Genomic DNA, 144,179 nt, shown 5'->3' with positions numbered 1-144,179 from the left:
AGTAACTATTTTGAGCACATTGGGGTGGGGCGCTCTGCACAGTTCTAGTCTGCGTATTGTAAAAATGAGAATCGAGGCAGTGGAGAAAATGCAAAGAGGATTAGCAGGGGGATGATACCGGAACTGAAAGGTTACAACTATTGAGGAAAGAATGGACGTGCTGGCGCTACTGAGCAGTCAGCAGATGGAGTTGTTCAGAACGACGAGAGGATTTGATGAGGTGCATAACCCAGGGTCCATTAATATAAGAAAATCATCAACCTAAAAGTGAATTCACAAGAGATGTCTATGTAGTGTTTAAAGGTTCTGAAAGGGTTAAAGGACATCAATCAACTGTCCTAATTGATGTGTTGTTTTATTTGGTGCAGTTTAGTTAAATTGTAACAGGCATTGCTTTTCAAAATGTGAATTCTATCTCCTTCGACTGTCAGATTTTGACACTTAAACAACATGGATACAGTTATTCCTTATGACACAAGATCGTTATGAACGGCGGATAACATTCAGCCAACAATTGCCCTAAAGTCACTCCAACACCATATTCAGTGGCTTCACAAACAGGTTTTCACCTCGTCAGCCTTGCTGGGGCCTTTAGAACATAGAACAGTACAGCACAGAACAGGCCCTTCAGCCCTCAATGTTGTGCCGAGCAATGATCATCCTACTTAAACCCACGTATACCCGTAACCCAACAATCCCCCCATTAACCTTACACTACGGGCAATTTAGCATGGTCAATCCACCTAACCCGCACATCTTTGGACTGTGGGAGGAAACCGGAGCACCCGGAGGAAACCCACGCACACACGGGGAGGACGTGCAGACTCCACACAGACAGTGACCCAGCCGGTAATCGAACCTGGGACCCTGGAGCTGTGAAGCATTGATGCTAACCACCATGCTTACCGTGAGGTCCCCTTGGAAATGATGAGAAAATGCCACCTGCTGATTTTTGAGAACTGATATCCTCAAACTAATTTCACAACAACCTTTGCTGTATTGGTGTTGGGCAGTAATAAAATATGTCTGGTGATAAGATTAGTGAAAACCCATTCTCCTCAGTGCAGTGGCTAATACATGAAGATTTATCAAGCTGATTGGCAAAAGATGTGGAGATGCCGGCGTTGGACAACACCGGGTTACAGTCCAACAGTTTTATTTGGAATCATGAGCTTTTGGAGCACAGCTCCTTCCTCAATGAACTCCCCTGAGGAAGGAGCTGCGCTCCGAAAGCTAGTGATTCCAAATAAACCTGTTGTTGTAAGACTTCATATTGGCAAAAGAACCAGAGGTGACATGAGAAACAATTCCCAGCGAGTTGTTGTGATCTGAACAGGTAATCATGGCAGCACGGTGGCGCAGTGGTTTAGCCCTGCTGCCTCACGGTGTTGAGGTCCCAGGATCGATCCTGGCTCTGGGTTACTGTGTAGAGTTTGCACATTCTCCCCATGTTTGCATGAGTTTCGCCCCCACAACCCAAAGATGTGCAGGGTAGTTGGATTGGCCAAACTAAATTGCCCCTTAATTGGGAAAATGAATTGGGTACTCTGAAATTTAATCATAGAATTCCTACAGTGCAGTAGGAGGCCATTCAGCCCATCAAGTCTGCACCAGCCCTTGGTAGAGCACCCTACTTACCTCCACCCTATCCCTATAACCCAGTAACCCCACCTAACCTTTTGGACACTAAGGGGCAATTTAGCATGGCCAATCAACCTGACCTACACATCTTTGGACTGTGGGTGGAAACCCACATAGACACCGGGAGAAAGTGGAAACTTCACACAGACAGTAATCCGAGGCCGGGAATGAACTGAGGTCCCTGGAGCAATGCTAACCACTGTGCCACCAAAGCAGATCCTTGGAAAGGGCATTGGATAAATATGTAGGGGCGGGGGGGAGGAGAAGAGAGAGCATTACAGGGCCATGGGAAAAGAGTAGGGAAAGTGTTGAATAGTCTTTCAGAGCCAGCACTGGCATGATGGGCCAAATTGCCTCTTTGGGCTGTCCGGTTCTATATAATAATTGATGAAAACGTTCTCTGTCCAAGGAATCTCCCTCTCCTTCACACCCTGACTCTATATTTGCCTGACCCCTTCAGTAATTATGCGAGCAAGTTAGTCAATACGACAGTGATACATTATTTTGTGAACTCATTATTTTAGACTTGGGTGAAGATGGAGTGAGTGGTGGAGAGCTGCAGAGTTAAAATTGGGTTCATTGTATAAGGGCATAGCAATGATAATCCTGCACAAATTGATTACCATCTATGAGAAGTATTGTAATAGAGGATTATTGAAACTGGAAAACTTTTAAACAACTTGGGAGTAATGACTAAGCAACATAGCGTAGAAGTTATATATTAATACCTTTCTCCTGTTCAAATATTGAATCCATTTTAGGTCAACATTTGAATTCCTTTTTTTTAATGTTACTTTATTCATTCTCAACTAGGTGAGACTTGGAAAGTCATGAGACATGCATTAGATTTATCAATAATTAAGAACAGAGTTACTGTATAACATGTTAATGTATGGGCTATCTAACAGGACTCAGAACTAACTATACTGAGTGACTGTGCCCTTCCCAAGTATTCACAAAACCCACAATGTCAAAACCTTACTAGTCAGTTAGCACCAGAAGGTTGGTGTGACATGGCACACACACCCCGTCACCATCACTTGTGTGACTTTTCAATTTGATAAACTCAAGTGTTGCTAATGCAGAGAAAACTGGTGATTTATTCATTATGGCGGCTGCCTTTGAAAGAATGTAAAAAAAAAGAGAAGTATTCATTTGAAAATATACATTGATCAAATGTGTTTTTGTTATAGTTCTAAATTGCTGTTAAAAATGACTGGTTTACAGGTTAAGGACAGAAAGCAGGATACATTGTTTGATCTTTTGAGTATGGAATATAGAAAGCCATTGTATTTTTGGAAGGGGAAATATATTAAAACAAAATTTGTCGCTATTTATTGACCTTGAAGAAATTCTTGTTGTTTTTCCATGTTTTCAGGCCACCACTCTTTCTATATTGGAAGCTCTCTGGTACCTCGCCCACATGACTATTGTTCATATCAGTCTAGCTAGTCTGTATCGATCAGCTGTTCAACTGTGGAAAGCATCACTGCTTTGTCTGGTGTGTCTTTCACTCTGCACCCACATGCCTGAATGATCCAGTATGGGTCACTGATTGCAATCGGGGGCAGGGATCATAGGTAGACTAGACAAGTCAGACTTGGTATGTTCCTAGTCTGCATGGCTTAGTCCCATTGGCTTCCGTTGACTGTTCTGAAAAGGTAGTTTACAGTTGTTGCTATAGATGGTGTACCAGTACTGGATTAAAACAGAGCCTAAAATGTAGAGCCAGGCTCCTTTTGAATGAAGTTAGAAAATCCTTTTCCACACAAACATGGCAGAAGTTTGGAACTCTCTTCTACAAAAGGCAGTCAACGCAAAATCAATTGTGAAGTTGAAATCAGAGCTTTATGTTATCAGAAAATATTAAAGGATATGAGGCCAAGATGGGAAATGGAATTAGGTCACATCAATCATAATCTCGCAGGATAGGTTAGCGGAGAGAAATGGCTGTCCTTCTACATGAACTCCTGGGTAGGAGCTCATATCTTTTTAATATTCTTGAGTAAATGTGATATATTTTAAAAGTTGTTTTGATAATTGCATTTTTCCCAAATATGTATTTATTTTCCTGATTTACAGCTTGAGATCCACTGTGAATATCAACGATTCCGCATATTCATCGATGGGCACCAGCTTTTTGAGTTTCACCATCGAGTCCTAGATTTATCCGCAATTAACGTGATAAAAATCTTTGGCGATCTGCAGCTGACCAAACTTGGTTAAGTGTATTTGGGATTGTCCAGAGGAACTGTGACCTTGCTGATGGGTCAAAGACTCACCATCAACACATGTGAGGCCGTACCAGCTGGGTGTGAGCTGCCTCACTGCCAGGCTCCATTGTTCACTCTTATGAAAGGAAGAATGGGACTGTTGTTTGGATATTGGCAATGTAACGGATTCGGGGAATTGGCCATTTTCGGGAGCATTTGGGGGGGGGGATAGCTTATGATGGAAAATAAAACCCAATTAACTATGGTTCTGACACTGCCAGGATGATTTATTCTAAAGGTTAACATGCCTGGAACATCTATACAATGGGTGGGGAGGGGGGCAAAGGGTAGTGAATAAAGTAATTTTTGTGTTTACACCGTGCACCATCCGGTGTTCCTGCACTGAAATGACAGCACAAATAATTAACAAATTATATTTTAAAAAAGAACATGAAGAGTCAGGGTACTGTCTAGACTGTAAATAGTTTTTGTAGAGTGTAATACGGATGGTGTGGTTTGTGTTATTTATGACACTGGATACTTATTTATATACATCATGCCTTTTAATCGTAATGAATTAGGTAAACATCAGAATGTTAGCAAATGAATGTACCAGCTATTTAGACTCTGTAAATTAAAGGTGTATTTCTTGAAATTTGTAGCCTATTAATTTTTTAAGCAATGAAACTAGGCATTCCGATCATTACAATAAAGAATCATTTCAAAAGGAAAATAATATAATCCATAATGCTTGTCATAAAACTCTTAAATTTAAATCAATTTTCTGGGAATATATGATTCAATATGTTTGAGATTAATCTGCTAATCTGAACTCTTATTCAGAGCAATTGGTATCAGTGGGAACTGCTTTTTCTATTAGTTATTGTACCTAAAATAATATTTCACAATGTAACATTTTCTAATTGTAAAAGAAACTAATCTAAAAGGAAACTAGAATATCTGATATTGTCACATGTTCGGTGAACAGAGTTGTTGTACAAAGTTTATTAAATGTTGTTATTGTTTGTCAGTATAAAGACAGACTGAGAGAAATGATAGATCCAATCAGACAGTTGAGTGATTGTGTTTAACATCAAATTACTTTGTGTCAGACTATTGAGATATTGTAAAACTTGCGGGTGGCACGGTGGCGCAGTGGTTAATACTGCTGACTCACGGCGCCCGGTTCGATCCCGGCTCTGGGTCACTGTCCGTGTGGGGTTTGCACACTTTCCCGTGTGTGTGTGGGTCCCGCCCCACAACCCAATGATGTGCAGGGTAGGTGGATTGGCCATGCTAAATTGCCCCTTTAATTGGAAAAGAAATTGACTTGGGTACTTTTTAAAAAATCTTCCAGTTTGTCTTGCTGCACTTGTCAAAATCTTTCCGAAGCTCTTCTGTGTAATGGGCATCCGCCCCTTGCATTTACTGCAGCAGGATGACCTGAACAAAAGCAGTACATTGGTCCCATTTCAGGAGATAGCAATACCATAGAAGTGCTGGTTATGTGAGGGTAATATGGTGACGCCAGCAGAGCATGCTGCGTAATTCTGAATATCTCATTATTTTCTACATCTCTAAAACTATGATGTACTTGGTGGATGCTTTGACAAATGTATTGATTGATTGATTTTTAAGCTGTAAATAACTGTAATTTATCAAGCAAAAAGGCCTTTCCAAATGTAATGCTGTTACCAATACCAGGCATTTAACTTTGTTAAGATCAATCTTTAGTTAAATTAAAAATAAATATTTATAATTTCCCCATATTTTTTTCTTTTCACATTTCCATATTTTTTCTTTTCACATTTCCTACCCTATCAGTTCAGACATCATCTTCCATCCAGTCCTCCCTGTACAATGGGCAGAGGGAAACGTCATCACCAATCTGTTTTGCATGTTTGATGTGTTCTGGAAGTTCAGTTGGATGATGCAGGAGTGGTGCCCCACCAGACCGGTTGCCTCTCCAAATGGCTCCGTAGCACCACATCAGCAGTGTTAGCACCAATCTTTTGACACGGACAGGGTAATCCGTGCCTCAGTTGCCAGCCCGTTTGCTTCAGAGTCAGATGTTCAAGGATTGCACCTTTTTAAGATGGGAGTACGGTCAGGAAAATGCCAGAAATACTCAACAGATCAGACCGCATCTGTAGAGAGGAATTTGGGTACAATTCAGCGGCCTCAACGTGCCCAACTTAGAATGAGGCCGTTAAATCTTGTGAGAGGTCTTCGGCGCAATTCGCAATGCTTGATGTCTCGTGAGATTCAAAAGAATCTTGAGATGTTGCGATCTGGATCTCGCCCTCACAGAGGACTCTGGTTCAATCCCAACCCTGGGTCACTGTCCGTGTGGAGTTTGCACATTCTGCTCTGTAGTCAATGAATGTAGTCTGATGTAGGAGTCCTTTGTTGAGATGCTCCAAGGATGAGTGTAGGGCCAGGGAGACAGTGTCTGCTGTAGATCGGTTGAGGCAGTATGTGAATTGCAGTGGACCAAGGCATTCTGGGAGTATGGAGTTGATGTCTCATGACCAACCTCTCGGAGCACTTCATAATGATTGATTCAGGACCAATGGACAGTAATCTTTGAGACACGTTGCCTAGTTCTTTATCACTGGTATGATAGTGGCCTTCTTGAAGCAGGTGGGAATGTCGGTACGGAGTAGGGAACCTCGCAACCAGAGTGCCGCACTGTTGGAGGGTCAGTTCTGAGGGAGTGTGGGCAACACAGTGGCACAGTGGTTAGCACTGCTGTCTCATGGCACCAAGGATCCGGGATCGATCCCGGCCCTGGGTCACTGTCTATGTCGAGTTTGCACATTCTCCATGTGTCTGCCTGGGTCTCATCCCAACAACCCAAAAAGATGTGCAGGTTAGGTGGATTGGCCATATCTTTTTTTATTATAACAGTAAAAAATATACAAGGCCAAACGGTACAAACACTAATTTTGTGTTGGAGAAACAGGGTACCCTCCCCATAGTATCAACGTATGGGGAGGGGTGATAGGATACTCTGATTATTAAAACAATTCACAACGTCGTTGTACAAAAAACAAACAGTACAAGCACTACACTTTGTGCTGGAGAGACCAGATACCCGTGCCTCTGTACCAACAGAAGGGAAAGGAAGGGGGTGGCGGGGGAGAGGGGAATAGGTGGACAGCCATACTAAATTGCCTCTTAATTGGGGAAAAAATAATTGGGTACTCTACATTAAAAAGAAAAGATTTATCTCTTGCAACTATCCTAAGGTCCCCCTCTCTGTCTTAGTGTTTGCTGACCTGTGAAGCTTCTGTGGGATGTTTTACTTTATTTTAGAGGTGCTATATGCAATAACCCTCATGAGACCCATGGGAATACCCCAATTGATCTCCCTGTGTGACTCGTGAAAAATAATGTCCCTCGCTAGTGGGTGGTGACCCTTCAGCTGGGGTTCATGGAAATCGCCCTATAAAAGCCAGCCTGGGCCGGGACCCGGCTAGAACTGTCTTCCTGATTGGGACAATAAGCCAAGGCAGCATGGTGGTGCAGTGGTTAGCACTGCTGCATCACAGCGCTGAGGACCTGGGTTCGATCCCAGCCCGGGATCACTGTCCGTGTGGAGTTTGCACCTCCCCTTGTCTGCCTGGGTCCTACAACCCAAAGATGCGTCTGGGTAGGTGGATTGACCACACTAAATTTCCCCTTAATTGGGGGGGGGGGGAATTGGATACTCTAAATTTATTTAAAAGGACTAAGCCGCGTTGCAGCCTTTACTTTTGTTGTTGAATTAAACCTTTCCGATTTACCTTGTCGGGCCTCCTGAGCTTTTATTCTATAAAAATGCAATTCATCAAGTGTAATGGTCACCAGCAGTCGGATCATTCTGTGACACCTATGTCCGTTCTCTGTATGGGGTCTGTGTCTTTCCCATCATAGTGAGAAAGTAAACATTTTTCATTCATGAATTCAATATCTTTGTCTACAGTCGATTAAATCCATTAGTTTATTTTTGCTTTGTGACCTTTCTGCGATATTTCTCCCTCTGCTGGATTGCATTTCTACTGGATGTGGGAGAAAGCTGAGATACTAACACCACATCATCATAAACGGTTCTGCTGCTGGTGTTTTGTCATTGGTTTATTTATGTTCACTATGCTGAAAAGGCACTGGGGAGTTAATGAATAAAACAAAAACACTTCCTCTGATATTGTTGGAAAGGGAGAAATGCTACTGAAGCTTTTCATTTTGCACCAACCAGGACAAAAGGAAGAATGACAAATTTTGACTAAACCAATCAGCAGCCTTTTCCCCTGCACTATAAATTGTTGTGATACATTTGAACTCTGGCGTCCTTGAATTTAACCTGGTGAGTGCAAAATAGCTCTCAACATGTCAATATCACCTGTATTATCAACCGACTTCCTTGAATGTGTAGGAGATCTTATTCTCTCACTCTGTGGAATAGGAGTAGAGGCATCCACTCACTTCTCTCCTTGAAAGTTTCACAAATAGTTTTGAGTTTGATTTTTACCATAATCTTTGGGTCGCCTAATTGGGACCAGATGAGAATCCTGTGTCCGCACTTGCTGAGAGTGGGTCGCGCTCAGCGATTTTACACAAAGTGGTCCCCTAATTTTGTGTGTTCAGGTCCACCATCTGGTTAAGGAAGTTCTCGAGGAGAGTTTTGATGCTGCAGCATCACCCGGTTGTGCCCCTGGCTCCCTCTTTGGACCATGGAGCCTCTGGCCCTGATGGTTCCTTCTTTATGCTCACGGGCTGCTTCGGTGAAACTGGTGGAATTCCCAGGGAGTGGTTACTCCATCAGCCAATTGTAGCAGCCCCATCAAATGGTCTAAATATGGCTCCTAGTCCCTGCGGAGTGTGCAGCCAATCGGCTCCTCGACCCTGCGGAGCATGCAGCCAATCGGCTTGTCCCTGCTGAGTGGGCAGCCAATCAATTTGTAATAGAGGAAAAATAGGAAGGAAGAGAATGTAAATGGCTTGAGAATTGAAGGAAGTTATTGGAGAATGAAAAGATAAAGGCAGCATGGTGGTGCAGGGGTTAGCACTGCTGCTTCACGCCGCCGAGGACCTGGGTTCGATCCCGGTCCCGGGTCAATTTCCATGTGGAGTTTGCACATTGTCCCAGTGTCTGTGTCGGTCTCACCCCCACAACCCAAAGATGTTCAGGGTAGGTGGATTGGCCACACTAAATTGCCCCTTAAATGGAAAAAGTTTTTAAAAATGAAAAGATTGGTTCAGGACTGAGACATGAAGAGGACAATGAGACACGGCTCACATCAGGATGGTGGTTGAGATTGGGAAGCGCGAGGGTCTGGGGTGAATACCAAACTTTTTCACTGTTACTTTCCTGCATATGTGATAATGCAGTGGTCAGCAGGGTGTTTTGTTGCCTCATTTCCCACCAGCCCAGGGTTGTTGATGCCACTTTCAGTGCATTTGTCCCAATTTCACCAGGATTAACTGTTTATTCAGCCAACAGCGATGAAATCTGGGAGTGAGCTGGTCTGTATTTGCTGAATTGGGCAGCACGATGGCGCAGTGGTAGCACTGCAGTCTCACGGCGCCAAGGTCCCAGGTTTGATCCCGGCTCTGGGTCACTGTCCGTGTGGAGTTTGCACATTCTCCCCGTGTTTGCATAGGTTTCGCCCCCACAACCCAAAGATGTGCAAGGTAGGTGGATTGAACACGCTAAATTGCCCCTCAATTGGAAAAAATGAATTGGGTACTCTAAATTTATAAAAAAAATAGAATTTTTTAAAAAGGAAAAAAATGTATTGCTGAATTACCCACAGTCAATGTCTGCCAATTCTGTCATGAGGAACTTTATTAGGATATTCAGCAAGAGAAAGATGCTACATCACAGCCCTGTGCCATCTAAAGCACTTCCTTTCCAATTAATTATTTTCAAATATAGCCACTTTGTTAAGTAGGCAAAGTCAACAACCAATTGTACACAGCAACATCACCAAACTGGCCGCCATTTTCCGGGGCTTGTTTGCTCTGGGCACAAATCTTGTTCTGCCCGCTAACTCTCACAAGAGGACTAAACACTTTAGGAACTTTCAAGAGGTTATTGGGTAGGCATATGGAGCACACCAGAATGACAGGGAGTGGGATAGCTGATCTTGGTTTTGGACAATGCTCGGCACAACATCGAGGGCCGAAGGGCCTGTTCTGTGCTGTACTGTTCTATGTTCGATAAGGGATTTGCACTGTGGAGATCTCAGAATGAGATCTTGCACGTCCCCCATCGGCGATGAAATAAGGTTCACGCCCAATGAGGGCTTGAACCTGGTTCCCATCAACTTGCATGGATTGAAATATTCCTAAATGGTATAACGCCATAGCTTCGGGGGGGGGGGGGGGGGGGGGGGGGGGTCAGATGCTCGCCGGGATGAATTACTGCTACTCTCCAGCAATCAAGATGACCACGCAATGGGGTAGGGTTAGGGGGTGGAGAGACTATGTGGGGGGAGATTTCTGGCGAGATGGATTGCGGGGGGGGGGTGTTTCTAGCTAGGCCCTGATGTTCATGTGTCTCTTTGAGATCAGTGCGCCCTTTTTAAAGGGCATCCTAATCTCTATGGAGCCAGGTTGCCGGCATCTCCAGGCCCCGCCCCTCAAGAATGCTGTGCAAAACATGTCCCCGGCTATTTTTTCACAAAGTGTCAGAACATCTGGAGAGGCTGTTCCTCTGGGGAGACAAAAGCCAATTTTCAGTCAGAGCCTGACACTTTACCATTTTTGGGGAAAACCCCACCCTGTAAATGAGGTGAACAACCAGTTAATCTCCTTTTTGGTGGCCCTTGAGGAATAAATATTGGTCGAAACACATGGAAAATTCCACAGCTCTATTTCAAATAGGGATGTGCAGTCTTTTACATCGAATTCAACAGGCTGGTATGGACAACAAATTAACCTGAATGGTGATATCGCCCACAATGTTCTTTTGGAACTCCAAAGCAGAATCTAATCTTGTGACAATAAGTGGTGATTATTATTATTAATGACTCACAGAGAGTGGTGGAATTGAGCCATGCTGCTTCACAAAACATATTTTCTGAACTTAAATAAGCATAGTACTGCAGATGTTGGAATCTGAAACAAACAAAATGCTGGAAAAACCCAGCAGGTCTGGCAGCATCTGTAGGAAGTGAGAACCGAGAACGGTGCGATTTTACAGCCTGTTTGCCATGAACGAGAACAGTGACGTGGATGCAAAATCTCGTAAGAATCGGGAAACGCAATTCTTGTCAGAGAGGTCACGTCTCCCGTTTATCCATGCTCCTCGCTGGTGACATAATAAAGTTTCTGCCTGGAAATGGTGGGGAGCTCATTTACATGCATTTGAATACATTTGCATTTGTTTAAAGCTCTTTCCCCTCACAAAATATTGAAACATTGTGGACGTGACATCGCAACAGCTTTGCAAAGACAGGAAACAGTCAAGGGGGTTCCGCCGGGGGCCCCAAGTAGGTTCAGCCCCTGGTGGGAGAGGGACTTGCATGGGCAGTGCCCCGAGACAGGTTAGCACTACCAATGTGTTGCCGGGGGCAATGCTGGGGTTTGCCCTCTGGGATGCCCAATGGGATGGGTTCCCCCTTATGTATGTTGGGGAGGGCTGTTGCCTGTCATGGGGGAGAGTGTCCCCAAGACTGCGGTGGTATAGGGAAAGAGGGAGCCCCGAGACTGCGGTTGTGTATGGGGGGGGTGCCCCCAAGATTGTGGTGGAAGGCGGGGGGGGGGGGGGCAGAGAGTGCCCCGGGATACTGTGGTTGTGTGCAATTGGGAGGGGGGCGGGGGAGAGTGCCACGAAGACTGCAGTGGTGGGGGGGGTAGAGATGGGAGAAGGGGGAGATTGCCCCTGAGACTCCGGTGGTGGGAGAGCCCCAATGCCTGTGAAGGGAGAAGGTAACAGATATCAGAAAATTCTGCCTAACTTTTTAAGTGCCTATGATGTAGAACTTACAAACTGATGACCCATGCCCCCCCCCCCTCCCCCCCGCAAGTCTCACAGAGTCATAAAGTACAGCACAGAAAGAGGTCCTTTGGCCTACAGTGCCTGTGACGGCCATCATCTTTATTATTGTCACACGTAGGCTTACATTAACACTGCAATGAAGTTACTGTGAAAATCTCCTAGTCGCCACATTCTGGCGCCAGTTTGGGTACACGGAGGGAGAATTCAGCATGTCCAAATTACCTAACAAGAACGTGTTTCGGGGAGGAAACCGGAGCACCTGAAGGAAACCCACGCAGACACGGGGAGAATGTGCAGACTCCGCACAAACAGTGACCCAATCCGGGAATTGCACCTGGGTCCCTGGTGCTGTGAAGCATCAGTGCTAACCACTGTTGTTCTGAGCTTCTATACTTTAATGATGCGGAGATGCCGGACTGGGGTGAGCACAGTAAGAAGTCTTACAAAACCAGGTTAAAGTCCAACAGGTTTATTTCACATCACTAGCTTTCGGAGTACTGCTCCTTCCTCAGGTGAATGAAGAGATATGTTCCAGATACATATATATAGACAAATTCAAAGATGCCACACGATGCTAAGAATGCGAGCATTCCCAGGCAATCAAGTCTTTACAGATCCAGAGATAGGGGTAACCCCAGGTTAAAGAGGTGTGAATTGTCTCAAGCCAGGACAGTTGGTAAGATTTTGCAAGCCCAGGCCAGATGGTGGGGGGTGAATGTAATGCAACATGAATTCCAGGTCCCGGTTGAAGCCGCACTCATGTGTGCGGAACTTGGCTATAACTTTCTGCTCGGCGATTCTGTGTTGTCGTGCGTTCTGAAGGTCGCCTTGGAGAACGCTTCCCTGGAGATCAGAGGCTGAATGCCCTTGACAGCTGAAGTGTTCCCTGACTGGAAGGGAACATTCCTGCCTGGTGATTGTCGCGCAATGTCTGTTCATTCTTTGTCGCAGCGTCTGCATGGTCTCGCCAATGTACCACGCTTCGGGACATCCTTTCCTGCAGCGTATTAGGTGGACAACGTTGGCCGAGTCGCACGAGTATGTACCGTGTACCTGGTGGGTGGTGTTCTCACGTGTAATGGTGGTATCCATGTCGACGACCTGGCACGTCTTGCAGAGATTGCCATGGCAGGGTTGTGTGGTGTCGTGGTCGCTGTTCTGAAGGCTGGGTAGTTTTCTGCAAACAATGATTTGTTTGAGGTTGCGTGGTTGTTTGAAGGCAAGCAGTGGGGGTGTGGGGATGACCTTGGCTAGATGTTCATCTTCATCGATGATGTGTTGAAGGCTGCAAAGAAGATGTCGTAGTTTCTCCGCTCCGGGAAAGTACTGGACGACGAAGGGTACTCTGTCGGTTGTGTCCCGTGTTTGTCTTCTGAGGAGGTTGGTGCGGTTTTTTCAGCTGTCAAGGGCATTCAGCCTCTGATCTCCAGGGAAGCGTTCTCCAAGGCGACCTTCAGGACACGCAACAACGCAGAATCGCCGAGCAGAAACTTAGAACATAGAACATAGAACATAGAACAGTACAGCACAGAACAGGCCCTTCGGCCCTCGATGTTGTGCCGAGCAATGATCACCCTACTTAAACCCACGTAACCCGTATACCCGTAACCCAACAATCCCCCCCATTAACCTTACACTACGGGCAATTTAGCATGGCCAATCCACCTAACCCGCACATCTTTGGACTGTGGGAGGAAACCGGAGCACCCGGAGGAAACCCACGCACACACGGGGAGGACGTGCAGACTCCACACAGACAGTGACCCAGCCAGGAATCGAACCTGGGACCACTGGAGCTGTGAAGCATTGATGCTAACCACCATGCTACCGTGAGGCCCCTTATAGCCAAGTTCCGCACACATGAGTGCGGCCTCAACCGGGACCTGGGATTCATGTCTCATTACACTCACCCCCCACCATCTGGCCTGGGCTTGCGAAATCCTACTGACTGTCCTGGTTTGAGACAATACACACCTCCTTAACCTGGGGTTACCACTATCTCTGGATCTGTAAAGACTTGATTACCTGCTAATGCTCGCATTCTAGCATTCTAAGCATTGTCTGGCATCTTTGAATTTGTCTACATATATGTTTCTGGAACATACCTCGCCAGTCACCTGGGGAAGGAGCAGTGCTCCAAAAGCTCGTGTTTGAAACAAACCTGTTGGACTTTAAACTGGTGTTGTAAGACTTCTGACTGTTCTACATTTTAAGTCACTGACTGATAATTGTATTGCCAGCAGGCAAAATCCAGTTATGTTTTCTCCAGACACTCTCCATACTGGTTTGACTGGTTCCTTTGCTGGGTGGGGTGTTTTGAGAGTGGCTTCTGTTGGTTTCAAAACCTAGTGTGTGTCTGCAGAGCAAAACTCTGCTCAACTCCTCAATCCAAGATTGATATATTTTGGAGCAGATCTGTTTGACTGCTGGAACACAAAACAGGCAAACATCTCTACCACCATAATTTAGCAAATAAAAGACTTCCCCAGAACGAAGAAATGCTGGGAGAGATGGAAGCATAAACTATGAGAGAGAGAGAGAGATGAAATTGAAAGAGAAGGGGAAGGAGTCATAGAAGAAACAGAAAGCTGATACTGAGAAAGATACGTCATTTTTTATTTTGCAAGACCCTGAAAAGCAGGTTATTCTGGAGCTTGAACACATTTTGCCAGTTTGCTGGGATCTGCTTCGGGATAACAATTTACGTGGCAAGTTTTGAACCTCTGTCATGCTTCAGTGACAGAAAATTGGCAGAGGCTGGATAAGCTGTACCGACATGAAAATCAAGCTCGCGCGTCATTCTTAACAATTCATTATCTATCCAATGATTAATTTAGTGGGAATTTTTCACTCTGGCCCTAAGGCTGTAGGATCTATGTATATTGATGTGGAGAAAAACAAGTACATGCAAATCAATGCTATATATCTAAACTAAGGGTGGGATTTTCCTCCTCCGTGGTGTGTTCTGCAGGGGTGGCTGGTGGCAGGATGCGCTACAGTCCCTGTCACCGCAAAAGCCAAGGAAGGGGTGCACCATCATCGGCCAAAAAATCCCACCCTAAATCTGAAGGATGAGTCAGATCCTTCTCCTGTTGAATGTTTGAAAGTGTCATTAAAAGTAAGCTGGTCGAGCAGCACGGTGGCACAGTGTGTTAGCCCTGCTGCCTGACGGCGCCGAGGTCCCAGGTTCGATCCCAGCTCTGGGTCACTGTGTGGAGTTTGCACATTCTCCCCGTGTTTGCGTGGGTTTCCCCACCACAACCTAAAGCTGTGCGGGGTAGGTGGATTGGCCACGCTAAATTGCCCCTTAATTGGAAAAAATGAATTCGGTACTCTATATTTGTATTTTCTTTTTAAAATAAGCTGGTCATTTGTTCCTACAGAACTTAATTATTGCTATTTTAAAAATCCATTATGTCAAAGCTTTTCATTTTTGCACTTATCAGGACAATCAGAAGAATATTAATGGCAGGGGAAACAATGACTCGATACTGCATGAGAAGTTGGTGCTGATTGGTTGGCAAGTGGATTCTGATTGGTGGAGGTATTTTCATGGAGAATGCAGCAGTTGATGGTGTCTATGGTTAACTGCCAAGCATTGTTTGAAATTTAAACCAAGCAATGTGACTCTGATTGGTCAAGGCATTGCCCTTGAACCAACGAATGGCTATCATTTATTTTGTTTAGCTGAAACAGGTTAGACATGTACACACATTGCCCGGGTGTCCCCAAAATCCATCTTACTGCATTCAAACCCAAAAAGTGCCACAGAATCCGTCCAGTACGGTGGAGGCTGCTCGGCCCATTGAGTCTGCACCCAACCACTGAAGGAACACCCTACCTGGGCCCACTCTTCTGCCCTATCCCCGTATCACCACCTAACCTTTGGCCACTAAGGGACAATTTAGCACGGCCAACCCACCTAACCTGCACATCTTTGGACTGTGGGAGGAATCCGGAGCACCCGAAGGAAACCCACACAGACACGGGGAGAATATGCAAACTCCACACAGTCATCCAAGGCCGGAATTGAACCCGGGTCCCTGGCGCTGTGAGGGAGTAGTGCTAACCACTGTGCCGCCCAAAAATCACTGGTTGTATCCTGAAGCAGTTTAACTTTCATATGACACAAATTTTCAACATCCTCTACTGACTGGCAGGATGAACAGAAGTTAGAATTACAGGAGGCATCGTTATGAATTAGAAATAAATATTTATTCCATTTCTTACCACTCGGCTATGTGCATTTTTGTCTCCTAGTAAAATATCTGTGACTTAAAAACGAATGAAAGATATTGCAGCAAGTCGTTTGATGTTTGTGGGGTTTGCAATCTCCTTAGATCCTCATCCATTGTCTCAAACGCACATTGTTTCCCAAGCAAGTTTCATTTTCTTTATCATCAAGTTGGACAAGCAGCAGCCTGATTTTGGAATGATTTTGAGATGCATTTTTAATCATTTTTTAATTGCAGTATGAGTGGATTAATGTCCCCCTGTGAGCAGCTGCCTGCGAAAGCAGAAACATTGTAGACATTTTTTGTAATGCAGTAAGAATACCTCAATGCAGAATGCTGCCAATTACAACAAGGTCAAACTCATTACGATTCAGTTTAAATAAACAATGTTCTAGTAATAGCGGGGGTCTACAGTACAATGGGTGCTTCATTACAGTTGAATTTGCCCTGTCTGAAACAGTCAATGTGTAAATAGATCAGCTATAACAGTTCTCTATATTGAAAAGAAATGAACAGGCGTGGTATTGACTGCAATGGAGGCAGCTGCTGGTTAATCTCAGACCTCATGACAGTGGATTCCACTGGTCACTAATGCAGAAACAATCTCCAATGGAAGTTGCAGTACACTTATTACACACTATTGCCCAACAAACAACCTTTTGCTCATTGTACAATTCATACAGCTGGAGGCGATGGACATAAACTTCAATTATTTTTTTCATGTTTGACTGAGGGACATTTTCTGGAAAAACGGAAACATTCTACAGGAATGATATTGCCATTGAATCATGAAACCGTTGTGCAAACATGTTTAGTTCAATCTTCCCTCGCTTCATTCAATATAGTCAAGCTTACGTTTTCCACCATTGGTTCCCTGACGTTTTCTGGGGTTTTGTTTTGAAGGGGATGAGAGTGAGGTTTGAGATTGGATTTCCCATTTCCACCAGACTGGGTGAACATTTGCAAATGCTGGGGAAGTAATAGTTTCCTATTGCTATTCTTGTCATTAATGGCATAGCAAGGGCAGCACGGTGGCCTAGTGGTTAGCACAGCTGCCTCACGGCGCTGAGGTCCCAGGTTCGATCCCGGCTCTGGGTCACTGTCCGTGTGGAGTTTGCACATTCTCCCCGTGTCTGCGTGGGTTTCGTTCCCACAACCCAAAGATGTGCAGGTCAGGTGGATTGGCCACACTAAATTGCCCCTTAATTGGAAAAATAATTGGGTAATCTAAATTTTTTTTAAAAATTAATGGCATAGCAAGATGTCTACATTGCTACCATCCAATAATACTCAGGGAGGAGGATGGAGGAGGGGTAGAGGAAAGGGAGGCGGGTTGGGAAGTTGGGGAGGAGGGGAAGAGGGATTGTTGATAGACACTTTGCCATGTGCAATATCTCATAATTAAAATTAATTTTCAACAGTGTTTTTCTTCTGCTGTGGAGCCAGACACTTGATGATACGATCAGGACGTTTCTCCCTGTCTCTTCTCCCTACTCCCTTTCCACAGGGAACCTGATGTCACAGTGGTGATAGCGTAGGGGGTGGCAATAAACAGAACATTAGAGATGTCTGTAATATTTCCAAGTTTGCAGATGACACAAAATTAAGGTGGGGATGTGAGTGGTGAGGGCAATGTTAAGAGACTTCAAGTCCACTAAGACAAGTTTCTAAAAAAATTTAGAGTACCCAATTAATTTTTTCCAATTAAGGGGCAATTTAGCGTGGCCAATCCACCTACCCTGCACATTTTGGGTTGTGGAGGCAAAACCCACACAAACACGGGAAGATTGTGCCACCTCCACATGGACAGTGATCCAGAGCCGGGATCGAACCTGGGACCTCGGCGCTGTGAGGCAGCAGTGCTAACGACTGTGCAGCCATGCTCACTTAGACAAGTTGACACTGGTAGGCGAAACAGAATGGCAGAGTATTATTTAAATGGTGATAGATTGGAAAATGCTGACGTACAAAGGGGCCTGGGTGGCGTTGTACACCAGTCACTGAAAGCAGGAATGCAGCTGCAGCAAGCAGTTGGGACAGCAAACGGTATATTGCCTTTCATTGCAAGAGGACTTGAGTACAGCAGCCAGGGTGTCTTCCTGCAGCTGTACTGGGCCTTGGTGAGACCACACCTGGAGTATTGAGGGCAGTTTTCCTCTCCTTATCTATGAAAGGATCTACTTGCCATCGAGGGAATGCAGTGAAGGTTCACCAGACTGATTCCTGAGACTGAGATGAGGAGAATCTTCTTCACTCAGAGGTTGGTTAACCTGTGGAATTCTCTACCACAGAAGGTGGTGGAGGCCAAGTCACTGAATATATTTAAGAAGGAAATAGATAGATTTCTAGACTCTAAAGGTGTCAAGGAATAGTGGGAGAGCACGTGAGTATGGTGTTGAGATAGAGGATCAGCCTTAATCATATTGAATGTTGAAGGGCTGAATAACCTACTGCTGCTCCTATTTTCTATGTTCCTCCAAGCCTTCTGGGTCAGACAATGAAGGCCAACAATGGCGTGACCGACTTGGCGTATCACCATGCTAGACCAGACTGTAGAAGAACAGGACACACTGCCACCATGGCAGGTTTCCCTCAACTATCATGGCAAGCAATAGGTACTCTGTCTAGAACGTCTGGAGCAAATGCACCAACCACAGGAGGCAACTGTCCAACAAACATCTCAACCTTTCAGCCAGTGGACGGGATGATTCATGGATGGAGTTTGGAGCTCTGAAAATTCCATGAGATATGGGATTCCATCCTGCAAGGCCACCCTTCCTAACTCCACCAAATTCGTTTGCCAAACTGTGCCAGGCATCGTGCCAACCTGCTATTCAGCAAATTTCTTACTCACCCCTCATGTGATAAATAGTGACCCTGCCAAATCTGAAATATTATGCAGGATGGCCAGGGTAGGTATCCCAATGCTCAGAACAAAGTAGCAGACACTCCCAACAATTGTTTTTACATCTGAGAAAGTGTCATGACTCCTGTCCAATCAATAATAACAACCTGCACGTTTTTTTAGCACCTTTAGCAACATTCAGAGGAAAAAGCATCAAATATTATTCGACTTTGAGCCACATGAGGGAGACATCAGGGACAGGTGACCAAAACCTTGGCCAACAAGGTCAGTTTTAAGGAGGTCTTAAAGGAAGAAGGTGTTGTGTTATGCTTCTTCATGTAGCATAAGCTGCTTCCTTGATGTATGCTCTGACAAAGGAAGGTTCAGACTTGGAGATAGGTTGAACACATTTATTGAACAGTTAACAATTCCGCTACTTGGGTTCGACTCTCCTGCTAATCTTGCTATAGTAACTCTGTCTAACTAACCAGTCTGCTCCAAGCCACGTGGTGGGTGTGATGATTCTGATCTGCCCCTGTCCTTCTCTCTAAGTGTCGCCTGTGGAAAGAGAAAGACCATGTGTGCCCTGTCCTTATATATGGGTTGTGTAATGCCCCCTTGTGGTAGTGTCACCTCTGGGTGTCTTGACTGCCCATTGGTCATGTCCTATTCTGTATGTTCATTAGCTGTATGTCTGCATGTCATGATGTCTCTGGTGCTCCCTCTAGTGTTTAGTTAGTTGTAGTGTATTTACATGAATACCTTGTGTATTTAAAGTGATGCATATCACCACAGAAGGGAGGGGGGAGGGGGAGTGGTTTAGGGAGGGTTGCGGATTTTCAAGGCCCAGGCAGCTGAAGGCATAGCCAGTAATGGCGGAGCGATTAAATTGGGGCAAGGATTTGAAAACAAGAATGAGAATTTCAAAACTGCGGCACGATAGGATGGGACAGCAAGGAAGGAGGCCCATTGTGCATGTATCAGCTCTTTCTGGGAACTATTCGATTAATCTTCCTCTCCCTGCTCTTTCCTCATTGCTCTGCAAATTTTCATTTTCAATGATTTATTCAATGTACTTTTGGAAGTTTCTGTTGAATTTTCTTCCACCACCCTCTCAGCCAACACATTTCAGATCACAATAAATTGATGTGTAAAAAAATAATTCCCCCAACACAGTCTTTTTGAAAATGATCTTATAACCGTGTCCTCTGGTTACAGACCCACCCGGTATGTGACATATCAATTCTGACCAAAGAGACGGGGTGTGATACTGAACCGTCATGTCTCTCCACATTGACTGATGTATGAGGCTCCAGCATCTTCTGTGAGCTCTTTGCTCATAACTACCATTTAACAAATACAGTGACTTAGCAACAGTTGAATATTAACGCGGGGAACTGACCTGTACTGAAATGCCCTTTGTTAACACATTTATGGAAACTTTGCAAATATTGATAAGTTGCAGCCAATATTTTGACATCCGAGAGAGTTGATAATCTGAAACATTTATGTTTGCAAAATCACTGATGCATTACAGTACAGTGTGATTGAATAGACTCTCTATGTGTCACCATCTCACTGTAATGTATAGCTTTACAAAAATGTCAACTGAGTCACATATCATTGTTTAAATCAAAATCAGCCCCAGTTCAGTTGCTGTTCAAACACTTATCCATCTCTTTGTTACTTCTAGTTGTGACTATTCCAACACACTCCAAACCAGCCTCCCATCTGCCACCCTATGTATAGTAATCCACGGGAGGCAGGAGTTCCGTCACCACACCAATATTTGTTTACAATAACGATATTACAGGAGCAGCTCCAAACAGTGCTGCTAGCAGTCCAGTCAACTTAAGACTGGCTCACAAAGCCTACACAGGTGATTATATGGGCCCCCTCAATGAGCTATCATTGAGGGAGCTCATACTCCAATTGGCCAACCAATAAAGCCAATTGGAGTTCATTACACTATGTAAACTGCAGCTCATCCAAAAGTCTGTTACCTGCATCCTAACTTGGACCAAGTCCCAATCACACATGACCTCTCTGCTTACTGACCCACAGCAACTCCCAGTCCAGCGGCAGCACATTTTTTTTTTAATAAATTTAGATTACCCAATTATTTTTTCTATTAAGGGGCAATTTAGCATGGCCAATCCACCTACTCTGCACATTTTTGGGTTGTGGGGGCGAACCCCACGCAGACACGGGGAGAATGTGCAAACTCCACACGGACAGTGACCCAGAGCCGGGATCGAACCTGGGACCTCAGCGCCGTGAGGCGGTTGTGCTAACCACTAGGCCACCGTGACGGCAGCACATTTTTAACATTTTCATCTTTGTTCTCAAATCCCTTCATGCCTCATGCCTGTCCCTGTAATCTCCTCCAGCCCCACACCCTCCGGGATATCTAAGCTCCTCCACTTCCCTGATTTTAATCACTTTACTATTGCTGACTGCGCCTCCAATTGCCAAGGTCCAACATCCTGGAATTCCTTCCCAAAACCTCACCACCTCTGTCTCCATTAAGACTCGCCTTCAAACCAATCCCTTGGAACAAGATTTTGGCCACCTGTCACTAATGTGTTAGATTTTGATTGATAATTGGAAATTTCACGTGTTCTTTTTAAATAAACCAGAGAAAAACCTTACAGTAACACAACAATATGTCTTTTCTCTCTTTTAATTACTTAATTAAAGCTTTTATTCAAAGGCAATATTCTTATTGAACAAATTTAGCAGGCTTAAAAGGGGCTGAATCCCAGTCCCATATTGCAGTGTGAGGCAAGGGGGGAGATTGTTGGGGCTCTGGCACCAATTTTCAAATTCTCTCTGGCACTGGGAGACGTGCCAAAGGATAGGAGCACGGCTAATGTGGGACTATTATACAAGAACGAAGAGGGGATAAGCAGGTAATTACAGGCCAGTGAGTCTAACATCAGTGGTAGGGAATTTATTCGGAAAGATCCTAATGGACAGAATTAATCTCTACTTGGACAGACAAAGATTAATCAAGGATATTCAGCATGGCTTTGTCGAGGGAGACCATGTGTGACACATTGGATTGAATTTTTTGAGGAGGTGACTAGGTGTGTAAATGAGGGAAGTGCAGTTGATGTAGTCTACGCGGACTTCAGTAAGGCATTTTACATGGTCCCGCATGGGACACTGGTCAAGAAGGTAAGAGCCAATGGAATCCAGGGCAATTTGACATATTGGATCCAATATTGACTTAGTGGCAGAGGGCAGGGGGTGATGGTCGGAGGTTGTTTTCGTGACTGGAAGCTTGTATCCAGTAGTGCACTGCAGGGATTGGTGCTGGGTCCCTCGCTGTTTGTAGTGTACGTTAATGATCTAGGTGTGAACTGGGAGGTCTGATCGATACGTTCACAGAGGGCACAAACATTGGTGGTGTGATAAAAAGTGAGAGGAAAGCCTTGGATTATATAAATGGTGAGGCGGGCAGAACAGTAGCAAATGGAATATAAGCCTGAAAAGTGTGAGGTGATGCATTGTGGGAGGTCTAACAAAACAAGGGAATATAAAATGAACGAGAGGAGTCTAGGAAGTACCCAGGATCAGAGGGACCTTGGTGCGCATATCCAAAGATCCCTGAAGACAACAGGACAGGTAGATAGGGTGGTTAAGAAGGCTTATGGGACACTTCGGGTGGCGGCCATGGAGTGACATGGTCGCACATTTAGCAGCTCTTGCTCGAGGTTGGGTTAGGTGGCAGGATGTCTGTGGAGCTTTGAGGGTGAGTGCATCTTTTTTCTTGTTCCATTGTTGTTTGTATTATGGAGGTGTGCGAGTAGGGGAGGGAAATCAGTGGGGTGCAGGAGGCTCAGGCGCCTTGGGTGGGGGCTGCCAGGCTAGCTGGGCAGGCTAGTTAACGGGACAAAGTGGGGGGGTGGCCAGATGGTTAGCGTAGTGGAGGGGGATGGGATGGTTATTTTGTTCAGGGGAGCTTTTGACAAAGGTGCGGTTGCTGCGTCACAACAAGAAAAGGAGCGGTGGCGGTGGGCATCCTAGGATTGGCCTGGATGGTCAGGTGACATGGGCCGGGGCTGGTCCAAGAAAGGATATGGTTGACCGGCATGGGAGGGCACCCCCCCCCCACTCGACCAGGTTGGTCACATGGAACACGGTTGAGCTGAATGGGCTGGTCAAACGGTTGTGTGTGTTTTTGCACTTGAGGAGCTTGAAGGCGGTCGTGGCCTTGTTGTAAGGGACTTTTTTTTAGAAAATATTTTATTGATTTTATAATTTTAACATATTTAACATTTTAAACAGAGATCCAACACACGCAGGAACCTTGCAATAACACACCCACGGGTTACGGGTATAGGGTGGATACGTGGGTTTGAGTAGGGTGATCATTGCTCGGCACAACATCGAGGGCCGAAGGGCCTGTTCTGTGCTGTACTGTTCTATGTTCTATGTTCTATGTTCTAACTCCCGCCACCCCTAAACCTCTACTCATATATTAGATTCCCTGCCCTCATCCGTCCCTTCCATGCTCCACCCCCACCCGACGGTCAATTTTCCTTGAAGTCGATGAACAGCTGCAACCTCCGAGCGAACCCCTGTAACAAACCCCTTAAGGCGAACTTAATTTTCTCCAGCTTACGAAACCCCGCCACGTTACTGACCCAAACCCCCGACTTTGGAGGCTCCGAGTCCCTCCATCCCAGCAAAATCCGTCTCCGGGCCACCAGGGAGGCAAAGGTCAAAATGTCGGCCTCTCTCCCCACCTGGTCTCCCGGATCTTCTAACACTCCAAATATTGCCATCTCTGGACTCGGCGTCACCCTCCCTTCCAGGACCTCTGACATGACATCTGAAAATCCCTTCAAGGAATACACTTGAAGATCAGGGATCAGACTAGGCTAAGGAAAAGGCGGGTAGGGCAAGTCTTTCAATCGGGGTAGTTCACATCGATCTGGGCGCATAAGGAAAAGGTGGAATGAGCAGAGATGACAAGGTTGTTGGACAAGATTCTGCGGGTGGACAGGAGGTATTAGGAAGCCCCGGAGGCAGGATCGTTGAAAGAGAGACAGAGGGCTGGATTCTCCGTTTCTAAGTGCTGATGTCAACGGAGAAACCGTGGAGTTTCACGTCAGAAAAATTGGCGCCACATCTGCACCTTTGGAACATCATCGAAACCCACGGAAAACAGTGAGGGAATCGCCGGGTCGGGGATGGACGCTTGTAGGGCTGACAACCTGCAGCCATGCTTAAACAAGACATGCCCCAAACACACTTATCGAGGCCAAAAAGATGTGACAGGTTGTGCTGGAGCGTCCGTACATCCGATGAATGGGTCAGCTGTGGCCAGATGGCACCCTGGGGGTGTCCCGGGGTGGCATCTGTACGACCCATGGCACTAGGTTTAAATGGGCTGTCAGCAGAATGCGCAGCTGCATTGCTGCCTTGTGCCGGCTGCGGTAATGGTGTTGCATACCCGTCCACCCCAACCCCACCTCCTGGCCACCCTCCACTACTCCCCCCGACCCCGGCAGAAGCCCCCGGCCAATGGCACGGCTGTTGGCGAAGAATGGCGGTGATGGACACTGTCCATATGCCCTGTCTCTCTCTCTCTCAGCAGCCACCACGCCAGGTTCACGATTTGTGAGACCACACATGGACTGTGCCGTCGGGAACATGGCCCATCGGAGGTAGAGAATCGTGGGAGGGCCTGGTAATTGAATGCAAATGGCGTTTATATTTCGCCAGGCTTGTGTCTCATTGATGCCGTTTACGAGGAGACGGAGCGTCGTGGTTCTGCGTCAAACTGGCACCTGCTGCGATTTCGGAGTCGGGAGCTATTCTCCACCTGATGGCATGGCCCAATATCGGCATTAGCTAATGAAGAACCCTGCTCAGAAGTTTCAGATGGAGTTCGGGTCGGTGCCTATTGGGAAGACAGTAGGGCAGTTACATAGAGCCAGAGGGGCAACGTATGCGTATGGGGAGAAGCTGAGTGGGATGCTGGCCCACCAACTCAGGAAGCAGGAGGCGGTGAGGGAGATTGGAAGGGTGAAGGACAGGGGGGGAAAGAGTGCCAGTAGACCTGGTGGGGTGAATGAGTTATTGAGGAGTTTTATCAGAGGCTTTACAAATCGGAGTCCCCGGCTGGGGGGAGGGGGGATTTTATAAGAAGTCTGGGGGGGAACCTGGGGCCCCTGCTGGTGAGGGAATATAATAGGAACTCCTCCTACATTATCGCAGGCGTCCGTGTCCGTAATTCTGAAGAAGGATAAAGATCCGGAGCAGTGTGGAGCCTAACGCCCGATATCACTACTAAATGTCGATGCTAAGTTGCTAGCAAAGATCCTGGCCTCGCGAATTGAGGACTGTGTGCCGGGGATGATAGGGGAAGATCAGACAGGGTTTGTAAAGGGGAGGCCCTGTTGGCGAATGTTAGGGGACTACTAAACGATAATGATGCCCCCGAAGGGACAAGATGTGCAGGTGCAGCAGTAATGGACGCAGAGTAGGCTTTTGATCGGGTGGAATGGGAGTCCTTGTGGGATGTGTTAGGATGGTTCGGGTTTGGGCAGGGGTTTGTGGACTGGGTCCAATTGTTCTATAGGGGGCCGGAAGCGGACGAACCGGGCGAGCTTGCTGTACTTCGGGCTGCATCGAGGGACAAGGCAGGTGTTCCCACTCTCCCCATTGCTTTTTGCCTTGGCAATAGAGCCATTGGCAATGGCGCTTAGAGCGTCGAGGAGCTGGAGAGAGATTGTGCGGGGGTAGGGGTTGAGCACCGAGTCTCGCTCTACACGGATTACCTGCTGCTTTATATCTCACACCCACTGGGAGGTATCGGGGGAATTATGAGTATTCGGAGGAGTTTGGCCAGTTTTCCAGATATAAGCTAAACATGGGGAAGAGTGAGGGGGCAGGAGAGGAGGTTAGGTGAGCTGCTGTGCCAGGTGGTGGGGGTGAGCTTCAGATATTTGGATATCCAGATGGCGTGGGGATGGGAGCAGCTGCACAAGTTTATAATAATAATAATAATCTTTATTGTCACAAGTAGGCTTACATTAACACTGCAATGAAGTTACTGTGAAAAGTCCCTAGTCGCCACATTCCAGCTCCTTTTCAGGTACACTGAGGGAGAATTCAGAATGTCCAAATTATGTAATAGCACATCCTTCGGGACTTGTGGGAGGAAACCGGAGCACCCGGAGGAAACCCATGCAGATACAGGGAGAACGTGCAGACTCCGCATAGACAGTGACCCAAGCCAGGAATCAAACCTGGGACCCTGGCGCTGTGAAGCAACAGTGCTATCCACTGTGCTACCGTGCCACCCGTATTGAGCTTGGCGCGAGCGGTGGAATAGATGAGGGGGGAATTTAAGAGGTGGGATGTATTGCTACTATCGCTGGCGGGGCAGGTGCAAACAGTGAAAATGACAATGCTGCTGGGGCGCCTATTTATCTTTCAGAACCTTCCGATCTTCGTCCCAAATCATTTTTTAAGAAAGTCAATACTTTCATCTCGGGTTCTGTGGGCTAGGAAAACCCCACGGGTGAAGAAGGTGTTGTTGGACTGGGGGGGAGGGGAGGTGCGGGTTGGCCTTGTCAAACACCATGAATTATTATTGGGCAGCATACATTGCTATGGTGAAGGGGTGGCATGGTGGCACAGTGTTTAGCACTGCTGCCTCAGGGCGCCGAGGCCCCAGGTTCGAAACCGGCTCTGGGTCACTGTTCATGTGGAGTTTGCACATTATCCCCGTGTTTGCGTGGATCTCACCCCCACAACCCAAAGATGTGCAGGATAGGTGAATTGGCCACGCTAAAATTGTCCTTAATTGGAAGAGAATGGATTGGGTACTCAAAATTTTAAAATTAAAAAAAACGTTGCTATGGTGAGGAAGTGGGTAGTGAGGTCGGCATGGGGATGGATGTAGGCTGCCACTTGTAGGGGTACGAATATAGGGCATTGTTGATGGCGCCTCTGCCATTCCCGCTGGCCAAGTACTCCATGAGTACTGTGGTGGTGGCGGCCTGCAGGTCTAGGGGCAGTGGTGGCAGCATCTGAGGTTGGAAGGTGCCATGGTGTGGGCAGTGATTTGCGACAATCACAGATTTGCAGCGGGAGGGGGTGGGGGTTAGACGCGAGGTTTCGGGGGTGGCGACAGGCACTCATCAAGCAGTTTGGGGACCTGTTTGTGGGAGGAGACAGCTTTGCGAGTTTAGAGGACTTGGAGGAGGATTATGAGCTGCCAGAGGGAATGGTTTCCGATACTTACAAGTCCGGGACCTTGTGAGGAAACAGCACCTGTCCTTTCCCAGTCTGCCACCCTTGGGATTACAGGATACTGTGCTTTTGCTGGAAGGAGTGGTGAGGGCAAGGTTTTGAGGGTGAAGGTGTCCAGAAGTGGCGATACTCGGAGTGTCGGAGGACCCTGGATCCAGGGGGCGAGAGAGGCCGATGTTCTGGCCTTTGCCTCCCTGCTAGCCCGGAGACGTATTTTGCGGGAGTGAAGGGACTCGGAGCCACTGAAACCAGGGGTTGGGTGAGTGACCTGGCAGAGTTCCTACGGTTGGAGAAAATCAAGTTTGTCTTAAGAGGGTCGGCCAATGGGTTTGCCTGGAGGTGGAAGCCGTTCATCGACTTCTTTAAGGAGAATTGAGGCATCGGGGGAGGGTGGGGGGGGGGGGGGGGGGGGGGGGGGGGGACCCAATTCATTTTTTTTAATTAAGGGGAAATTTTAGCGTGGCCAATCTACTTACCCTGCACATCTTTGGGATGTGGGGCCGTATCCCACACAAACACGTGTGCAAACCCCACACGGACAGTGACCCACGGCCGGGATTGAACATGGGACCAAGGCGCCATGGGGCAGCAGTGCTATGCACTGTGCCACTGTGCTGCTCGTTTGTTTTTGCTATTGTGTTGGTTTGTATTTACTGTTCATATTAACGCCTTAATAAAAAAAAATTTTAAATGAAGATATATGGAATACTTGTCTCTATTAACTGAGGCATAGAATATAAGAGCAGGGAGGTTATGATGGAGCTGTATAAAATACTCATCAAGCCACAGCTTGAATAATGTGTACAGTTCTGGTTGCCACACTGTAAGAAGAATGTGATTGCACTACAGAAGTTGCAGAAGGTATTCACCAGGATGTTGTCTGGGGTGGAGCGTTTCAGCTGTGAAGAGAGACTGGACAGACAGGAATTGTTTTCCTTGGAGCAGAAAGGCTGAGGGGGGACCTGATCGAGGTGTCCAAAATTATGAGGGACATAGATAGGGTAGATGGGAAGAAACTTTTCCTTTCAGTTAAGGGGTCAATAATTGGGGTCATAGATTTAAGGTAAGGGGCAGGAGATTTAGAGGGGGTTTGAGGAAATTGTTTTTCACGCAGATGGTGGTTGGAATCAGGAACTCACCTTGCCTGGAAGGATGATAGAGGTGAGAAACCTCACACCATTTATGAAGCATTTAGATGAGCACTTGAAACACCATAGCATTCAATGCTACGGACCAAGTGCTGGAAAATGGGATTAGAATAGGTGATTGATGGCCAGCACAGTCATGATGGGCTGAAGGGCCTCTTTTTGTGTTGTCAAACTCTATGACTCATTCTCTTTTCTTCCTCTTTTGAACAGCTGATTGAATTTCTTCACAATATTTTGGAGATTATTTTGATTTTAGTTCAGGTTGACCTATGAAGTGCATGGTAGCTTTAGTGTGACTCCTACATTCTGTACCTTTACAATCATTACCTACTGTTTGGGATGGAGCCATCTATTGTTATGAGAAATGTCCACTGGTTCAGCTCCTCAGGCATGGCATTTTCTCACTCGCTCCCCATCCTGTTGCGTTCTCTTGTCCCATCTCGCACAACAGTGAACAGACGCACTTCGGGCTGTGCGACTTAGTAGGAACATTGTTACAGGAGGAGGCCTTTCAACCCCTCCAATTTATTCTGCCATTCATAGAATCATTGAATTTACAGTGCTGAAGGATGCCATTCGGCTGATCGAATCTGCACTGGCCCTTGGAAATAGCACCCAACCCATGCCCACACCTCCGCCCTATCCCCGTAAGCCAGTAACCCCACTTAACCTTTTTGGATACTAAGGGCAATTTATCATGGCCAATCCACCTAACCTGCACATCTTTAGACTGTGGGAGGAAACCGGAGCACCCGGAGGAAACCCACGCATACACGGGGAGAACGTGCAGATTCTGCCCAGACAGTGGCCCCAGCCAGGAATCGAACCTGGGACCCTGGAGCTGTGAAGCAACTATGCTTTTTTTTTTCTTTTTAAAATTTAGATGACCCAATTATTTTTTCCAATTAAGGGGCAATTTAGTGTGGCCAATCCACCTACCCTGCATATCTTTGGGTTGTGGGGGCGAAACCCTTGCAGACACGGGGAGAATGTGCAAACCCCACACGATCAGTGACCCAGAGCCGGGATCGAACCTGAGACCTCAGCGCCGTGAGGCAGCTTTGCTAACCACTAGGCCACCGTGCTGCCCTGTGAAGCAACTATGCTAACCACTGTGCTACCGTGCTGCCATTCAATGGGCTCATGACCGATCTGCATTTTAAAAAAAATTTAGAATATCCAATTATTTTTTTCCAAATAAGGGACAATATAGCGTGGCCAATCCACCTAACCTGCACATCTTTGGGTTGTGGGGTGAGACCCACGCAGACACGGGAAGAATGCGCAAACTCCACATATAGAGTGACCCAGGGCCGGGATGAAACCCGGGTCCTCAGCGCCGTGACTGATCTTCATATTAACTACATTTACAAATATTAGTTCCACCTGAAAATAATCTACCAATCTCAAATATGAAATTTTTAATTGACCCCGCCCCCACCAACCTCCACAGCGTTCTGGATGAAGAGGATCAGATTTGCGCTGCCTTTTTAAAATTCTTTCACAGAATGTGAATATCGCTGGCTAAACCAGCATTTCTTGTCCAACCATAATTGCCCTTGAGAAGATGGTTGTGAGCTGCCTTCTTGAACCGCTGCAGTCTAAGTGGTGTAGGTACACCCACTGTGCTGTTAGGAAGGGAGCTCCAGGACTTTGACCCAGCAACAGTGAAGGAACGGCCACTATATTTCCAATTCAGGTCGGTGAGTGACTTGGAGAGGAACTTGCAGGTGGTGGGGTTCCCAAGTATCTGCTGCTCTTGTCCTTCTAGATGGTATTTGTCGTGGGTTTCGAAGGGGCTGTCTGGGGAACATTGGTGAATTGCTAAGTGCTAAGTGCTAAGCAATTAGCTAAGTGCTAAGATGCTAAGTGCATCTTGTAGATGGTGCTCACAGCTGCCATTGTTCATCGGTAATGGAGGGAGTGAATGTTGGAGGTGGTCAATAGAATGGCAATCAAGTTTGTTGCTTGAAGAAGTGTTATTTCTTGACATCGCCTAGCTCTAATCTTAAAGTTGTTTTCTATTGTTTGGGACATCAGAAAAAATAATTTCACATAATCTGCAGGAACGGTTATTGATTAAAGGAATTGTGAAAGGGTAAAGGACCTGCATTTGTACCAGATTATGTGGTGGTGGGAGGGTTGGGGTTGGGGCGGGGGTTGTGGAGTTGGCAGAGGAAATAAGCAACCTTTCTCTTCCTTATTAATGCCATCGCCATCAATTTGGTTCATTTCTTCACACACATTTTCCCTCTTTGGGTTCAAAGTGCTGGAATGATTATTGACAACATGGGTAAGCATCATGAACAAGCCTTCCTTGGCCACCTGTTCTGGGGTGAGAGTTGAACATGAAGCTTCTGACCCAGAGGTTAGGGAGGCTACCCATTGCACTACAAGACCTCATACATTTCCACCAGCAAGAATGGTAGAACAGTGTGAACTGCAGGATTTATTGTCAATTAAACGTTACATAGAACATAGAACATAGAACAGTACAGCACAGCACAGAACAGGCCCTTCGGCCCTCAATGTTGTGCCGAGCCATGATCACCCTACTCAAACCCACATATCCACCCTATACCCGTAACCCAACAAGCCCCCCTTAACCTTACTTTTATTAGGACACTACGGGCAATTTAGCATGGCCAATCCACCTAACCCGCACATCTTTGGACTGTGGGAGGAAACCGGAGCACCCGGAGGAAACCCACGCACACAGGGGGAGGACGTGCAGACTCCACACAGACAGTGACCCAGCCGGGAATCGAACCTGGGACCCTGGAGCTGTGAAGCATTTATGCTAACCACCATGCTACCCTGCTGCCCCAAACGTTAAGAGTGATTTAGAGGGAGATGTTTCAACGGAAGAGAATTAGTTAACAGGAGTTCCCCCAATTTGCTTTCACATCAAATGTTATTTTGAGAATTATGAGATGCAGTTCTCTTTGACATGTATTCAGTAGAAATTCACTCAATGTTCCACTCACAATTGACAGATCTTTTTTATAAATTTAGAGTGCCCAATTAATTTTTTTCCAATTAAGGGGCAATTTATCGTGGCCAATCCACCTAACCTTCACATCTTTGGGTTGTGGGGGTGAGACCCACGCAAACACGGGGAGAATGTGCAAACTCCACATGTACAGTGACCCAGAGTCGGGATCGAACCTGGGACCGTGGCGCCGTGAGACAGCAGTGCTAACTGTAATGATATGTATATTGTCAGTATAGTGCAGGGTTAATAATTGCATCTCTGTGTAAATCAAACACTAGAGGGTGTTACTAATTCACTGTATATAAGATAGCCTCTCGAGGAATTCTGGGAGAAGCTGAAGAGAACATGGAAAGAGCAGAGTGAAAGTTGAATGGAGACATATAGCCAAGGTCAAGTAATAGTGTAGTTTAGTAGTTAGATAAAATACTGAATACTGTAGTACTGATTCAATATCATTTGTTTATTATCTATAACTCAATAGAGTGTGCAAACTTCATTTTAGTTAGAAGCGTAATAATAAATTTGTTTTGATTCAATCTTCTGATAGGTATATTCTTTGTCAACACTACATATGACTATCCTGGAGGAAAAGGCAAAGAATACAACGTATTACCAGTCGTGGTAATATAACACTAACCACTGTGCCACTGTGCTGCCCACAACTGACAGATCTTAACCTTTTCCCCACAAATGGAGGCACTATAAATAATTGTCAGAACTAATTTGATCGGATAGCAATATAGCAACATGTAACATTACACTGACAGAAGCAGCGTTAAAATTAACTATGCCAGGGGGCAGCACAGCGGCTCAGTGGTGAGCACTGCTGCCTCATGGGGCCAAGGTCCCAGATTCACTCCCGGCTCTGGGTCACTGTCCGTGTGGAGTTTGCGCACTCTTCCCGCGTTTGTGTGAGTTTCGCCCCTACGACGCAAAAATGTGCAGCGTAGGTGGATTGAACATGCTAAATTGCCACTTAATTGGAAAAAAATGAATTGGCCACTCTAAATTTCTTTAAAAAAACATTTTTAAAAAATGAACTATACCAAAGGTAGAGGAAAGTTCTGATGAAGAACCACTTTCGACTCGAAACACTAAGGCTGTTTCTCTCTTCACGCAAGCTGGCAGACCAGCTGAGTATTCGCAGCACTTTCTGATTTTAGTACAGAAGAGGGCTGTCAGTTTGAATTCCAACTTTGTGATGGTTAATGACACTCTCTGAGTGCCGGCAGCTCCAGGTGTGCCTTGCTCCAGATCTTGGTGTGCTAGCTTTGCAGCTGTGCGTTTTGGAGCTCTGCATTTATCAATATACTGCACATGGAACAAATGAAGCATCGATGCATGGCTCACATCAGCTGTTAGGTTTTCTGGAGCACACATGAGTAAATTGAGGCTGTGATCTGCCATCAAGCGAAAATGCGACCATTGGCTGGGAAAGGAGTAGGATTTGCAGAGTGACAAACTCCCCCAGGAATTTTCCAGCTGCTTTTGATGACGAGAAAGCTGCTGAACAATCAGAGTGCAAAGGTCCTGGATAATTGTGCAGAGCGCAGGGGAATGAGGAGTTGTTCAGTTGTGATGGGGAAAGTGCTGCCAGACTGGAGGCTGAAACGGAGTAGGTGGGGCTTAAACTCCAGTGGGAGGGGGTTATGCACCAATGGATGGGCCTTAATCCCCAATGGGTGGCGTTTATGCCCCAATAGCGGGGTTTAATCCCCAATGGGTAGGATGTACCCCCAAGGGGCAGGGTTTAATGTGGATGGGTGGGACTTAACCTCAATAAGTGGGGTTGTAACTCCCAATTCATGAGGCTTGATTCCCAATGGGTGGGGTTTAATATGGATGGGCGGAGTTCAATATGGATAGGTGGGGTTTAATACGTGCGGGAGGAGTTGAATATGGATGGGCAGGGTTTAATATGGATGGAAGGAGTTTAATATGGGTGAACGGGGTCTAATATGGATGGTCTGGGTGTAATAAGGATCGGTGGAGTTTGATATAGATGGGTGGGGTGTAATATGGATGGACAGGGTTTAATATAGAAGGGATGAGTTTAATATGGATGCGCGGGGTGTAATGTGGATGGGAGGCGTTTAACATGGATGGGCGGTGTGTAACATGGACGTGCCCAGTTTAATACAGATGGATGAGGTTTAATATGGATGGGAAGAGTTTAATAGGGATGGGTGGGGTGTAATATGGATGGACGGAGTTTAATAGGGATGAGGGTTTAATATGGATGGGAGGAGTTTAACATGGGCGGGCTTTAATATGGATGGGAGGAGTTTAACATGAATGGACGGGGTGTAATATGAATGGGCGGAGTTTAATATGGATGGCTGGGGTGTAATACGGATGGACGGAATTTAATACAGATGAAAGGAATTTTAAATGATAGAAGGAGTTTAATACGGATGGACAGAGTTTAATATGGATAGGCCGAGTTTAATATGGGTAGTGGAGTTCAAAATGAACTGAGGAGTTTAATATGGATGGGCCAAGTTTAATATGGATAGGTTGAGTTTAGTATGAATGGGCCGAGTTTAATATGAATGGGCCGAGTTTAATATGGATAGGCCGAGTTTAATATGGATTGTGGAGTTTAATATGGATGGGCCGAGTTTAATATGGATAGGCCGAGTTTAATATGGATTGTGGAGTTTAATATGGATTGAGGAGTTTAATATAGATGGGCCGAGTTTAATATGGATAGGCCGAGTTTAATATGGATTGTGGAGTTTAATATGGGTGGGCCGAGTTTAATATGGATTGTGGAGTTTAATATGGATTGTGGAGTTTTCATAGATAGATAGAATTTACAGTGCAGAAGGAGGCCATTCGGCCCATCAAGTCTGCACCGGCTCTTGGAATGAGCACCCTACCCAAGCCCATACCTCCACCCTATCCCCATAACCCAGTAACCCCACCTAACACTAAGGGCAATTTGGACCCTGAGGGCAATTTAGCCTGGCCAATTCACCTAACCTGCACATCTTTGGACTGTGGGAAGAAACCGGAGCAACCGGAGGAAACCCACGCACACACGGGGAGAACGTGCAGATTCCACACAGACAGTGACCCAAGCCGGGATTCGAACCTGCGACCTTGGAGCTGTGAAGCATTTGTGCTAACCACTATGCTACCGTGCTGCCCAGATTGAGGAGATTGAGGATTGAGGAGTTTAATATGGATAGGCCGAGTTTAATATGGATTGTGGAGTTTAATATGGATAGGCCGAGTTTAATATGGATAGGCCGAGTTTAATATGGATAGGCCGAGTTTAATATGGATGGGCCGCGTTTAATATGGATAGGCCGAGTTTCATATGGATTGTGGAGTTTAATATGAATTGAGGTTTAATATGGATTGTGGAGTTTAATATGGATGGGCTGAGTTTAATATGGATAGGCCGAGTTTAATATGGATTGTGGAGTTTAATATGGATTGCGGAGTTTAATATGGATTGAGGAGTTTATATAGATGGGCTGAGTTTAATCTGGATAGGCTGAATTTAATATGGATGGGCCGAGTTTAATACGTATGGGCTGAGTTTAATATGCATTGTGAAGTTTAATATGGATAGGCTGAGTTTAATATGGATTCGCCAAGTTTAATATGGATTGTGGAGTTTAATATGGATAGGCTGAGTTTAATATGGATTCGCCAAGTTTAATATGGATTGTGGAGTTTAATATGGATGGGCCGGGTTAATATGGATAGGCCGAGTTTAATATGTATGGGCTGAGTTTAATATGCATTGTGAAGTTTAATATGGATAGGCTGAGTTTAATATGGATTCGCCAAGTTTAATATGGATTGTGGAGTTTAATATGGATGGGCCGGGTTTAATATGGAATGTGGAGGAGGGCGGCACGTGGTGCAGTGGTTAGCACTGGGAGCATGGCACTGAGGATCCGGGTCCGAATACCGGCCCTGGGTCACTGTCCGTGTAGAGTTTGCATATATTCCCCGTGTCTGTGGGGGTTTCACTCCCACAACCCAAAAATGTGCAGGTTAGGTGGATTGGCCACACTAAATTGCCCCTGAATTGGGAATAAAAGTTGCATACTCCGCCAATTGCGGAACTTGGCTACAAGTTTCTGCTCGGCGATTCTGCGTTGTCACGCGTCCTGAAGGCCGCCTTGGAGAACACTTACCTGAAGATCAGAGACTGAATGCCCTTGACTGCAAGGGAACATTCCTGCCTGGCGATTGTCGCGGGATGTTCGCTCATCCGTTGCCACAGCGTCTGCATCGTGTTGCAATTGTACCGCGCTTCGGGACATCCTTTCCTGCAGCTTATGAGGTAGACAACGTTGACCGAGTTGCATGAGTATGTACCGCGCACCTGGTGGGTGGTGTTCTCACGTGTAATGGTGGTACCCATGTCGATGATCTGGCACGTCTTGCACAGATTGCCATGGCAGGGTTGTGTGGTGTCGTGGTCACCGTTACTGAAGGCTGGGTAGTTTGCTGCAAACAATGGTTTGTTTGAGGTTGCGCGGTTGTTTGAAGGCAGTAGTGGGGGTGTGGGGTTGACCTTGGCAAGATGTTCATCTTCATCGATGACGTGTTGAAGGCTGCGAAGAAGGTGTCGTAGTTTCTCTGCTCTGGGGAAGTGCTGGACGACGAAGGGTACTCTGTCGGTTGTGTCCCGTGTTTGTCTTCTGAGGATGTCGGTGCAGTTTTTTGCTGTGGCACGTTGGAACTGTCGATCAATGAGTCGAGCGCCATATCCCGTTATTCCATATCCCATATTCCGCACACATGAGTACGGCCTCAACCAAGACCTTGGATTCATGTCGCATTACATTCACCCCCCACCATCTGGCCTGGTCTTACGAAATCCTACCAATTCTTAAGACAATTCACACCTATTTATCCTGTGATTATCCCTCTCTCCAGTTGGTCCCTCTGGATCTGTAAAGACTTAATTATCTGCAAAGACTCACATTCAAAGCATTGGCTTGCATCATTGACTTTGTCGATATATATGTTTCTGGTACCCACCTCTTCATTCGCCTGAGGAAGGAGCAGCCCTCCGAAAGCTAGTGATTTGAAACAAACATGTTAGACTTTAACCTGGTGTTGTTAGACTTCTTACTTTAATATGGATAGTAAGAAGTCTTACACCACCAGGTTAAAGTCCAACAGGTTTGTTTCAAATCACTAGCTTTTGGAGCACTGAATAAAGAGGTAGGTTCCAGAAACATATAGACAAAGTCAAAGATGCAAGACGATGCTTTGAATGCGAGCATTTGCAGGTAATTAAGTCTTTACAGATCCAGAGGGAGGGGTAATCCCAGGTTAAAGAGGTGTGAATTGTCTCAAACCAGGGCAGTTGGTAGGATTTCGCAAGCCCAGGCCAGGTGCTGGGGGGTGAATGGAATGCGACGTGAATCCAAGATCCCGGTTGAGGCTGTACTCATGTGTGTGGAACTTGGCTATAAATTTCAGTTTGGCGATTCTGCGATGTCGCGCGTCCTGAAGGCCGCCTTGCAGAACGCTTACCCAGAGATCAGAGGCTGATTGCCCTTAACTGCTGAAGTGTTCCCCGACTGGAAGGGAACATTCCTGCCTGTCGATTGTCGCGCGATGTCTGTTCATCCGTTGTCGCAGGCAGCGTCTGCATGGGCGCCAATGTACCACGCTTCGGAAAATCCTTTCCTGCAGCGTATGAGGTAGACAATGCTGGCCGAGTCGCACGGGTATGTACCGCGTACCTGGTGGGTGGTGTTCTCACGTGTAATGGTGGTACCCATATTGATGATCTGGCACGTCTTGCAGAGATTGCCATGGCAGGGTTATGTGGTGTCGTGGTCGCTGTTCTGAAGGCTGGGTAGTTTGCTGCAAACAATGGTTTGTTTGAGGTTGCGCGGTTGTTTGAAGGCAAGTAGTGGGGGTGTGGGGATGACCTTGGCAAGATATTCATCTTCATCGATGACATGTTGAAGGCTGCAAAGAAGATGTCATATTTTCTCTGCTCCGGGGAAATACTGGACGACGAGGGGTACTCTGTCGGTTGTGTCCAGTGTTTAAATTCTGAGGAGGTCGGTGCGTTTTTTTGCTGTGGCACGTTGGAACTGTCGATCAATGAGTCGAGTGCCATATCCCGTTCGTACGAGGGCATCTTTCAGCGTTTGTAGATGTCTGTTACGCTCCTCCCTATCTGAGCAGATCCTGTGTATACGGAGGGCTTGTCCATAGGGGATTCTTTAATGTGTTTAGGGTGGAAGCTGGAGAAGTGGAGTATTGTGAGGTTATCCGTGAGCTTGCGGTAAAGCGAAGTGCTGAGTTGACCGTCCTTGATGGAGATGTGTGTTCCCAAGAATGCAACCGATTTTGGAGAGTAGTCCATGATAAGTCTGATGGTAGGATGAAACTTATTAATGTCATCGTGTAGTCGTTTCAGTGATTCTTCGCCGTGGATCCAAAGGAAAATGTCATCGATGTGTCTGGTGTATAACGTCGGTTGATGGTCCTGTGCGGCGAGGACGTCTTGTTCAAACTTGTGTATGAAGGTGTTGGCATATTGAGGTGCGAATGTGGTCCCCATGGCTGTTCCATGGGTCTGGATGAAGAACTTGAATGTCGAAAGTGAAGACGTTGTGATCCAGAATGAAGCGGATGAGTTGCAGAATTGTGTCCAGAACCCACATCATGGCTACCATTTAATACAGATTTAGGATGAATGGACGTGGTTTAGGGTGAATAGGCGTGGCTTAGGTTGACGACGTAGTTTAGGATGAATGGGCGGGGTTTATGATGAATGGGCGGGGTTTCTGTTAAGGGAAGTTGATGTGACTCTGTGGGCGGGGCTGTGACGACATCCGTTGGCGGGGCGACACATGCATCAATGGGCGTTGTGATGACGTCATGGGGGGGGTCGGGCAATGCGCGCGCAGTGGGGGCGGGACTGTCTGGGTGGAGTGGCCACAGAGAGAGACGGGCAGAGGCAATGGGAGCCGGGGGAGAGCGGCCGCGGTGACCGGCGGGGGAGAGCGGCCCCGCGGCCTGAGGTAAGCTTATTGCAACCAGTGCCAGGCCGGGGAGGAAGCCCCGAGGTTCAGGCTGGGCTGGAGCCGGACTGATCATGAGGGAGCGCGGCCTAACCGCCAGTCCCTGTCCCAGGGCGATCGGGCCTCTGGTCAGGGAGCTCCTGCGGCCTTCTGTCCCTCACCTGGAGCCGCGCCTGTTCCAGGTGGAAAGCCCCGGAGCTCCAGGCGCGGCTGAGGGGGATGAGGGCCTCGGGCTCTCCGCTCCCTCTCAGCAGCTGTCATCGTGAGATCGCGGGTGGCTCTCGATCTACCCTGTCCGGGAGAGCTCACCTCCTTCCCCCTGTCATTGCAGAGAGTTCCCAGCAATGCCCAACCAGCCAGCGAGTGAGGGGAAGTAACCTTGAAGCTGAGTAGTTATTGCTAGTGATCTAACCTGTTCACTGGTGTGTTACAGGTTTCTGTAGCTTAATTATTGATTTTAAATTATTTGCACAGTATTCGTATTACATGATGATCTGTTTATACTGATCAAATCTTAAATTGGCAGAAATGTGCATTTCCCTGAAGCCAGTATTTGTAAACTTAATCAAGAGCCTAGATAACATAGGATAAACTGAACAGTGCACCATGTATGCCTTTTAAAACCCACGACTTCTCTACAAATGAGCAACAACAAAGTTAAAACTAACCTCAAATAACTTTTGTTTTGTTAGACCATTTTTTGTGGGGAATTTGGCATTTTTATGTTAGGTTAATCAAATTAATCACTTTTTAAAGTTATTTTTGGCATTCTAGTGAAATGTCCCATTTTTCAAATGCCACCGTTTAGAGTTCTGTTTATGATGAACAGCAATATCCTTCTACAAACAGCACATTGACAAGCATTTTCATTTCTTATTTAGTTAATCATTTACTCTGAAAGCAGTTGATAATATAGACACCTAGTCAGTAGTTTTTGGCAATGACACAAGGACCCAATTTCCATATTCATGGAATTCTTATAGTGTAGAAGGGGGTCATTTGGTCCATTGAATTGGCAGTGACCCTCTGAAACAGTACTCTACTGAGTCCCACTTCCTGTCCTACCCTGCAACCCCACCTAACTTGCATATCTTTGGACACTATAGGGCAATTTATGGGCAATCCATCCATACTGCACATCTATGGATAAACACGTTTTTCAGTGCTTGGGAAATATTTAAATATGAGGAACATATTTGATTCAGAAATTATCCAAACTTTATTTCCATTTTTAAATCCAAATAAATAATTGGATAGTGGTCTAATAGTTTTTACGGTTATACACAGTATGCATCCTCTTTCTCTCAAACTATGATACTGCTTTTAGATTTCTCTGTGCTATCTTGCTCTGGTCAGACTATTATGGATTGGTGTAAGATGCATATTCAGTGAGGATGTGTCAGCTGCTATAGCATTTCGGGCTATGGAGGACACTGTTACTCTGTGTTGTCCTCTCAACAGTGGTTCAATTTCAATGTTGTATTTGGTTATTGGCATTTGAATAAGCAGTGTGTGGTTGGTGATAGCTGGAAAATGTTGGGAGGATTCCAGGCATTTGGGAGTTTTTATGGAAGTGGGGAGGAAAGTGGAGAAGCGATGCTGATATCCTTCTGATGTTGATATCCATGAAATGTACAGAATTAGTGTTTGTAAGCAGGGTCCTGTTAGCTGATTAAACAAACAATGGAAAAATATCTCAAGACCAGTTAGAACTGCCAGTGAAACCTCAGTTTTCTAAGTGACAAAGATTTATCAGTAGGACAAGTGATTGACAGTTTGCAAATTTCCACATTTACTGCATGTAGTGCGATTTGCTGTGTAAGCACCATAGTTATACATCAAAGTCGAGGTGGCAGTGACAATGTTTACTGAGCACATCACATGGCCTTATAGAGATCTCCATATTACAGTAGAAAAACAGCAGGAGCAGCAATGCTCATATTTCACCATACTGTAAATTTTAGTAACTTTTTAATCAGTTGAATCGATGGATCATATGAGAAAAATTATTTGTCTGAGCGAAATGGGATTGCATCTTTTTATTTGTTTGGTTATAGCTGTTTGATTTGTGGTTATGTGGAAATTAATTAAAAATCTAAGTCTGTCTTTATTGATTGTGTTTCATGTAGGGGAACATTACTGATTTCATGGCAATTGGAATTAAAGAAATTGATATTTACTATACCTCATATCTTTAATTATTTATGGCTGATTCGCAGCTGCATATTGATGAGATGCTCTCTCCAAGTAATTTTTGAGTATGTTGAACTATATTTTCATTCATCGCTCAAAGTCCTTGCTCTATCAGCTAGCGAGGGTGATCACCATAATGTAAAGGCACCCAAGTGTATTGGACTTGTGTCCAACTTAACAGAACTTCACTTTATGTATGTATTGCTTTGTGACATGTCTAACCGTGCGAAAATGTGAATATTATTTGTAGATCTCCAATTGTGGAAGCACAAAAATATAGTGAGCTGAGCAAACAAAAGGAGAACATTAAATAAATTAATTGTAATGAGGGGAAAAAGAGGTTCAGAAATAAGGTTATACAGGAAAAAAATGAACAGAAATTTTAGTAAAAGTGTAGAATGGCAGACTCAGATGAATAATCAAAACTACAAAAATAAAATGTGAATGTGTACATGTAGTAAGACTTCAAAGCTGACCAGTTCTTGGCTGTTATAGTTATAAAATTGTGAAAAAAATTATACAATAGTTAGCCATGAAAAATGCTATGTTCTGCATCATTCTACAAAATTTCCCAATTTAAATATAATGCCTGCAGTTAAAACTGTGATGAGCATAAGGTTTTCAGATATTGAAAATGATACCTTTGTAATTTTTAGTGAAATTATTTTTTGTGTGAAACTGCTTAGGCAATGAACATGTTCCCATAAGCCATATAGTGCAGTGTCCTATGAGGCCACAATCTAAGCAATATGCAACATGATCAGTGGTCATCTCGGTGCATCATGAGATTGTTGAGTAACATATACTTCCTGTCTAGAATCATGAACCTACAGGCAAATCAATTTCTTACAAATATGGATTGAGAAATAACCAAACAGTTGACAAATAATTTTGTTCTTCTAAGTGTAGAAAGTGGTGGAAAATGTCAGTGGAGTTGTGTTTACAAAGCTTCTGCCCTTCCTGCTGCAACTGACCTTCAACTTTATTGTTCATGTAGTATGCAGTTGCCACCAATTTTTCACAACTGGAGCCTCAATTGTGCATGTCTCCTATACTACTGGGTGCAACTACTCTTTAAAAATTTTTTTAAAAATCCAATTAAGGGGCAATTTAGTGTGGCCAATCCACCTACCCTGCACATCTTTTGGGTTGTGGGGGTGAGACCCATGCAGACACCGGGAGAATGTGCAAACTCCACACGGACAGTGACCCGGGGCCAGGATCGAACCAGGGTCCTCAGCGCCGTGAGACAGCAGTGCTAGCATATGTGTTGCCCTTAGTAGCGGAACTGCTCTTAACTGTCTATGGAAACTTAGGGGCTGGAAACCAGGGGCTGGTTTAGCTTTGGGGCTAGTTTAGCTCACTGAGCTAAATCGCTGGCTTTTAAAGCAGGCCAGCAGCACGGTTCGATTCCCGTACCAGTCTCCCCGGACAGGCGCCGGAATGTGGTGACTAGGGGCTTTTCACAGTAACTTCATTGAAGCCTACTCATGACAATAAGCGATTTTCATTTCATTTCAATTTGGCCATTACATTTTATGCCAGGGGACTTACAGTTTTAAAATCCCAAATAATAACCAATAGCTACTGCTTATGATATTGTTTGCCAGTTCAGTATTTACATCATAAATAATTGTAATCTTTGTTGAGATATGTGGCTTGTATGATTTTGTGTGATGCACTGGAGTTGAAAGGAGAAAGTTGCTAGTGGTGTGACAGGTAACAAGTCATTTGTTGGAATTTGCTTGAGGTGGGGTTTGGTCTTTGCTGTCATTTTTTCGCCATTGTTGCTTGGAGTTCATCATTGGATGCATTACCTAACTGAGAATCTGAGTATTGGTGATACCTTTCCCACACATTGCTTTGATTGATCTTACATTAGAAGTAGAAATAGTTTAAGCGAATTTTAGTATTTTTATAATGTGTTGGTGTGCTTGATGTGTGTGCATGATTTCCGAAAATGTTTTTCACTCTTTCAGCCCCAGTTCTAAATCTGGCAGCAGGTTATTTCAAAATTCAATTTTATCGCTCATCCCTAATTGGGGGACTTTTTTTTAAAGAGTCAACTGCATTGCTCTAAAGAACAACAATAAACAATGGTGTCATGATTATCATTAGACTTTCAATTCCAGATTTTTATTGAATTCAAATCTGCATTGGTGGGATTCGTACCCAGGTCCCCAGAGCATTATCGTGGGTCTCTGGAATACTAGTCCAGTGACAATGCCACTGCCTCCCCTACTTTAATTTCAGTACCTATTACCTTTTAAAAACATTTTAATGAAAGTTTTTCATTTTAGACAATACAAAATAAATAAATCTGTGTTGACCAGATACAATTTACAAAGGTCTACATTGGAAATAATCTTCAGTGCCTATTACAACTTGCATCATATCTTCACGTTTAAAATGCCATTGTATTCACCGGGCCGAGGTTTGAACCCGACCCCGGGTCATTGTCTGTGTGGAGTTTGCACACTCCCCCGTGTCTGCGTGGGCTCACCCACGCAACCCAAAAAGATGTGCAGGGTAGGTGGATTGGCCCAAATTACCCCTTAATTGGACAAAAATAATTGGGTACGTAAATGCATATTATACATCTTGTGTATATGAATAATTAACTGTTGACCATTACTCATTAAACCTGCAATGTCTACATTGTTTGTAAATCTCAGTGTGGATGTTTTTGTACATGAACTTTATGGTATGTTGGTTATTGCATACCATGATCTCCACTGCTCGTAGAAAAATAATTTCCACAATATTCAAAATATAAATATGTGCAAGTGACTACGAGGTTATAATTTTATTTTTATGGTTCTGATAGATCTTGGCTTTACTGCTGTGCATAATTGCCACTTAAATTTCTTAATTCCTTGGTCTTCATTGTGAAGCAATGTTTGGAGCTATACTTGTATTAAAAGTGGATGCAAACTGCTTAATCTGGAATGATTTAAATGGATGTGTAAATATTAATTTTTCTCGTAAACTTTGTATTAACTTGTTTAAAATTCATTCTAAATTCTCAATTGCAATCCGTTTTCACTCAACTTGCATGAATGGCAATCTAGTTTTAATAGGAATTAACTTCTATTTAATTCTTTTTTGAGTGCATGAAAGTCAAATGCTGCTTTAACTGTCTAATTCGAATTACTGACCTATTTGTGGTCGGAAACAGTCAGAATAGACTGATGTATTTTACGTTGATTCTATTAAGTTTTCTACTTTACATCCAGTTAACTTTTCTTCCTCAAATGTAATTTTCAAAGATGTTACTGATGTTTAGATTTTAGAAACTTCTGTGTTTGGTGTTGAACAGATAACTTCAGAAAATAATGTACAAGGTATTACTTTACAATTTTGTACGTTTCCACAAAGAGTAAAGTTGCGATAAGACAGAAGTGTAGCCAATAAAGTTACTTTAAAACACAGGAGCAAAACATAGTGCCGAGTATGTTGGTGCTCAGGTTTGATTTCTGGGTGCCAGTTGTGGGGGATCTTTAGCAGAAGCATCCCAATAAGTGGGAAGGAGAATCAGATGGGTACGTTATTGAAATGCGTACCAGTATTTTCTAGTGTGGTTGTGAGTGACGTTAGCTAAAGCCGGGGAACAGCTTGCACATCTACACCCGTAACCACTTTCCATGCAAGAACATGAAAGAAAACATTAACAAAAATAAAGATGTTAAAACGTGTCCTGAATTTAAAAATGACTGGACTTCTTATGGGGCATTTAACACCAAAATCAATAATGCATAAGGGAACCAGTGCAAGGTTACAGTACACAGGACATGACTCGTGTTTCCACTAAGATATTTGCCATAGATATCATGGTCCCATCAGCTTTTACATGTTGCATTTAGCTGCAAAATCTTTGCTCATAATGTATATTTGTATTGTGTCGAACATGATCCTTCTGTCTTGAATCTCTTCACCCTCCCCATTTTACGGTACTTGTACATATTTTGTAATTTCAAGGATTCCATTATGTAAATGCAGATCATTTGCACAATACTGTTTGAATGAACTGCTAATTTTGCAGAATGTACAGAATTGCCCCTGTTAAGTGTGGGGTTTTGGGACCGGTTTAGCTCCATCATGGGCCATCTTGGCTGCCATGTCTTTGGCCATGTAGGCCACATCATCTAGAAAATCTGCTTCTCCATCTCCCTCGCCTCCTTCATGCCCTTGCTTAAAACCCATTTCTTATTCCAAACATTTTGCTCTCCAGTTATCTCCTTTCTTCAGCATACTTATTTTGCTTATGTTTAAGTTCCTTGGGCATCTGTTCTGTGTTAAAGGTGCTACAAATTTATTAGCCTTGGTTGTCTCTGTCACAGAAGTTGTGGGTTAAACCCCTTTTTAGAGATTTGAGCACAGACTCTGGGCTCACACTTCAGGGCAGTACCAAGAAAACAGCAAATTGGTGTAGGTATTGATTTTTAGATAAACAGTTAAATTGATGGCCTTGTGCCCCTGAGGTGGATATAAATACCACAAACTGCTTTCTGAAGGCAAACAGGGGTGTTTTCCTGGTATCTGGGCCAATGTTTGTTCTTCAATAATACCATGAGAAACAGATTAACTGGTTGTTTATCTCATTGCTGTTTTGGGACCTTGCTCTCCATAAATTGGCTGCTGTTTTTCCTGGGATTACAACATTGACTGCCTTTCAGAAGTAACTGATTGACTGTGAAGTCACTTCAGGGATCCTGAGAATGTGGAACATGCTATGTAAAGTCAAATTTGTTCTTTTATTCTTGATATAAATGCAATTGTCTCTTGGCTTCCGATATGTAGCACTTTATTCTTGGCTGCATTAAATTTCATCCGCACTGTTCTGACTATATCCATATACCATCTACCTAATTCTGTAAATTCTGATCTTCTCTGGTTCCTCTTTGTATAGCATAATATATTTCATTTTAAACAAAGTTGAAAACATACAAAGAGGGATAGAGCCGATCTATATCCAGAAGCATGGAATTCAAGTGTGCTGACACTTAAAAAGTCCTGGCGTTCTTACTGAAGATAACTAATACTGAATAAATTGAAATGCCAAGTTTGCAACATTAAGCATTAGACTGCTGTTTTGATGTTTGGATTTTTATGAAGCTCACAATTTGCATTGCTTGCTTACTGATGGGCATAGTCGTTTACAGAATTTTTGGAACTTTTTTCGCCATCTTTGGAAAATTGTCTCCCACTTACATAGCAGAAATCAAAGAACTTCAGATAAAAACAAGGGGGCAGCACAATTACAAAACTCTGGGACATATTTTATATGAATTGAGCAACTGCCTAGTGTTATGCTAACTGTTTGCGTTTGAATTGCAGCCTGTAAATAAATTCAAATGAGATATTTTAGCAGAATTTAAAATAATCAGTTGCTATTCTTAATTTACTTTAATTGGTGAGGCTGTAAATGCTTGAAGTCACATTTGCAAGCATTATGGTCTCATTTAACCTTTCATAGAATTTACAGTGCAGAAGGAGGCCATTCGGCCCATCAAGTCTGCCCGGCCCTTGGAAAGAGCACCCTACCCAAGGTCAACACCCCCACCCAACACTAAGGGCAATTTTGGACACTAAGGGCAATTTACCATGGCCAATCCACCTAACCTGCACATCTTTGGACTGTGGGAGGAAACTGGAACTCCCGGAGGAAACTCACGCGCGCACGGGGAGGATGTGCAGACTCCGCACAGACAGTGACCCAAGCCGGAATCGAACCTGGGACCCTGGAGCTGTGAAGCAATTGCGCTATCCACAATGCTACCGTGCTGCCCTTTGCTGCAGTTCGCTTGTTAACATTACCTTCCTGCAACCTAACGTCCAGTCCACCCTTTTTAATATATAAATCCCCAATTATTTCTAAAATCATTTGACGTCACTTCAGTGTTTAATTTTGATTTTTGTGTTTGTAATTGGTCTCCTATCAAAATTTGTACAATGAGTGAGTGACCTTGTGGGTGATTTCCATGAACTCTGTTGCCAGTATTCCTCTGCATATTGCTGGCTGGAAATGTGCTTGTGCAGCAAGATTAATAATGCTGGAACCTGTTCTCTAAGGCAAGATGCTGCACATTTACAGGGCTCTTCACCTGACCATTTTAACTAGAATTGACAAACTAACTGCAGGTAGCTCTGGGACAGCAAATCTATGGCTGCAGGTTATAGGAAGTTCTGCCGAAGCATCCTCTAGGTGCGCTTGTGATTCTCTGAAGATTTCCTTCAGTACTGTAATCCACAGCTTTGCATCTTGTAAACTGATTTAGTCAACATTTTCTATTCTGTTTAAATTATATCAGAATAAGCCAACTTTGCTTCTCTGTTACCCATATCATTGTTTGCTGTTAAATTAAAAAGTTAACATGTATAGATTGGAACAGTGATTGAATTGTTTTTGCATTTGTCCAGTTATCTGCTGTCCTTTAACCTGAAGATTAGAGTTGGTTTTGATTTAGTGTGCAATTCCATCGATCAGCCAGTATTCATACCTACACAACTGACAGTTGTGTGTCAGTTTATTTAAATAGGAAGTTTAAAGATTTTTTAGATCCCATTTATGTTTGCCTCTAGTTCCGCATGGAAAATTTATTCTGGGAGGTGAATATGATTTACAGTTAATTTCCAGAATGGTTACATGAGTTTAATACTGGTTTGGTTAGCAGTGACTATTGAATGAATTTATCTGAAATATCAAGTTCTGGATTTCTAATGTTAACTTCTGTTCTTCTCTGCAGGTGTAACAAACTGACCGAGGGGAAACATCATGGAACCAGAAGTTATTACAATGTATTCTTCGTCACCACCACCATTAGACGATGGGACTGAAATTGATGATGAGGAGTTTGGTGAATTTGGTGGTTTTTCAGGAGTTGGTAGTTCAACCCTTGGTTATGCTGATTTTGATTTGGAAGACCACCATGGGAACTTTTTGCCCCAGAACCATTTTGTGCCTGGTCATGAATACTCCAGTCATACAGATGTATTTGCTGACTTCCATTCAGCAAATGCCAGTGAGGGCAAAGACTTTATTTCAGGCTTCTCAAGATCTGCAGAAGGAATGCCAATGCCAAATGAATTATCTATAAGTACTGACAAAGATCTAGTTCGATCAAAATCTTCAAGAAATGATTTTGATTATACGGCAACGGAACAAACAATGGAATCCATAAAACAAATGGAAGTAACTGCTAGATTTGATAGCCTGGCCGAGGATGCTCATGCAATAGATTCAGAACCAGGAGAGCACTGTAATGGTCAAAAGAACAACCCAGAAAATCTGACAAATGGATACCCAATAAAAGATTCAACACACTCTCAGGGAATAGAAAATATGGACAACACAAGTGACCAAACAACTGCAAATGCTCACGTTTCAGAACACTGGTCAGAGTCTGTGCCTAGACCAATTGAGGACTTTGCTGCATTTTCTGCATTTTCAAATGTTAAAGAGCCTCCCAATTTAACAGAAGAAAATACAAGTGGGTCTCTGTCTACTACCAGTAAAGCACCACTAAAAGAGTATGATTCTGGCAATCATTCAGCTTTCGGGGAACTGCCAAATGTTCAGGTCAGTTTGAACTTTGCAGCGGATTGTGATCAACTGAAAGTGACTTCAAGTTGTAAGAGTGAGAATGGTAATGTTACAAGTGCAGATGTAGACCACACCCAAAGCAGCTCCTCTGAACATAGCACTTCAGCTGACACAAACATTGCTAACAATAATTGGAACTCATCCGAATCAATGGAGCATGTTGAAACCAGGGATCAAAGTGCTCAGCACTCAGTTCATGAAATGTTGGACGAAGTGGAAGAAACCACTACCACAGAAATTAAAGGGATTCAATTAGTTGTAGACCGATCAGAGAGTAAAGATCAAGATATACCAGAGCTGGAAACGTGTATTCATGATCAGGAAGAGTATGGTGATTTTACAAACAATGTTGTGTGTGAAATGTCTACAATTGAACACGGCCATGTTGCAGTCAGTGATGAACAACCGGAAGCTGATATGACACGGCCAGAGGAAAATGAGTCTGATCATTTTGGAATTTCAAGAGGCAACTTTTCACAAGATGGTGATTGTTCAACTTTTAGTCCGGTGTTGCATTCTGATCCTACGGATGATGATTTTGGAACAGTTGATGTGCATTGTGTGAACTCTGACAGCAAAGCAGCTTCGAAGTTGACAACCGACGAGTTGTCAATATTTCGGGAACCTGGTGTGAAAGACGGGTTTGGTGACTTTGGTAGCGTGAGCACCAACTCTGTAAAAACGTTTGCTAATATGTCTGACTCTCCAGCTGAGAAGGAGGTGGAAATGGAGCATGAAGGTGATCTGGAGTTTGGTGAGCACGGGACTGCCACCACAGTTAGAAAGACTGATGAGGAGGAGGATTTTGGAGAATTTGGGTTCATTCAGGAAGATAAAAATGGGTCTAAGTTTGCAGGATTTAAAAGTGATGAAGACTTTTCAACGGGTGGACAAGACACCGAGTGGAATGCTTTTGGGGATTCAGTGGCTGAAAGTACATCGTGGGCAGCATTTGGTGACGAGCAGTCTCTTGATACCTTTAAAGAAGAAATGAGTCAGTGCAGCAGGACAGAACCTGCCCTTTCCAGTAACACCCAGTTGACTGGCTGGGCAGACCCTACTTCTGTCCAACCAATTGAAGAAAGGACAAGAATTAAGAGTTCAAGTCCAGTGGAAGAGTCTATGTCACAAGTAAGTGTTGCTGATGTTGAAATATTGGTCTAAGAACAATAAATTAGTCAACTTTGCTGCGTTATGATATTATAACTAAACACCACAGAAAACGTAAGCTTTTAAAACTCAGTCTACATCTTTTCTTAACATTGCTTTTGAAGGTGATAGGTAAGCGACCTTTCCCGAGGTCTTTAAAAGCTTTGCTTTATTGCTGGCTGCTAGTTAATATTTAAGAATAGTCTGGAACAGTTCATCTACCAGTTTTATCCACTCTGTGGGGAAAGTGATTGGTTTTGACTTGGCATCAGTGAATGGGAAATCAGCTTTTGGGAGATGTGGATGCAAAGCTCATCTGATTTGAGTGGGCCAATATTTGGAGCAATATTTGGAGCTATATCTATAAAATGTGTTGCTCAACTTTATTACTCCTTTTGTGAACTGTAAGTTGTATTGTATCCTGATTTTTGAGAACATTGTACATGGTGTTTTGTAATGTTTATGTATCCGATCTTCTGAAACATTAGGTGTGTACTGATGGAAACACTGTTAATAAATAGTATAAAAATGTCTGTGGTATAATGAGTCTAGCAGAATGTACCTGCCCAATGGACTTGTGCACAGAGAAGAGCAGGAATATGCAACTCAAAACAATTAATTTGAGCAACTGTTTAACATTGCTACAGAGTGGTTTTTACTTTGCGTTGTGGTAAGTCTGTATTGTGTAAATGAGTTAAGACCTCACTGAGTTCAGAGTCAATTGGAGTGCTTACTTCAAGGAATTTTAACTGACTTTGTTGAAGTATCAGGGTGGCCCCTGACCCCAGATTTAGGCTCCATTGACACTAAACTCTGGAGCCAATGTGAAGCAAAATCACTTGTATCAACTTTGCAATTGCAGTGTACATGCAATATAAAAAGTGAAATTAAGGTGGGAAAGGGAATTTAAAAAAGCAAGCCATCTTGCAGTTTATTTATAGGGACAGTGTATAGAAAGGTAAGTTTGTAAATGCTTCTCATAATTGGTAAGGCTGCAGTTGGATTACTGTTGGACTCCCCATCGTAGAAAATAAATTTTAGCCATGCAAAGAAGCAATGTCATGTCAATGGATCGACACCAGAGTTATGGTTTTAATAGACATTGGGTGCCGATGGTAGCATGAGCTCAGCGGTCGCACAAAAGGTGGCTCTCGCATTAAATCTACGACAATGGCCTGCTAACCCCAGCAAACGGGCATCAAAAGCGCCACCCCCACCTACCCCGCATGCTCTACCCTGCCAAGCTATGGGTTACATACCAGGGGAAGAAACATTATTTTGATGCCCCAAAGGAAGCCAACATAGTTATCCAGAAGAACGGTCTGGGCAAACAGCGATAGAGCGCAATGGCCAGAATATGGGCCTCAAAAAGACGAGTGGGGCAGAGAAGAACACGGGCAAAGGCACGGAGAAAGTGGGGGTGGGGGAATAAACAGTTAGGGGATCCTGGCTAGTGGAGGAGCCGCTGTACTAGCGAGCAAGCTGGTGTACGGGAGTATATGGGAGGGAGAGAGCTCCTGGCAAAAGGGAAGGGGAAACAAAGGACAAAGAGAGGTGGGTGGAGGATGCAGAGAAAGGGGTAAAGCCAAAGGGCAAGGTGGGGGACTAGGAGGGATGAGTAAAGGGGCGGGGGGTACAGGGGGAGAAATAGAGGTGGGGGTGGAGAGTAGAATGTTGATTGCAACAGTCAACACGTGGAGATGGCGAAAAAGAGGAAGCCGTCAGCGGCCACCATGAAGGGGACCTGGGGGTGGAACAGTTCCTCGACAGACTGGATATAGCAATGGTGGGGGAGGACAGGAAGCACCGCTGGAGCGGGGAAATCATGGAATGCACCAGTTCAATTCAGTCAGGGAAAACCAGGACTGGATGGGTTCCCGGTAGACATTGACGAGAAATTCACTGCAGTGGTGGTCCCGCACCTGCGGGAGATGTTCAGGACTCACTGTCAAAGGGGGCCCTGCCACCCATGCTGGTCCAGGCCTAGATCTCACTGATCACTGCCAAAAAAGACAAAGACACAATGGAGCATGGATCATACAGACCCATAAATGTGGAAGCGAAAGCACTGGCAAGGCCTTGGACAATTGACTGCCAGAGGTGATCGCGGAAGATCAGACTGGTTTTGGTAAGGCAGACAATTAACAGCGAACATCAGACGCCTGCTTAACATAATAACGACCCTAACCGGGGAGAGGACGCCAGAGGTGATCGTCTCCCTGTACGCTGATGAAGCCTCCGATTGAGTAGAGTGGAGGTTCCTCCATTGAGGTGCTTGAACGGTTTGGGGTTTGGAGCAGGGTTCATGAAGCATATGGACGAACACTTCCAGTTGCACAGGGGAGCAAGGCATGCGATGCCTGCTATCCCCGCTCCTGTTTACAGTGGCAATCGAGCCACTGGCTATCTCCCTTAGATCAGCGGATTGGTGAACGTCATTTCGAGAGGGGACAGAGAGCATAGAGTCTTGCTCTATGCAGATGACCTTCTCCTCTACCTGTCAAACCCCCTAGTCAGCATGGGAAAGATAACCGGACTCCTTAGGGAGTTTGGTGCCTTCTCAGGTTACAAACTCAACTTGGGAAAGAGCAAAATCTTCCCGGTGAACCCCCGAAAGAGAGAAGTGGAGCTGGAGGAACTGCCTTTTAAAGTGACTCAAACCAAGTTCAGGTACCTGGGGATTAAAGTGGCCCACACCTGGACGAGGCTTCACAAATGGAACCTCTCCAGCCTGATGGACAGGGACCTGCAAAGATGGGACTCGCTCCCTCTTTCACAGGCTGAAAGGGTACAGACAGTCAAAATGAATGTGATGCCTAGGTTCCTCTTCATGTTCAGATCACTCCTGATTTTCATCCCCAAATCCTCCTTCACCAGGGTTGACAAGTTAATCATTGCCTTCATCTTGGGGGGGGAAGTGTCCCTAGGATACAGAAGACCATCTTGCAACTAGGGCAACGTGTGGGAGGCCTGGCCCTACCGAATCTTCAATATTCCCACTGGGCAGCAAATGCGGAGAGGGTAAAGGGCTGGCTAAGGGGACCGGAATCGGACTGGGTCCAAATAGAGGAGGCCTCCTGCACGGGATGTCTCTTCGAGCGCTAGCCACCGCTCCACTCCTTCCCCCCCCCCCCCCCCCCCCCCCCCCCCCCCACACACACACACACACACACACACACACACACACACACACTCACTCTCCAGGAGCCCAGTAGTAGTAGCTACCCTAAGCACATGGTTCGGAGACGACGAGCATGGCGACATCTGCAGATGACTCGTAGAAAAAGTCAGGACCCCACTGGACAAGACCAGATGGAAATACGGGGAGGAGATGGGCATGGAGATAGGAAGAGGACTTTGGATCAAGGCGCTGCACAGGATCAACTCCACTTCCTCCTGCTCCGGGCTAAGTCTGATGCAGCTCACGGTGGTGCAGAGTGCACCGTACCAAGACACGCATGAACAGGTCCTTCCTGGAGGTGGAGGATAAGTGTGAGCGGTGTCGGTGGGGCTCAGCCAGCCACACCCACAGGGAGTTCTGGATGGTCTTTGAGGATATGTCCTGGGTGGTGGGGGTCGAGATGGAGCCACGCCCATCTGTGGTGGTCTTCGGGATGTCAGAACACCCAGAGCTTTGGATGGGGAAGGGGCCGGATGCCCTGGCCTGATCACCAGGTGAAATCATCTGCCAGGTTGGAGGTCGGCAGCGCCACCCAGGGTCTCAGAATGGCTCTCTGATCTGGCCGAGTTCTGAGACTAGAAAAAATAAAATTTGCAATAAGAGGGTCTGAGATGAAGTTCCACAAGGCATGAAAAAAGTTCACAAGCCTCTTCACAATCTGTTCACAACCAGCAGCTAGCAGCCAAGCGAGGGTAAGGACTCAGCAATGTATTTAAATATATCGGCAAAGCTGGGTATCCCAGTAAGAACCCGTCAAAATATTGTACAAATGAATGCTATTGTAAATAATGTAAAATTGTACTGGGACCTCGGTACAGACACTGTGACAGCGTGGTGCTCATCATGTTTTGTCGGTTTTATTCTGTTAACTTCTATTCTTGTATTGTTCTTTGTCTGCAAAGCTGTTTTTAAATACAAATGGCATTAAAAATATTTTCAAATAAGAAATAGACATCAGGCTAAGTTCATTGGAATAGAGATGGTTACATGGATCGTGAGGAGTTCAAATTAGTAAAGGGCTGTGTTACAAATTAAAGGTTATTTCTAATGGTTGACCAATTAGTAACAAGGGCACATACAAAATCTATCAATGCTAGATGCATGAAAGTCATGGAATACCTTGCCATTTGTGGTATTGAAGTTCAGCTTGAGAGGATGAGAAATATTTAAGAAACAGGCAGGTAGAAAAGTAGTTAGCTCAACTCGTTTGGAAGGGGCAAGGAACCAAATACTGACACTGGCATGATTCATAAAATAATGGTGTAAGATTTCTTACTATTGAAACTTTACTACGGGTGTCGCTCATAGCCTCAGGGCAGCACGGTGACACAGTGGTTAGCGCTGCTGACTCACAGGGTCCCAGGTTCAAATCTGACCTTGGGTCACTGTCTGTGGAGTTTGCACTTTCTCCCTGTGTCTGGGTGGGTTTCCTCCCACAGTCCAAAGATGCCAGGTTAGGTGGATTGGCCATGCTAAATTGCCCCTTGGTGTTCAAAAGGTTGGCTCGGGTTACTGGGTTCTGGGGATAGGGTGGAAGCGTGGGCTTGGGTAGAATGCTCTTTCCAAGGGCCGGTGAAGACTCGATGGGCCAAATGGCCTCCTTCTGCACTGTAAATTCTATGAAATGAATATTCAGGTGAATGGATAAGGATGTTAATGAAGCAGGCAGCTTTGCCCTGGTTGATGTCTGGAATGTTGCACCCATCCAGGCAAGTGGTAAAATTTCATCATGCCACTGACTGTCTTGTCGATAATTGAGATTTGGGGCAATCAAGAGATGAGTCACTCACAGCAGAATACCCACCTCCGACCTGCTGTAAGTAGCCATGGAAGTTATATATTTTGTTCACATGAATTGCTGGTCAACAGTGCATGTTGATGCTGGGGGGACTCGGTGATGATAATTTCGTTGAATGTCATGGGGAGGTAGTTAGATTCTCGCTTGTTGAAGGTGACCATTGCCTGGCACTTGTGTGCTACAAATTTACTTGACACTTACTAGCCTAAGCCTGGGTGTTGTTCAGGTCCTTCATGTGGACACGGTCTGCCTCATAGTCTTTGGAATTGTGAATGGAGTTGAATGTTTCGCAGTCATCAGCGAATAGCCTAGCTTTGGAGAGAGGGAAGTTCATTGAATCAGCTGAAGATAGTTGGGCTAGGACACAACCCTGAAGACTCCTGCTCGGATGCCCTGAGGCTAAGTGATTAGTTTCAGACTATTATAACTACCTTCATTTGAACCAGGTATGATTCCAGCCAAGATGGGTTTTCTCCATCATCATCACCATTGTCTCCAGGCTTCCTAAGGCCCCTTGAAGGTCACTTAGTAGGATTACAGGGCAGTAATTAGCTTAGTTGGATATGTTTTGCTTTTTGTAGACTGGGCATAACTAAGCAATTTTTCATTACCTGATGCCTGTGTTGTAGCTGTACTGCAACAATGTGGCTAGGGGTATGGCTAATTCTGGAGTACTGGTCTACATTGTAACCAGGAGGTGGGAGCCAATAGTCATTACTATGTTTCTTGATGTAATGCAGAATTAATTTTGACATTTCGGATTGTAGGGACCTCTGGAGGAGGCCAGAAGGATTATCCACTCGTTAAGTTGGCTGAAGATGGTTGGGGATGTTTTGCCTGCCAGTCCGTTGTCTAATTGACCACTTGCAATATGGCAGGACTATAGAGCTTTGACTGTGTTCATTGAGATTGTTTGGCAGTGACATGCTGTTAAATATGCATATAATTCTGTGTTGTAGTTTAACCAAGTTGACATCTCATTTCCCAGATGCTTGGCTTGTTCTACGTTCTTTATTGAACCAAAGTTGGGTATCAGGCTTGGTGGTGATGGAGGAATGTGGGGTATTCAGTGTTACAAATCCAGACTTATCCTTGCTGTCAGGTGAGGGTTGGGAATTGTAACTTCTAGCATGCATTGGGAGGTTCCGCCCATATGCGGACTGGAAGTGGGAGACACATACACGCAATCCGGCACTTTGTAGTTCTTCAGAGTGATAAGACAGGCCCACTAAGCCTGTGTAAAAAGAAAACTGCACAAACTTCAATCACGTGACAGAGAGTGGAGCATCACAATTGAGAAGAGCCCAGGCAGTGGACAGGATGTTTCCATAGAGGGGGTCCCAGAGCGGGAATGGGGATAGGTCCCATTTAAGAAAGTGAAAGGAGCAGAGGGAGAGGCTGAGGTTATATTTGGCAGATTTAATGTGATGGCAGCTCAGGCGCCCGGAATATCTAGAAAAGCAGCAGAAGGCTGTGGACTCTGTGCTGTGAGCCATTGGAGCAAAGGTAAGCCTTTGGAGCTGTGAGCCATTGGAGCAAAGGTAAGCCTTTGGAGCAACAATGTTCTGCTCAGCACTATTAAAGAGCTAAAGTTTTGCACTAACTCTGTGCTTGTGAATTGGTGTTGGAGTGCAGACTTGGGAATCCAAGGGAACAGATACTCGGGAGATGAGATTGAAGCCCTGCAAGGTGGGCTGTCGTTGAGGCCACCTGAGGTGGAGTGCGTTTTGGAGCAAATTCCAAATCTGAGATCTTCAAAGGTGAAGCCTGGAATTCCTCATGAGAGAGAGAGAGTTTCAATAAGATTGGTTAACTCAATGTTTACTGATGTCCGAATGGGTTGTTGAGAAATCTGCAGAATTTGTCTTGGTTGCATCTGCCATTTATCATGCAGCATGGTGCATTCAAACCCACTTTACCTGTTAATTCACATTTATCCTGAATATGAGTATAAGATGGATATTGCAAATGGTTTTATCTTTCTGACCTTGTACACTAAAGTTTATATTTGTTCAAAACCAGTGGTACCTTGTATTTTTTTTCTCTTAGTTCAAGAAGGCAGCTCACCACCACCTTCTCTAGGGCAATTAGGGCAGGATAACAAATGCTGGCCGAGCTAGCGAAGCCCACATCCTGTTTTTTAAAAAATTAAAAAAAAAACCCAAATGTCTTAAATCTCAAACTTTGTCTACTTTAAACAAAACGCTATTAGTCTCGAATCAGATCATAGCAATCATTTGAGGATCTGGTCCAGGATCACACCAGCAGTACACGAGATTCTAGTTTGTGGTGGTTTATAATTCTGCTGATGACTCACAATTCCTCATTGCTGTCCAGGTTTGAGTTCCATAAGAGTCCTTTTTAAGCAAAAAAATTATTCTACAAATTCTCTCCATTTTCACCATAGAAAAGAAAAACAGGAAGAACACCTCTAACAATATAAAAAACAATCCAAACCCAAGAACCCAAGGATTCTCTCCCCCCACTCTCCAAGCAATCAGCGGTGATCAACTCCTGAAAGTGCATGATGAACAAACCCCAACAATTGTAGAACCCCTCCTTCGCCCACTATCAGCTCTAACTTCTCCTTCTCCAGGATCAGAAACTCCAGCAGGTCCCCCCGCCATGCCGAGGCACAGGCTGGAGAGACTGACTTTCACACCAACAGGACCCGCCCATGAGCAATCAGCGAGGCAAAGGCTAAAATATGCGCCCCACTCCTGCCTGCAACCCGGGCCAGTCCGACGCCCCGAGTATTGCTTCCAGGGGACCGTGCTCCAAATCCACATGCAAGACCCCTGAGATTGTGCTTAACGCTGTCCAAAACCTTTCCGGTTTAGTGAAGGACCAAAACATATGAACATGATTCGCGGGGCCTCTCCCACATTGCTCACAGACATCCTCCACTCCCTCAAACAGCCGGCTCATCCTTGATTTTGTGAGGTTGCGCCCTATGTACAACTTTCAGCTATATCAGCCCCAATCTCGCACACAAGGTTGAGACATTCACCTTCCGCAGCACCTCACACCGCAATCCCTCTTCCAACACCCCACTGCTCCTCCTCCCACTTTGCCTTAATTCCCTCCATGGGTGCCCTATCTTCCTCCAGAATCCTGTAGATCGCCGAAACAATCCCCCTCTCCAGCCTTCCCGCTGACAGCACTGCCTCCAGCAACGAAGAGGCCAACGCTATCGGGAAGGTCGGGAAAACCTTTCGTGTGAAGTCCCGAACCTGCAGGTACCTAAACCCTTCCCCCTGTGCGAACCCATGCTTCTCTCCCAACTCCTCTAGGCCCGCGAGTTGCCCCACCAAGGAACAAATTCTTCATTTCCTTGACCCCCCCCCCCATATCCCTCGAAACACCTCTCATCCATCCCCTCCAGCTTGAACCCATGATTCCCCCACTAATCAGCAGCCCCCCCCCCCCCCACCTAAACTGCCTCCAAATCTTCAATCTGGTCACCATGACAGGGCTCACCGAGCACTTTCCTGGAGCTATTGGAAGCGTGCCATTGCCAGCGGCCGCAATCACGATCCCCTGCACAAGTCCGCTTCCGTCTTTACCCACCGGGTCTCCCCCTCCTTGCTCCAGCCCTGCTCCTTCTCTGCATTTGCCACCCAATAATAGTACAGCAAGTGTTGTAGGCCTAACCCCCCACCTGCCGTCCTCTCTGCAGAACAACCCTCTTAATCCCCCTCCCAAATGAACGAGGAGATCAACTTGTTCACCCCCCACCCCCTCCCCGAAGAAGGACTTCGATAAAAGGCACAAATAAAAACAAGAATCGTAGCAAAACATTCATTTTAACAGCCTGCACTCGGCCCGCCAACAACAGAGTGAGGTTTCCCCACCTTGACAGATCGGCCTTCACACTCCCCACCAAAACTAGTGAAACTTTATTATTGGAGCTTTCCCCAATCTCAGGCCACCTGCACCCCAAAGAACCTAAAGTGAGTTGTTGCCTTTAGGCAGCAGCCCCCCACCCCCACACCCACCCCTAGCAGGGAGACCATAAAATACTTGCTGTTGCCTAAATTCAGTTTATACCTCGAGAATGTTTAGAATCTCTGGAGCAGCTCCATTGTACTCCCCACCTCCGTGCTCAGTTCAGAAATATACAACCGGTCATTGGCACATAAGGCCATCTACTATTTCACCTCCCCGCCCTCACTATCCCCTTCCGCAACCCCGAGTTCCTTAGCGCAATGGCCAAGGGCTCTATAGCCAATGCAAACAACGGAGGGGGGGGGGGGGGGGGGCGCATAGGGTCACCCCGTCTTGTGCCCCGAGTTCATGCCGTTTGTCTGAACACTCTCCATTGGCTCCTTATACACCAGTCACACCCATGCCACAAACCTCGTCCCAATTCCAAATCTCTCCAATACCACCATCAAGTAACCCCACTCTATCTAATCAAAGGCGTTCTCTGCGTCAATTGCCACCACCACCTCCATCTCCTTTCCCTTTGCCGGAGCAGGATCTACTTTCAACAATCTCTTCACGTTTGACAACAGCTGTTTTCCAATCATGGACCACACCTGATCTTCTCCAATCACCGTCGGAAGATATTCCTCCAACCTTGACATCAGCACCTTTGCCAATATCTTGGCATCTACATTCAGGAGTGATATGGGCCTGTACGACCCAAACTCCACGGGATCCTTATCCTTCTTGCTCTCGCTCTCGTTCTCTCCTTCCCTCCCTCCCCCGGTGGCTCTGACCTATATAGATCCATATAAAACTCCTCAAATACTTTATTGATCTGCTCTGGGGCGACCACCAGCTTCCCCATCTTGTCCCACACCCGAATTATCATCCTCCCTCTGGAGCTGGTCGGCCAACATACGCCCCGTGCTCAGACCACCCCCCTCACCCTTCTCAACTGACGCACTGTTTTCCCAGTAGACAACTGGTCGCACCTCACCTTCAAGTCCTTCCTCTTGGCCAATGGATCCGGGTCCCCAGCACACCTCCTATCCACCTCCAAATTCTCCTCTATCATTTTTTGGCACCCCTCTCACTTCTTGTCCACCTTAGCTTTGAACGAAATCACCTCCCCCCTTACTACTGCCTTCAGAGCCTCCCAAACCACCGACTCAAAACCTCCCGCGTGTAATTAAACCCCACATATTACTCTATCACCTTCCCGATCTTATCACAAAAGCTCCAGTCTGTTAACAACCCCATGTCCATTATCCACCCTGGCCTCCGGGCCATCCCCTTCTCCAAAACCACATCCAACTGATGTGGAACATGGTCCGAAATCACTATTGCTGAGTACTCTGAACTCCTAACACCAGCCAATAGTGCCTTCCCCATCATGAAAAAGTCTACCCTTGAGTGCACCTTGTGTACCGGGAAGAAAAACGAAAACTCCCGTTCCCTTGTGTGTAAGAACTTTCACGGGTCCAATCTCCCTCATGAGCCCAGCCAGTGCATTCGCCCACCCTCCCTGACTGGGCCAGCGAACGCTGCCGAGACCTGGCCACCTTCGGTTCCTGCACCACATTCCAAACCCTCCTACACTATCAACTCGTGGGTATCCAGATCCGGGATGGCACCCAGCACCCCCTTCGCAAACCCTGCATCATCCCAGTTGGGGACATAAGCTCAGGAGTGCCACCAAACTCCCCTCTAATAATAATAATAATAATCATCTTTACTGTCACAAGTAGGCTTACATTAACCCTACAATGGAGTTACTGTGAAAAGCCCCTAGTCGCCACCTTCTGGCACCTATTCGGGTACATGGAGGGATAATTCAGAATGTCCAAATAACTAATAGCACGTATTTCGGGACTAGTGGGAGGAAACCGGAGCAGACACTGGGAGAACGTGCAGTGTCGAATACATCGGCCGAGGATCGGGAGCAAGGGGAGAAGTTGAAGGGGGTAGGGGAAACTCTGTCACAGCACAGTGACCACTTCAACTCGATGGGTGAGGAGCTACGGAGGGTGGTGGACACTAACATAGGACTCAGAGCTAAGATGGAGGACCTGGAGAACAGGTCAAAGGTGAGAAATCTTACAAATCTTGGGCAGTGACCCAAGCCAGGAATCGAACCTGGGACCCTGGCGCTGTGAAGCAACAGTGCTAAACACTGTGCTGCAATGCTGCTCCTCTAGCCCCACCCCCGTCACTATCACATAGCTGGCGCCCACCCCTCCATCTGAAACCTCACCCTCTTGCCCACCAATACCACTACCCCCAAGCCCTGCTGTCGAACCCCGAGTGTAAAATCTGTCCCAACCCTTCCTAAGCTTCACTTGATCTCACCCTCAGATGGGTGTCCTGCAGCATCACTACGTTGGCTTTTACGCTCCAAGTGTGTAAAAACCTTTGATCTCTTCACCTGTTCCCCTACCCACCTCACGTTCCATGTCACTGTTCTGGCCAGCGGTCTCCCAAAATGAGAGATAACGGCTAAGCACAGTCCAAGTCCCAATCTCAGTCCCATCTCTCATTTTAGTCCCAGTCCTTCAGCCTTCACGAACGCCTCCGGCACCTCCATCGTCTCGAAGTAGAAGGCCCTTGAATTGTAGGTCACCCTAAGCTTCAACGGCTAGACCATGCCAAACCTGAGACCGTTACTGCCTTTTCGCCGATTCCACCGTCAAGACTTGGTATATCTGCATACCAACGCCTTCCCACTTCACATCATGGGCTGGATTCTCCCCTACCCGGCGTGACGGAGGGTCCCGGCGTAGGGGAGTGGCGCCAACCACTCAGGGGTCGGGCCTCCCCAAAGGTGGGAATTCTCCCCAGCCCCGCGCCGGAGCGGTTGGCACCAGAAGACTGGCGCAAAAAACCGGTGCCCCCGGCAGCGGGGCTGGCCGAAAGGCTTTCGCCGGTCGGCGCATGCGCCGGCAGTGACGTCAGCGGCCAGCTGCAGCTGATGTCACCACCGGCGCATGCGCGATGTGGGTTTCGGCTTGGGCCTAAGCGACTGATGAGCCTGCCCAACCCGTATCGGGAGGGGCCAACATCTTGGTGAAGTACTTGGTCGGCCTCAGGCTCTCCACCCCCTCAGGCTCTCCACCCCCTCAAGCAGGCCCATGATTTGTAAGATTTCTCACCTTTGACCTGTTCTCCAGGTCCTCCATCTTCGCTCTTAATTACTGCGGATCCTGGAATCTGAAACAAAAGGGAAAATGCTGGAAAATCTCAGCAAGTCTGGCAGAGCTTTGACAAAGAGTCATCGGACTCGAAACGTTAGCTCTTTTCTCTCCCTACAGATGCTGCCAGACTTGCTGAGATTTTCCAGCATTTTCCCTTTCGGCCCAGGAACAGTGTTCTGCCTGACAACAGTCAGTGATTGGTTCCTGTGTGATGCTTTCTGAGAGAGCTTTGTGTGTGAATGGGTTGCTGTCTAGGGGATGAGGGATAAAGATGGGCTGGAATCTTGCTCATCAGGGAATGGGACTTCCTTGAAGGGAAGGGGTTGAAGGGTGATTGTTTGTGACTAATTGGGGCAGGGGTTGGGATGCCCGATAAATTGTTGCTAACTGACTAGGCTTAAAACACGTTGGATGAGAAATGCTCTCCCACAAGGTATTGGTGCTGCCAGCTCAAATTTCGCATTGTTTGCTGATAGTTTACATTTTTACTGCTAGTACTGGTTTCCTCCAACAATCAGCTTTGTCATATTTTTGGAAATTCGTTACCTTTATCCTTCTGTATGGGTCTTTTTCTTTCTTCATTTAGTCTCAGCTTCCAGTATTTCAGGATTATTTCCTCTCTGGACTCCAATACTTCAGATATTTGTGAGCAGATTTCTCACAAATGTTTTCTAAACCTTTGCTTTTCACTTAAAGATTTAATGTATTGCAATAGTTTAGTTTGATCACAAATAATATCAGCTTTTGACTTTCTTTGATTCAAAATACATTTTTTCTGGGTTGTATGCATATGATTTATTTAGCGTGCTATTTGTCATTTTCCTGTAACCCTTGTATCACCTATTTATTTGTCATAAATTGCATCTATATGTAATGAATGGTGGTTTTCATTCCTGTTTGCACTGTGTCCATTGAAAATTCACACTCAAATTCCCAAATCTTTATCAAGACTTTTATCCATCTCTGCCGTAAGCATGCTCAATGTCTTTAATGCTCTGGTTTCCATCAATCACAGGCTCCCACACCACATGCTCTCTCAGCTGCTTTTGCCCTGATACAGACCTTGCCGATCCTCTGGCAAGTCCAAAAGTCCAAAACTTGAAGATGTTTGTTGTACCAATTGGTCATCTATTGGATAAGCATTGGAAGCGTTAATATGCCTCTCCCTCTTCAGCCAAAACCACATATTAGTGTCCCTAGTATGCATCACATTAAAGTAAATAGACCCAGCCTTGCTTTAATTCCTTCATGGGATGTGGGTGTTGCTGGAAATGCTGGTAATTATTGCCCATCTCTAATTGCACTTGAACAGGTGGCGCCTTGAGTCTGTGTGTACTGTTTAGGATGAGTTCCAAGTCAGGATGGTGAGTGACTTAGGAATTTGCAGGTGGTGTGTTCCCATGTATCTGCTGCCCATGTCCTTCTAGGTGATCGAGGTTGCAGGTTTGTAAGGTGCTGTCAGAGGAGCTTAATGAGCTGGTGCATCTTGTCAATGATGGTACACACTGTTGCCGCGGATGGTGGAGGGACTGCAGATTGCTGTGGTAGAGAGGGATCTAGCTGTCCTGGTACAAAAGACCATCAGACATGGGAGCAGAGTTAGGCCACTCGGCCCATCGAATCCGCTCATCCATTCGATCATGGCTAATATTTTTCTCATTCCCATTCTCCTGCCTTCTCCCCGTAACCCATAAGACCATAATACATAGGAGCAGAATTAGAAAATCATACATGAATCACAAAAGGTGAGCATGAAGGTACAGCAAGCAATTAGGAAGGCAAATGGAATGTTATAGGATTAAATCATAGAATCCCTACAGTGCAGAAACAGGCAATTCAGCCCATCGTGTCTGTACCGACCCTCCAAAAGAGCACTCTACCCGGGTCCACACCCCACCTACCCTACCCTATCCCGTAACCTTGTAACCTAACCTGTACATCCCTGGACACTAAGGGGCAATTTAACAAGGCCAATCCATCTAACCTGCACATTTTTGGACTGTGGCAGGAAACCAGAGCACCTGGAGGAAATACATGCAGACACGAGGAGAACGAGCAAACTTCACACGGTCACCCAAGGCTGGAATGAAACCCGGGTCCTGGTGCTGTAAAGTAGCAGTGCTAACCACTATGCCACCATTGGCTTTTATTCCAAGAGGGATGGAATATGAAAGTAGGGATCTCTTACCAAAACTGTACAGGGCATTGGTGAGACTGCACCTGGGGTAGCGTGTGCAGTTTTGGTCTCAGTTAAGGAAGGACATACTTGCATTGGAAGCAGTTCAGAGAACATTACCTTGGCTGATTCTTGGAATAAAGAGGTTATCTTATGAAAAAATGTTGAGCAGGTTGGGAGTATATTCTTTGGAGTTCAGAAGAATAACAGGTGACCTAAAGGAAACAAAACAAACCTGGGGGGGGTTGAAGAATGAGAGGTGATCTCAGGATTCTTATGGGGCTTGACAAGGTAAATACTGCCCTTTGCCTGTAACTCTTCATTCCCTTACTGATCAAGAATCTAACTATCTCAGCCTTACATATACACAGGGACTCTGCCCCCATAGCTCTCTCTGGCAAGGAATTGCAAAGACTCTCAATACTCTGAGAAGAAATTCCTCCTCATCTCAGGCTTAAAATTGACACGACTATTCCATTATATCTGAGACTGTGCCCTCTGGTCCTAGACTCTCCCATAATCTGAAACATCCTCTCAGTATTTACCCATTTACTCATTAGAATGCAATATGTTTCAGTGAGATCGCCTCTCATTCTTCTAAATTCCAAGAGTAGGGTCCTAACCTTTGCTCATAAGACAATCCCTCCACACTGGGAATCATCCTAGTGAACCTTCTCTGAACCGCCTCCAATGAAATAATATGTTTCCTTCAATACGGGGACCAGAACTTCTTACAGTACTCCAGATGTGGCCTCTGCAATACATTGTTGCAGTAAGACATCTCTACTCTTATACTCCAACCCCCTTGAAATAAGGGCCAACATTCCATCAGCCTTCCTGATTACCTGCTGCACCTGTGTGCTAGCTTTCAGTGTTTGGTTCACAAGTATCCCCGATTCCCTTTGTGTTGCAGCTTTCTGCAGTTTTTCTCCATTTAAATAATATTTTTTTTTCTCCCTTCCAAATTGAACAACGTCACATTTTCCCACATTATACTCAATCTGCCAACTTTTGCCCACCTAGTTAACTTATCAATATGCCTTTGCAAACTGTTTCTATCCCCCTCGCAATTTGCCTTTCGACCTATGTCATCTGCAAATTTGATTACAGAACATTTGCTTCCTTCCTCCAAAGCATTGTATATTTTAAATAGTTACAGTCCGAGCACAGGTCCCTGTGGAACCTCACTGGTTACAGGTCGCCTCTGCCATTTCCTTGTTTCCCATTACTATTTCCCCAGATTCTTTTCTAAGTTCACTTTGACCACTCTCTTTTAAAATAAATAAATAAATTTAAAGTACCCAATTCCCCCCCCCCCCCCCCCCCCCCCCCAATAAAGGGGCAATTTAGCGTGGTCAATTCACCTACCCTGCTCATCTTTTTGGGTTGTAGGGGTGAGGCCCACGCAGAGACGGAGAATGTGAAAACTCCACATGGACAGTGACCCGGGGCCAGGATCAAACCTGGGTCCTTGGCGCAGTGAGGCGGCAGTGCTAAGCATTGCATCACCGTGCCGCGCTGCTCTCTCATCCTTTTTATATATTGAAAGAAGCTCTTATCGTGAGTTTTTATATTCCTCGCTAGTTTGCCCTCAAGGTGTATTTTCTCTCTCTCTATTATCTTTTTCACCCTCTTTGGTGGATTCTGAATTTATCTCAGTCTTTGAGGCTGTCACTGACTCTTGCCTCCTTATATGCTTTTTCTTCAACTTAATACTCACTGTAACTTCCTTGGTTAGCCATGGTTGGTTTACCCCCCTCTTAGAATATTTCCTCCTTACTGGGATATATTTTTGATGATAGTCATGAATTACCTCCTTAATTGTCTGCCACTCCTTGTTTGCCGTCTTTCCTGCTAATCGATCTGCCCAGTCCACTTTAGCTAACTTCTCATTTCATTGTAACTCCCTTTATTTAAGTTGAACGCAGTTGTTTCCAACCCAAGTTTTTCACACTCAAACTGAATATTAAATGCTATCATGTTGTGATCACAACTTCCTAGGGGATCTTTTACTCTGAGGTCATTTATTAAACCTCCTTCATTCCCCATTACCAGATACAAGATAGCCTGTTCCATGGTTGGCTCCATGACATATTGCTCCAGGAAGCTATCCCTCAGCACTCCATGAATTGCTACCCGTACCAACTTTATTTTTTAAAATTTAGAGTACCCAATTATTTTTTTTTCAAATTACGGGGCAATTTAGCATGGCCAATCCACCCAATCTGTGCATCTTTAGGTTGTGGGGGTGAAACCCACGCAGACCCGGGGAGAATGTGAAAACTCCACACGAACAGTGACCCAGGGTCGGGAGTTGAACCTGGGTCCTCAGCGTTGTAGTCAGCAGTGCTAACCACTGTGCCACGTGCCGCCCTACCCGTATCAACTTTATTAGCCCAATCGATATGAAGATTAAAGTCACCCATAATTATTGCTCTATTCTTTTTACGTCCCATTATTTGGTGATTGATACCTTTTCCTACAGTGTGTCTACTGTTTGAGGGTTCTATGCACTACTCCTAACAATACCTTCTTTTCCTTGCTGTTTTTTTTTTAACCTCCACCCAAATGGGACAATATCACCTGAGTCCAGATCATCTCTGACAACTGTCCTCATTTCATCTCTTATTACCAATGCTACCCCCATCACCTTCCCTCTCGTCTTTCCGAAACGTCAAAAATTCCTGAATATTCAGTTCCCAGCTTTGATGATCTTGTAACCATGTCTCCGTAATGGCTGAGATCACATCCATTTACCTCGATTTGCACCATCAGTCTGTCTACCTTATTCCGAATGCTTCATGCATGAAGATACAAAGCCTTTAGGCTTGCCTTTTTGCCATTTTTAATCATCCAAACTTTTCTTTGTACTTTGGCACCATTTGCCCCTCTCCCTTGATTCTCCTGTGTACCGTTTCTGCATTTTACTGTTCGTTTATTACTGTCCTTGTTTCTCTTTCCCTTGTCACCGTGCTTAGGTTCTCATCCCCCTGCCATTCTAGTTTAAACCCTTCCCAACCACACTAGCAAATACTCGCCCTAGGACATCAGTTCCAGTCCTGCACAGGTATAACCTGTCCAGTTTGTATTGGTCCTACCTTCCCAGAACCAGTCCCAATACCCCAGGAATCTGAATGCCTACCCCTTGCATCATTTTGCCAGGTACATATTCTTCTGATACATCCTGCTATTTCTACTCTGACGAGCAGATGCCTGAGATCACTACCTTTATAGGTCCTACTTTTCAACTTTCTTCCTAACTCCCTATATTTGGCTTTTAGGATCTCAACTCTTTTATTATTAACATCACTGATACCATTGTGTGCACTGGCCACTGGCTGTCCACCCTCCCCCTCCGGAATGCCCTGTAGCCGCTCTGAGACATCTTTGACCCCAGCACTAGGGAGGCAACATGCCACCCCAGAGTCTCATTTGTGGCCACAGAAATGCCTGTCTATTCCCCTTGCAATTGAATCCCCTATAGCTATTGTATTCCCACACTTTTTACTCCTTCCCTGCGCAGCAGAGCCAACTGGGATGCAACTAAATTGGCTATTGCTGCTTTCACCTGCGAAGCCATTCCCCTCAACAGTATCCAAAGTTGTACATCTGTTTTGCAGTGGAATGTCCACAGGAGATTTCTGTTGGGGCTGGTTTAGCACTGGGCTAAACAGCTGGCTTGTAATGCAGAACAAGACCAGCAGCGCGGGTCCAATTCCCGTACCGGTCTCCCCGAACAGGCGCCGGAATGTGGCGACTAGGGGCTTTTCACAGTAACTTCATTTGAAGCCTACTTGTGACAATAAGCGATTATTATTATTATCTGCCTGCCTAACATTCTTGCTCTACCTGGTGGTCATCTGTTCCCTTCCTGCCTATGGAGTCTGAGCCTGTGGTGTGACCACCTCGCTACACGTGCTATCCACAATTCTTTCCGCCTCACGGATGCTCCACAGTGTCCCTAGCCACCGCTCCGGCTCTGAAACCCGGGCTTCCAGGAGCTGCAGCTGGAGACACTTCCTGCACACATGCTGAGACGATGTATCCCATTCTGGTGGAATCTTGAACAAGGAGGGCTCCATATCAAAATAAGGGATCTCTCATTTAAGATGGAGATGAAGAGGAATTTCTTCTGATAGTCGTTAGTCTTTGGAATTCTGTTCTATAAAGGGTAGTGGACGCTGAGTCATTGGATATATTCAAGTCTGAGTTAGACAGATTTTTGATCCAAGAAGGAATTCGAGGGTTAAAATAGGAAAGTGAGACCAGAATCTGATCAACCATGATCTTATGTTTGAGGGCTGAATGGTCTGTTACTCTTGTATCTTATGAACCGTTTCAGTATTGTTCCCTGCTCATGATGAGTGTATTCTGTGTTCTTGCTCCCTACATGTATGACACTGCATTTAAACAGGTTCAACACCATTTGCCATGTATGGCCTGTTCCTGCAATGTGTCGAACCTTTCTGAGCTCTTGTACAAGTCACCAATTTACTAACCGTTCATTAATCAAAAGTGAACAATAATTGGACTCGCACCAATCTATGGGAGACACGGGCAGTAACATGTCTCCTTGCTGATCAACAGTTAGTTAAAACCTTTGGATATGGGAATTAGAGATAATTCCTGAAAGATGTATTATATTTCCATTGTGACTTTGTGAGCTAGTTATATTGCATTAAAAAATGTCACAATCTGGAAGCAATAAACCAGTTTGTTGGGTTTTAATTCCAACAAAACGCTTCATGAATCACAAGGTAAATTCTTGAATTTAATAGCAACAAGGGACATGTCAAAGAAAGCTGGTTATAAGTCCCTCCCTCAAATTTCCTAAATGATGAAAAAAAATCATTGACCATGCCCCCATTTGAAAATTAAATTGATTTTTACGGCTGGGTTATGTATTTATAGAATTACATTTTTATTGAGGAAAACACTTCATTCATTTAAAAAAATAAATTCAGAGTACCCAATTAATTTTTTCCAATTAAGGGGCAATTTAGCGTGGCCAATCCACCTATCCTACACATCTTGTTGTGGGGGCGAAACCCACGCAAATACGGGGAGAATGTGCAAACTCCACACACAGTGACCCAGAGCCGGGATCGTACCTGGGACCTCGGCGCCGTTAGGCTGCAGGGCTAACCCACTGTGCCACCGTGCTGCCTTACACTTCATTCATTGACTCGGATGAAATAGTTTACAAATTGAAAGCCAGAGTTTTGAAGCTTGGAGATTCATTGCAAGGTTGTTGCATCACCTTGAGTCAAACTATACATTACACCTTCTGGTTTGGCTAACCCTTGGAGATTCTTCTCGGTGCCTTCAAATCCAATTGCTAACCACGTTGCCTGTGCTTTCAAGCTTCAGGATTCTCTGTGTACTATTAAGTCTTGATATTCTTTGTATGCCTGTAAAACTGCAAAACAGTCATCTGCGCTGCCAAATGCAGGCCCCCTCCATTGGATTGGATTTGTTAATTGTCACGTGTATCGCGGTACAGTGAAAAGTATTTTTCTGCGAGCAGCTCAAACAGATCATTAAGTACACGAAAATATGAAAATAAAATAAAACAAAAAGAAAATACATAATAGGGCAACACAAGGTACACAATGTAAATACATAAACACCGGCATTGGGTGAAGCATACATGAGTGTAGCATTAGTCAGGTCAGTCCATAAGAGGGTCGTTTAGGAGTCTGGTAACAGCGGGGAAGAAGCTGTTTTTGAGTCTGCTCGTGCATGTTCTCAGGCTTCTGTATCTCCTGTCCGATGGAAGAAGTTAGAAGAGTGAATAAGCCGGGTGGGAGGGGTCTTTGATTATGCTGCCCGCTTTCCCCAGGCAGCGGGAGGTGTAGATGGAGTCAATGGATGGGGGCAGGTTTGTGTGATGGACTGGGCTGTGTTCACGACTCTCTGAAGTTTCTTGCGGCCTTGGGCCAAGCAGTTGCCATACCAGGCTGTGATGCAGCCCCGATAGGATGCTTTCTATAGTGCATCTGTAAAAGTTGGTAAGAGTTAGTGTGGACATGCCGACTTTCCTTAGTTTAATGAGAAAGTGTAGGCGCTGTTGTGCTTTCTTGTTGAACTCCAATATGTCTCAATCTATGTTGATATATTGCCGGAACTTTCCATCTCATTGTACTGCCAAAGTTAGGAACAAGCAACTCTGGCATTCTACACCTGGTCTACAGATTCTACACATCTTACTGTGGGTCTGGGCTTTTTAAAAAAGGAGTAGATAGTGGAGCATGCAATAATTACCAAGGCCACTGATTTACAGTTCTTCAGGAAAAATTACCAGAACTACAGAATCCCATGAATAAATGCCCAGTAAAAATTCCAGAATGACAAATAATAAAATGGAATTTGACTTGAGTGCCATTGTATATCAGTGGTTCTGTACTAAATCTTGTCTATGTATTGTTAGAAAATAGCATATCCATCAACTCATGATGTGTTGTAATGGAAGCTTCACTAATTCACAGCTCCAGGGTCCCAGGTTTGATTCCGGCTTGGGTCACTGTCTGTGCGGAGTCTGCATATCCTCCCCGTGTGTGCGTGGGTTTCCTCCGGGTGCTCCGGTTTCCTCCCACAGTCCAAAGATGTGCAGGTTAGGTGGATTGGCCATGATAAATTGCCCTTAGTGTCCAAAATTGCCCTTTAGTGTTGGGTGGGGTTACTGGGTTATGGGGATAGGGTGGAGGTGTTGACCTTGGGTAGGGTGCTCTTTCCAAGAGTCGGTGCAGACTCGATGGGCTGAATGGCCTCCTTCTGCGCTGTAAATTCTATGATCTAATTGTGCATGTTCTTTGCAGACAGAAAGAACATGTTCACACATTGCACCTGTTTCTGCTAAACAAAATAACCGATAGCCATTCGCTGCGTCATTCCGCAGGGCAATGTCCTGAGCAGTCAGAGTCAAGCTGCCTGGTTTAAATTTCAAAGAATGCTTGGCAGTTAATGGTCAGTCACCTTCAACTGGTGCATACTCCTTTGCAGTGCCTCTACTAATCTAAGAGTCATCTTGCCAACCAATCAGTACCCTCTTCTCATACAGTATAAAGTTGTTGTTTCCCCTGACATAAGTAGTCTTGCGATTGGGCAGCACGGTAGCATAGTGGTTAGCACAATTGCTTCACAGCTCTCGGGTCCCAGGTTCGATTCCCTGGTTGGGTCACTGTCTGAATTCTCCCCGTGTGTGCGTGGGTTTCCTCCGGGTGCTCCGGTTTCCTCCCACAGTCCAAAGATGTGCAGGTTAGGTGGATTGGCTATGCTAAATTGCCCTTAGTGTCCAAAATTGCCCTTAGTGTTGGGTGGGGTTACTGGGTTATGGGGATAGGGAGGAGGTGTGGGCTTGGGTAGGGTGCTCTTTCCAAGAGCCGGTGCAGAGTCGATGGGCCGAATGGCCTCCTTCTGCACTGTAACTTCTATGAAATCCATGATTGTCCTGATGAGTGCAAGATGAAATGCTTCAACAAGGGCCATATGGCCTCCTCCTGCTCCGATGTTCGATGTAAAATGTCTTTTTTCAGCAGTATTCAGTTCTGTACGACCAGACAACTAATTATGCACCCATTGTGTATTAGAAGTCTGTACTTCCTACAATTATATCTTGTAATGTTTTTGGCCATGGATTTTCTGATTTTATTTAATTCATTTGGTCTTGCACTAGTTGGCCTTCAAGCGAGGTGGTGCTGTTTTTTTCTTCGAAAGCCAGTAGCTAACACTGGAGTGATCAGCATTGGGTCACTGCAACCTTCAAATAAGCTTCAAGGAATAAAAATGGTACTTTCCCAGGAGTTAACCAAACTTTGAAATAACGCTTTCTAATTGGACTGAAGGATCATGCTTTGAAGCAAGGTTTCTATGGGCTTATAACGCTTAAAATATGATATGGAAATGAAATGAATGAAAATCGCTTATTATCACAAGTAGGCTTCCAATGAAGTTACTGTGAAAAGCCCCTAGTTGCCACATTCCGGCGCCTGTTCGAGGAGGCTGATACGGGAATTGAACCATGCTGCTGGCCTGCCTTGGTCAGCGTTAAAAGCCAGCGATTTAGCCCTGTGCTAAGGCAGCGCACGGTTGTATACAGTATAATGCTAGGTCTTTACAATCTTGATTAATTCCTCGCTAATTCATTCACCACAACCTACCTGCTGGGGATATGTATTGCAAAATCATCTGCACTTTCTGTGATTTTCCAATATATGCTTCTAATAAGTAAGATTTCACAGCAGAAATATGCATCAGTAAAATCTTCCCAAAGAGTTCCACTAAAAGAAGAGTGAGAAATCAGTAAGTGTTGATGTTCAAAGAGAATTGGGCGTGCTTGAACAAGGAACACAAAGTTAGTATGCAGGTGCAGCAAACAGGAAGGCAAATCACATGTTGGTCTTTATTGCAAGGGGAGTACAGGAATAAAGAAGTTTTGCCACAGTTGTGCAGGGTTTTGCGGAGACCACATCTGGAATACTGTGTGCAGTTTTGGTCTTGCATAATTTATACTTGCATTGGAGGTGGTACAGTGAAAGTTCATTAAATTGGTTCCCGGGATGAGCGAGTTGTCCTATTGTTATATTCTCAATGTGTTGCAAAGAGGAAAGGAATGGAGGTGCCAGACACTTGGGTTTCTTCCAAACACAATGCAAGGTTTATTCAAGAGATTTTGCTCACACAGTACTAAGATGGAGAGCTACAGCCTGTGCAAACTTTCTGCTGGCATCACTGCAGATCACGTGATGTTCCACCAACAGGAATGTATTAATTGAATATGAAACACCTATGATGAGAGGCCACATAAATTAGGCTTGTAATCTCTGGAGTTTAGAAGAATGAGAGGGAGGTCTCATTGAAAGCAACACGATTCTGAGGGGGTTTGATAGAGTGGACACGGAGAGATTGTTTCTGCTGGTCGCAGAATGTAAAACATGGGAGCCCAGTCTCAGGACAAGGGGCCGATCATTTAGGACTGAGAAATTACTTTAAAAATTGTGAATCCTTGAAATTCTCTATCCCAGGGGGTTGTGGATGCTCCTCATTGAATATATTTAGGTCTGGGATAGATATCTTTGATCTTTTAGAGAATCAAGGGATGTGAGGGGGTAGGCGAGAAAATGGAATTGAAGCCCAAGCTAAGCCAAGATCGTATTGAATAGTGGAGCAGGCTCGATGGGCCATATGGTCCACTCCTCTTATTGCTTCTATTCTATCCAGTGGAGTTTGAGTTTCATCAGTTGTGGTTCTTCTATCTCTGATCCTCTTGCTATTTTCAGCCTAATTTACCAGCTCTTCCCTCCCCCACTGTCTCCAGCCTTCTCTCCTATCCCAGCCATTAGCAGCCTGTTAATAGCTTCTCTCTTCACGAATGGGTTCTTAACCCCCTGTCTGCTTACTGTTTTCTTACCCTGATTCTGGCTGTATGCTTCTCTTGGTCTACTGGCAATAACTGCCATCAACCATGGTGCATCCCTATTTAATCAAATCCTCCTGCCTTGTGTGCTCCTGGTGGTAATTAGGAAGAAAGTAAAGAGTGGATTGAGTTTGGAGGGGTGTGGTGGGGTAGGGAAAATTAAAGAGGGATGTAATTGAGAGAAGGAAAAATAGAGATTTAGCTATTTTTAAATTGTTTACAGTGCTGAACAAATGTCAAAGTTCATGTTCACAGCAGTAAGTTGCTTTTGAAACCTTGGTATAGGAATCTGGGCTGGGGCTTGGATCAGGGCAAATGTCCCACATTTTAAGGGATTGTCCCTCATTTTGACTGTTTATCCGAAGGGACACCCTTTGTCCTTTATTTCTAGGATACTTGAGAGACTGATCCTGGAGTCTCCTGGGACTGCAAGTGAGTGAGTCGACCAGCAGAGAGATGATAATGTTCAACATAAATTGTAAGTTTTTAAAATTTGATTTTGACCCCCACCATTCCTAGGGATTATGGTCTCAAGGCCCCCTTCCTCACTCTCATGTTGCCAAACCCCACCAGCTCAGCCTCTGCTCAAGCGGTTAACAGCAACCCCACCCTCCACAGTTCCACGGTCAAAGTGTCCCGTACTTCATTTTGTAAGAGTTTGTTAGCCTGAATGCAGGCCTGAGGGATTGGCAACCAGAGTTATGCAGAGTGTAGCTGTGGATGAGAGCTTTAAGTCTTGGAGTGGGCAGGGGTGCAGCAGCCAATTTGGGATTGTGTCTGGCTGTGGTAACCAGATTATATACAAAACCCTGTGTTGCAAGATATATTAAATAACACAGGATTGTCATAATTCACTCTTTCCTCTTCCCCTTGCGGCACATGAGGTTAACCTAGCCTGTAGTGTTTGCTCAAAGTGCCCTGCACTTACCACTTGCTCTCTACAGTTCCCAGGGAAAAGAAGAAATGGGAAGGAGGGAGAGAGAAGCAACACAAAGATGACAGATGGTAAGAATGAAACATATCCTTTGGCTCATTGTAATGCCCAAGAATTCTGCTAAAATATACAAATGTTGCACTGGGCTTGCAATCTGCCTGTCACATCACACTTCCTGTGTCACATTTTGGTGTTTTAGAGCTGTGTGGCTCAAATCTCATGTTCACAAAATAGCAGCAAAGGAGTCAGAAATGTATGAATCAAACAAAGAAAACAAGATAACTGCAAAGAATGTGACATATAAAGATTTACATATGAGGAGATTTTAATATCTATTGTTAGTGGAAATGCAAACCCAGGCAAATTCTTTGAAAATCCTCCAGTTTGCAATTTTAATTTATCCTCCAAGCTGAATATTCCTGCTGCAAATTAGATTTCTAACATTTGCAAGCTCGAGCGTTGAGTTCCTGGTTGTTCATGATGCCATCAGTCTCAACTGTAGAATTTCATCAAGGGAACAAGACCAAGAGCCCAGTGCGAATTTGTCTCTCCACCGTCTGGAATGTTTAAACAGTTGAGAGCCAGACTGGTTATTTGTATCAGAGCATTGGGCATATATTCTCTCCAGTTTAGAACAATGAGAGGTGATCTTGTTGAAATGTACAAGGTCCTGAAAGGGCATGATTGGGTAGACACGAGGAAGCTGTCCCCGCTCACTGGGGTATCTACAACATGGGGGCAGTTTCAGGATAAGGGGCCGATCTTGTAAGATTGAGATGAGAAATTTCTTCATTCGGAGGGCTGTGAATCTTTGGAATTCCCTTCTGAGTAGCAGCAATGATCGTCGGATTGTCCCTGTGAGCAAAAATTCTCCCAACTCAATGCTACTGCGTATTTCCCCTGGGGGTCTTGTGAGTCTGGCTTCTACAGAAGTATATAGCACAGTGTCCTTTGGAATCTGGTTAAAGTAAAGCAGAGCAGGGAAGACCGGGTGGCACAGTGGTTAGCATGGCTGCTTCACAGCTCCAGGGTCCCAGGTTCGATTCCCGGCTTGGGTTACTGTCTGTGCGGAGTCTGCACGTTCTCCTCATGTCTGCGTGGGTTTCCTCCCGGCGCTCCGGTCTTCTCTCACAGTCCAAAGATGTGCAGGTTAGGTGGATTGGCCACGCTAAATTGCCCCTTAGTGTCCAAATGGTTGCTGGATAGAGTGGAGGCGTGGGCTTAAGTTTCGAAGGGCCAGTACAGACTCGATGGGCCGAATGACCTCCTTCTGCACTGTAAATTCTATGATGATTCAATGACACAGCCTCTTTTTACAATACTAGCTGCCGAATGGTAAGTTTAAAGTGGTAAGTGGTAAGTTTAAAGGTCTGCTTTGAATATTAGCGAATGGATGAGTGAATGGGTAGGTGATGAGGTGGGTAGGGGTTAGATGGGTGAGGTGAGTAGGGATGGTGAGTTGGTCAGGGGGGTAGTTGGATCAGAGCGGTAGTTGGGAAAGGGGCCCAGTCAGTGTGGGGTGGGGAGGGCAGTAGTCAAGGAGTTGTGGACAGGGTGGTGATTAGAACATAGAACATAGAACATTACAGCGCAGTACGGGCCCTTTGGCCCTCGATGTTGCGCCGACCTGTGAAACCATCTGAAGCCTATCTGACCTACGCTATTCCATTTTCATCCATATGTCTATCCAGTGACCACTTAAATGCCCTTAAAGTTGGCAAGTCTACTACTGTTGCAGGCAGGGCGTTCCACACCCCTACTACCCCTACTACTCTCTGAGTAAAGAAACTGCCTCTGACATCTGTCCTATATCTACCACCCCTCAATTTAAAGCTATGTCCCCTCGTGTTGGTCAGTTACTAGTGGTGTACCGCAAGGATCTGTTTTGGGGCCACTGCTTTTTGTCATTTTTATAAATGACCTGGAAGAGGGTGTAGAAGGATGGGTTAGTAAATTTGCAGATGACACGAAGGTCGGTGGAGTTGTGGATAGTGCTGAAGGATGTTATAGGATACAGAGGGACATAGATAAGCTGCAGAGCTGGGCTGAGAGGTGGCAGACGGAGGAAAAAGACTCTCACTGTCCACCCTATCTAACCCTCTGACTATCTTATATGTCTCTATTAAGTCACCTCTCAGCCTTCTCCTCTCGAACGAAAACAACCTCAAGTCCCTGAGCCTTTCCTCGTAAGACCTTCCCTCCATACCAGGCAACATCCTAGTAAATCTCCTCTGAACCCTTTCCAAAGCTTCCACATCCTTCCTATAATGTGGTGACCAGAACTGCACGCAGTACTCCAGGAGCGGCCGCACCAGAGTTATGTACAGCTGCAGCATGACCTTGTGGCTCCGAAACTCAATCCCCCTACTGATAAAGGCTAGCACACCATATGCCTTCTTAACAGCCCTATTAACCTGGGTGGCAACTTTCAGGGATTTATGTACCTGGATGCCGAGATCTCTCTGTTCATCTACACTACCAAGAATCTTGCCATTAGCCCAGTACTCTGCATTCCTATTACTCCTTCCAAAGTGAACCACCTCACACTTTTCCGCATTAAACTCTGTCTGCCACCTCTCAGCTGTCATCTGCAAATTTACTAACCCATCCTTCTACACCCTCTTCCAGGTCATTTATAAAAATGACAAAAAGCAGTGGCCCCAAAACAGATCCTTGCGGTACACCACTAGTAACTGAACTCCAGGATGAACATTTGCCATCAACCACCACTCTCTGTCTTCTTTCAGCTAGCCAATTACTGATCCAAACCGCTAAATCACCTTCAATCCCATACTTCCATATTTTCTGCAATAGCCTACTGTGGGGAACCTTATAAAATGCCTTACTGAAATCCATATACACCACATCAACCGCTTTACCCTCATCTACTTGTTTGGTCACCTTCTCAAAAAACTCAATAAGGTTTGTGAGGCATGACCTACCCTTCACAAAACCGTGTTGACTATCGCTAATCAACTTGTTCTTTTCAAGATGATTATAAACCCTATCTCTTATAACCTTTTCCAACATTTTACCCACAACCGAAGTAAGGCTCACCGGTCTATAATTACCAGGGTTGTCTCTACTCCCCTTCTTGAACAAGGGGACAACATTTGCTATCCTCCAGTCTTCCGGCACTATTCCTGTCGACAAAGACGACATAAAGATCATGGGGCCAGTTGTGTTGTTACCTAGATTTTAGACTAGATTTTGATCTAACTATTCCTGATTTCTTGGGTAACTAACCAGATAAAGTACATGGAAACTGTCCCAAGTCTCTGAATTGGAACTCAAAAGTAGAGATATTTGCAGAGGGTCCCAGGGAGCAGGGACATTGACCATCAAAAGTTGAAACTTCTGGGCCGTTTTGAGGGAGGTTCGCGCCTTAGAACGTCAGCAGATTCCCAGTACATATTTTGGTGTCTCATTCAGTTGCTGACAATCTGCTAGCTCCATATCTAAGGCCTAGCTTCAAATCTTTGGTCTCTTAGGAATTGAGGGGTATGGGGAGCAGGTGGGAAAGTGGAATCACGGTTGAAGATCAGACATGATCGTATTGAATGGCGGAGCAGTCTTGAGAGGCCGTATGATCTATACCTGCAATGTGCAGAACCTCTTCGGGTAAGCGTTCTCCAAGGTGGCCTTCGGGACGCGCGACAACGCAGAATCGCCGAGTAGAAACTTGTAGCCAAGTTCTGCACACACGCGTACGGCCTCAACCGGGACCTTGGATTCATGTCGCATTACATTCAGCCCCCACCATCTGGCCTAAGCTTACGAAATCCTACCAACTGTCCTGGCTTGAGAATTCTATTACAACCTCATCATAGTTGGGTACAGTCAGCGCTCAATTGTGTTTTTAAAATAATGAAAATAGTTTGCCCAGGATGCAATAAGAAGGGAAATTAGTGTGGCATAAAAATATGGACTCTGAATTTCCCCCGAAACCAGTTTTCCCCATTCCAACCATGCTTTGGTGGCATAATATGGTGTTAGACCCTCACACTAGAACCACTTAGGCTGAGTAAGAAAATCAGAAATAGAAGCAGGAATACACTTCGAGTCTGTTCCACCATTCAATATGATCCTGGCTGATCTTTGACTTCAAATCAATTTTCCTGCTTTTTATCCCTTGATCCGTGAATGACCAAAACTCTGTCTGCCTCAACCTTGAATATACTCAATGATGGAGCATTAATCTGGATAGAGAACTTCAAAGATTTATATGCCTGTGTGTGAAGAGATTTCTCCTCCCCACAATCCTAAATGATTGGCCCCTTATCCTGAGACCATGAACTTGTGTTGTAGATTATCCAGCCATGGGAAAACAACCTCTGTGTATATCCTATCCAAACCCCTTCAGGTTACCCCTCATTCTTCTACACTCCAGAGAGTATAGGCTAATTTACTTCGGCTCTCATCATAGGGCAGCTCTCTCATCCCAAGGACCAAACTAGTGAACCTTTGCTGCACCATCTCCAAAGCAACTATAATCTCAAATACGGAGACCAAAATAGCACCAAGTATTCCAGGTGTGGTCTCCCAAAAGCTCTGTACAATTGGATTGGATTGGATTTTGTTTATTGTCACGTGTACCAAGGTACAGTGAAAAGTATTTTTCTGCGAGCAGCTCAACAGATACATGAAAAGAAAAGGAAACAAAAGAAAATACATAATAGGGCAACACAAGGTACACAATGTAACTAGATAACACCGGCATTGGGTGAAGCATACAGGGGTGTAGTGTTAATGAGGTCAGTCCATAAGAGGGTCATTTAGGAGTGGTGACAGTGGGGAAGAAGCTGTTTTTGAGTTTGTAGCAATTGTAGCAAGACTTCCTTATTCTTGTACTCCCTAGAGTTCCAGACCATCCTAAGAGACACATGTGGGAGTATAGATTCAGATATATCTTTGAGGACAAAAATATTTGCTGAGATATCAGTCTTGACTGTCACCCCGGAGTTTGTAATGCATGTGAAGGTAAAGTGCTACAGGTCGTCATAGTTCTTTGACCCGCCATTCAAGCAACTACTTATTTTTATGTGAGCTAAAAGATTGTGGAGAGATTGTTCCTCAGAGAGCCAACATTATCTCAATGGGCCAAATGGCTTCCTTCTATGCCGTAATGACTTTATTGAAAGTTGACTCTGTCACTCACTTATGCATCTTTTCTCACCTTCCAAATGTAATTTGCACAAAACGCAGGAACTTGAATTTTAGCTGATCACGTTTATTCTTTTTTTCATATGAATCTGCCCTGCATTAGTAGGCCATGGTGCTGAGGCAAATTGTAGTTGGTCCACAGCTAACCTGTTGAAATTGTGCTCTGGCTCCGCTGAATGGAGGCTGGACTTTTAATTTTTTTTGGAATGTTGGAAAGGCAGGGAAATATTAAACCAAGGGGCTGTGATCCATCTGACCTCGGCAGTACAAAAGCCAAATACTGTGGGTGCTGGGTATCTGAAATTTAAACCGAACATGCTGGAAATACTCGACAGGGAACCTCCACGGTGAGAGAAACAGTCTAAATGTCAGGTCAGTGACTTCTTATCAGAACTGGGAAAAATTGGAAATCTAAAAGGGGAGAGGGTGGGAACAACAAAAAGGACGCCTATGATAGGATGGAAGACAGGAGCAATTAAGTGACGAGGCCAAAGGGAGTGGCATTGAGACAGGTAAAGAATCGAGAGAGGCGTCCAAAGGACGCGTGAGTGGTAGAGTGTTCAACAGCTGCTATCCAAAAGCATTAACAAGAACACGTGCCATCCGAAAGTGAAAGCTGAGTATTTCCAGAATTTTCAGTTTTCGTACCTCCACGTTGTTCAGGCGGAGCAAATGGGACAAAACAGCCCATTTGATTGCCACACCGTCCATCACCTTCAACATTCACTCTCATCACCATTGATGCACAGTGGCAGCAGTGTGTCATCTACGGGATGTACTGCAGCAACTCAACAAACCTCCTTCGACAGCACCTTCCAAACACGTGACCTCTACCACCTAGAAGGACCAAGGACAGCTGCTGCATAGGAGCATGTTCTCCTCCAAACTACACACCATCCTGACTTGGGAATACATCACTGTTCCTTCGTTGGCACTGGGTCAAAATCCTGGAATTTCCCAGCAACACAGTGGGTGTACCTACACTACAGGGACTGCAGCGGTTCAAGAAGGCAGCTCACCACCACCCTTCTCAAGGGCAATTGGGGATGGGCCATAAATAATGACCTAGCTAGCGACATCAAAATTCTGTGGGAGAATTTTTTAAAAAGCAAATGGCCTAATTAGAGTTAGATGTGTATTGTTGTACAAGTCAAAACTGAGAAAGGGAAAATTCAAACTAATACCAACTGTTGCTTATTAAACGTAGGTGTCTTTGCTAAATCGTCTGGAGCGAGTTTTCCAAACGTGTTTTTCCCTGGAGCCAGCTATTGAGGTCACCAAAGAAGAAATCTGCTCTCTTGGGCATCTACTGCAGTCTGGCAAAGGAGAGGAAATGAAGACAAACAATGGGTAAGGCTGTGAGACGTACACATCGCAGAGATTAATTTAAACAAAGTAGGAATAACTTTACTAAATGCAACAAAAGTGATTAATCTAATAATATTGAACTGATAAACCTTTTTAAGTGTAGATGACAACCAAAATGATCTTAGCATACTGTTAAAAAAACCCACTAATAAATCCAATTGTCTGTTTGCTAAAACCAAGATAAATTAAAATCGGTAACAGGTATGTTGGAGATCTATTCTAAATGAAATGCTTTGAGCACCAATGTTTGATGTGCTGTATTGTACTGAACAGCATTATGATTTCTTGTGGGGTTGTGCAGAGAGTTATTGGCCATCTGGACTGAGCTGCAAGATGTGGAAGATGCCCACGGATTGAGGTACCAGTGGGGTGGTTCCCACAGCAACAAAAAGCTTCTGATTTCCCTGGGAATCGATACCAGAAATATAGTAAGTTATGGAGACTGGGGTGGGGGGGGGGGGGGGGGGGGGGGGGGGGGGGGGGGGGGGGGGGGGGGGGGGGGGGGTATATTTTATTTATTTGTTTGAAGTGAAATGAGGCAGCTTTGTTTTTCTTCCAAGAAAGAGCGATGGTTCACACGATCCATTCATTTCTGAAGTACTTACCTTTGTTCGGGACAAATTAAGACATTCTGCAGCAACAGTGTTCTCGTTGCTATTTGTGTGAGACAATCATTTAATAATTTTGGTGGTATTTGTTGTGTTAGGAGAAGATCCCTTGTCTTTGAAAACTACCATTAGTTGCAAGAATGTGCAGCTATGATTGCAACTTTGAGGTGTCCCCTGAAGTTTGGCACTTTTGGCAGTCAGGTAATTTATCAGTACTGCACTGAAATATCAGCTGAGATGATGAATTCAGACCTCAGTATGGAACTCAAAAACCATTATCAAGTGGAAAAGCTGTCAGCAGCTGAACCAAACTGACACCTACTTTGTTAAGAACAAGACAGCAATTTATAGGTAAACCAATTTCTAATTTTAAAACTCTGTCAAACTTTTAAATTGTTGATCAGAAATAAAATTGGAAATTGTTTATGCACCAGCTTGATGAGACTCAAGATCATTACATATACTTTATTTCTTAAATATTGATATTTTAGGGGTGGTGCAGTTGTTAGCATTGCTACTTCACAGCGCCGAGGACCCAGGTTTGATCCCGGACAGCTACTGTCCATATGGAGTTTGGACATTCTCCCTGTGTCTGTGTGGGTCTCTCCCCCACAATCCAAAGATGTGCAGGGGAGGTAGATTGGCCACGCTAAATTGCTCTTTAATTGGATTTTTTTTTTAAAAAGGTTGATATTTTAGCTTCAGACAAGATTTAATGAAGTAACAGTAAATTTATTGTTTTTGTTTCAAAAGTTGTTTACAGGACAGCGGAAGCAGCCTGTCATAGTTCCAGCATACGCATCTGGTCTGGTAAGTACAGCTTTAAATTGTATAATATATTTTAACCACCTTTATTTCAGCTTTCTATATCAGGAGGTACAATTGAATGAATGATCTGTTCCTGCACTGTGTAATTCTATCATTTTATGAATCTAATTTCCTGAACATTAATGCAATGCAAAATTTCGGCAAATATAGTAGATGGAACAAATTTTATGTGATTGGTATTTCAAATTTTAAAATAAATTATATGCAGAAATCCTCTTTGACAACCTGATATCAAGGTAGATTTTTTGTAAACTATGAAAATGACTATCAAACTACAAGAAATAGATAGTGAGCCTTCATCTGGAATTGCTTGATCCACATATTCTTGTCTTTAACATCAAGGTGTGGATCCGTATTACTGCAGATTGTAATACTGTATTACAGTTTACAGTGGTACTGATTCACTCCTTCATGTTATGGACAGTGCAGTATTACAGTCTGCAGTGATGCTGATCAACACTTTCATGTTATAGACAGTGCAGTATTACAGTTTGCAGTGGTACTGATCCACACCTTGATGTTCTAGACAGTGTAGTATTCTCGTCTGCAGTGATGCTGATCCAATTCTTGAACCAATCTCTTATCACCATACAAATGACTACTTAATGCCTGCCCCAAAATGTTTTTTATATCACTTCTATTTTATAGGTAATGTATTACAATCCGAAGTGGGCAGTGTTCTGCGAACTTTCTGGAAGTCTTGATATTCTGTAGTTGGGATAGGTATCACAAGTAACCCAGTCTATTTTTCATAACTCTGTTATCAATGGCTTTTACTTCAGTCATTTTGTGAGAATCTAAACGATCATGTTGTGAACGTGGATTCCAACTTGCTGAGAGTATGTAATCAGGAAATTGTATGCTCCATTATTTTCTATTTATATTTCTGCATCAACACTTTCAATTTATGCTAATAGGGGAGGCTCCATGCCAGGAGCATCTAAATCTCAAAATTTCACATTTAGGACATACTTGGTTAATGTTGTGCTGAACTTATACAAGACACTAGTTGGACCTCAGCTGGAGTATTGTGTACAGTTCTGGGTGTCACACTAGGAAGGTGTGAACACATTGTAGAGAGTGCAAGAGGTTTACAAGAATGGTTCCAGGGATGAGAAACTTCAGTCATATGAGGATAGATTGGAGTGTCTGGTACTGTTCTCTTTGGAGAGAAGAAGGTTGAGAGGAGATTTGAAAGAGATGTTCAAAATCATGAGGGTGTTGGACAGAGTAGATAGGGAGAAACTGTTCCTGCTCGTAAAAAAGATCAAGAACAAGAGGGCAGGGGTTTAAAGTGATTTGCAAAAGAAGCAAATGTGATGTGATCGAAGACTTTTTCACACACACAGTGGTTCAGGTCTGGAATGCACTGTCTGGAAGTGTGGTGGAGGCGGGTTCAATCAAGGCATTCAGGAGATCATTAGATGAATATTTGAATGGAAATAATATGCATGGGGAAAAGGCAGGGGAATGGTATCAGGCCATTCTGCTCGTTTGGCGAGCGGGTGTCGACATGATGAGCCAAATGGAGCCTCCTGCGCTGTAACAATTCTGTGATGTACCTTAATTTTTTTTTGTTTCAGGGCATGTTAGAACCCACCAAAGAACCAGTAAAACCAATATCGGCTGCAGAGAAGATAGCTTCAATAGGTCAAATATCAGCCACAAGTGTAACGCCGTCCGAGTTGTCTACTTCTGATCAAACCCAGGTAAGAATAAACTATCTTTTTTGTTTCACTCCTCCAATACATATCAGCTTATAGCCCCTTGCTTATAATTAACATTATTGACCAGTTAGTAAGTTGTGGGGTTAAGGACGAAGATTGACCAGGATAACTTTGCTCGATAGTTTGCCTGTTGCCTAGTTTTTAAATCTGACTTTATTTTCCTGTTCTTCCCATCTTATTTTTTTAAAGTTTTATTCCATCACTGTTCCACTCCTGGCAGAATGGTAGATTGCCATCCTGTTCCAGGTTTGTAACAATACTTTTTATTTTTGTAGCTGACAAGAATAACCTTCCTCGTTTTCGAATCCTGCACAGTAATGAGGCAGCAATTGGGAACAGGAACTTGTGGAGAATTATTTGTGACCTATTCAAAATTCCAATTGTACTCTTTACCATCCAACAAAGCAATTGAGATGAAAATGAACTAAAAAGCAACAATCCTCCACTGTTTTGATGCATACCAAATGTGAACAAAAATTGATTTGCCGTATAAATTAAAGATATAGGGTGGCGGAAATGAGTATCAGTTTATTTATGTGCAAGGTACTAATACATTTTATATGGTCTATACATGATCATTATATAAAAAGTAAAAATACATAATTACATATGCAATTTCTTTAGCACCTTAGTTTTATCGGAACTACATCAAATTGCATTTATATAATAGCCTTAATGAAGAAAACACCTCTTTACAGAAGAGTGATCAAACAAATGGGTGTTGAGCCAAGGGAGGAGATGTTAGGAGAGCTAACAACATTGGCCAGTGGTGTGGATTTGAAGGAGAATCTTGAAGGAGGAGAGGGAAGACGAACAGCGAGTGAACTGGTTTGGTGACAGGAATTCTGCAGCTGGTGGTGAGGCAAAGAAAAGTGGCTAGCTTAAGAGGCCAGAGTCGAGGACAGAGTTTGGGGTGGAGTGGGTTTGTAGGGCTAGAGGAAATTATAGTAATAGAGGTGGCAAGGGAGCATGATGGAATTTAAATATCGAGATGAGACCTTTAAATTTGTGTGATCGCCGATGTCAATGAGGAGAGCCACCTGATCAAGGAGCGACACTCCGAAAGCTAGTGATGCCAGACAAATCTGTTGGACTTTAACCTGGTATTGTAAAGTTCTTACAATGAGGAAGGGGTAATGGGTGAAGGTTTGGGGCACAGCAGAATTTGGGATAATTTGAAGTATGCAAAGTTTAGCAGTCATTCAGGAGGACAGAAATAGCAGATTTTGAAGGTAACAATTTGTTGCAGAAACCAATAATAACTTCAGCTATAGTTTTTTTTTTTTATAAATTTAGATTACCCAATTATTTTTTCCAATTAAGGGGCAATTTAGCGTGGCCAATCCACCTACTCTGCACATTTTTGGGTTGTGGGGGCGAAACCCACGCAGACACGGGGAGAATATGCAAACTCCACACGGACAGTGACCCAGAGCCGGGATCGAACCTGGGACCTCAGCGCCGTGAGGCGGTTGTGCTAACCACTAGGCCACCGTGCTGCCCTACTTCAGCTATAGTAATGTTCAGCTAGAGGAAACTGTACCTCATACAATACTGGACACTATAAGACCATAAGACATAGGAGCAGAATTAGGCCACTCGGCCCATTGAGTCTGCTCCGCCATTCAATCATGGCTGATATTTTCTCATCCCTATTCTCCTGCCTTCTCCCCATAACCCCTGATCCCCATATTAATCAAAAACCTATCTATCTCTGTCTTAAAGACACTCAGTGATTTGGCATCTACAGCCTTATGCGGCAAAGTGTTCCACAGATTCATCACCATCTGGCTAAAGAAATTCCTCCTCATCTCTGTGTTTTAAAGGATCGTCCCTTTAGTCTGAGATGGTGTCCTCTGGTTCTAGTTTTTCCTACAAGTGGAAACATCCTCTCCACGTCCACTCTATCCAGGCCTCACAGCATCCTGTAAGTTTCAATAAGATCCCCTCTCATCCTTCTAAACTCCAACGAGTACAGACCCAGAGTCCTCAACCGTTCCTCACACGACAAGTTCTTCATTCCAGGGATGATTCTTGTGAACCTCCTCTGGACCCTTTCCAAGGCCAGCACATCCTTCCTTAGATACGGGGCCCAAAACTGCTCATAATACTCCAAATGGGGTCTGACCAGAGCCTTATACAGCCTCAGAAGTGCATCCCTGGTCTTGTATTCTAGCCCTCTTGACAAGAATGCTAACATTGCATTTGCCTTTTCAACTGCCGACTGAACCTGCACGTTAACCTTAAGAGAATCATGAACAATAACTCCCAAGTCCCTTTGTGCTTCTGATTTCCTAAGCATGTCCCCATTTAGAAAATAGTCTATGCCTAAATTCCTCCTTCCAAAGTGCATAACCTCACACTTTTCCACATTGTATTTCATTTGCCACTTCATTGCCCACTCTCCTAGCTTGTCCAAATCCTTCTGCAGCCCACTTTAATACTACCTGTCCCTCTACTGATCACCAGGCAATCAATCTAATGAGATGGAGGCAGTGAAGGTGTTGAAATGGGGAATGAGACGTAGAGCTGGGTGTCATATATATGGAAGCCACCAACACTGTAGATGTCACTAAGAGGCAACATGAATGCCCCTTTGGCCAGTTATCAGTTTCCACACATTTGTTCAGGGATATGGGTAACATGAGCGTTGAATGGCCTTTCAATGTTTCCATGTTTTCCTCTCATCCTCCCTTAATTCAAACATTTTGTTTTTAATATTTAGAGTGCTCAATTAATTTTTTCCAATCAAGGGGCAATTTAGCTTGGCCAATCCACCTGCCCTGCACATCTTTGGGTTGTGTGGGCGAAACCCACGCAAACACGGGGAAAATGTGCAAACTCCACACACATACCATGCTGCCCGCCCTTAATTCAAACGTTATGATTATGAATGTCCCATTTGGACCATAAAAGACCAGATTCTCAGTCTCAAAACTTCTTGTCCTGCAATCTATTTGGTGCTTGACAGGAAGATTCTGATATTTCGTCGGAAATCTTTAATCCAACTCCGTGAACGTTCTCATACATCTACCCAGCTCTCTCCCTTGGCCTAAGAAGAAGGGCCTGCATCTGAAACATGGAATTGCCCATTCTCCCTACAAATACTGATTAACCTGTTATATGTTACCAATGCTTCATGGTTTTATTTTTGAAGTCGCCGACAGATTTGCAGAAATCTGAAAGGTTTCCAAAGAGATTTTCTGTTATGACACATTATTTTTCCCGAATGTTCTGGTTTGCTGCCGTGGCTTTGAAAAGGTTGTGAAGAAACTTTTCCATTTTGTTTCCTAAACTCCTTTTCTTTTTTACTCTTCACTGCTAACTTGCTTTCTGGAGTACAGCTCAAGTACCTCAGCCAAATGAGCATTGTTGACATGTTGGTCGTGACACTCCATGCGAGGGCAACACTGGTCAGCACTGCTGCCTCACGGTACCAAGGGCCTGTGTTAGATCTCAGCTATGAGTCACTGTTCGTATGGAGTTTGCACATTCTTCTCGTGACTGCGCGGGTCTCACTCCCACAACCCAAAGATGTGCAGGGTAGGTGGATTGGCCACACTAAATTGCCCCTTAATTGGAAAAAAATTATTGGGTTCTCTAAATTAAAAATAAAATGACACTCCATGGGTGCCATTGGCGCCGTGAGGCAGCAGTGCTAACCACTGTGCCACTGTGCTGTCCAGGAATATTCAATTGTAAAGGGCATCACAATTGAACCCAATTTGTGTTCACACACTCACTTCCAGCAAAGGTTACTATTAATAATCTGGATGATTTTTCCCCTTTTAGCACAGATGTACTTTGCCCTGATTGAAATCAGTTAGCTCAGTACAAAACAGGAGCAGAACCTGATACCTTTTTGGTCTGCATGGCTTGGGGACAGTGAGTTCATCTGGCGGTGTTTACTTGTTATGTCTATTATTTGCTTTAGAGGGCAGCATTTCTGTTTAGCTTAATGTGAACTTTGAGAATCAAACATTATGGACAATTGCAGTAAGTGTTAAGAAATACTCACCAATGCTGTCTATGATATTCGTTTCGCAGATGGACACCGTTTTCTCTTGTCAGCGTTCCAGTGTAATGGAATGTTTTCTTTTCTCCCTAGGATCACGTCCCGCCTGTCCAGTTTGACTGGAGTAGCAGTGGCCTTACTAATCCTCTTGATGGTACGTCCCTGAGTAGAGCCTCTAGCACCAGAGCTGGAGTTAAGAAACCTACCAAGTTCAGACAGACTTCTCTTTGCTGATTTTTTTAACTTTCCATTTCTTTTTCATTGGAAATCTAGGCTTTATTTTAACCTTGCTTTGTCGTTGTGCGCTATTCCTAATTACATAGGCACATCTCCACAAATATCAATGATAGAATGTGAGTGTTAGAAGGCTAGCTGTGCATTCTTACGTCTACTCACTGGCTTTCACTGTTTTAATTCTTTCCCTCTTATATTAACCACACTAAACTACACAATATTGATATGTGAAATTGAATTGCCTAAACCAGCTGATTTTCTATTTGCACTATTTTGAAGTATTACTTCCTGTTAACAGTCTCGTGAAAAATGTGAGCAATTTTAATGTGGAGAGCATCAATATTTGTTAAATTTTTAAAAACAGGTTCTGCCCACGTGTATATGTAGAAAAGCTCACTGAAATGTAGAAAAGGTTCACTGAACAAAGGCAAGTGCAAAGATACGTCTATCGGTGCAATACATTGCAAGTTATATTAAATGATTTGCAATCCTCCGCGACTCGGAGAGCATCGTGGATAGCACGTATAGGGGGGTGGTGACGCCGCAGTCTCAGACTCTGCAGGCAGGAAGGGAATGGGTGACCACCAGACAGAGCACGAGAGCTCGGCAGGTAGTGCAGCAATCTCTTGTGGCCATTCCCCTGTGGAACAGATATACCGTTTTGGATACTGTTGAGGGGAATGGCCTCTTGGGGGGAAAACAGCAACAGCCAAACTCGTGGCACCATGGTTGGTTCTGCTGTAGAGGGGAGGGGTAATAAATGTGCCAGTACAATAGTTATAGGGGACTCAATTGCAAGGGGAATAAACAGGCGTTTCTGTGGCCACAAACGAGTCTCTAGGATGGTCTGTTGCCTCCCTGGTGCTAGGGTCAAGGATGTCACGGAGTGGGTACAGGACATTCTGGAGGGGGAGGGTGAGCAGCCAGTGGTCGTGGTACACATCGGTACAAACGATATGGGTAAAAAAAATGGATGAGGTCTTAAAAGCAGAATACAGGGAACTAGGAAGAAAGTTAAGGAATTGAACCGCCATGGTAGTGATCTCAGGGTTACTACCGGTGCCAACTGCTAGTCAGAGTAGAAACGACAGGATATATTGGATGAATAGGTGGCTGAAGAGATGGTGTCAGGGAGGGTTTCAGATTCCTGGGGCATTGGGACCGGTTCAGGGGGAGGTGGGACCTGTATAAAATGGACAGGTTACACCTGGGCAGGACTGGAACTGATGTCCCAGGGGGGCTATTTGCTAGAACAGTTGGGGAGAGTTTAAACTAATGTGCCAGAGGGATGGGAACCTGTGCAAGGAGTCGGAGAAAGAGGGAGCAAGGACAAAAATAAAAGGTAGAAAAGTGATAGGTGGAGAAACCAAGGGAAAAATTCAAACAGGGCAAAAGACAAAAATATTGGGAGCAAGACAAGCATTGTGAAAAAGACAAACTTAAAGGCTCTGTGCCTTAATGCATGGAACATTTGCAATAAGGTGGATGAACTAATCGCACAGATAGATATAAATGTGTATGATATAATTAGGATTACGGAGATATGGCTGCAGGGTGACCAGGGATGGAAACTGAATGTCCCAGGGTTTTCAGTATTTAGGAAGGACAAGCATAAAAGAAAAGGTGGTGGCGTGGCACTGCTTGTTAAAGAGGAAATTCACACAGTAGTGAGAAAGGATATTAGCTCTGACAATGTGGAGTCTGTGTAGGTAGAGTTGAGAAATACCATGGGGCAAAAAATATTAGTGGGTGTCACATATAGACCCCCAAACTGCTGTGGTGATGTTGGGAATGGCATTAAACATGAAATTAGAGCTGCATGTAACAAGGGAATATCGGTGATCATGGGTGATTTTAATCTTCACATAGATTGAGCAAATCAAATTAGCCACAGTGCCATAGAGGAGGAATTCCTGGAGTGTATACGGAATGGTTTTCTTAATCTAGAGAGCAGGCCATCTTAGACTGGGCACTGTGTAATGAGAAGGGAATCATTGCCAATCTGTCTGTGCGAGACCCCTTGGGGATGAGCGACCATAACATGATAGAATTTTTGATCAAGATGGAGAGTGAAGTAGTTGATTCGGAGACTAGGGTGCTGAATCTTAATAAAGGGAACTATGAAGATATGAGGCGTGAGTTGGCCTTGATAGATTGGGGAGAGTTACTTAAAGGGATGACAGTAGATAGGTAATGGCAAACATTCAAGGAACACATGGGGGAACTACAGCATCTGTTCATTCCTTTTTTTATAAATGTTTTTTATTGGGTTTTTGAACAAAGTATATTTACAGTTAAGTAGGTAGAATATATATATATATATATATATATATATAGAAGAGAAAAAAACTGGTATGATATTGTGCACTAGCTCAACAACAGCAACTCTGTACAGTTAGCAATATTATTTTTAACAAGTGTGTTTGTGTGTGGTAAGAGGGAAGAACTGAGGGAGATCAATATTAGTAGAGAAATGGTGTGTGTTTAGTACGAGGTAAGAACTGAAGGAGATCAATATTAGTAGAGAAATGGTGCTGGGAAAATTGATGGGATTGAAGGAGGATGAATCCCACTCTGGAACTGTCCCAAACAAAGAGTAGGAATTCATGGGTCCTTTTCAAATTGGCAGCCAGTAACTGCTGGGGTGCCACAGGGTTCGATGCTGGGCCCCAAGCTATTCACAATATGTATTAATGATTTGCATGAGGGAACAAAATGTTATATCTCAAAGTTTGCACATGATACCAAGTTGGGTGGGAGGGTGAACTGTGGCGAGGATGCAGGGATCCTACAGCATGATCTGGACAGGTTGAGCGAGTGGGCAAATCAACGGCAGATGCAGTATAATTTGGATAAGTGTGAGATTATTCACTAAAGTGAAGGCAGATTACTACCTGAATGGTTGTAAATTGGGAGAGGGGAGTGTGCAGCGGGACCTGGGTGTCCTTCTGCATCAGTCGCTGAAGGTAAGCATGCAGCTGCAGCAGGCGGTAAAGAAGGCTAATGGTATGTTGGCCTTCATTGCGAGAGGTTTTGAGTACAGAAGCAGGGATGTGTTGCTCAATTGTACAGGGCCTTGGTGAGGCCACATTTGGAGTATTGTGTGCAGTTTTGGTCTCCTTCTCTGAGGAAGGATGTTCTTGCTCTCGAGGGAGTGCAGTGAAGGTTTACCAGACTGATTCCAGGGATGGCGGGACTGTCATACGAGGAGAGATTGACTAGCTTGGGATTGTTCTCGCTGGAGTTCAGAAGAATGAGGGGGAATCTCATAGAGACTGATAAAATTCTGACAGGACCTGACAGGGTAGATGCAGGGAAGATGTTACTAATGGTGAGTGTGTCCAGAACCAGGGTTCACAGTCTGAGGATTCAGGGGAAACCATTTTGGACAGAGATGAGGAGACATTTCTTCACCCAAAGAGTGGTGAGCCTGTGGAATTCATTACCACAGGAAGTAGTTGATGCTAAAACATTAAATATATTCAAGAGGTGTCTAAGATATAACACTTGGGGAGAATGGGATCAAAGGCTATGGGGAGAAAGCAGGATTAGGCTATTGAGTTGGATGATCAGCCATAATCGTGATGAATGGCGGAGCAGGCTCGAAGGGCCAAAAGACCGCCTCCTGCTCCTATCTTCTATGTATCTATGTAAATGCAGGATGTAGGGTATTAAGCTTAAAAACTTTGCAATTAACATGCAAACTTGTGTCATGTTCCTGGGACAATTCCCCTCTTATTTTATGATATACATTTCTTTTTACTTGCACAATTTCTCAAGCAAAGCTTTATTAAGTTTGCTTTAAAAAATTGAATAAGACCACAAACCTTTTGAATGTTTGCTTTTGAATGTTGGATGGTACCTGACGTCGGTTCTCTCGCACTTATGTATATACACACACACACACACACACACACACACACACAAAGAGAAAATGTGTGTGTGTGTGTGTATATTACAATATATATAAAAGCTTGCAAACATTTGGCTTGGCTTTAAGAATAAAGTTCACCTGAAATGGGCAATACTTCATCATGCATTGGCTTTTTTTTAACCCTTTGAACACTTGAATTTCATGGCTCGTCTACTGCCAGTTTTATGACACCTGGCATTTTAATGAATTTCAAAGTATTATGTAACTGAACGTGGAAATTTGTGAAATCGTGAAACAGTAAATTAGTGGGATAAAGCTGAAGAATGATTCTATTAAGTCAGTACACCTAGCGTTAATCATTTGGGTTAGATCAAAAGTCCTGCTTCACAAATTCCTTACTGAAAAGTGAAAGGAAAGTCTGGGTCAGCCTCTACTGTCTTGGTGTCCATTAACTACTCCAGTCAAATCCTCCTGCGCACTTTTACAATTGATCCTTTGTGCTTGTAACTTGTTTGTCAGGCTTTATAAATGCAAAGTAGAAAATAGTTTTCCTTTTTAAAGCAATTTTTTTTTGTCAGCTACATCATTGAAAAAAGTGTAGTCTTTCATTATTTTTAACAGCGAAGTTAAGCGCACTGTATTACCTGTGTATTGTAACTACAGTATTATAAATACTGATTGTTAAGCTGGTTAACGTGTCAATTTATTTAGATATTGGCCAATTAACCCAGAACCAGTTTGTATGTTTATAGTATGTAGTAATGATAACCTGCATGTTGAAGTTTGTGTCTTGCCCCTTTCTGACACATCAATCCCCTTTTCCCCCTAGTTTACCCTTTCTGACTGTCTGCCAACATGGTTACTCAATCTCAAGCTAACGGAGCTTCCCCTGTTCTGAACCTCAATTTCTTTGGGCTCGTGGATGACAGTAGCTCTAGCAACAGTAGCATAATTCCACGTCAGTAGCTTTCTAATACTGTGATCACATGACTTTCCCATGAACAAAGCCATGTTCATCCAATTGGTATCAGAACCTACGGATTTGATGTAACTGAAAAAGTTAAATGTTTTAAAATGCAGCTGGTTTTCAAATCCGAAACCTACATAATACTTTCTTTGGTCATTCTACCTAAAAGAAGGGTTATAAACTTTCTGTTTTGTCTGTATGTTTGTGTACGTTCCAATATTCTCTGAGCTAAAGTCCAATTACTCATACGAGACTCGTGAAATTGGACAATCTTGGCTTTCCCCCCTAGATTTCTGGTTTTCTTTATTGTCAGGCTATAGATAGCACTGGCTAGGTCACATTTATTGTACATTGTGAGTTGCCCTGATTGTAGATGGTGGGCTTTGTCCTTGAACTGCTTGTGATGACAGGACTCCTACAATGGTGTTAGTTATGAAATTCCAGGCCACTGATCAAGTAGCTATGAAGGATTGGAGGCACCTGTCCAAGTTAAGATGGTGTGTTATTTGGAGGGCAGCTTGGAAGGTAATGGTGGTTGTGTGGCATTGCTGCTCCTGTCTTGTCCTCCTTGGAGGTACAGGTTCCCTGAGAGGGATTCACTGTCAAAGTAACTTTGGTGAGTTGCTGCAGTGCATCCTGCAGCCACAGTGCGCTGGTGGTGGAGAGAGGCAAGGCCAGTTATTCTGTCTGGAGACTGATCAGCTGCTTGAGTTGTTCCAGGTGAGTATTTCATTGTACTCCTCACTTGAGCCTTGTAGTTGGTAGAGGGGGGTGTCAGCTGGTGAGCCAATCATTGTACATTATCCAATTGTTGCCTGTTCTTGTAACCACACTGATTTATTTTAGTCTCTGTTCACTGGTGACTTGCTAAGATGTTGATTAGCAATGTTGATTGCTGACCACAGGGACTGCTGCGGTCCAAGTTGACAACTCAACACCACCTTCCCCAGGGCAATTAGGGATGAGTAGTAAATGCTGCCTAACCAGTGAGATCCTGTGAAATAATTTGTAAAAATCTGAGATGGTATTCCAAGTCCTGTTGTTAACTAGTATGAATTGTGCCATTGTTAATGGAATTGTGAATGAAGCTGAATAGCAGAATTGTCAACTAACATCCTACTAATTATACAGGAAATTAGGATATTATTGATGAATCATCTAAAGATGGGTGCTCTAAGGTTGTTTCCGAGGAATTCCTTTCATAATGTCCTGGGACGACTGGCCTTGAACAACCATCTTCCTTTTTGTCAAGGAGAATTCAACGCCTGGACGTGTTCCATTTACGTCCCCATTCAACAGCTATGCTGGTCTCTCTTGATGTCTTATTGAGTCAAATACTGTCTTAATATTGAGGCAGTGACTCTCATCTGTCTGGATCAAGCCTGTGATGAGATCTGCAACCAAGTGCTCTGGTCGATCTTGTAGTCTCGTTAAGACTCCTGTACGAGAATCCGAACAATTTGCAATTTGTAAGACTGAAGGTAGACTACTGAACCACAGGAGTGATAACACTGGCCAATAGGTAATTTTTATGTTAAAACTAACTTTAATTTAAACACAGAATCAATCAAATTAGCAAGATAGTTAAGCTTTCCAATTTACAGTTAAAACAGTTCTTAAATAAAAAGGGAAAAAAGCTTTAACTGCCTTTCTGCACCTGCCACCATCTATTCCAATTAAACAGCCCAATACAATTCAAATTTGACAAGAGCATAAGACATAGGAGCAGAATTCAGCCATTTGGCCCATCTAATCTGCTCCGCCATTCAATCATGGCTGATATGTTTCTCATCCCCATTCTCCTGCCTTCTCCCCATAACCCCTGATCCCCTTATTAATCAAGAACCTATCTACCTCTGAATTAAAGACTTTCGGTGATTTAGTCTCCACAGCCTCTGCGGCAAAGAGTTCCACAGATTCACCACCCTCTGGCTGAAGAAATTCCTCCTCATCTCTGTTATAAAGGATTGTCCCCTCAGTCTGAGGCAGTGCCCTCGGGTTTTAATTTCTCCTACTAGTGGAAACATCCTCTCCACATTTACTCTATTTAGGCCTCTCCGTTTCAATGAGATCCCCCCCCGCCCCCCTCATCCTTCTAAACTCCCAACAAGTACAGACCCAGAGTCCTCAACCAGCTTGAGAAAAACTTACCAGAGATTTCACACCTGTACTAAATTCCCATTTTAACACACTCCTTGTCACAGTCCTCATCTCACTTCATGCTCACGTTCCCTTGTTTATTCTTCATAGCACTGCAAATCTTTTTCTTCAAGCATATATCTAATTTCCATTGCTGTTGAATCTGCTCCCACCACCCTTTCAGATCATAACAATTCTTTAAAAATGTTTCCTTATGCTGCCCTTGATTATTTTCTCAATTATCTTAAATCTGTCTGATCTCTCTGTTTACCAATCCTTCTGAGGTTGAAACCAGTTCAAGACCAAGTCAGACCTTTGGAGAGCGATACCCTTTCAGGAACAACCTCAAAATCCTTCTGCCTTGTCAGACTCAAATCCTATGGCAAACTGCTGTTCAACTTAAACTCTTTTATAGTAGACAGCAAACCTACAGACAGAGCTGGCTCCTCCCATTAATTGCATCTGTATCCCAAGCATAAGGCATTCTCCAGTCTCCTCCCACTGAGATGTCCCATGACCTGCTTTTTAGGTAGGACTGAACACAATTCCATATTAATTATCTACAACCGGGGAACCTCCTAAACATAAACATAAACAATATTCCATTAGCCATCTATATGTAAACAAGCAAATGGTTAAAATCAATGATTGCCTCATCTTTATAACCCCTTAATCACAGCTTGAACAGACATACTACCTGTATGTATTTGAACCCAGGGCTTTTAATAACATTACAACAAAATAAAAAATATAACGTACAACAATTTCCTACATTCATCACACTGCATTGATGAGTAGGTGTCTGTCACTTGATGGTAATGTTAATGACTCCGATCATGTGACTGGTGTTTGGGATGGGACCAATGGGATGATAATCAGCTGGATAGAATTATTGGCCAGAATTCTCCAATCATTGGGAATCGCTTTTCCCGCTGGCAGCACATCCTCGCCTGCGGGTTTCCCAGCAGCGTGGTGTGGCTTCAATGGGAAATCAAATTGACAAGCGGCGGGAAGAGAGAATCCCGCTGCCAGCAAACTCTGCACCGCCGAGAAACTGGCAGCTGGGGGAAACGGAGAATCCTGGCCAGTGTGTTCTTGTGGGTAGGACATAGATGGGTAATCTTTCACATCTTTCTGAGTGCCATTATCATATGTGTACTTCTGTAGCTTATCTAGTGCACAGGTCTACAGTGCCAGGGTTGGTAACCTTTGCTGTGTCCAGTATGCTGAATACCTTACTGTCATATTGGGTGACCACAGGAGGGGGTCCAGTAGGGTCATGCACATGATGATTTTGGCTGGATGATTGGAAAAACCTCAGCCTTGTCTTTTGTGCTTGCACATCAAGTTGAAGGGGATGCTCATGAGGCCTCTTCCTACTGTTGGGTCCACATTATTTGCGCCTGGATATTGTAGGGCTACAGCATTCCTCTGATCCTTTATTTCTGGGACCACATAGCTCTTTTATATCAACTGCTTTTGTGTCTGACACGCAGATAGTCGTTTGTAATAAATTTTACGAGGTTCTTCAAGGAGTTGCTCCTGGCAGAACTTTCTACACCTTGGGTTGAACAACCATTCTCTCCTCTCTCCTCATCTTAAATTACACCAACGCTATTTGTGATCACTTCCTGTATCTCTCCCCACTCTACTAAGGAGAAATCCACATGAGAGTTGGTTTCCTTTTCAGGTGTATGCACATTCCCTTTGGGATGCATCCAATTCCTTTATGTATGTTGTAATTTTGGCTGTTTTCCCTTGTCTCCACCCCATATTCTCTTTGAGACGCTGTGTGCAGCATATTGTACCCATCTTTGAGAAAAACAGATGACGCCCATCTTTTGTCCAACTTTGGCATCTTGAAATTTCAATACACTGTTATTTCATGGGACGTCTTGTGTCACACCTTTCTGTTTGCCATAACGTACAGTTTATATTCTTTTTGCATGTAATAGTTTCTTTTTAAAATATTTGCATTGATGTCTTTACCTGTAGATGTACAGTCCCCACTGCTAATAAAGGGTGCATTCAAACAAATGCAATTTTCCTGCTATAAATAATGACTGGTAAAACATAGCAACATTAATAAAATTAGAAATCATTTCCCTTTGAACCAAGTTTATTTGCGAAAGTTACATTCTAGTACTAGTTTGTCAGGCATGTATTAATGCCGATTGTGCCTGAAATTACAAGAAAATCAATTGGTATTTCCTACCCCTGCAATGCTGTCTGACTTGAATAGTGGCACAGTGGTTAGCACTGCTCCAGAGACCCGGTTCAGTTCTGGCTTCGGGTGACTGTGGAGTTTGTACTTTCTCCCTGTGTCTGTATGAGTTTCCTCCGGGTGCTCCAGTTTCCTCCCACAGTCCAAATATGTGCAGGTTGGGTGGATTGGCCATGATAAATTGCCCCATAGTGTCCAAAAGGTTAGGTGGGAGTACTGGGTTACAGGGATAGGGTGGAGCATAAGTACGGTGCTCTTTCCAAGGGCCGGTGCAGACTCAGTGGGCCGAGTGGCCTCCTTCTGCATGAAATACATCTAAAGAAAGAACCCTGCACTTGTATAACGCCTCACCGCATTAGTAGAATACCTCTGCTTCACATTAGTTTCAGTACAAGCTCATACTTGGAAAATTTCAGAATTGGCCTCTACCTCAATAAGTCAAATTGCATTCCGTGCACCTGAAATGTGAGAGAGACGAACTAGTGAGTAAACACAATTGGCTGACATTGTCATTAATGCAAATGGTAAATGATAGTTGGCGGCACGGTAGCATAGTGGTTAGCACTGTCGCTTCACAGCAGCAGGGTCCCAGGGTCGATTCCCTGCTTGGGTCACTGTCTTTGCGGAGTCTGCACGTTCTCCCCTTGTGTGCGAGGGTTTCCTCCGGGTGCTCCGATTTCGTCCCACAAGCCCCGAAAGATGTGCTTTTAGGTAATTTGGACATTCTGAATTTTCCCTCCGTGTACCCGAACAGGCGCCAGAATGTGGCCACTAGGGGATTTTCACAGTAACTTCATTGTTCTGTTAATGTAAGCCTCCTTGTGACAATAAAGATTATTATTATGATTATTTTTTTTAAAAATAATTTTTATTGGAATTTTTTACAGAAAATATAACAACAAGTATAGCAAAAAGCAGTAATATGCAACTAACAGCCCCATAACACCCACAATCCCCCCCATACCGTAACATCACATGTATCACATTCCCCCATCCCCCCCCCCAAACAAGAGAACTTAACCATAAATTAAATTAGATAAATCAAATTTAAATAAAATAAGCCAACATAATCAACGTGTCCCCCCCCCCCCCCCCCCCCCCCCCCCCACCCCCCACCCCCCCGGGTTGCTGCTGCTACTGTCCCAGTACCCTATCGTTGAGCCAGAAAGTCGAGGAAAGGTTGCCACCGTTTAAAGAACCCTTGCACCGATCCTCTCAGGGCGAATTTAACCTTCTCAAGCTTAATGAAGCCCGCCATGTCATTGATCCAGGTCTCCACGCTTGGGGGCCTCGTGTCCTTCCATTGTAGCAAAATCCTTCGCCGGGCTACTAGGGACGCAAAGGCCAGCACACCGGCCTCTTTCGCCTCCTGCACTCCCGGCTCTACCCCAACCCCAAAGATCGCGAGTCCCCATCCTGGCTTGACCCTGGATCCCACCACCCTTGAGACCGTCCTCGCCACCCCCTTCCAGAACTCCTCCAATGCCGGGCATGCCCAGAACATATGGGCATGGTTCGCTGGACTCCCCGAACACCTGGCACACCTATCTTCACCCCAAAAGAACCTACTCATCCTCGTCCCAGTCATGTGGCCCTATGCAGCACCTTGAATTGGATGAGGCTAAGCCGCGCACACGAGGAGGAAGAATTTACCCTCTCCAGGGCATCAGCCCATGTCCCGTCTTCGATCTGTTCCCCCAGTTCCCCCTCCCACTTCGTTTTCAGCTCCTCTACTGACGCCTCTTCCACCTCCTGCATAAGCTTGTAGATATCAGATATCTTCCCCTCTCCGACCCAGACCCCCGAAAGCACCCTGTCACTCACCCCCTTCGCGGGAAGCGAAGGGAATCCCTCCACCTGCCGCCTAGCAAATGCCTTTACCTGCAGATATCTAAACATGTTTCCCGGCGGGAGCCCAAATTTCTCCTCCAACTCCCCCAGGCTCGCAAACCTCCCATCAATGAACAGGTCCTTCAGCTGTCTAATGCCCGCTCTATACCATCCCTGAAATCCCCCATCCATGTTCCCCGGGACGAACCTATGGTTCCCCCTTAACGGAGCCTCCATCGAGCCCCCCACTTCTCCCCAATGTCGCCTCCACTGCCCCCAAATCTTGAGGGTAGCCGCCACCACCGGACTCGTGGTATACCTCGTGGGAGGGAGCGACCACGGCGCCGTTACCAGGGCCCCCAGGCTTGTATCCCCACAGGACGCTCTCTCCATCCGTTTCCATGCTGCCCCCTCCCCCTCCATCACCCACTTACGCACCATCGACACGTTGGCCGCCCAGTAGTACCCCGAGAGGTTGGGCAACGCCAGCCCCCCCCCATCCCTACTCCGCTCCAAGAAGACCCTCTTCACCCTCGGGGTGCCATGCGCCCAAACAAATCCCATGATGCTGCTGGTCACCCTTTTAAAAAAGGCCCTAGGGATAAAGATGGGCAAGCACTGGAAGAGGAACAAGAACCTCGGGAGAACCGTCATTTTGACGGATTGCACTCTGCCCGCCAGCGACAGCGGCACCATGTCCCACCTTTTAAATTCCTCCTCCATCTGTTCCACTAGTCTGGTGAAGTTAAGCTTATGAAGAGCCCCCCAACTCCTGGCCACCTGCACCCCCAGGTACCTGAAACTCTTCACTGCCCTCCTGAAGGGGAGCCTCCCAATTCCCTCCTCCTGATCTCCCGGGTGCACTACAAATACCTCGCTTTTTCCTAAGTTCAGCTTATAGCCCGAGAAAACCCCAAATTCCGCTAACAGTTCCATCACCCCCGGCATTCCCCCCTCTGGGTCCGCCACATATAACAGCAGGTCGTCCGCATACAGCGATACCCGGTGCTCCTCTTTCCCCCCCCCCCCCCCCCCCCCCCGCACCAGACCCCTCCACTTCCCTGACTCCCTCAACGCCATGGCCAGCGGTTCAATCGCCAGTGCAAAGAGCAGGGGGGACAGGGGACACCCCTGCCTGGTCCCACGATAAAGCCTAAAATACTCTGATCTCCTTCCATTTGTGACTACACTCGCCATCGGCGCTGCGTAAAGCAGCCTCACCCATTTGATGAATCCCTCCCCAAATCCAAACCTCTCCAGCACCTCCCATAGGTACCCCCACTCAACTCTATCAAACGCCTTCTCTGCATCCAGCGCCACCACTATCTCCGCCTCCCCCTCCACTGCCGGCATCATGATAACATTGAGCAGTCTCCGCACATTCGTGTTGAGCTGCCGCCCCTTGACAAACCCTGTCTGATCTTCATGAATTACCTCTGGCACACAATCCTCTATCCTGGTAGCCAGGATCTTCGCCAGCAACTTAGCGTCTACGTTAAGGAGTGAGATAGGCCTATATGATCCGCACTGCAAGGGGTCCTTATCCCGTTTTAGGATCAAAGAGATCAGTGCCCGCGACATCGTCGGGGGCAAAGCCCCCCCCTCCCACGCCTCATTGAAAGTTCGCACCAGCAGGGGACCCACCAGGTCCGCATATTTTTTGTAAAATTCTGCCGGGAACCCGTCCGGCCCCGGGGCCTTACCTGACTGCATTTGCCCGATCCCCCTGACTAGCTCCTCCAACTCTATCGGCGCCCCCAGTCCCTCAACCAGCCTCTCTTGAACCCTTGGGAAACATAGCCTGTTCATGAAGCTCTCCATCCCCTCTCTCCCCCTCGGAGGTTCCGACCGGTACAATCCCTCGTAAAAGTCCCTAAAGACCCCGTTTACTTCTGTCCCCTTCTGCACTACATTTCCACCCCCATCCTTCACTCCCCCAATTTCCCTAGCCGCATCTCGCCTACGGAGCTGATGCACCAACATCCTGCTCGCCTTCTCTCCATACTCATATACCGCGCCCTGCACCCTCCTCCACTGTGTCTCCGCCTTTCTGGTGGTCAACAAGTCAAAATTGGCCTGCAACCTGCGCCGTTCTCCCAGCAACCCTTCCTCCGGTGCCTCCGCATATCTCCTGTCCACCTCCAGAAGCTCTCCCACCAGTCTCTCCCTCTCCTTCCTCGCCCTCCTTTCCCTGTGGGCCCGGATGGAGATCAGCTCCCCCCGGATCACTGCTTTCAGAGCCTCCCAGACCATCCCCACCTGGACCTCCCCCGTATCATTGGTATCCAGATACCCCTCAATGCTTCTCCGAACCCTCTTACACACCTCCTCCTCCGGCAGCATCCCCACATCCAGGCGCCAGAGTGGGCGCTGGTCCCGTGCCTCCCCCATCTCCAGATCAATCCAGTGCGGGGCATGGTCCGAAATCGCTATGCCGAATACTCGGCATCCTGAACCCTCGGGATCAACCCCCTGCTCAGGACAAAAAAGTCTATCCGGGAATAAACCCTATGGACGTGAGAGAAAAAGGAATACTCCCGCGCTCTCGGTCTCCCAAACCTCCAGGGATCCACCCCTCCTATCTGGTCCATGTATCCCCTCAGCACTTTGGCCGCCGCCGGTCTCCTACCCGTCCTTGAACTGGACCGGTCCTGTGTGGGATCCAGCACTGTGTTAAAATCTCCCCCCATGATCAGGCCCCCTGCCTCCAGGTCCGGGATGCGGCCTAACAAGCGCCTCATGAAGCCAGCATCATCCCAATTCGGGGCATATACGTTCACCAGCACCACCTTCTCTCCCTGCAGCCTACCCCTCACCATGATATATCTGTCCTCCTTGTCCGACACCACCTCAGCCGCCTCAAACGCCACCCTCTTCCCCACTAGAATCGCCACCCCCCGGTTCTTTGCGTCCACTCCTGAATGATAAACCTGCCCCACCCACCCCTTCCTCAGACGGACCTGGTCCGCCACCTTCAGGTGGGTCTCCTGGAGCATAGCCACGTCCGCCTTCAACCCCCTTAGATGGGAGACCACCCTGGTTCTCTTAACCGGCCCGTTCAGCCCCCTCACGTTCCAGGTAATCAGCCGGATCAGAGGGCAACCCGCCCCCCTCCCCTGCCGACTAGCCATAGCTTGGCAGATGTTCGCCCCAGGCCAGCACACCCCGCTCGACCCGTTCCCCATGGCGATAGCGCCTCTCCTCTTCCCCCCCCGGCCCTCATCGGCTCCTTCCTAGTCGTTCCAGCAGCAACCCGGTATCCCCCCCCACTCCCCTCCCCCCCCCCCCCCCCCCCCCCCCCAGGCTAGGTATTATGATTATTATGTACTATCCCTGTAAAATGCTTCATGTGATGGGGACTGTTTTTCAAAGACAGGATCTGCTTCTTGAATTGTGCTGTAGTGCTTGGCATGCAGCACTTAATTTAGTGCCCGTGGCAGTTTATCATTACCTCATTACCTCTTTAGGGCTGTAACAAAGCTGGGTCTTGAAGCTGTTTAATTGTTTAATGCCACTAAAGGCTAACAACTTCAGGTTTTGTGAAGGGTAGGTCATGCCTCACAAACCTTATTGAGTTTTTTGAGAAGGTGACCAAACAGGTGGATGAGGGTAAAGCGGTTGATGTGGTGTATATGGATTTCAGTAAGGCGTTTTATAAGGTTCCCCACGGTAGGCTATTGCAGAAAATAAGGAAGTATGGGATTGAAGGTGATTTAGCGGTTTGGATCAGTAATTGGCTAGCTGAAAGAAGACAGAGGGTGGTGGTTGATGGCAAATGTTCATCCTGGAGTTCAGTTACTAGTGGTGTACCGCAAGGATCTGTTTTGGGGCCACTGCTGTTTGTCATTTTTATAAATGACCTGGAAGAGGGTGTAGAAGGATGGGTTAGTAAATTTGCAGATGATACGAAGGTCGGTGGAATTGTGGATAGTGCTGAAGGATGTTATAGGATACAGAGGGACATAGGTAAGCTGCAGAGCTGGGCTGAGAGATGGCAGATGGAGTTTAATGCGGAAAAGTGTGAGGTGGTTCACTTTGGAAGGAGGAACAGGAATGCAGAGTACTGGTCTAATGGCAAGATTCTTGGTAGTGTAGATGAATAGAGAGATCTCGGCATCCAGGTACATAAATCCCTGAAAGTTGCCACCCAGGTTAATAGGGCTGTTAAGAAGGCATATGGTGTGCTAGCCTTTATCAGTAGGGGGATTGAGTTTCGGAGCCACAAGGTCATGCTGCAGCTGTACATAACTCTGGTGCGGCCGCTTCTGGAGTACTGCGTGCAGTTCTGGTCACCACATTATAGGAAGGATGTGGAAGCTTTGGAAAGGGTTCAGAGGAGATTTACTAGGATGTTGCCTGGTATGGAGGGAAGGTCTTACGAGGAAAGGCCTTACGAGGAAAGGCCTTACGAGGAAAGGCTCAGGGACTTGAGGTTGTTTTCGTTCGAGAGGAGAAGGCTGAAAGGTGACTTAATAGAGACATATAAGATATTCAGAGGGTTAGATAGGGTGGACAGTGAGAGTCTCTTTCCTCGGATGGTGATGACCAACACGAGGGGACATAGCTTTAAATTGAGGGGTGGTAGATTTAGGACAGATGTCAGAGGCAGTTTCTTTACTCAGAGAGTAGAAGGGGTGTGGAATGCCCTGCCTGCAACAGTAGTAGACTTGCCAACTTTAAGGGCATTTAAGTGGTCACTGGATAGACATATGGATGAAAATGGAATAGTGTAGGTCAGATAGGCTTCAGATGGTTTCACAGGTCGGCGAAACATCGAGGGCCGAAAGGCCCGTACTGCGCTGAAGAAAAAAAAAGAAAAAAACCCTTCTGAATCCAGATGATTGCCTATGGGGAGGCTGATCATCAATGTTGTGGGAAATAATCCTGGATCCGTCTTAATCAGATGTAAACTGTGGGAGGGGGGATTAGACACGGAGGTTTCAACTTTGAACTCCTGTAGAAAGGAAAATAATCTTAAAAGCTTGGTTACAGCTCTAGTTGGTGCTCATAATATTTTGTAAACATCTGAGAGGGAGCTGTGTGAGATCTGTAACAAAGTAAGTGTTGAAATGCATTTAGATGCTTCAAAGTGATTGGCAGTGATGTCAGCACAGCAGTATGTACACATTTTAAAATAAATCAACATTCCTTCCTTCATAAATCTGGATGAGCTGCTCCTTCAGAGAGACAGCATGGACATTTTGGGCCAAAAGGCCTCCTTCTGCACTCTAACCATTTATTGATTTTTAATAGGCCCAAACCCTTTCTGAAGTTAGTATCAATGTGTTTCGAAAACAAAAACAAAACTCAATATGACAGATTCATACAATGGTTAGAGCTGAGAAGAAGGCCCTCATCATGTAAGGTAAGGTAAAGTCGCCATAGTCCCAGATGACCACAGGCTGCTTTCCCCTTTGAGGGTCACCACACCTCAGGGGAGGGGAAAGGTTGAGAAGGCAGGGCCTTCATGAATAACCTCAGCCGGTACAGGAATTAAATCCGCACTGCTGGCCTTGTTCTGTATCACAATCCAGCTGTCTAGCCCACTGAGCTAATCCAGCCCATCATGTCTCTGCTTGCCCTAAAAAAGACCAGTTCCTCCAGTGGCACCGCCCCTGCATTTTTTCCATAGCTCTCCAGGTTTTTCCTTTCCGGATAATGATCCTCTTGAAAGCCACGATTCACGAGGCAGCATGGTAGCACAGTGGTTAGCACTGCTGCCTCATGGCACCAAGGACCCGGGTTTGATTCCGGCTTTGAGTCACTGTCCGTGTGGAGTTTGCATATTCTCCTCGTGTCTGCGTGGGTCTCACCCCCACAAACCCAAAGATGTGCAGTAGGTGGATTGGCCACGCTAAATTGCCCCTTAATTAGAAAAGGATAATTGGGTATTCTAAATTTTGTTTAATAAAAGGAGTCCCGATTCACCACTCGTAACTGTCAGGCAAAATGCCAGAATCATTCATTAGTTTTCCACACTGAAATATCTTTGTTTTGTATGAAGTTAACATTTTGTCTTTTTTTGGGGTTCTTTGCTTGGTTTAGGGCACATTAAATAGCAGTAATTGTGTAATTTGACTGAACCGGCTCATGATCGTTTTGGCATTCTGTGTGCTTCTACACACAGGTAGCATTACAGCCCTGTGTACACTGCCAACAAGATCTATCAGGAGCAGCAGCTATCTGTATATTTTTACTTCTTTCCCCTGCCTTGCCTGGAGATGAATTGTAATGGCACATTACCACCCTCTGTTGAAATAATGAAGTTGTCAGTAGTATATAAATAAAGTGCTGGAATACAGCAATTCCAAAGAGGAGTCATACTGAGCTGGAAGCATTAACTTTGGTTCTCTCTCCACAGATGCTGTAAGACCTGAATTTTTCCAACATTTTCAGCTTTTATTTTGGATCTCAAACATTGAGTAAATTTGCTTTTAGTAGGAGTCACCAGTGGCCTGTATTGAATAGAGAACCTTTCTTTATCGCAGATTGCCATATAACCTATTTCATTTGTACACACGAGGCTTCAGAGGACTTAACTACGAGCTCCCTTAAGGCAATTGTGATAATTACCATTACATAGAGAGTGGAGGGTTCTGTCCCCATATACTCTTGCCTCAGCAGTTGTTCAAAAACCTAAATGGAAGAAACTCCGTGATACTTGGAAACAGTCTCTATTCTACTTAGTTGAAGTGAATGTTGATTATAAAACAAAATGAAAGATGCTCAGAAGTTTATTTCTAGATCCCTATGCATTTTAGTTAACTGGCCTCTCAATGCATTGTATTTGCTGGCTCTGTTATCTTGCTAAAGAAATGCACTGTCTGCAACAGGTGAATGGAAATCTTCATTCAACATTCAGCTTTTTATTTTTTTAAATTAATTTATGGAATGTGGACGTCGCTGGCTAGACCAGCATTTATTGGCCATTTCTAGTTGCCCTTAAGGTGGCGGTGAGTTGCCTTCTTGAGCCGCAGCAGTCCTTAAGTTGCAGGTACACCCACAGTGCTAGTAGTGGGGGAGTTCCAAGATTTTGACCCAGCGACAGTAAATGAATGATGATATATTTCCAAGTCGGGGTGGTGAGTGACTTTGAGGGGAACCTCCAGGTGGTGGGGTTCCCAAGTATCTGCTGCTCTTGTCCTTCTACTCGGTAGTGGTCGTGGTTTTGGAAGGTGCTGCCGAAGGAACCGTGGCAAGTTCCTGCAGTGCATCTTGTAGATGGTACACATGGCTGCCGCTGTTCGTTGGTAGTGGAGGGATTTAATGTTTGTGGAAGGGGTAGCAATCAAGTGGGGCTGCTTTGTCCTGGATAGTGTCGAGCTTCTTGAGTGTTGTTGGGGCTGGACTCATCCAGGCAAGTGGAGAGTATTCCATTACACTCCTGACTTGTGCCTTGTCGATAGGCTTTTGAGGGGTCAGGAGGTGAGTTACTCGCCATTGGATTCCTAGCCTTTGACCTGCTCTGGTAGCCACCGTATTAATATTGCTAGTCCAGTTCAGTTTCTGATCAATGGTAACCCCCAGGATGTTGATAGTGAAGGGGGATTCGGTGATGGTAATGCCATTAAATGTCAAGGGGTGATGGTTAGATCCTTTCTTGTTGGAGATGATCATTCTTTGGCACTTGTGTGGCACGAATGTAACTTGCCACTTGTCAGTCCAAGCCTGGATATTGTCCAGGTCTTGCTGCACTTGGACATGGACTGCTTCATTATCTGAGGAGTCGCGAATGGGGCTGAACATTGTGCAGTCATCTGCAAACACCCCCACGTCTGACCTTACGATGTAAAGGAGGTCATTAATGAATCAGCTTAAGTTGGTTGGGCCTAGGACACTGTCCGGAGGAACTCCTGCAGTGATACACTGGATTTGAGATGATTGACCTCTAATCACCACAACCATCTTCCTTTGTGCCAGGCATGACTCCAAACAGCGGAGACTTTTCCCGATTCCCATTGACTCCAGTTTTGCTTGGGCTCCTTGATGCCATTTGATCAAATTCTGCCTTGATGTCAAGTGCAGTCACTCTCACCTCACTTCTAGCATTCAGCTCTTTTGTCCATGCTTGAACTAAGGCTGTAAAGAGGTCAGGAGCTGAGTGAACCTGGTGGAACCCAAACTAAGTGTCCGTGAGCGGTTATTGCTGAGTAAGTGCCGCTTGATAGCACTGTTGATGATGCCTTCCATCAGTTTGCTGATGATTGATGGGGTGGTAATTGGCCAGGTTGTATTTCCTGTTTCTTATGGACAAGGACGCAGTTAGGCAATTTTCCACATTGCCGGAGAGGTGTCAGTGTTGTAGCTGTACTGCAACAGCTTGGCTAGGGGTGTAGCAAGTTCTGGAGCACACGTCTTCAGTACTATTGCTGGAATTCTGTCAGGGCTCATAGCCTTTGCCGTATCCAGTGCCCTCAGCCGATTCTTGATATTGGCTGAAGACTGACATCTGTGATGCTGGCAACGTCCAAGGAGACCGAGATGGATCATCCACTCATCTCTTGTTACATATACAGAATATCTCATTAGATATTTCCTTTAAAAATTGGATGCAACTTGGAATTTTCTCTCTGGGCCTGAATGGATGGAAAAGGCAATGTTCCTAAAACTATTACCAGTAACATTTCACTGTGTACTGTGCTGAAAGGTGGATCCTGAGACTGATCTTAAAGCACTGTTTTGCGTTATGTTTCAGTCAGTTCCCAATTCCTATTCCAACATCAAATAAGTTTTGTACATTTACTACTAACCACCTGAAAACGGGACTTTTTGATTTAGACATGTCTGAATCCCTACAGTGCAGAAGGAGGCCATTCTGCACATTGAGTCTGCACTGACCCTCTGAAAGACCGCCCTACCTATGCCCTATCCCCATAACCCCACCAAACCGTTGGACACCTAAGTGGCAATTTAACATGGTCAATCCACCTAACCTGCACATCTTTGGACTGTGGGAGGAAACCTGAGCACCCGGAGGAAACCCACGCAGACACGCGGAGAAGGTGCAAACTCCACACAGTCACCCGAGGTCAGAATCAAACCAGTTTTAAAAGAAAGTTGCTAATTCAAAGGAGCAATCTAAAATGTTGCACGTTTTGCTATGGGTGTAAAACGCGTTTATTGGAGTGTATTAACTTGCCTCTGTTAAAGGCCGTGTGCTTAACACTACTAGGCTCTGTATATGTATTTTTCAGCTCAGGAGTCGCCAGATGCCGTATAGACACCTCACAAATATTCCAAGGTCAGGTTCAAAGTAATAAAACGATACACCGATTAGTAAGTTCCAAACGATCAATATTTATTATACAATTATAATAAATACGCATGCACACACTAAGGGACTAAGCTATGACTAAACTAAGCAATCAGAATACTTAACTAAACAGGAACAGGCAAGGTCAGGGAGCGAGGCCTTCGTCCCGGTCTTGGTCTGCAACCTTCAGAAAGCGTGCTGGTCACTGGGGGTCTAGCGAGCTTGGTTCGCGTAGCGAGCGTCGTATTGGCACTTACGGTTCGGCGGCTGGTGCTCAACGGCTGGAGTCAGGATACACGTTCAAGGTCTTGGTCAAAGCCGGAGCACGAAACAACAGACAGGACCATGTGTGGGGGTCTACTTTTATAGGGGTCCCCAATGTCCTTGCCTTTTCCTGGGCGGGCTTTACCTTCAGGTATCGATTGGATCGCTTCCAATCGATATCTTTTGAATTCCTCCAATGTGAGGGTCTTTCTCGATGGTGGGGGCGGTTTCTATAGTGGATACTTCTGGTGCCGCTCTGTCTGGACATCCACTCAAGTATCTTATTCAAACCCAAATGTTGCCATTGTGTGTGCCTAGATCTGGACTGCCTCATTAGTATGTAAAACGTTCTGCCATTATCACCTTTGGTTTGAGATCTTCCACCTGGCCAGAAACTGGTTTTGCTGCTTGCAAAATGCTAATGAGTTTTGCAGGCTGCAGCCTTGGCTAAACTGTTTTTCCCTGCAGTCTTAGCGATTCTCCATTTTGTTTAGTTCAGTGTCCATTTTAGGTGGCTACAGTGGCTACAAAACCACGCCTTTTAAAATCAAGCTGTTGCAAAAAATTCTTTTATATTGTTGTTTTTCTTTAAACATTATTCACAATAAGAAAATAAGTGGTGAATTATCATGGGGTAATATTTTGGGGAATTGACTGAATTTTGACACATGCTCAGTGTACAGTGATTGACACCATCATGACCACTAAGTCATGATCACAGAAGCAAAATCAAATCTGAAATAAAACTAACACAAGATTTTTATATAAATGTTTTTATTAAATCACTGTTAAGTAACTAACTATGGTTTGGAATTACAGAATAGAATTCTATTATTACTTAACAGCTAAACTAACGATAGCACAGTGGTTAGCACTGTTGTTTCACAGCGCTAGGGTCCCAGGTTCCATTCCCGGCTTGGGTCACTGTCTGTGCGGAGTCTGCACGTTCTCCGTGTCTGCGTGGGTTTCCTCCGGGTGCTCCGGTTTCCTCCCACACGTACCGAAAGGCGTGGTGTTAGGTAATTTGGACATTCTGAATTCTCCCTTCATGCACCCGAACAGGCACCGGAATGTGGCGACTAGGGGATTTTCACAGTAATTTCATTGCAGTGTTAATGTAAGTCTACTTGTGACAATAAATATTATTATTATTAACTTTGCCATAGCATAAAAAGATTATTCTGTAACCCGACTGTTTGTGCCTTTCTGCCTTTTCCATTGAGGTTCTAAAGTGGGAGTGATGGCCACACAAACTATAGTGGTATTGAGAAAAGACGGTCTGTCTTTCGCTCCATTTCCAGAATTAGGAACTGATACTTTATGTCTACACTGCTTCAAATACCCTTGGAACCCATGCTTCAAATAGATTTTGCAAATGAGATGCTTAAAATAGTTTTGGAAATAAATCAATGGTTGTACCATTGCCACCATTGAAAATCTCTTCAAATCAGAAATAGCAGCAGGAGTTAGGCCATTTGGCCCCTTGTGCGTACTCCATCATTTAATATGATCTTGTACTTTCAGTTCCCAGCCCCGTGCTAAGCTTCAAGATTTATTTCAGAATTCCGTCTGTACTTTCTTCCTGTAGTCCATCTATTAGATTTCTGAAACATTATTGCATTCAGCTGAGTTAAATAGTGATATTTTCTTTGGGATGCTTTAAATGTAAAACAAAGAAGCATTCCTGCAAACTGCTTTTCCAGCTGTGAATATGGTGAATTTAGGAATTGTACTGGGTGTGTTACTGGACTGTAATAGCCCAGGTCACGTGGTCTGAGAAGTTGAAATACGTTTTTCAAAAGATTCAACAAATAAAAAGCTCACAGCAGTAAAAGTAAACATTATGCTGTCACTTGTCGATCCTTCAGCCATGAAAATCTGCTGTTGTTTCCTAGTCTGGCCTATATGTGACTCCAATCCCACGCCAGTGTGGTTGATTCTTAACCATCCTGTGAAATGATTGACCAAACCTCTCGGTCGTATTGCAACTTAAGAACAATTAGGATGGGATAATGAAGGCCAGAGAAACTACAATCTATGAATGAATTTTTACAAAAGTTGCATTCCCTCTACTTAATTGTGTTGTGTAAGTGAAAACTGATCTTTTAATTTGTTGCAGGACAGCCATTGGGTAATTCTGCCTGCTGAGCTATGTCAGTTGTGTAATAGTTGAAGAGGAAATTTGAATATTAATAGCTGCCCATATATTTGAGCAGTTAGTGATGAACATTTTGTCTATCAGTAATTGTGTTCTTCTAATGAGATTTATGACAATGTCACACACTTGAAATTGCTGTGGATTAGCAATGCTGAGTTATTCCACTGATGCTGCATTGCTACAAGTATTCATCAGAGCTCCACCCAACAGTATTCAAATGTCAGAGATTCATAAGGTATTTAAATACCTAGTAACTACACACAGCATCCCATTCTGATGGACTGCTATTCATGCTGCATTTGATCCCATGAAGCTAATTCAAAGCAATTGCAAGTGTTTGGAGGAGCTGAGTTAAGCTTTTCTGTTTAAACTTGGCATATTAAGTTGTTGCAATTCAATACAACTGATTTTGGGTCTGCAACAAATTTATCTTGATCTTCTCGCCTTGCTGTGATCTAGAAATTCTACAGTTTACAGTCAATATTGATGTTCCACTTCTGTGGTGCTGCTTTTTGATCTTGAGCTTTCCTGGCCTGATTCTTTTGATAAACTCTGCAGCTATTATTAAACCAATGCTGAGAACTAATGCTCAGAATTTACCTGGTTGAGCAACCATCGTACTTTACAGAGACGTATATTATTTGTTTGGTTTAATTTCTACAGTTCTTCGCAACTTCTGGCTAAGCCTTTTAACTCTGTTATATAGTCAAACCTTGAAGCTGGATCCCCCACTGCTCCACACTCCCCCCCCCCCCCCCCCCCCCCACCAGTATAAATCTGACCCTATTTCCAGTTCTCTCCAGTTTTGACAAAGAGTCTTCCAGACTTGAAACTCCCTTCTCTCTCCACAGATGCTGTCAGACCTGTTGAGATTGTTTCGTGTTTTCTGTTTGTGTGTGAGTATAGGCCCAACCTGCTTGACCTTTCCTCATTTAAATGTCCCTTCATCCCAGGAATCAACCCAGTGAGCATCCTCTGAACTGCCTGTCCTTTCTTAAATAGGGACAACGAGACTGCACAACAGTTACAGCAATACTTTACTTCCCTTAATATTCCAACCCCATTGCAATTAAGGTCAACGTTCCATTTATTTGAAAATGTTTTTGTTCCAAATTTTTCAATAATTTTTACAAAACACTACAAAAAAGAAAATAATGCAAAGAGGACAAAGCAATATAGCAACAAAAACCACTTAACCCTGTATCCAGCTAAGAATTTAACAAACAAAACAAAATGGGGCATCTGCCCCCAACAAATAATGTGAAAACAGCCCCCCCCCCCCCCCCCCAACACACACCCCGCCTGGAGATCCCCTGCAGAGACCCTCGCAAGGCAAACTTTATCTTCTCCAACCTGAGAAACCCCACCATGTCACTGACCCAAGCCTCCATGCTTGGGTGATTCGCATCCCTCCACATTAACAAGAGCCTTCTCCGGGCTACCAAGGAGGCAAAGGCCAGAACTCCGGCCTTTTTCGACTCCTGCACTCCCGGATCGTCCGATACCCCAAATCTCGCTATCCCTCAACTCGGTTTTACCCGAGTGTCCAAGACCTTGGACATAACCTTTGCAAAGCCCTTCCAAAATTCCGTAAGTGCCGGGCATGCCCAAAACACATGAGCATGATTAGCTAGGCTCCCTGAACACCTCACACACCTGTCCTCTACCCCAAAAAACTTACTCATTCTCGCCCTGTCAAATGTGTCCTATGCACCACTTTAAACTGAATCAGGCTAAGCCTGGCGCAAGATGAGGAGGAATTGACCCTGCCCAGGGCATCAGCCCACAGGTCCTCATCCAGCTCCTCGCCCAGCTCCTCCTCCCACTTGCCCTTCAACTCTTCCACCGAGATCTCCTCCGCCTCCTGCAGCTCCTGGTATATTTCCGATATCTTGCCATCCCCAACCCACACGCCCGAGACCACCCTATCCTGTATCCTCCGAGCAGGCAGCTGTGGGAATTCCCCCACCTGCTTTTTCACGAAAGCCCGAACCTGTATGTACCTAAAGGTATTCCCCGGGGGTAGCCCAAATTTTTCTTCCCTCTGACTGGCAAAGGTACCATCAATAAACAAGTCCCACATTCTTTTGATTCCCGCCCTATGCCAACTTAGGAACCCACCATCTATCCTACCCGGAATGAATCTATGATTGTTCCGTATCAAGGTCCAAACTGAGGCCCCCACCTCCCTCCTATGCCGTCCCCACTGCCCCCAGACACTCGGTGTCACCACCACCGCCGGGCTCGTGGTATACCGCGTTGCTGTCACCAGTGCCCCCAAGCTAGTGCCTATACAGGACAACGCTTCTAGCCGTTTCCACGCCGCCCTCTCTCCCTCCATTACCCACTTCTGAATCATAGACACATTCGCTGCCCAGTAATAGCTACACAAATTTGGCAGTGCCAACCCACACCCCTCATGACTGCGCTCCAAAATCCGTCTCTTAACCCGCAGGGTCTTATTTGCCCACACAAATCCCGTAATACTCCTATTTACCCGCTTAAAGAAGCACTTGGAGATGAGAATAGGAAGGCACTGGAAGGCGAACAGGAACCTAGAGAGAACCGTCATCTTTACGGACTGCACCCTACCCGCCAGGGAGAGTGGCAACACATCCCACCACCTAAAGTCCTCCTCCATCTGATCCACCAGGCGTGTTAGATTGAGCTTGTGCAAAACCCCCCAACTCTTGACTACCTGGATACCCAAGTACCGAAAGCTCCTCTCCACCATCTTGAGCGGTAGCTCCCCCAATCTCTTTTCCTGGCCCCTCGCATGCACCACAAAAAGCTCGCTTTTCCCCACATTTAACTTGTATCCCGAGAAGTTTCCAAAATCCCTAAGAATCTGTATAACCTCCCCCATCCCCTCCACTGGATCTGCAATGTACAAAAGCAGGCCGGACCAATCCCCTCCAGTTTCTGGATTCTCTCAACGCCATGGCCAACGGCTCAATCGCCAGGGCAATCAGCAGGGGGGACAAAGGGCACCCCTGCCTCGTTCCATGATATAACCTGAAATACTCTGACCGCAGCCGGTTCATCGAAACACTCGCTACCGGGGCCTGGTACAACAATTTGACCCATCCTATGAATTCCTCCCCAAACCCAAACCTGCCTAACACCTCCCACAAGTACTCCCACTCCACTCGATCAAAGGCTTTCTCCGCGTCCATTGCCACTACCACTTCTGCGTTCCCCCCCTCCGAGGGCATCAGGATCACATTCAGGAGCCTTCGCACATTCGTGTTCAGCTGCCTGCCCTTCACAAACCCCGTCTGAATCACTCCCAGGACGCAGTCCTCAATCCTAGTGGCCAGGATCTTGGCCAACAGTTTGGCATCTACATTAAGTAGCGAAATCGGCCTTTAGGAGCCGCATTGCAACGGGTGCTTATCACGCTTGAGGATAAGCGAGATCAAAGCCTGTGACATCGTCGGGGGAAGGATTCACTTTTCCTTAGCCTCGTTAAAGGTTCTCGGCAACAGCGGGCCCAACAGCTCCGAGAACTTCCTGTAGAACTCAACGGGGAATCCATCCGGCCCCGGGGCCTTGCCCGCCTGCATACTCCCCAACCCCTTTGCCAACTCCTCCATCCCTCTTCAGGAGGGTTTAAACTAGTTCAGCAGGGGATTGGGAACCTGAATTGTAGCTCCAGTATACAGGAGGTTGAGAGTAGTGAGGTCATGAGTAAGGTTTCAAAGTTGCAGGAATGTACCGGCAGGAAGGAAGGTGGTTTAAAGTGCGTCCACTTCAATGCCAGGAGCATCCGGAATAAGGTGGGTGAACTTGAGGCATGGGTTGGTACCTGGGACTTCGATGTTGTGGCCATTTCGGAGACATGGATAGAGCAGGGACAGGAATGGTTGTTGCAGATGCCGGGGTTTAGATATTTCAGTAAGCTCAGAGAAGGTGGTAAAAGAGTGGGAGGGATGGCATTGTTAGTCAAGGACAGTATTACGGTGGCAGAAAGGACGTTTGATGAGGACTTGTCTACTGAGGTAATATGGGCTGAGGTTAGAAACAGGAAAGGAGAGGTAACCTTGTTAGGGGTTTTCTATAGGCCTCCGAAAAGTTCCAGAGATGTAGAGGGAAGGATTGCAAAGATGATTCTGGATAGGAGCAAAAGTAACAGGGTAGTTGTTATGGGGGACTTTAACTTTCCAAATATTGACTGGAAACACTAGTTCGAGTACTTTAGATGGGTCCGTTTTTGTCCAATGTGTGTAGGAGGGTTTCCTGATACAATATATAGATAGGCCAACGAGAGGCGAGGCCGTATTGGATTGGGTACTGGGTAATGAACCAGGACAGGTGTTAGATTTGGAGGTAGGTGAGCACTTTGGTGATAGTGACCACAATTTGATTACGTTTACTTTAGTGATGGAAAGGGATAGGTATATACCGCAGGGCAAGGCAATTATGATGCGATGAGGCAAGACTTAGGATGCATCGGATGCAGAGGAAAACTGCAGGGGATGAGCACAATGGAAATGTGGAGCATGTTCAAGGAACAGCTACTGCGTGTCCTTGATAAGTATCTACCTGTCAGGCAGGGAGGAAGTGGTCGAGCGAGGGAACCGTGGTTTACTAAAGCAGTTGAAACACTTGTCAAGAGGAAGAAGGAGGCTTATGTAAAGAGGAGACGTGAAGGTTCAGTTAGGGCGCTTGAGAGTTACAAGTTAGCTAGGAAGGATCTAAAGAGAGAGCTAAGAAGAACCAGGAGGGGACATGAGAAGTCTTTGGCAGGTAGGATCAAGGATGACCCTAAAGCTTTCTATAGATATGTCAGGAATAAAAGAATGACTAGGGTAAGAGTAGGGCCAGTCAAGGACAGTAGTGGGAAGTTGTGCATGGAGTCCAAGGAGAGGTGCTAAATGAATATTTTTCATCAGTATTCACACAGGAAAAAAACAATGTTGTCGAGGAGAATACCGAGATACAGGCTACTAGACTGAAGGGCTTGAGGTTCATGAGGAGGAGGTGTTAGCGATTCTGGAAAGTGTTAAAATAGATAAGTCCCCTGGGCCGGATGGGATTTATCCTAGGATTCTCTGGGAAGCTAGGGAGGAGATTGCTGAGCCTTTTGGCGTTGATCTTTAAGTCATCTTTGTCTACAGGAATAGTGCCAGAAGACTGGAGGATAGCAAATGTTGTCCCCTTGTTCAAGAAGGGGAGTAGAGACAACCCCGGTAACTATAGACCAGTGAGCCTTACTTCTGTTGTGGGCAAAGTATTGGAAAGGTTTATAAGAGATAGGATGTATAATCATCTGGAAAGGAATTAATTTGATTAGAGATAGTCAACATGGTTTTGTGAAGGGTAGGTCGTGCCTCACAAACCTTATCGAGTTCTTTGAGAAGGTGACCAAACAGGTGGATGAGGGTGTGGTGTATATGGATTTCAGTAAAGTGTTTGATAAGGTTCCCCATGGTAAGCTATTGCAGAAACTACGGAGGCATGGGATTCAGGGTGATTTAGCAGTTTGGATCAGAAATTGGCTAGTTGGAAGAAGACAAAGGATGGTGGTTGATGGGAAATGTTCAGACTGGAGTCCATTTAATAGTGGTGTACCACAAGGATCTGTTTTGGGGCCACTGCTGTTTGTAATTTTTATAAATGACCTGGAGGAGGGTGTAGAAGGATGGGTGAGTAAATTTGCAGATGACACTAAAGTCGGTGGAGTTGTGGACAGTGCGGAAGGATGTTACAAGTTACAGAGGGACATAGATAAGCTGCAGAGCTGGGCTGAGAGATGGCAAATGGAGTTTAATGCAGAAAAGTGTGAGGTGATTCATTTTGGAAGGAATAACAAGAAGACAGAGTACTGGGCTAATGGTAAGATTCTTGGTAGTGTGGATGAGCAGAGAGATCTCGGTGTCCATGTACATAGATCCCTGAAAGTTGCCACCCAGGTTGAGAGGGTTGTTAAGAAGGCGTACGGTGTGTTAGCTTTTATTGGTAGAGGGATTGAGTTTCGGAGCCATGAGGTCATGTTGCAGTTGTACAAAACTCTGGTGCGGCCGCATTTGGAGTATTGCATGCAGTTCTGGTCGCCGCATTATAGGAAGTATGTGGAAGCATTGGAAAGGGTGCAGAGGAGGTTTACCAGGATGTTGTCTGGTATGGAGGGAAGATCTTATGAGGAAAGGCTGAGGGACTTGAGGCTGTTTTCGTTAGAGAGAAGAAGGTTAAGAGGTGACTTAATTGAGGTATACAAGATGATCAGAGGATTAGATAGGGTGGACAGTGAGAGCCTTTTTCCTCGGATGGTGATGTCTAGCACGAGGGGACATAGCTTTAAATTGAGGGGAGATAGATACAGGACAGATGTCAGAGGTAGGTTCTTTACTCAGAGTAGTAAGGGCATGGAATGCCCTGCCTGCAACAGTAGTAGACTCGCCAACACTAAGGGCGTTCAAATGGTCATTGGATAGACATATGGACGATAAAGGGGTTCCACAGGCGATCCTCCTCTCTCTCTCTCCCCCCCCCCCCCCCGGGGTTCTGACTCACATAAAAGTCCTTAAAGACCTCATTTATTTTAGCTGGACTCCGCACCGTGTTCCCCCCTCCTATCCCTAATTCCCCCAATCTCCCTCGCCCTTGGCCTGGCAAATCTCCACGGATCCACTCCCCCCATCTGGTCCATAAACCCCCCTCAGAACCTTAGCCGCTGCCGGTCTCTTAGCAGCGGCTAAATTCTGAGGGGGGTTTATGGACCGGATGGGGTGAGTGGATCCGTGGAGATTTGCCAGGCCAAGGGCGAGGGAGTTTTCCTTCCTCTCCCATGTACACAAGGCTTACTCGCGGAAGTCCACCCCCCCCCCCCCCCCCCCCCCCCCCCCCAACTAACCATCTCCTTTTTTAGGCCAGCCACGTGCCCACGACTCCCGCACTCTCCAGCCCCCCAGGCGGAGGCTCCCCGCCCGACTCTCCCTCTTACCATCAACTCTCCATCAATCAGCACAGCAGCACCCAGTCCCCGTCCCCCCCAACACCCTCCCCATTGCACTCCCGTAAGTCAGCTGACTCATGCTGACCCCGGCCGCTCCCGCCTCTGCCTCCAATCCCCTTTTGGATTTCCCATCCAGATCACCAGCCCTCCCCCCACCAAAGTGGGGTAGTGAAAGTCCCTGCCCCCCCGCTCACCATATAGACCAACGCGGACATTGAACTCAGTACCACCCCCCCCCCCCCCCCCCCCCCCCCCCTTCAGGTACCGCCCCTACCATTTCACGGGATATTAAGCCACGCTCCCTACCTGGGCTGACCCCGCCCCCTGTGGCGCAGTTCCTTTTAACTGCAACCTCGCCCCAGTCCCTCTGGGCTACGGGCCCACCCATTCCCAAGAAAACGCAGGGGGGGGGGAAATAAACTCCACCCGAACAAGCATCGCCCTCACTCCCTCACCAACATCCCTCATAACATACTGCAAACCATTAATTCAAGTCCAGCTTCTCGTTTTTGATAAAAGTCCACGCCTTATCCGGCGTATCAAAATAGTGGTGTCGGTCCTGGTATGTGATCCACAGTCTCGCCGGCTGTGACAGTCCGAACTTCACCCCCTTCCCGTGGAGGATCGCCTTAGCCCTTAGTTGAATCCTGCCCACTTCTTGGCCAGCTCTGCACTCCAATCCTGATAGATACGGATCTTGGTATTCTCCCACCTGCTGCTCCGCTCCTTCTTAACCCATCACAGGACCCACTCCCTGTCGGTGAAACGGTGAAACCTCACCACCATCGCCCTCGGCGGTTCGTTTGCCCTCGGCCTCCTTGCCAGGACTCTGTGTGCCCCATCCAGCTCCAAGGGCCACGGGAAGGCCCCCGCACCCATCAGCGTGCTCAGCATCGTGATCACATACGCCCCAGCATCCGACCCCTCCACGCCTTCAGGGAGACCCAGAATCCGCAGGTTCTGCCTCCTCGACCTGTTCTCCTGGTCCTGCAGCTTCTCCTGCCATTTTTTGTGAAGGGCCTCGTACGCTTCTACTTTAACCGACAGGCCTAGAATCTCGTCCTCGTTGTCAGAGACTTTCTGCTGCACCTCCTTAATCGCCGTCCCCTGCATCTTCTGGGTCTCCACCAACCTTTCAATCGACGCCTTCATAGGGGCCAGCATCGCCGCCTTCAAGTCAGCAAAGCAGCTTTTAAAAAAAACTCCTGCTGCTCCCGAGACCACTGGGCCCACGCTGCCTGGTCCCCGCCCGCCGCCATCTTGTTTTTTTGCACCCGTTCTCCTCTCTGCTCTAAAGCCACTTTTTTGACTGCTCCGCTTTTGGTCAACTCCATACAGTGCTGGGGGACCCTCACTGCTACCTTCCCACACCGGGAATCGTCGAACAAATGCCGCTGAGGCTCCTTAAAAGGGCCCAAAAGTCCGTTATCGGCGGAAGCTGCAGAACGTGCGACCTACCAAGCCATAGCCGCAACCTGAAGTCTCCATTTGTGTTCCTAATTGCCTGCTCTACCTCTACTTTGAGGCACAGAGGCATTTCTGCCAACACCATGTCTTGGATCAGCTTGCATGCTGTATATTGGGGATGAAATCTGGGACCTTTTGGATCCCCATATGACTGTATAATATTACTTCATGCCTCCACTCTCTAAGGAGTTAAAAGAATCTGCCGAAACATAGATTGCACAATTTGTTTTTCATCAGGAAATCTTTGTACAAAATCCTTGCCATTTGGAGTTTTAAGTGATGATGTGTCTAATGTACTCCGACTGCTTTCTTCCAATAGCGTTTTGTCTATTTTTAAAAGCATTTCTGCAACTTTGCCGGTGACCATTTTCTTGCTCATTTTTCTAGTTTTGAACTTGTCTAATTTTTGTTTTATCATAATCACATTTTTGTCTAGTTAGCTGATTTGATTTAATGAGGTTGAAACCTTGTGCACTGATATTTATTGTAAAATTATTTGCACCCGTGGAAGTTGCAGATTTTTAGATCCCCAAGGATATGATTAATGAAAACATTTTGTGGTTTGGTACATTTGCTGAGGTTCAAGATGTTTCAGATAATTTGTCAAAATACTGCAAAATTTATTTTTCTGGAAATTTATAAGCACTAATTGGCAAATGTAATGGCATCTCCATAACTCAAATTTTTCCTCACCATGACCAATTTACATTCTTTCTGATTTACTATTCTAGACTTAGATTACTCATTTTCTGAGATATAATTTTGCTACTGCTAACAGCAATAGTTTTAACCTTCTGCTGTTATGGTTAATCACACAAATCTCTTTTATTCAGCATTTGCATTTCTCCGCGTTAGTACCAGCATCAGGAATTTGGAAAATGGGAATAATTCATTGAACTCTCAGATTTTAAATCATCTGGTAAAATGCCTGTAATGTGAGAGATTATAGAATGTAAAGTTTTGGGGCAGCCATGTTGCAACTATTTAAAGAAAATGTTTATTTATGAGGAAGAAAGATATTGGAAAGATTTAATTTTGAGAGATTCCTTTAACTTTAGAACTTCTCGTACTCGCGGATTGATTTTTTTCGTGGTGAGCAGGGCGCTAATCCCGAGAGTGGAGGGGGTAGAGTACTCAGCCATTGCGATTTCGGACCGTGCTCCGCACTGGGTGGAGTTGGGGCTGGGGCGGAGAGAAGCCAACACCCTCTATGGAGACTGGACGTAGGACTATTGGCAGATGAGGAGGTCTGTGGGCGGATTAGGAGGAGTATCCAAAACTCTGTGGCGACCAATGATACAGGGGAGGTTTCAGTGAGTATGGTCTGGGAGGCGCTGAAGGCAGTTATCAGGGAGGATCTAATTTCTATCAGGTCCCACAGAGAGAAGAGGGATAGGATGGAGAGGGAGAGGTTGGTGGGGGACATACTCAGGATGGACAGGAGGTATGCAGAGTCCCCCGAGGAGGGGCTGCTAAAGGAGCGCTGGAGCCTGCAGGCGGAGTTTGACTTGCTTACCACAGGGAAGGCAGAGGCTCAGTTGAGGAAGTAACAAGGAGTGGTGTACGAGTATGGGGAAAAGGCAAGTAGGATGCTGGTGCACCAACTACGGAAGAGTGAGGCGGCCAGGGAAATTGGGGGAATTAGGGCGGAGAGAAGCCAACACCCTCTATGGAGACTGGACGTAGGACTATTGGCAGATGAGGAGGTCTGTGGGCGGATTAGGAGGAGTATCCAAAACTCTGTGGCGACCAATGATACAGGGGAGGTTTCAGTGAGTATGGTCTGGGAGGCGCTGAAGGCAGTTATCAGGGAGGAGCTAATTTCTATCAGGTCCCACAGAGAGAAGAGGGATAGGATGGAGAGGGAGAGGTTGGTGGGGGACATACTCAGGATGGACAGGAGGTATGCAGAGTCCCCTGAGGAGGGGCTGCTAAAGGAGCGCTGGAGCCTGCAGGCGGAGTTTGACTTGCTTACCACAGGGAAGGCAGAGGCTCAGTTGAGGAAGTAACAAGGAGTGGTGTACGAGTATGGGGAAAAGGCAAGTAGGATGCTGGTGCACCAACTACGGAAGAGAGAGGCGGCCAGGGAAATTGGGGGAATTAGGGATGTGTGGGGGGGGGGGGGGGGGGGAGACACGGTCCTGAGCTCGGAAAGGATCAATGAGGTCTTCAAGGATTTTTATGGTAAATTGTATGAGTCAGAGCCCCCGGAGGGGAGGGAAGGGATGAAGCAATTCTTGGACCAACTGAGGTTTCCGAAGGTGGAGGAGGGGCGGGTAGAGGGATTGGGGGCCCTGATTGAGTTGGAGGAATTGGTTAAAGGTTTGGAGGGTATGCAGTCGGGCAAGGCTCCGGGACCAGACGGATATCCCGTAGAATTCTACAGGAAATTCTCAGAGCTGTTGAGCCCGATATTGTTGAGAACCTTCAATGAGGCTAAGGAAAGGGGAACCCTTCCCCCGACGATGTCGCAGGCCTTGATCTCGTTCACCCTTAAGCGAGATAAGGACCTGTTGCAATATGGCTCCTACAGGCCAATATCGCTCCTTAATGTAGACACCAAACTGTTGGCCAAGATCCTGGCCACTAGAATTGAGGACTGTGTCCCGGGGGTGATTAATGAAGACCAGACGGGGTTTGTCAAGGGCAGGCAGCTGAATACGAATGTGCGGAGGCTCCTGAATGTGATCATGATGCCCTCGAAAGGAGGGGATGCAGAAGTGGTGGCTGCAATGGACACGGAAAAAGCCTTCAATCGGGTGGAGTGGGAATACCTGTGGAAAGGGTTAGGCAGATTTGGATTTGGCGAGGGATTCATAGGGTGGGTCAAATTACTGTATCAGGCCCCCGTAGCGAGTGTGTTGACGAACCGCCTGCGGTCGGAGTACTTTAGGCTACATCGAGGAACGAGGCAGGGGTGCCCCCTGTCCCCCCTGCTGTTTGCCCTGGCAATCGAGCTGTTGGCCATGGTGCTGAGGATGTCTAGAAACTGGAGGGGGCTGGTTCAGAGGGGGGAGGAGCATCGTGTTTCACTGTACGCAGATGACCTGCTCCTGTAGATTTCAGATCCGGTGGAGGGGATGGGGGAGGTCATGCAGATCCTTAAAGATTTTGGGGATTTCTCAGGGTACTAATTGAATGTCGGGAAAAGCGAGCTTTTTGTGATCCATGCGAGGGGCCAGGAAAAGAGACTGGGAAAGCTCCAGCTCAAGGTGGTGGAGAGGATCTTTCGCTATTTGGGTATACGGGTGGCTAAGAGCTGGGATGTCCTGCACAAGCTCAACCTAATGCGGCTTGTGGATCAGCTGGAGGAGGACTTTAAGAGGTGGGACATGCTACCGCTCCCCCTGGCGGGCAGGGTGCAATCCATGAAGATGACGGTCCTCCCCAGGTTCTTGTTCGTCTTCCAGTGCCTTCTTATCCTCATCCCCAAGTCCGCCTTCAAGCGGTTGAATAGGATTATCACGGGATTTGTGTGGGCAAACAAGACCCCGCGAGTTAAAAGACTGATCTTAGAGCGCAGTCGGGGCAGGGGCGCTGGCGAACTTCTGCAGCTATTATTGGGCAGCGAGGGTGGGGGGGGGAGGTGTGGAGGCGGCGTCTTGCAGGGATACTAGCTTGGGGGGGACTGATAACGGCACTGCTGCCAGTCTGGGGTCAGTGGAGAAGGCACGGGGGGAGGTAGGGGCCTCGGTCTGGACCCCGATACGAGACAACCACAGGTTTGTTCCGGGTAGAATGGACGGAGGGTTTCTAAGCTGGCGCAGAGCGGATATCAAAAGGATGTGGGACTTGTTTATAGATGGGACTTTCTCTAGCCTGAAGGCACTGGAGGAGAAATTCAGTTTGCCCCCAGGGAATACCTTTAGGTACCTGCAAGTCCGCACTTTCTTGAAGAAGCAGGTGGTGGAATTTCCGCTGCTACCTTCCTGCGGGATACAGGACAGGGTGATCTCGGGCATGTTGGTAGGAGACGGAAAGGTATCAGACATATACCAGGAGGCGGAGGAGGCCTCGGCGGAGGAACTGAAGGGCAAGTGGGAGGAGGAGCTGGGTGAGGGCCTGTGGGCAGACTCCCTGGGCAGGATCAATTCCTCCTCATCTTGTGCCAGGCTTAGCCTGGTTCAGTTTAAGGTGGTACACCGGGCGCATATGACAGTGGCGAGAATGAGCAAGTTCTTTGGAGTGTAGGACAGGTGTGTGAGGTGTTCAGGGAGCCCAGCAAACCATGTCCATATGTTTTGGGCATGCCCAGCACTTAAAGAATTTTGGCGAGGCTTTGCAAAGGCTATGTCCAAGGTCTTGGACACTCGGGTAAAGCCGAATCTGGGGATAGCGATATTTGGGGTGTCAGAAGATCCGGGAGTGCAGGACCCGAAAGAGGCCGGAGTCCTGACCTTTGCCTCCTTGGTAGCCCGGAGACTGATCTTGTTAATGTGGAGGGATGCGAAACCCCCAAGTGTGGTGACTTGGGTCAGTGACATGGCTGGGTTTCTAAGTTTGGAGAGGATAAAGTTTGCCTTGAGAGGGTCCTTGCTGGGGTTCTCCAGGCGGTGGTGGGGAACTGTATGGGTTGTGGATAGATTTTTCTTGTAAATGGTAATTATCCCACCTTGTTTTGTTAAGTTGTTCATTCTTTTTTTTTTTTTTTTTTTGTTGCCTTCTTTTAGTAGTGGTTTTGTAAAAATTCTGTAAAATTTTGAATAAAAACAAGTTTAAAAATAAAAAGAACATCTCAATGTTCATTGTCCAAAAAAATGTGTCACTTTTACAGAGAATCTGATGTTGTGCATGGCAAAACATCATTGCTTTAAATTCTCAGTGATGGCTTGGCTAGTGCTGTAGGAAACTTCAGTTAAATTATATTACAGCCGGCAGAGTGTGCATTGAAACTTGCTGCCAAATTGATTTTTATAAATATTTCAGATGTTTACAGAAATTAAAACCATGTCTCGCTATATTTGTAGCTATGTGGCGGATGGATGAGTGGCCTGATTCTGTTCCCTGATCTCTACAGGTGTCGACCCAGAACTGTATGAATTGACCACATCTAAACTGGAAGACTCTGGTACAGTTAATCGAATGACTGATGCATTTGCTCGCCTCATGTCGACAGCGGAGAAGACCAGCACATCCACCAGGTAAGAAATCCAATCCTCTGCAATTCTATCTAGCAGCTAAGTTTACATTGAGTGTTATTTTATACACCAGCGTGTCTGTTGGGTATCTAATTAAAAATTAAATATGCTTTTATATTAATGTTTAACGTACAAATCCATGTGATGTTACCTAACTTATTCGAATCTTGAGAGTGAATTGCTGCCCTGTAGTGTTTCTCAAGTGTGCTTCTGTTTATTTTCTTCTATCTGGACATGATCTTGTTTGTGAATAGCTAAATTAAGCATTCATCTGAATGTAATTTTATTTCAATGTGGATTCCATGTGCACTGGAAAACCTATTAGGTGAAAAATGACCCCACTGAAATCCAATTCTGAGACAAATTAATGTCTAGTATTTTAACTGCTCTGAAGATGGTGGCTGTTTATTCCCCTCTGTATTTTTCCAACTTCCTTTTCCTTCCTAAACTTCTGCAATAATATTGTTGGCACCAAACTCTCATGTCACCAGTCTTGCTATTTGGGTTTTAGTCCCTTTGGTCAGGTTTTTGTTTCTTCATTTTACCTGTCCGCAATCAAAAATCAACAATAATGTTCAGTGTGATTGTGACCACAATACATTATTATTTATCCTTCTCCTTGAGTCTCTCTCTCTCTCTCTCTCTCTTTGATCTTAAACGCAATTAAACACATGATCCACCAGCTCCAGCTCTCTCCCCTCTTTTCCTTGAGTCTGCCCTCTCATGGTTCCATTGAAACACACCAGGTTCAACGGGTATGCTGACAATGTTCAGCACTGCCACCCATCACATCTCTCGATCCATCCACTGTCCCTCATTTGTCGTGCTACTTGGTAGACACCCAGCACCCAATGAAGAAATTTCCTCCAATTTAATATTGGGGAGACTGAAACCATTGTGTTTTTTTTATTCGTTCATGAGAAATGGGCATCACTAGCTAGGCCTTCATTTATTGCCCATTTCTAATTGCCATTGAGAAGGTGGTGGTGAGTCGCAATCTTAAACATAGGTAGGTAGGTACACCACAGAGCTGTTAGTGAGGGAATTCCAGGATTTTGACCCAGTGACAGTGAAGGAATGGTGATGATGTTTCCAAATCAGGATGGAGTGTGGCTTGGATGGGAACTTCCAGATGGCGGTGTTCCCAAGATCTTCTAATTGTTAGAGGTGGAGGTTTTGGGAGGCACTTTTGGAGAAGGCTTGTGAGTTGCTGCAGTGTATTGTGTCGATGGTACACACTGCTGCCACTGTGTTGGTGGTGAAGGGAGTGAATGTTTAAGGTGATGGATAGAGTGTCGATTAAGAGGAATGCTTTGTCCTGGATGGTGTCAAGCTTGTGTGTTATTGGAGGTACACCATCCAGGCCAGTGAAGATTATTCATAGAATCATAGAATTCCTACAGTGCAGAAGGAGGCCATTCGGCCCATCGAGTCTGCACTGAATCTCTGAAAGAGCACCTTACCCAGTTCCACACCCCCACCCTATCCCCATAATCCTGCAGATCTTTGGACTCTTAAGGGGCAATTTAGATTGGCCAATCCACCTAACCTGCACATCTTTGGACTGTGGGAGGAAACTGGAGCACATAAAAGGAAACCCACACAGACACGTAGAAAGAACTGTGTGCAGGACAATACTTTCACTGTACCTAGGTACAGGTGACAATAAACAAATCCAGTCCAATCCAAGTGCAAACTCCACAGAGTCACCCAAGGCCGGAATTGAACCCGGGTCCATGGTGCTGTGAGGCAGCTGTGCTAACCACTGTGCCACCGTGCTACCTATCACTCTGCTGACTTGTGTCTTATAGACGTTGGACAATCTTTGAGGAATCAGGAGATAAGTTACCCCATCTCGTCTTCATCACCAAGACTACCCATTTCCACCACCAGAGGTTACATCCTCTGGCTCTGTTAGGTCTCACCTGAAGCGCTCATCCAATGCCTTTGTTACCTCTAGACTTGACAATTACAATGCTTTCCTGATCAGCCCCCGAGTCCAGCCCCCCCCCCGCCCAAACTTCAGCTCGTCCAAAATGTTGCTGCCTGTATCCTGACTCTCAGCAAATCCCCTTCCACAAATCACCTATGTGCTTGGTGACTCACTGTGAATCCCGGTCCATCGACGCCTTGATTTTAAAATGTTCACCCTTCTTTTCAAATCCTTCCCTGGCATCACCCCTCTTTCTCTGTATCCTCCTCCAACACGCTGTGATCTGTGCACGCTCCAATTTCAGCTCCCTGAGCATGCCCGATTTGAATCACTTTGTCATTAGCGGCTATGACGTCAGATGTTTTGAGTCCTTAAGTTCTGGAATTGCCTCCCTAAACCCTCTCCCTCTCCCTCTCTCTCCCTCTCCCTCTATCTCTCTCTCTCTCTCTTTAAACCAACCTCTTTGACTGAGATTTGTCCACCTGTCCTTTGTGACTCATTGTCAGATTAAGTTTTGTAACCACTCCTGTGAACTGTCTTGGAACTTAAACACGTAATATAGATGCAATTTGATAAAAGTCTTTAGAGGGAGCTAACCTTTGTTATTTTATAATGAGCTATGATAACTTGAATATTTGACTTTTGGGCGATTTATTAAACAATCTGATTAAATGTGTAATGTTGCACTTTCTCAATTCTTACATTAAGATTGCAAATTAAAAATAGAAAATAATTATTATTTTATGCTTCATAGGAAACCCAAGAAAGAAGAATTTCTTAGTAAGGAAGCTGCCAAAGTGATAGCGAGCCTTCCAGACTTATCATTCATGCACGCCAAAGTGCTGATGTTTCCAACCACATTAACACCTTTCGTAAGCTGCTGTGAAAAGGCAGACTGAACAGTGGATCATAGTTTTATTTTCTGAACATTTTAAAATCAAACTTATTTTGGCTTTCATAAAATAAAGCTAATCAGTCATTCAGATGATTTGTTAGTCAGCTGTTCTGGAGAGTTCTACAGAGAATATGATGCTGTTGTATATTTATTTATACTGAAGTGATTTAAGTGTTTATATTAGAAAAATCTGTAAATATCAGGTGGAAGGTTTATTTTGCAGATTAGTTATTTTCTTTGTGTTGCAGGACTGGGTTGGCTAAATTTGTTTCGTCAGCTAATCTGACAGGGACCGTCATTAAACATTTTCACACAGGCGTAACTGTGTTCAGATTCTGAGAAACAGCGGAATCCTGGTGAATTGCTTCATGTTGAGTTTTGTTACTTTTTCTGACGCAAGTGAGAACAGTTTTTTTTGGGGAGCGGTGTATTTCCAAGCCTAGTTGATCAAACGGCATTGGTTGTAGGCATTTTTTGGTATTACCATTTTTCACGTTTCATCAAATTAATGGTCTATCTGGTATATACAGGACTGGCTCCAAATCAAGGTGATGCAGTTACCATTAAAGCCATTACTGAGGTGAAAATGTGTTACTTATTTAGGAAACCACTATCTAATGACAGTTCAGGCATCAGCTGGGCTCATCTTTGAATGAGATGCTGGATCTCACACGCCTAAGCTCATTTGGGGGATGAGGGACCAATATCTAAATGTCTTATATAAATCCTTGAGGTGAACCTGATCTTTCACTCATTATTTTTGCTTTATTTTGCCACTAATATGTTTATTGAGGATTTTGCACAGTGTAAAGACAAGGTGGACATAATACTTTGCAGTGATTTGGGCTGTATGTACAGTAACAACTATGGATTGTAAATGTTGGTGAAATTCCTATGGAAAAACTCTGATACAAAGAAGAACCTACATAGGTTGATGTGCATGTCCAGGTTCTTTTATAACTGTAGTATGTAAATTTACTTTTAGAATACACCGAAAATAAAGAGAGATGATTTGAAAAGATGTTGTTCTGTATTTTTCACTGTGACAAAAATGTCATCTATAGGCAACATTACAGGTTTGGTGTGAGCTCTATCCAGGAAGAATAGTGCGAGCAGTGCCTTTAATCTAAAGCCCCGACCTTACTTTTACTCTGTGGTTTGCCAGTTCAATGCAGTGCTCTTTAACTGGAAAAGTAACAATGAACTGGTTATGTGCCAGTCACTGATAGACAGGTACTAAGTACTTTCATTAGTCTGTTAACATGATTTCTGGGGCCAGAAGCAACACTGCCCTCTGCTGTGCAGCTTTTGTCAAATGTTATTTTAAAAAATACATCATAACTAGTGCCAAACCTTTTGCAACAAGGGCCTAGATCTGTAAACTGTAACCATTGAAAGTGTCATCAAATTATTAGTCTTTTTAAACTTTCCAAATACAGATTAAATTTCACGTCCAACAAACGCATTCAGAGAGCACAGCATTTTTGTATTTAAGAAAACATAATTCGCTCTCTGAGTTAGTTACAAGTTTTTTTAATGTCAGCCAAACTGACCAGACGATGAAGTATCTGTTCTAACCATCAGCCAGGTCCGAAACACTCCATCAACAAAACTTTCTGCTTCAGAGTGCAAAATGATTTTACACTAACCTGTTATTCCTCAGCTTTTCCAATTTTCCTCACTGCGTAATCATAGAATCCTCACTTTATTGCTCACATTTCACCTCCGAATGTGGCTTGCAAACATTTGAATTGAAGTTTTGTCAACGCTACGTTGCACCATTTGCCAGTGACTGATTTTCTTTCCACTTTTAGCAGCAAGCACACTTACTTATAATGTCACAGACACTCTTATAACTTAGATTCATCTTTCACGTCAGCCTCTATTGTACAATACCTCTTTCACTGACTAGAAAACAGCTTTTCAGTAAATTCTCAGATATTCTCCTCAGTGCAGAGCCCAAAGGGCAAGACATGGAGACGGAATTACTCCGGAAAAAGGCTTGTTTTGCTTGTTCGCCAATGTCGTAAGTAACTCCATACGTGTCAGCATATTCACTGAAAGTTGGCAAACTAAGAATCAAAAGTGGTGGGAATTAGAGTAAGTTTGCTAAAGATGGGCGGCATGGTAGCACAGTGGATAGCTCTGTTGTTTCACCGCTCCAGGGTCCCAGGTTCGATTCCCGGCTTGGGTCACTATCTGTGCGGATTCTGCATGTTCTCCCCATGTCTGCGTGGATTTCCGTCTGCGTGGATTTCCTCCGGGTACTCCGGTTTCCTCCCATAAGTCCCGAAAGACGTGCTTGTTAGGTGAATTGGACATTCTGACTTCTCCCTCTTGTGTACTCGAACAGGTGCCGGAATGTGGCAACTAGGGGATTTTCACAGTAACTTCATTGCAGTGTTAATGTAAGCCTACTTGTGACAATAAATGTTATTATTATGTTGTTCACATCCTTTTTTCAGTACTCTGGATTTTGTGTCAGTATGTGGACTCCTGTAACATAATCCAGAGTGATTATTACCAAGCCCTAGTGTGGTGTTGAAAATCATGGATGAAATGGCACAGGAAACTGCCATTTGGCCCTTCATGTCTGTGCTAGCTCTTTGAAAGTTATCCAATTAGTCCCACTCCCCTGCTCTGTCCCCATAGACCTGCAGTTTTCAAAAAGTATTTATCCAATTCCCTTTTGAAACTTCTTATTGAATCTGCTTCCACGCCGCTTTAAGATAACACCTTCCAGATCACAACAACTCTCTGTGTAAAAAATATTGTTCTGCGTACAGTCCAGGCAGATCATTCCATACATGAAAAACATGGGACATACAATAAATAGTGGTGATGGCCCACAAGTCAATTTCAATATGTACATTGTGAACATGAATTTTGATGGATGCTGCACTTGAAAGTAGAGATGACGGAATGGAGTGTACACTTTCAAAGGTTGCACCTCTCAGTGGGACCTGAATGTGCTGAAGGATCCTCGGGGAGTCACTAATGGGAGGAAGAGGCTTGATGGTGAAATCAGGAAGGTGTTGCTAGAGGATGCCCATGAGCACAGCAGTATGACTATGTGCCACGATCGGGGATTCGATGCCCGAGTGGTTTAATGACTAACAGGGCAAAAGTCATGTTAATATCTCTGTAATTGAACAATTCACAAATTTAAATTGACAAGCTGCTATCTCCTGAAGGAGGTTCTCGCGTGCTGGTGAATGGGGGTCGGAGCCAGGTTTTTGACTTGCTGTCAATTTCGGCAATTTAACCCACCCCTTCCTGCAAGTTAAAATTTAGCCCTTACAGTGGGGTGAGAGCATGTCCCGAAATGATGCATCCGAATAGCCAAAGAAACACACATGCCATGCATCATATTTAGCCAAAAGGCAAAGATACCATCTCACTCCCAGGTCTCCAGTGATGATGACAAACCAACTACTTCGACGACCACCAGAATGGCTTTGGACAGTCACCATACTGGGAGATCTCCACATAACACATGCGGACAGCCTCCATGCACACATGCGCACCTCACACCGTGAGAAATGAAACTAAGCAGAAACGGCTGAGGATACGGAGCAGGTCGGTCACCAACGGTGGAGAGAGAAACGAGCAAATCAACAGTTCAGGTATGGATCCTGCCATCAGAACAGCTTCGCAGACAGAGTAGACATCCTAGAGTGAATCAATATATAATGAGAATAAGACGGGCATTTCTGTAGCCACTTTCACCACTTTAAAACATCCCAAAGCATTGTACAGCCAATGAAGAAGTCTTGGGAGTGTGGTCTTTGTTGTGACCTAGGAATGGCCTTCCATTTTCTCCCCTCTATAAACTTTTTTTTTTTTTTTATTAAATTTTAGATTAGCCAATTATTTTTTCCAATTAAGGGGCAATTTAGCGTGGCCAATCCACCTACTCTGCACATTTTTGGGTTGTGGGGGCGAAACCCACGCAGACACGGGGAGAATGTGCAAACTCCACACGGACAGTGACCCAGAGCCGGGATCGAACCTGGGACCTCAGCGCCGTGAGGCGGTTGTGCTAACCACTAGGCCACCGTGCTGCCCTCCCTCTATAAACTTGAGGTCATCCAAAACTCAGCTGCCCAAGTTTCAGTTTCATTCATCGATCACTTTTGTCCTCACTGATCTGCTTTGGTTCCCTGTGAAGCAATGGCTCGCACTGCTGCCTCTCGCCACTGAGGACCCGGGTTCGATCCCAGCCCCGGGTCACTGTCCATGTGGAGTTTGCACATTCTCCCCGGGTCTGCTCGAGTCTCACCCCCACACCCAAAACGATGTGCAGGGTAGGTGGATTGGCCACGCTAAATGCCCTTTGATTGGCAAAAAAGAATTTGGTACTCTAAATTAACTTTTTTTATTAAATTAAATTATTTTTAAAATGTTCTGCGCTTTGAAGCATGGGTCCGTTGGGTACGGTCTGTACTCTGCCTGTTGTGAACAGTGGCTGGACATGCTGTTCGATACAATCCACCGATCTTTAGCACGTGCGACCTACATATCTGGCATCACACTGAAATTGAAGTTCATAGTACACAGTATTCATTTGTGTGATAGGCAGAATATCTTTATGGCTTGAATGCAGCATCCTGTCGGTGACAAATGCCACTCGTGTTGCTACTGCATAGGAACAGCATGAAACAGCTAGTTTCACCTGTTGCTCGGATTTTTAGGACACTTTCTCCATAACCTAAGGGAGACTGGACACATTTCAGGAGTATGAGATATACAGAACGAGCAATGATCTGATCAGGGTAGCATTATCCTGCAGCCTGCCTTTGATGTGCGCTATTTCAGAGTCCAGCTTGCATGGTGAGTGAATGACTTGGCTTCTGTTTACAAGATTGCCAATAAGGCCCATCTTACAGTGTGTGGAATTGTAGAAATCAGAACATAAGAAATAGGAGTAGCAGTAAACCATACTGCTTATCAAGCCTGTTCCATTACTTGGTACTATTGTGGCTGATCTTGGGTTTCAGCTCCATTTTCCCACCTACCCCCGCATATCCCTGATTCCCTAAGAGATCAAAGATTTGTCTCCCCCAGACCTAAATATGTTCAACTACGGAGCATCCACAACCCTCTGGGTTAAGAGATTTCCAAAGATTCACAACCCTTTGTGTGAAGTTTTTCCTCATCTCAGTCTTAAATGATGTGCCTCCCATCCTGAGACTGTGCCCCCTTGTTTTAGGTTTCCTGAATTCTGGAATCAGTCTTCACCCCTTGAGAACCTTGTATGTTTCAATGAGATCATTCTTTTAAACTCCGGAGAATACAGGCTTGATTTATTCAGCCTCTCATCATTGGACAACCCACTCATCCCAGGTCCCAATCTAGTGAACTTTTGCTTTGTCACCTCCTTTCATAAACATGGAAATCAAAACTGGACAAATTACTCCAGATGTGGTCTCTGCAAAACCCTGTACAATTGTAGCAGGATGTCTTTATTCCTGCCCTCCATTCCCCTTGCAATAAAAGCTAACAGGCCATTTGCCTTCCTAATTGCACATACATATTGGAGCCTAAGGCTGTCACTTCTGGACCTGAAAAGTGCTCAATCTATCTCCGGTTACCCTGGAAATGTAAAGCGTCGAAAAAATGTCTGAGCAACAGGTGAAGCTTGCTGTTTCAGACTGTTACTATGTAGTAACACCATGAACGGTTACTAATGGGATGCTGCTATCAAACCAAAAAGACGTTCTGCCCATCACGCAAGTGAGTAATGTGATATATAAATTTCAGTGTTGGGGTGATGCCAGGTATGTAGGCTGTATGTCCCAAAGACTGGCGGATCGTATCAAACAGAATGTCCCTTCAGCTGTTCACAATAGGGAGAATACAGACAGTACCCAACCAGCATCACAAAATGATATCAGATGTTTGACATCATTCCATGTTTGCACAGCATTTGCTGAACAATCCCATGTGCTAAAAATAACATTAACAAACAATTTGGGATTATCAGTCAGGCTCACTTATGCTTGCTGGAAGTCACATATACCCACACACACAGGGACCTGTCCTCTGCAGACAAAAGGGACATGTCCAGGCATTGTATATTTTTTGACTAGACAAGTGCATGTCAATGTGTCAATTCAACATCTTGACCAACCAGAGCTGACTTGCCAACCAATCAGCATGCCTTTTCTCATGCAGTATAAATGGTTGTTCCCTTTCATATTTGGTATTCTTGTATCTGCCCTGATGTGCACAAGACAAAACGCTTCAACAGCCTGACATATTTTGTCAGAAATACCCAAGTTCTGTGCCAAGTGACTCTTTAACATACTTTAATGGGTTTTTAAAAAAAAAACATTTTATTGAGGCATTTCTATATACTTCAAACGCAATCATAAAAAAGCAAGCAAACAGGAATACAAATACTCAAAACAAATAAATGTCTAACACCCCCCATCCCCCCTCCTGCTCCCTAACTCCCCTACTTTTTTTAACCCTCCCTCCCCACCCCTGCTGATATCTTAACTATTTTCAAAGAAGTCGATGAATGGCCACCACCTCAGGCAAACTCTTCCACAGACCCTCTCAAGGTGAACTTTATCTTTTCTAGCCTGAGGAACTCTGCTAGGTCGCTTACCCAAACCCCCAGTTTCGGTGGCCCTGAGTCCCTCCGTTCCAATAAGATCTGTCTCCGGGCTACCAAGGAAGCAAAGGCCAAGACCGGCCTCTCTCGCCCCCTGGACTCCCGGGTCTTCTAACACTTCAAAGATCGCCACTTCTGGAATGGAGACCACCTTCACCCCCAAGACCACCGTCACAATGTCAGCAAACCCCTGCCAGAATCCCCCAAGATTCGGACAGGCCCGAAACATGTGGACATGATTCGCGAGCCCACCCACGCACCGCCAAACCTATCCTCCACCCCTTCAAAAAACCTGCTCATCCTGGCTAGTCATACCGACCCCTCCCCCACTACCCATTTCCTGACCATAGCTATATCCGCCACCCAGTAATAATTCGTCAAGTTTGGGAGAACTAGCCGCCCAAACAAACCCCGATATCAGTGCATTCACCTTCCTAAAAAACACCTTTGGAATGAGGATTGTGAGATTCTGAAACACAGAACCTTGGGAGAACCGTCATCTTCACTGATTGCACCCATCTCGCCAACAACAATGGGAGCACATCCCACCTCCTAAAATCCCTCTTCATCTGCTCCACCAACCGAGCCAGATTCAGCTTGTGCAGCTGCTTCCACCCCCGTGCCACCTGGATGCCCAAATACCGAAAGTTCACCCCCACCACCCTAAACAGTAACTCGCCCAGCCTCTTCTCCTGCCCCCTAGCTTGAATCAGAGAAACCTCACTCTTACCCATATTCAATTTGTACCCCGAGAACCGACCAAATACTTCCAATATGTCCATAATACCCCCAATAACTTCCAAAGGATTTGATATTTGGAGCAGTAAATCGTCCACGTACAACGAGACCCTATTCCCCACTCCCCCCCCCCCCCCCCACCCCACCCCCCCCCCCCCACACCCCCCGCACTATCCCCTGCTAATCCCTTGATGCTGTCAGCGTCATTGCCAATGGCTCTATAGCCAAGGCAAAGAGCAGTGGGGCGGGAGTGGATATCACTGCCTCATTACACCGTGCTGACTGGAATACTCCAAACTCACCCAGGTTGTTCACACACTCGCTGTCGGTACAACAGCCAGACCCACTCCACAAACCCCTACCCAAACCCAAAGCACCCCAACACCTTCCACAAATAGTCCCACTCCACCCGGCTGAAGGCCTTCTCTGCATCCATGGCGACCCCCATCTCCACACTTCGCCCCTCTGGGGACATCATTATAACAGTTAACAATAGGGCAACATGATGGCACAGTGGTTAGCACTGCTGCCTCACGGTGCCGAGGTCCCAGGTTCGATTCTGGATCTGGGTCACTGTCCATGTGAAGTTTGCACATTCTCCCCACAACCCAAAGATGTGCAGGGTAGGCAGATTGACCACACTAAATTACCCATTAATTGGAAAAAATGAATTGGGTACTCTAAATTTATTTTTAAAAATAACATTTAACAACCACCTGGTGTTAGCCAACAGATGCCTCCCCTTATCAAACCCCGCCTGGTCCTCCCCTATCACCCCTGGCACACAGTCCTCAATCCTTAAGGCCAAGATCTTGGCCAGCAACTTAGTGTCCATATTTAGCAATGGGTCTTACCAGCCCCACACTGCTCCAGATCCTTACCCCTCTTTAATATTAAGGAGTTTGAGGCCTGCAATAATGTAAGGGGGAGCACCCCCGTTCCCTCGCCTTGTTGAATGTCCTTACCAACAGGGGACCCGAAAACGTTTCATAGAATTCCACCTGGAACCCGTCCGGGCTGGGAGCCTTCCCTGCCTGCATCGCCCCCATACCCTCCAACACCTCCACCAGCCCAATGGGGGCCCCCAATCTCTCCACCAGGTCCTCCTCCACCCTAGGGAACTCAAGCCCATCCAAAAAACACTTAATTTCCTCCACCCCGCTGGGGATTCTGACTCATACAGTTTAAGGGGGTGTCCAGCGATGAGACCTCTTAAAACTGAATAGCTGGGATGCCACTAGAGTAGTTATACATAGGTTAGTTTATTAAGAATTGAGATTAAGCATAGAAAATATACCCAGTAAGCATTATTAACCATTAAACCTGTTTATTAGGACATAGCTGTGATAATCATGTAAACTCTAGCTACAAGCAGTGGCTACAATGCATGATGGGATTTAGGCAAGCTAACTTGCCCATGTTTTTGAGACACAGGAGGTGAGTGGTCAGCAGATTACATAGTGGAGGTAAACAAGTTGTATCAGTGGCCCCAATGTCCTCTGAAACAATCAATGAAGTGAAAAGGAAGCCACTTCTTATATCCTGTCCCTCTGAAACCGTCCATGGAGTAAAAATGATGCCAGTTCTGCTATCCTGTCCTTAGCTGGACAATGGGTGAACAGGATGTTAGGATGGGGAAAACAACTTAAAATGGACATAGAACCTTGGTAAACAACAGGTGACAGGATGATATAGCCACCCCCTTGTCCTCAAATGCAATGCTGAGTGCAAGACTGCGCCCCGCCCCGGAGCCCAGCCTGATTCCCTATTCCCAGGCACATCCCCCACAAGAATGGCACATCTGCCCCCAAGCTCCTCAAATGCGCTAAAACGCATGCCCTCCTTTCTTTTAAAATAAATCTCAATTCATTTTTTCCAATTAAGGGGAAATTTAGCGTGGCCAATCCACCTACCCTGCACATCGTTTTTTTGGGTTGTGGGGGCGAAACCCACGCAACATGGGGAGAATGTGCAAACTCCACACGGACAGTGACCCAGAGCCAGGATCGAACCTGGGACCTCGGCACCGTGCAGTAGCAATGCTAACCACTGCACCACCGTGCTGCCCAAATGCGGGCCTTCCTGACCGGCCCATTCAACCCCACATCCGTCATGATCTGCCTGGTCAGTGGACCCCTCCCACCCGCGCCGATCGACCACAGCCCCTCCTGGGCCAGTCCTCGGCCCGCGCCCTGCGCCCCCACAGGCCCGCCCTCAATGTCCACCGTCATCAACCCCCCTCATACCATATTTCAAAAGCTCCTCTGCTGTCAGCAGTCCCATCCCCCCCCCCCCCCCCCCCCCCCCAGAACAACAGTCCCAACCCCCATCAACACTCTAACCACCCGCTCACTCCCCACTGCGCTTCCGTGAACTAGCCCGCCCAGCTAGCCTGGCAGTCCCCGCCCATGGCGCCTAGCGTCTCACCCCCCCCCCCCCCCCCCACTGATTTCCACCACCCACGCTCAAACACTATCTTTGTGCAAACAACAAGATCAACAATCAAAGGTAGAAATAAAAAACACAACCCCCACAGAAGAACAAAGGACCATGGCCTCCAGAGAAAAAAAGAGCAGAGCCGACTGCAATGACCCACGACCCACCCCCATCCCCCAAACCCCCAACCCCCTTCCAACAACCCCCCCCCCCCCCAGGGGAGAAAAAGAGATAACAAGAAAGAAAGGAGGGGGACCCCCACCCTCAAAACCCCGACCTCCCCAGATAGGGGGACAGGGAGAACCAACCTCCCCAAACTCCTCCAAAGTTCAATGCCCTGCTTCTCCTGACAGTTCAAAGTCTCTCACAAACTCTATCGCTTCTTCCGGTGCCCCAAAATAGTATTCCCGACCATTATAGGTTACCCAGAGGCGGAACGGGCATCCTGAAGGTCACCCCCTTATTAAAGAGATAGCCTTTCTCTGTTAGAGTTCGCACTCCTCTTGGCCAGCTCCCCACTCAGGTCCTGGTATGCTCTAAGTTTGCTGCCCTCCCAGGTACACCACCTCGTCTGCCTGGCCCACCTCAGGATCCGTCCCTTATCGAGGAACCGGTGCAATCGCACCACCATCGCGCTCGGCGGCACGTCACCCTGCGACTTCCTCAACAACGCCCTGTGCGTCCACTCCACCTCCAGGGGCCGTTCGAAGACCCTGTCTTCCAGCAAATTCTCCAGAATCTTGGCTACATACGAGACAGCGTCCGCATCCTCAATGTCCTCTGGCAACCCCATGATCCTCAGGTTCTGTGTCCAAGAGCGGTTCTCCAGATTCCTCCACCTTCTCCTGAAGCCACTTCTGGGTATCTCGCATCACCCCCATCTCGCCCGCAAACGAAGCAAGCTGCTCCTCGTGCTCCCCTACCGTCTCCTCCACCTTCTGGATCGCCTGGCTTTGAGACTCCAGCCTCAGCTCTAAGGGGCCGACCCCCACTTTAATCGGCTCCACCATCCTCGCCAGGTCCTCCAGAAACTCCCATCTCTGCTGGCTGAACTTCTCATTCCAGATGTCCACCAGATGCTCCATACTGGGATGGTAGTGCCGCTCCCTTATCCTCGCCATCTTCCTCTGTGTCGCAGGGAAAGTTTCTCGCTCCGACAGCTCCTTTCGTCTAAAACCACTTCTGGTCCACAAATCGGTCCACCAGTGGAACACTCTCTTCCTACACTCCTGCACCTTTTTCCATTAAGACATCCGCCCGGCAAGCGGGGAAACTGCCCAAAAACACCGCCACAAGCGGGAGCTGCCAAACGTGCGACCACTCACACCATGGCTGCTACCGGAAGTCAACATATTTTAATGTTAAAGGCACTAGATAAGTCCAGGTAGTTTTTGAAACACAGAAAATAATTTGCACACAGCAAGATCCCACAAATAAGAAGGTGATAATGACTAGATAAGTTCTGTTATTTTAGTGATGCAGACTTCCCTGGATGTTTGAATTGAGATGAGCTGAATGGGCTTCCTCATTTTGTTCCTCTCGATGAGTGCAGTGGTTTCACTCTGGCCCACATGGGGGAGCTCCAACACCCCAGTGTCGAACGATTAATTGGAGATTAGGAATCCCAGGAACTCCGCAAATCATTTCACTCCGCAAATCATTTCAAGGGTTAGGCCAATCTCCAGTATTTCACCAACTTGTCATTCCTCACGGTGGACGTTGAAAGGATGTTTCCTCTTGTGAGAGAGACTGGGACGAGGGGACACAGTTTAAAAAAAATAAAGGATCTCCCATTTAAGACGGAGATGGGGAGGATGTGAGTTTCTCTCAAAGGGATGTACGTCTGTAGAATTTGTTCCAGAGAGTGGTGAAGGCAGGGTCATTGAATATTTTTAAGGCAGAAGTAGAAAGATTCTTGACTAACTACAGAGTCAAAGTTCAAGAAGGCAGCTCACCACCACCTTCTCATGGGCAATTAGGGATGGGTAATAAATACTGGCCCAGGCAGCAACACCCACATCTATGAAAGATTTTCCCCCCAGTGTCTCAATAAAGTTTGAGCCAGGATTGTGTTTGGGCCTAGATGGTATTCAGGCTTGAAGCTGTTACTCTCTGTCTCCGGGGTAACTGCTATTAGTGACCACAGCTGAACTAAGATCTTCTCCTTAAATAATAACTAGAGGAGGTATCGCCTCCGTTCCCTCCTCATTCTCTTGAATTTGAAACTTCTCCATTAATAATAATAATCTTTATTAGTGTCGCAAGTAGCCTTACGTTAACACTAGCAATTAAATCTCCCCTTAGCCTTTTCCAATAATTCTGGCATCTCAATCACTCTTTGTAAATATCATTTCCCAGGCTCAGGAAGTTAGAACCTTTCAGGAAAGGTCAAAGGGGGTTCTTTCTTCCAGAGGAGTGACCTTATCAATCTGTTATTCTCTAAGTCTGAATAAAGATTGTAGACTTCCAGTTAACACAAATACTTTATTCAGAGGGTTTATTCTGTTTCCAGAGCTTAACTAGATATAATACAGTCAAGAGGTATGAGCAGTGAAGCTAAGGTAAGCTGCCTATGCTGAGCTGTCTGTGTGTGCTGCTGCTCCCTAGCTCTGTGCTTCTGAAAGAGGCGGATTCTCCCTTGGGCTGGACCCTTTATACCCGTCTCTGATGCTGCCCTCTAGTGGTGCTGTGGCTGTTACATCTGTGCTGCAGCCCCTGGTGTACGTGCAGAAGTACAGATCACTACAATCAAGGGCTCTAAAATTAAGGAGTGAGTTTGGTTGGCAGAATGCAGAGATGCTTCCCACTTGGCCTGATCATCAGAACTAGGGGAGTGGGGAGGGAAAAGTACAGGATAGTCACTAATCGATCCAGTGGGGAACTCAGGAGGAATTCCTTTAGCCAGAGAGTGGGGAGAATGTGGAACTCGCTTTCACCAGGAATGGTGGCAAAGAACATGGAGACATTTATGGACAACACACGCTAGTGGGGTGGGAGGAGACCCATAGGAAGTGGAGATCTGATAGGTGGGATCCTGTAGACCCATTGTAATTCTATACAGCTCATTGACACTGCACTGACTCCTCTCTGTGATTTTAAAGTCCTTTCTATATTCAGGTAACAGCACACAGCACCATTAACATCAAAACTTTGGGTGGCACGTGGCACTGTGGTTAGCACTGCTGCCTACGACGCTGAGGACCCAGGTTCGAATCCCGGCTCAGGGTCACTGTCTGTGTGGAGTTTGCACATTCTCCCATGGCTGCTTGTGTTTCACCCCCACAACCCAAAGATGTGCAGGGTAGGTGGATTGGCCATGCTAAATTGCCCCTTAATTGGAAAACAAAAAATTGGGAACTCTAAATTTATTTAAAAAACATAGAAACTTAGCCCAAAATATTGCCACAAGATATAAACAGAAACCGAGTCACAAAAGGAGACATCAGGAAAGGGGTCCAAAAACATGCCCCTAAAGGTGGACTTTAAGAGGGGAGTGGGATGGATGATGTCACCTTTAGAGGGAAGGGGAAGATTTACTGAAGGTGGTTTCCAGGGAATAGAATCATAGAATTTACAGTGCAGAAGGAGGCCATTCGGCCCATCAAGTCTGCACCAGTTTTTGGAAAGAGCACCCTACTTAAGTCCACGCCTCAACCCTATCCCCGTAACCCCACCGAATCTTTTTGGACACTAGGGGCAATTTATCATGGCCAATCCACCTAACCTGCACATCTTTGGACTGTGGGAGGAAACCGGAGCACCCAGAGGAAACCTACCCAGACACTGGGAGAACGTGCAAACTCTGCACAGTGACTGTTAGAGGTGAAAATATTGGGGAAGATATCCGATATCTACAAGATTATGCAGGAGGTGGAAGAGGCGTCAGTAGAGGAGCTGAAAACGAAATGGGAGGGGGAACTGGGGAACAGATCAAAGACGGGACATGGGCTGATGCCCTGGAGAGGGTAAATTCTTCCTCCTCGTGTGCGCGGCTTAGCCTCATTGAATTCAAGGTGCTGCATAGGGCCCACATGACTGGGACGAGGATGAGTAGGTTCTTTGGGGGTGAAGACAGGTGTGTCAGGTGCTCGGGGAGTCCAGCGAACCATGCCCATATGTTCTGGGCATGCCCGGCATTGGAGGAGTTCTGGAAGGGGATGCGAGGACGGTGTCAAGGGTGGTGGGATCCAGGGTCAAGCCAGGATGGGGACTCGCGATTTTTGGGGTTGGGGTAGAGCCGGAAGTGCAGGAGGCGAAAGAGGCTGGTGTGCTGGCCTTTGCGTCCCTAGTAGCCCGGCGAAGGATTTTGCTACAGTGGAAGGACGCGAGGCCCCCAAGCGTGGAGACCTGGATCAATGACATGGCAGGCTTCATTAAGCTTGAGAAGGTCAAATTCGCCCTGAGAGGATCGGTGCAAGGGTTCTTTAAACAGTGGCAACCTTTCCTCGACTTTCTGGCTCAACGATAGGGTACTGGGACAGTAGCAGCAGCAACCCGGGGGGTTGGGGGGGAACGTTGATTATGTTTGCTTATTTTATTTAAATTTGATTTATTTAATTTTAGTTTATGGTTAAGTTCTCTTGTTGGGGGGGGGTGGGGGGAGTGTGATACATGTGATGTTACGGTTTGGGGGGAATTGTGGGTGTTATGGGGCTGTTAGTTGCATATTACTGCTTGTTGCTATACTTGTTGTTATATTTTTATATTTTCTGTAAAAAATTCCAATAAAAATTATTTTAAAAAAAAGAGGTGAAAATATTCAGACGAAAGCTTGAGTATAAGTAAAAAAAGCAGTTTATTATGTCAGAATTCTGGGAGACAACATCTGGGGGCTCCGCAGCCCCTGACAGCACCTTATCCCTCTTGAGCTAAGGCTCGCATGGGTTAATATACAGATACAGAAGCAAAATCAGTTCGTAATCTCATTTACATACAGCCAGTCACCTTTATTTGCGTCACAATCATTACATGCAACTAATTAGACCTAATTAGTCCTCCATTATCTCAGTCCATGCCATAAATGGTTATTAGGTTGTATTCTATTGCCTCTTCTAAACAGGCATCTAAGCCAATTAGTACCTTTTGTTTCATCAGAACTGTTCAAAAGTAATATAGGAGCACAAATGTAGTTACCTATAATTTATATTAGTATCACAAAATGCCCTCCAACAGTGACCCAAGCCGGTTATCAAACCTGGGGCCCTGGAGCTGTGAAGCAACTGTGCTAACCATTCTGCTACCATGCTGCCCACTTGCAAAGAGAGAAGCCTCCATTGGACAGATAAAAGTAGCAGTAGGATGTGTCAGAGAGCTGGAAAATGGAGAAGGATGGTGTGATCAACCATATCAGACGTACCATTGTTACAAATAATTCCAGAGCTTCAAATGTAGCTTCAACTTCTCTTGGTACAAATTGATCTTAAAAATCACAAATGCTGATGGTTTGTTTATTGCTGTATCTACTTTGCACTCAAACTATTTGAGCTATCTGAATCTGTGGTTTCTCTACTCATCCACACATTTCACCATCTGTCCATTTGCGGAACCATCACAGTAGTAAAGTTTAGTTTGGTCTCGACCACAGTGAACATTGATTCCCTGGGTTTGCCACACCGCCATTTCTACACTCTGAACAAGATCCCATTGATACTTTGTGAACTAGAGCTTTAGTTCCTCTCCATTAAACCATGCTGCCGTTTGCCTTAATAGTATATGTAAATGGTTTTGGAACAATTCTCCTGTGAGAGATCTTATTGAAAGTCCATACCCACGCTCAAGACTGCAACCACTTTACCCATTTGATCATCCATTTCTTCAGAAATTCTATTCAACTCATCAAAAAAAATCTTAACAAATCTACACTAGTTGAGTGTTTGATATCTCAGGAAAATTGTGTTCAGAACATCAGCTGTTTCCTCTCCGCCTTCCTTCAGCAGCCAGGTCTTAGTCACAAAGAATTGGCGATTGATCCATTTTAAGTTCTGCTAATATTTTCCTCACTTCCATTTTGCAGCTCAGTAATTTCAGTACCCTCTTGCAGAACATTTCATTCTCAATTCCACCATCATTTGATAAGCTTGTAGCCATCTAAGATGGCCACCTTCAAAAGGACCATGGGAATTATGGCCAACCCAGGACTCAGACAGATACAGAGCCTATGTGTGTTTGAAACACAGGTAACCAGGCCTGATCGAAACCCCCGCTCGTTTGCATTTCAATGGCCCATTTTCCCAGGACAATAGAACGCCAATCAAGCAACCGGTACAGCCACAGACTGATGGGCACCACTCCCCTTACTCAGAAAGCACAACTGCCAAGGTCAATGACCGCTAAGGCCCCGCCCAGCTACCAAGGCACCCACCCCTTTATTGGCCAAAATTGAAGACAGGGATCAGAGCCCTGTCGAACTATTGGGTCCAAGATTAAGGACCTCCCCAAAGAACGCCAAATCCCAGAAGGATAAAAGAGGACACAGCCATGTGTTCTGTCCCTTTTGGATCTGGCCTGTGCCAACCCAATTGCAGCAGGAACAGCCAGCCAAGTTCAAGACCAACGATAGCTACCTGATGGATGAGCCCAGCCATGTGAAATCCAGATAAAGGCCTTATCCATTTGCACAGTGCCGGTCGTCCTGAAGTTAAGTATAGGTTATTGTAGCTGATAGGTGTAGTTTAACTCGGAGTAGATATTGTGTTTGCATGTCGACATAACCCTTGTGTATGTGAATAAACCATCTTTTTTTTAATTTTAGAGTACCCAATTATTATTTTTCCAATTAAGGGGCAATTTAGCGTGGCCAATTCACCTAATCTGCACATCTTTGGGTTGTGGGGGTGAAACCCACGCAGGCACGGGAGAATGTGCAAACTCCACATGGACAGTGACCCAGGATCGGGATTCGAACCCGGGTCCTCAGCGCCGTAGGCAGCAATGCTAACCACTGTGCCACGTGCCGCTGGTGAATAAACCATCTTTTGAACTAACTAACTGGTTGTGTGGTCATTTGATGTGGTTCACCAACAGTATTAATAGAGCAACATATTTGGTGACTCCGGTGGGATTCGATTAGGAGTGACTTTGTCACTCCGAGAGAACCCACAAACTTTGAATCCAATTGCTAGAAAGAGAAAGAACCACATGTGCAAGTCCCTTATCGACCAAATAACCGAATTTTGGAAGTGTGTACTAACCCGCATGCGTACCTAACAGGAAGAGTAAGGTAAACTCGTTAGAATTGTGTGCAACTATCGAGGGATTGTGAGCCGGTGGATAGCTTAAGCCGTACCCGCTGTTGAAATCGGCGCCTTATTCCCCTGTCCCAAATTAAAAGTAGAGAAAGAGATAAGAGAAGTAATGGCCACTAAAGCAATGGAAAGATTGATGAACGCACAGGAACCCGAGGTCCCAGCGACC

The 144,179-nt window shown here is 45.5% G+C and overlaps 2 protein-coding genes across 3 annotated transcripts in view; both read left to right on the top strand.

Annotated features, from left to right (window-relative positions):
• Positions 1-4,582, top strand: part of LOC119971706 (galectin-related protein-like) — an 8,531-nt gene extending 3,949 nt beyond the window's left edge. For both annotated transcript variants that reach the window (XM_038807618.1, XM_038807629.1), the window contains exon 5: positions 3,724-4,582. In XM_038807618.1, the coding sequence (XP_038663546.1) occupies positions 3,724-3,867 (144 nt within the window). In that variant the 3' untranslated portion in view covers positions 3,868-4,582. The remainder of the gene's footprint in view (positions 1-3,723) is intronic.
• Positions 4,583-38,225: 33,643 nt separating this feature from the next.
• LOC119971697 (aftiphilin-like) lies at positions 38,226-127,989 on the top strand. Its single transcript, XM_038807606.1, has 9 exons — positions 38,226-38,357; positions 47,297-49,284; positions 80,298-80,440; positions 80,760-80,886; positions 81,820-81,876; positions 83,478-83,603; positions 87,730-87,790; positions 124,022-124,145; positions 126,830-127,989. The coding sequence occupies exons 2-9, from the start codon at positions 47,326-47,328 to the stop codon at positions 126,972-126,974; spliced, it is 2,742 nt and encodes a 913-aa protein (XP_038663534.1). The 5' UTR covers positions 38,226-38,357; positions 47,297-47,325; the 3' UTR covers positions 126,975-127,989.
• The last annotated feature ends 16,190 nt before the right edge of the window (positions 127,990-144,179 follow it).

This window comes from Scyliorhinus canicula, chromosome 1 (genome assembly GCF_902713615.1).
Source record: "Scyliorhinus canicula chromosome 1, sScyCan1.1, whole genome shotgun sequence".
Lineage (NCBI taxonomy): Eukaryota > Metazoa > Chordata > Chondrichthyes > Carcharhiniformes > Scyliorhinidae > Scyliorhinus > Scyliorhinus canicula.
Note: the sequence above shows the minus strand (reverse complement) of the source record. Positions and strands in the feature narration are given on the sequence as shown.

Excerpts from the sequence above, each read along its gene's own strand:
- LOC119971697 (XM_038807606.1), top strand. The coding sequence starts at position 47,326 with ATGGAACCAGAAGTTATTACAATGTATTCTTCGTCACCACCACCATTA. Across the intron at positions 80,441-80,759 it reads GAAATGAAGACAAACAATGG|AGAGTTATTGGCCATCTGGA; the intron begins GTAAGGCTGTGA and ends GGGGTTGTGCAG. Across the intron at positions 83,604-87,729 it reads CTACTTCTGATCAAACCCAG|GATCACGTCCCGCCTGTCCA; the intron begins GTAAGAATAAAC and ends TTTTCTCCCTAG.